Below are 144,179 nucleotides of genomic sequence, written 5' to 3' on the forward strand. Positions count from 1 at the left end.
CAGACAAGTGATGTGATGACATCTGAGCCAACTTCATCTGCTAATAAAGGCCATAAAGGAATTTTTTTTAACCTTTGAACAAAGCCAGGCTAGCTGTTTCCCGTTGTTTCCAGTCTTTGTGTTAAGCTAAGCTAACAGGCTAATGGCTCCAGCTACATAGTTAGTGTACATGGTGCTATCACTCTTCTCATCTAACCCAAAATGTCCAACTCTTAATGTCCTAGTATTTGCACATATTTGCCCAGAACCCTGCCTTCGTTGACGCCCCTCTGAGAACCAAAAACCTCAAAAGATTCCTCTTCCTTAGCTCGTCACACATGGACGACTATAACAGACCAATTGTACTTGGACAGTGTCACTGTGGCTCTCTGTGGGCTCTGCCTCTGCGGTACTGGTCCCAGTGGACATGATCTCTGAGGACTTCTCTCCCTGTCAGCTGCTTTGTCTGAGGAAAGTGGAGGAAGCACAGTTTGATGTAGCCACTGAGTTTCTGTATTAGCACTTCAGCTGCGACTCAGTTGCAAGCATTTAAACCACAGTTCTGTTATTATAAGTAGTATTTTGTACCTGTGCTTGTGGACAGCGCTGTGCTAAAACCCCAATATTTAGAACGCACTTAGCCTCTCCAGCTGCAATGACCGTGTAGACTGTGAGGATGGTCTCTTTGGCCTCTACAGCCTTGCTCACCATGGCAACACTTCCCACTGTGCTGGCCTTGCAGCTGCATTAGTCGTCTGCACACTGCATGCAAACCAGACCTCCAGCCCCCGTAACACACATACATACCCCGTAAAGAGTACATATATAACACTTCCCTTCATAGACATGTAGGCAACATACACCATCACACTAAAGCAGCCGTTTCCTTTAACTTTCAGATGGTAACTCCATCAGGTAGTAGTTATTATTAGAGGGAGGGGCCTATTTCTGCGGAACATGGAGTAAATAAGAGTAAAAGAAAAAACTAAACTCATTATTATACATGCGTTCAGTTCAGTTTTAGTTAAGTGTTTCAATGTTCTTTTGAATCTTGTGAATGTATTTTACCACAGATGAAGGGTAAAGAGTTGAATCAATGCTTTGTACTTGGTTCAAAGTACTTGGGGTCTTTGGTCGGTGACACTGAGCAAGAAGCTGCCTACAAGCCGTGCTACTGCCTCCGCAGTTCAGACCAGAGGAGCCGCCTGCTGCTATCTGGCCCGTCTACTCTTTTAACAACTTTTTTTTTAACAACTTGATGAAAGCACGGGGGACCTTCGAGGTACTTGGCCGTGGTTACACTTTACACTTGTGAATGTGACATGCTTTTCTGTGTTACTTTGCTAAAGATGACATTTCACCAAATCAGCTTTGTATCCTCTGAGGCTATATATGTACTGCAGCTTTTCACACTCTGTATATTTTATTTGCATAATGCGCTGTAATTACTGTGCTGTACTGTATTGTTGCCAAACTGAACATAAGGCACCCGCTCTACAGGGTGACCTATGTTCCAAGGCCCTTGGACCTCTGCTGCCTGTGGCCCTCCCCTCTCACCTTTCCAGTCTGACTTTTTTGTATATAATAATGAAAAAAGGCAGAAAAAATAAGTCTTAAATAAAAGAGAAACCGTTTACTTAAATCAAATCAAGCAAGGAAATTTGACACTGAGTGAAATACTGAAGAGTTTCTACTACAAATATATTAAACACGACATATCTCAGTAAAAACTGTGAGCTTAGAACTTTCGTGAAAAGATCCTTCAGGATGTACATGATGCTTAACTACTGAAGCACTTGGTAGTTCAGACAGGTCATCAACATCAACCCTTTTAAACCCTCCAGACAGCCAGGCTATCTCCTCATCTCCACGTATGTTTGTGGGCTTGTTAGTTGAACTTCATATCTTATTGTCTACAGGGTTTTATTTTCTAATAGGTGTTGGGGTGATAATGGTGTTCCTGCAGACTTTCACTACCCACGTGTAAACCTGTATAACCTTTGAGCAGCAAATAGCTCACGATGTGTGAAAGGTTTAACAGTAGATCATTTGTGTCAAAGAAATGTGACTCATTTTTGCTACTTGCTACATTTAGCTATTTATCAAGTCTACTTATGCGCTCTGTGAAGTAGAGTTTCAGTTGTAATAACGTGTTGTAACGTGTCAAGTAGGCAACATTCATGATAGTACACAAAAAGTGTACTTTGTTTCAATACATTTCAGTGTGCATTCATCATTCAGTATATTCATTATATAATGACTATATTGAGCATATTGAAACTTTCTATTATTTCTTCACTGTAGGCTTAAAATGTGTCATTACCCTCCCTTGCAGAGCACAACATCATGTCATTCATGTTGATTTTGTCAGGGGAAATCCAATTTTGTACAAGTTTTCACAGTGGAAAAAAAAAGGTGAAAGCTCTCAAACACACAGACAGGCCTGCGTATAGTGCTGGCACATTCATTAGATTACAGCTTTGGTTTCGTACCACTGGTTTTATTAGAACATATAGTAGTGGGCTGAGTGGGAATAATTATTTATATCGTGTTGGATGTAATTATTGAAATATGTATGCATGTGAAGATCTATAATTTAATTGTATTTTAAATATGTATTGTATATTGGACTTATATTTGTAATAATTACGTTACTTATTTTAGTAGTTGTGTCTACCGGCGCAGATACATCCGGTAAATGTATCTCTTTTTCTGTTATGAGATAAATGTCCTTTGGTCCATTACAAATATGTTTAATAAACTAATGTAACACCACTTTAGCATACCACTTCTGAATACATAAACAGTGTAGAAGTATACTTGAGTACACTTCTTTTTATACTTATCCCACACTTGCCACATTAGATATTTTTGTGCCTTTTGTTGCTGTAGCTGTTGATTTCCATAACAATTATGATGAATTAGGAAAAAAAAGAAGAGCCTCCTAACATTTCAGCTTACATACATGCAGTCAGCTGCACTAGAGTAACATAATCATACAGGGATCCTGTGCTCTGTGTGCTGATCTGATTCAGTCATCGTTTCTGGAGGCAAGGGAGCGGAGAATATAGCCGTAGGACACATTTCGAAAGGCAAATCAATTTACTGCAATTGATTGGAACTGGTTCGGTGATGTAAATGAATGCACTGACTACATCTGGATTGCTCGTCGTTACTTCTACCTTTGTATCATCTGAGTATCAGCTGAGTTTTATTACAGTGTTGAGTCTTTTCTCTGTATCAGATGACTGTCACCAGCCTCCTATAGATACTAACCTATACATTTAAATTCAGAGCCTTCAAATCATTGCTGTCAAGGCTAAACAAGGTTTCATAATACTGCGTTTTTCATAATTTTTATTGGCTTATTTAACCAAAGTATTTGTAATAATACTATCACAAATCCAGAAAGTGGTTGGACATAAACTGTAAAAGTGGCTAATACTTAAATCCTTACTTAGAATACTTTAAATCCTTGAAAAGATTATCATTGCTAATGTTAGCAGCTGTTCAAAGGAGATGCACAAGGGAGTACATTTTTGCAAATATATCGGTCAAGAGGCAAAGTTGTAATCTCTGCCAGGTGCTTTGACAGTGGGTTGAAAAGCAAGAAAAGAGAGATTTTTGTATTTCACTCTTTACAAATGTGCTACAGGAAATGACACAAGTTGAATGTATTTTCCAAACCTAAACGTGTCAGGGATTTTAGGATTGGTGTAGTATAGTGTGTACAATAAATTGCATGTATTTGTATGCAGTCTGTAACAACACATTACATGGAAAAGTCCAAAACGTAACATTTACTACATGTATTCAATTGTCTATGCTGTATACACATTGTAACGCAAGCATTACCAACAAGCATGTTTATGTCATTTCAAAGAAGGTGTGGTTAGACGTCAGCCATCACAGAGGTGAGATGTAAATTCAAGTCCGGCGGCTTCCGATCTCAGGCTTGTTGTACGCCACATACGTGTTTAAGTGTCACTCTGACTTCATTCAGACATTTATGGACGACAACTGTGAGGGTGCTTTTATTTACCGCTCAAAGATATCTTGAGATGCTTTAATTAAGTTGGTTTCATTTCTAAAGGTTGAAAACAAGCTTCAACAGAGCCTTGGGTATCTCATGTCTGACACGAAAGTGTTTCATACCAAGATGTATTCATATTTAAACCCATATACTCTGCACACATGCTGACCCTGACTGACTGGCCATTTCCCAAACCCTAACCACAACCCAATAAGGGGAAACTACCTTGTGATAGATAGAATCAAGTTCAGCAAACACATTTTGAACAAACTCAACATTCCCGATGCTCCTCTATTTAAATAAACTGGCCTTTACTTTCTAACTGATATCTTATTGGTTTTACACAACTTATAATTCGAAGAATCTCACCTCAAATTCACATTTCATATGTTTAAACGACTTATGCTATATTACATTAAGGAAGAAAGATAATCAAAATAGCATCTTTATTACAAAACCACCGTATACATTAGGACAATAATTATTAGGTGGTAAAATAGGTAGTCAAAAATGTAAGGATGTTTTGATTGTGTAGAAGAGAGATGTGCATCAAATTGAATGCAGCTCTTGCAGCTTTAGTTTTGAACATTACTTTATATTTGCGGTTTCCACTGTCAAGCATGGCTCTGGATTGGATCTGTTGTTCCTACATGTTATCAGTAGGTTGGACTAATGTGGACACAGCATGCAGTGTGTGGCTTGCCTCATTGGCTGGACTTATAATGTATATATACTGCTCTGTGCGTGTATGCATCAGACATACATGCATACATGACCAAGTGCCATAGTCCTCTTAAAGTAGATCGCGCGCACACACACACACACACACTCTGAGCCCCTGGTTTGTCCCCCTGCCCACTTCCTCTGCAGCCTATGGTGTTTCCGCTGGGGTGAGACAGTGCCAGCTCCCTCCCTCTGCTTCCCAGTGGGGTCCTGCCTCCCGGCATCTGTCAGGGCAGCTGTCTCTCCTCTCCACTCTGCACTGCACCACACTATGCCAGGCCTCCACATAGGATCGTGAGCTACACGCGCACACACACTTGCATTAATACGCACCAAGACGCGATAGGAAATGTCCTCATAGTTTTATTGTGTAAAGTCAAATGATTTTCTCAAATTGAAAAGCCAGATTTTCTCAATTGATTTAGATCACTGAATTGCCCAAACTGCAGACACCATCTTACAAAAGACTGCAGTCGAATGAAATAAACTTGTCAAACCAAGGGGTTACTAAGTCTTGCTTGTGTATGTTTGGTGTTTCTTAAAAGCCCCCAATGACACCAAGATGTGCTCATAACTCCATCCTGTCAAACTGACACAGTCGTGCCTTTTTCAAGACAATTCACGCGGTATTGGACTAAATATATCTCATGCTATTCAGACGGTGAGCTCTGTCAGGACAAAGAGGGTTAATTAGAATGAAGATGTAATGTGAAAACATGCACCCACTCAATCAGACTCTAGTAAGAATAAGCAAAACCAGCAGAAGCTGCTGTTTTCTCTGTGGAAACTTACACACTGAATGGCCTCGTATTACTCAGTTTCATTCGTTATTCATTTTAGTAGAACTGGAAAGAGGCTGGAGACATAACAGACAAACAGGGGAGGAGGGAAAAAAAGGAGGAGGAGGGGTAGCTCGGGGTCCAGGTGTGCCAGAAGCTCCAGGAAGTAAACATACAGGCACTGAGCTGCACAGGTGCTGAAAAATTATCCTTTTCCTAGCGAGGCCCTGCAAAGCGGATGTGGGTGGGGGTGGGGGCACTGAAACCAGGAGAATAATATGGAAAAGGATAGGACAGTGAACCAGAGAAGGTTGTCCGTGACTCTATTTGGACCGCAAGGCTGGAATAAGCCCAGCATCAACAACCTGCGCCTGTCTTCGCTGGCAAATCCTGACAAAACACACCCAACTCCCTCCGCTACCATCTACACTGTGCACTCTCACAGGTAGCATGCACACAGACAGTCACATGAACGCAAAACGTGTGTGCATATACAGACAAAAACCCAAACGTCTCTTCTCCACCCCCTCCCCTCGGAGTAGAGGTCCATCCAACACAGATGTAGCCCTGATTAATTGGGCGCAACGCAGAGAAGTGGGTCTGGAAACTACCTGGCAATTTCCCGCAGCCCATCCTCCCCCACTACCTTCTCTCCACCTATCCCCCCCCTCCTCCTCACATTTGGATCACGTAAGTCAGCAGGTGGGCTGCTGGGAGGAGTGTCTGCCGTGTGCCGTTGATATTCTGCCTGCGTCCAGCTTGCTGGGCGCCCTACATTGCAGGCACTCCCTCTGGCAATGCTTGCCTTGGCTCTGGGCTGAGGGCTGGAAACGCTGAGAGTCTGACAGAATCCATGGGCGCATGTACAGGTACACACACACACACACATGCAGAGAATGGACTGCTCTCCACTGCCCAGCAGAGCACATCATAGAAAGAGAGAAAGAGGGAGCAACGAAGGGACGGAGATGGCTAAACAGAGATGGTGGAGGAAGAGGAAAGGATAGACATACTGTATATTTACCTCACACTTTTTCAGTAAAGCATGTGGATTACCGAGCGGAGCACAGGGAGGCTTTTTAATGAAAGCACAGGAAGGGGGCAGCAGCTGGTGGCATGTGTTTGAGCCGGGAGGATAAGACCCCTTGCGCTCGCCAGCCCCCCTTCCTCTCTCACTTTCCTCATCTCCTGCACCCCCTTCATCCTACCATACCCCCCCCCCCCTCCCTCTCCCTCCATAGAGAATGAAGTCCTTTGTCCGTTCCACTACTGCCCGTCCTGCCCGTCCTGGAGTCGGGCCTGAGCCGGGGGGGCCTTCTGGTCAGCCAGTACCAGAACCAGAGCAGAACCAAGTTGAGCCCTTCACAGAGCTGGCTACAGCCTGCCGCCACAGACCAACACAAGTCCCCAATCACCCTGTGCTGGGAAAGGAAAAAGAAAAATGAGCAAAACAGAGAGAGACATCAACAGAATGGTTGGACAATACCAATGAGAGAGATGGACAGAAGGAAAAACACAGAGCAGTGTGGCCAAAATGTACAACAGAAAAAGACGACATTTCACTCTAAAGTCTTGCAGCCACAAGATGTCTTATTTTGAATGGGGAAAAAATGCCCAAAAGAACAAAGGAGTAAGTTATTGTGCTAAAGACACAACAACACATTGTTCTAGATTGATTGGCCAAGGAGCTCCGCTGAATTTACTGAATGAAATCAATGCGTATTTGTTCCTTTCTGTCTTATACAAAACTGGATTGGAAATTTGAATGCTACGTAAGTAAATATAGATATGTAATAGATATAATTGGAAATATGTAAACTTATTACAATGCAATTTAATGAATTATAGACATTACTCATCCCCTGTATACTCTCCGTTACTCATCCATACACGTATGTATGACGTCAATAAGGAAAAAGAAGAAGAGAATTAATAAAACGAGAGTAGAATTTGTAGTTGAGTGAAGTTCTGAGTTGAAGAATAAATAAGTAAATGATACTCATGGGTGTTGAATCACATGAAGTTGTCTGGTTGTGGGAGAAAAAGTCCAGAGCTGCTCACAGTATCTGTCTCAGGTTGCCTCGATGGTGTTATGTGTGTTCAGTAAGAGTAGATATGAGAGGCTCCACTCATCAGAAAGGCTTGGTGCACAAAAGACCTTGTGTGTACTTCAGTAATTGGATCTGCATCATCTTGTTGCCCCTCAGACCCTAAACCACTGCTTCATCCCCCGATGCTTCTTAGCATTCACACATAAAAAGTGCCGTCATTCTGTCTCAACACTTCCACAGTGTTTCTGAGCTTTTATGCAACAGCAGAGTAGACACGAGTAAAAATACTCTGGGAAAGTTTGGACAAACGGGAGGCGTCGGTGCTCTTGTTCTTTGTCCCCACAAAGCTTTCAAGGTTCTTGCCTCTGATTGGCTTTTAGAATATCTGAGAGCTGTCCTTGTTTTTGCTGTTTTTTTTTGTTTCTGCAGGTGACCGTTCTTTTCATTTGTTCAGCCAAGGTGGCTTTGAAAGCTCATGCGGACTGCGGAGACCTTATTGTGTTGATTTTAAACAAGTTGCTGCTGTTGCTTTTGTTAACGTATCAGTTCCTGTGCACCCGAGAGGATTATTCCCAGGAATGAATATCTACAGTAAAGCTACTACCAGCTGTTCAGAACAGCGAAAGCAAAGTTAAACCTTCCTTAAATTGGCCGTTATTGTGTTTAAATTAGTCTTTGAAAACTGCAGAAATGTATGTCAGAGTAGTACTTTTAACCTCCTATTTATCCAGGACAATCCCATTTAGATTTCAAGTCTCCTTTACAAGTACTTGTACATGTAATAGAGATCTACTTCTTAAATAAACAAATGAATGTAGAAACTTTTAGAGTAAACTTCTCTTCCACGGGGAGGTCAGACTAGAGGGTCGGCTGCAGAACATCAGCCTGGAGCAGGTGAGCTGTGAGTCAACGGAGGGCCTTGAACCTGGTTACTCTAACACACAGACTCCCCTGAAAATCTATTTGCGGTAATGTGCAATATTATTAACGTCCTGTGACCCTGGGTGAGTGTAAATATCATTAAGACCTATAGTATATAATCATCTTGTTGCTCACAGTCACAATGTTGTGGTATCTGGTTTGCTACCATGCGGTGTTTGAGGCAGATTAGTGTACTGCCAGGCTGTCTCATGCTGTAGAAACAAGATGAACACAACATCACACCACGTAGGAAGTGTGTCCGTATGCTTGGCTCTGCTGTAAAGATGTTGCTACCTCAATATCATCTTATATAGAGCATGACATCACTTATAAGTGAGGTTATAGTGATTTCTTTCAGCCGTTCTTCATCCAACGTCTGTGTTAGTTCCCCTGTTTCAGATTTCTCAGTTCATAACTCCCACTAAATTTATATTAAAGCTGCTATTTAGGCTATTGTACTGTACAAATGTCCATTTATTTCCATGTTTTTTTGAATGCATTGAAAAAGAGGAAAAAGCGAAAACTCTGAGATGGTTGAGGAAAAAAATCATTTTCATTTGAGTTACAGAAATATAATGGGCCATAAAATGTAATTGAATGGTGTTACACAAGTGGATATTCCTTGATCACAACTCAAAGCTTAAGTTAAAGAGTTTCAGTTCATCACTGCAGCTGAATGATTATTTTATTGAATGAAGCACTGCCTTATCCGTCACTCCGTGTTATCTCTTACTATGTGTGTACGTTTCATGCACAGGTATGCGTGGGAACATTTTTCTGTTATCTGGATAAGTGCGATCATTGTTCCCTGATCTCTGTACTGTTGGTATTCTTGCTTTCTCTCTGTTGCTGGAACAATATGTGTGTGTGGTATTTAGCTGCACAAGTTTTCACAACTTTGTATGCTTTACTCCAATCTCACGGGTGACTGGTTGCACAGACCTGGCTTGCTTTTCCTATCCCATAGCCATTAGCCAATTTCCAAGCGATTTGAATGTCTTTCCTCATTTGCACCTCGAAGCTTCTTCCTCCTCACCTCCTACAAGGAGGAAATACTGACCATCTTCCCGGCAGCTCTAATGATCATGTGCCTGTGACATCTTTTTCTGGCGACCACTAACGTTGGATTGGTCACCGTTCTAGGGAGTAAAAGCTGTCTTTTGTTGGTCCTGTGACTTGGGTGCTGAGGGCGCCCCCTAGAGACGGGGGGAGTCATTACTAGTGGTCCCTGATGAGGCTGGTGACGACGACGATGACGACGATGATGGACGGGAGTTTTTCCTTTCTCCGTGGCTCCTAGGGTCCTTTCACACATGCTCCATGAAAGAGTGTTGAATCCTTGTCCTCCTGCACTTTGAAGCATGGCAGGGAACAGCATCCACGCATGGCAACACCAGCCCGACAACCATCTCCTAGCAACGCACGTCCTCTGCCCCAGGAGGAATCTGGAGGTCTCTGCTGCAGTCACACCGCGCATTTCCTGGAGGGCAATCAGCGTTTCCTCATCGCTTCTCAAACTCCCATCGCTCTTGCCCCGCGTCTCACTGCTGCTCGCATCCAAACACTTCATTCCAACTGGCTGAGCTGTTTTATTGGAATGAGTCGTTCTTGGGATGAAAATAACAAGCCCGCAAAATTTAAGACAAAAAAAAGAAAAAGCGGGGAAAGTAAATTAGCCTGGATTCTTAGAAACTGCTTTTGGCAAAGTGAACATGAGACCAATGCAAAGAATACCACTTAAACTGAGATTATTTTTTTTTGTCACCATTTTCTCAATTGTATTCACTTGTACTCGTATATCACCATATTACCAAAAATATGTGTCTAATGTATGATGCCAAAAGTTTTCCCTGACCGTGCATGACCTTTTTTGATTTGCCTTTTAAGAAACAAAGCAACAAAAAGATGAAACTCCAATGAGCCCTCGTGTGACAGAAGGTAATCAAAACAGCCTCTGCACGCAACTGCTAACATGCGTGCATGTTCTTTCCCCTCCATGCTACAGTCCCCATAGCTTCCTCCCAGCCCCGTCACCACAAACCACCGTTCCCACAGTATTCCCGTGACTCTCGGCTGCTCCCCCTCTCTTCCCTCGAAGGGCCCAGACTCCACCAAAAAGGCAGGAGGGCTGCGTTGGCGAACAGCGAGCTGCTCTAGCCCACCTTCCTCACATCTGAGAACCTCTGTGAAATCCTAATCCCCAGAGCAGGGTGAAGCGCAGGCCCAGCTTGCCTGACCTCTCTGGTTGCCATGGATACAGCGCACTATAAATAAAACAGAGGGGGCTTTTTTTTTCCCGAGCAGTTTGGCAGGGCTGTGTGGCCTGCTCACTGGTGGGGCTTATTTTCTCCCTCCCTCCCTCCCTCGGTCTGTCTCTCCTCACTCTCATTCTACTCCCCTTTTCACTTATTCTCTCAATCATTGAGTGTCCGTCCTCTTCCTCTGTCTCGTGCTTCCTCCCTCTCTCCTTGTCTCCGTTTGCTCATTCAATATTTCCATTCAACCCCTTCAAAACCGGAACACCTGTATTAGTACCGTAGCTGTATTTAGACTCGTTTAATTCTTGCAAGACACGGCAGTTTAACAAGTCGTTGTTCAAATTGAGAAAGTAAACACACAGACAGGCAACTTGTTTGGCTGGTAGCAATTTAAATCTGTCACGTAAACACACAAAGGGCCGTCTCGACAGAGGCCAAGTTAGTAAAAAAAAAAAAAGGAAGACTTTTGTTGATTGTTGCAGAAAGGCACGAGAGACTAGGGAGGAGTGTGCTTGCGCACTGAATCAGGACTGCGCTGCAGATTTTTGTCTGGCAAGGCACATCTCGGAAGGCTGGAAAATAATTTGGTCATGGCTGTGGGAGGTTGTTGCGAGTGGGAGGCGTGTGGGTGATGTGGGGGAGAAGGTTTGAGGGGTGACTGGTTGGTGGGAGGAGGAGGAGGAGGAGGAGGGGGGTCGGGTTTTGACCGTCTCGCTGTGGTGAAAACATGCTTGACACCTCATTCCTTTCCAGTTAATGTGGAGCGGACTGCAGGATGTTAACCCCTTAGCCTGCCTTTTGATGCTTGGTCTCCGCTGTTGCACAATAAGTCCTCAAACACTTCCTGCTTTACAGCCGGGCTGAAACTTTCCACGGCAGTCCATGGAGGATATCAGTCCTGCCAGTCGTGGGAGGGACGCTTACAGTATACATTATTTTCTGGTATCATGTCTACATTAGCTGAGTGTAATACTGTGAGACAATATGACAGGCCTGCTGTGCAATCTTCAGAAGCTGTCATGATGATTTGAAAATTTGACCATCACATGCCAGATACTCTTTGTCTGGGAGAATTTTGAAGAGTAAGCTGCATTTCCCGGACCATCTGCCTCGTATGAATTACACAAAAGACAAGACCGGCACCAGCAAACATCCACAATGTTGCCTGGGAGACAGAGGTCACATGAGAAGATGAGTCACAGAAACCCAGAAACTACCTCGAAACCGACGCTATCGAACGGCCTCGCTATCGCAGTGCTCTTTACAGTTTGGCGACACGCAGAAGGATTAGTGTCGTGTCAGTGCATAAACGGCAGTGAGACGGTGCCCTTGGCAAAAGGCAAGTAAACAGTTAAACTTAATGGGGCCGGAATGTGATGGCTCAATAAGAATCCACTTCAGTGGCAGTCACTATCCTTTACTAGCTACACACACACAGACACACAGCCCTGTGTGCATATCAACCTGTGTGTGTGTGTGTGTGTGTGTGTGTGTGTGTGTGTGTGTGTGTGTGTGTGTATATGCAGACCTGGAGAGTAGGGAGTTAATGCAGGGAGGGCTGTGGCAGTCCTCCTGCCCCTCAGCCAGATTAATCATGCAGGAGAGACACAGCAGGCCCCCGTTCATTCTGCCTGGGGGTGAAGCTGTGCCCGCATGCTCTCCGTATCACATGGCCCTGGCCCCCCTCTCCTCTCTCCTCTCCTCTCTCGCTCTTTCTCTCTCTACTGGGGGTGCTGTGGATGGGGCTGGTGATGGAGGAGGCGGAGGGGGTCTATTGGTGGTGCGGTGGAACACCACAGCACACAGTATAGCTTTCTTTCTCTTTTTTTTTTGTTCCTCTCTTCCCCCTTCACTTCCCCTTCTGTGGGTGTGAAGCGAGTGAGGCAGAAAAAAAAAGAGAGAAACAGGCGTCTGTCTCTCCTGCAAGGAGACAACAACAGCCTCTTTTTTTTATCTCCTGTCGGAGGGCCCTGACGACAGCAGTGGCCAGGGTCGGTGGATGAAGAGAAGTGTGTGGGGCGGGGGGAGCGGGGGGGCATACCAAGGGACTTGCCACGGATATCTCCTGGAAACTGCTCGCCGATGTCTGTGCGCATCAGAGAACAGCCACGGCCATTGTTGGGCTCATTGGGAAAGGGTTATCTTGGCGGCATCGCACAGTTGCGTGTTTCAGCATTTTGCAGTGTGTTGCACAAGCACTTACAGTGTGTGTGCAGTATAGAGCCATATATGATTCATGTTGTGTTATGCTGCAACTCTTCAAGATGAGCAGCCTACTGTCAAGTTGATTGTAAACGGTACATATGCGCCTTTTCTGGAATTGGCTTCCCCGCGGACTGTATGTCAAAGCAAGATGCACTTTTTGGAAAAATAATACCGACACTGGTGCCTACCCCTCTCTCTCACACACACACACACACACACACACACACACACACACACACACACACACACACACACACACACCAAGATCCATGTGTAATTGGACAGAAGTGCAGTGTTTTGGAATTCATGCTTTGACAAAGAGACTTCATCAATTGTTTTGCTGGACATTTCCAATCACATCAAAAGAACCGTTGACACGCTTTTTTGGTAGAATTAAGCATTGTCTTTTCGTACTTACCGAACAAAGCATTTTAAAGTACATTTTCAGTGTAATTTAGTTTTTTTTAAAAGTCAAAATTGAACTGTTGTGCTGCATATTTGGCCAATTTCCTGCCATTTGGACTGAAATATACTCTACCATCATCTTGACAAGTTTATCATATAACATGTTGTATGAGGTTTGTGCACTGACATTTTTTTCTAACTTCAGTGTGCAACTAATTCTGATAGGACTACTTCTTTCTCTTATCTGCCATTTGTAGTTATTGATAGTATAAAGTATAATATGTATACTTTTTAAATCTGACAGTGAATAGCTCCTAAGACACAGGTGCTACTCTTGCTTCAACACCCATAACCAGATTCATTAATGGACATTATTCTGCCACTTTACCGCAGCAGAGGGCCTTTCTCACTTCTTCATCACGGTAATGACACATACAATGTTAGAGTGTTGCTTTTATTCACCCCAGTGAGCTGATTTGTACAGATTAGCCTGCTGCCAAACATTAGCTGAGGTAACTGCGATCTGCAATGGAAGTTACAGATACAAATGTGAAAATATGCCATGTAAGTTTAGCATTGGCAAACGTTTGAATTTCAATTCAAAGCTTGGGGAGCATCGCTGGAAATTAAGCAAGAGTTGTCTGAGCACAGTAATAACAAGCGTCGGGGTGGATGTGCGGCCCTGCTGGAATTCAAATTTGACACTGGCTCTGGTGAAGCATGCAGGTCTATGTGTTGAGGCTGGACATTTAAAAACTGCATATATTCTCAGTGAACTAGCTGCAACCTTTATGGCATGTTAGTGTTGTGGGTTGCATTCTGCTAATCAACGTTTCTCATCTCATACAAGACATTAAAAAGAAATATGTTTATTTCAGTGTGGAATTATGAAGATGACAAAAATAGAAAAAAAAGAGCACTTAAAAGATACAAGGTGCAAGTTAGACAATTTTATTATTTCTTTGATTGCACCATACAAGCTTGACAACAAAGATACAAAATGTCTCTCACTTTACAACTGAGTTGCAGTAATGTTAAATATCCCATTACAAAACATCTTTCTCCCTATTTAAAATGTAAAAAAACAAATGTAAAAAGTACAACCCAGCATCTCTAAAATAGTTCTGGAAATATTGCAGAAAGTAACATGGAGCTGGATTATTTGGCAGCGACTGTCTGACTTGATCCACTGGGAGTGGCAGACGATGCATTTGGCACTGTCACTGGTCCACAACAGGTCGCAGTGAGGCTCCTGCCAGGTGGCAGAGGGAGACATACATTGCATTGTGACAAATAAACAACCCTAAAGTATTCCCAAGGAGGAGACAGCAAGATGAAGGAGGACCCTACTGTGCCTTATTTCTACCCCATTATGCCTGCCCATGCCCAGTCTTTTGTCCTGAACCACACACGTGTGTCTGCATATGAGCTCATGCAAACTGTCTGAAAATAATGTCATTGGTAAGTAAATAATATCGTGTGTATAGGGTTTGTGAATTGGACATTAAAAAAAAACGTGTGTTCTTCCCGCATGTTACACAAAGTGGAAAGCATCAACATCAAGTGAAAACATGTGATAGACATCAATTCCCTGGAAAAAAAAAAAAATACATACACGTTGTGATCAATTGCTTTGGAATTTCTTTCCCACGAAGAGTGTTTACAGTACTGAAGCTTCCAAAAATACAACAAAACCATTACATTCAAGCATTTCCATTGCTGTGCTTTGGGAGTGATGGCAACATCGTGAACATTACCATTTTCTTCATTCTCGCTTTTGTGTTGTTCATCCCATTGACCCACTGGCCGAGGCTCCACCTTAGGTGTCCGACATTGTTCAGCGTGGCTTTATTTGATTCACTGGGATGCGTGAAGCTGGGTGGGCGTCTGTGCATCAGTGTGTGAGGATTACCTGACAGTAGGTGTGGTCGTTAGACGCAAGTGGCCAGGCTTGTTGGGTAGAGGTGGCTTGACGCCGCGAGAGGGGGTCTGTGCGGGGGTTGTAGCGCCTTCGGTGCTGAAGGTTTTCATCAGCTGGGCCACCCGGCCACGCCCTGCGCAGGTTGGTCCGCTCCCTGATGCCCCGGCCTCCACCGAGGCAGCCCTCCGAGACGCTTCTGATGCACCAATATCTGAAAAAAGAGAGATTTAGATTTCCTTAAAATATGGGACAACCTGACAGAAAGGGGTTGTTCATTTCAATTCTTTATTTTTGGTTTTGTATTTTAAAAAAAGTTAAACAAATAAAAATTGGAATTTAGATTGTGTATTTTTTTTATTTCAAAATTGGCTGATAATTGGATTTAAAAACTCAAACTTTAAAAAATAATACCATGTGCAGAATCTATAATGCCAGAGTTTATATAAATACATGTTCTTCAAACTGTATTTGTAACTTTATTTGTAATTGCATTTTCAGGTTCTTTGTTTTAAGTGCTCCACTCTGCATCTGCTGTAAACTGTCAGATCCTGAAATAAACTTTTTCCTAACTTCCTTCGAGGGATTTTGGTACATAATCATTGCTTCATTAGCATTTTCTCTGTTTTTCTCTTCATTGTGTATTATGGGACGATTTTCTGGGCTGTGCCTCAAGGGGACATTGTTTACTGTAAACTACAGCGGTCAGTGTCTCATAGCAGCTGGAAACACAACACCATTAAGGAGCATGGGAACATAAAATCCAGGTGAAATTCGGTTTAAAACCATTAACCATAAACAATGAGAGTTACACATTTAACGCATGTATGCTATTGCTGCAAAAGCAGGAATCCAGTCTTTCCACACTACCTGATACATGTCTCCCTCAAAATACTGTGTCTACATCTTTCCTCACTCCTTTCTACCTGCTTTATTCTCGCCTGCCTTTATCCCACTCTGGCTGAGCAGAGGTCATCCTCACTGGAAGTGTAGGGACACAGCTGGGTGTAGTTGGTGTGTGTGTGCTTGCTGAGGTACTGTGTTTTGAAGAGGGTGTAATTGCGAGAGGAATGGAGGGAACAGGAGTAACTGAGGGGAGGGGAGGGGAGGGGAGGGGGGGGGGTGCCACAGGGACGGCAATGGAGAGCAGACAGACGCTGCTCAGACACCAGAAGGCTTGAGGAGCCACATATTTTTAGCGTCATCCCCAGGGGACAGAGATATGTGAGAGCGCCCGCGTGCACGGCTACACACACACACACACACACACACACACACACAGAGTGAAGTGAAAACAGGCACAAGCATACACACTACACACAGTTTCTAACGGTTGAATTGAAAAGACACACGCATGTTCTCACGTTACATTCAGGTCCGTGCATGCTCACACACAAACATGAACCTTCGCACAGCCCTCCTGCTCATGGATTCAGTCACGCATGCAGCCGTCTCTGACTAACACCATCGCATAGCACACACACACACACACACACACACACACACACACACACACACACATATATAGAGGTGGGGTACAGCCAAAACCACGCAGGCACTCCCGGGGCCAGGAAGCCTTTAAAGCTCTTGGTATCTTGCAGGCATGAGAGTGGGAGACCTAAAGTTGCCTTTAAGCTTGTGTTATTGTTTATTGTTGTTTACCGCCTCTCCTCGCTCTCTCTTTCCCCCTCTCTCTGTGGCTCTAACACCTCCCTCCACCTTCCTCTTCATCCTCCTCTCCCCCCGTCTTGCCCTGCCTCCCTCTGCCCCCTGACCCGCAGTTCCTGTGTTAATGTCCTCTCGCCGCGCTGCGTGGGCTTGCCTCTGATTGTCTCGTTGTGTTGTGTGGTCACCACGGAAACCTTGGATAGGCTCCAGCAATTGAGGCTGACACACATTCAGGCACGCACCGAGCACACACACGCAGTCGCACACACATATAGCGCACAAACACATCCACAGGCACATACACACCCACGGTCAGAGAGTTTCTTGAGCTCACAGCCTCGGTGCAGGGTCTGAGTGGAATGCTTAATGGAGAGAGAGAGAAAGAGGAGGAGAGGGAGAATTGCTGCTGTGAGCTTGGACTGTCGTAAAGAAATAATACAAATATATATGTGTGTGTGTGTGTATATATATATATATATATAGATATATTATATATCTATATATATACGGATACACACACATATGTATTTCTTGAAGTAAAACCCTAATTCTGGTAACCTGACTAACCTGTCTTAACACACCTAAAACATGCTCAAGCCCCACGCCTTTCTGCCCAAAACTCTCCCCAGCAGCTGCACTCTTAGCCCTGTCAGCAGAAACCGTCATTAAAGCTACCTGCGAAAACACCTATTAAAATGAAAGAGAAATCTCTGCATTAAATCACTCGCCAAGATTGATTAATCTCCCATTTGAGCTTTCGAACGCCACTCCTCACATCTCAGTCCAACTCGTAAATGTACAGGGAGGACAAAGAGGAGGGGGCGGGAAGTGCTGTCACTGACCAGGCTAGCGCGAAAATTAAAGACCAATCTTTCTCTTTAAAGACCTCCATGTCTCTGGGAGAAAGAGGGGGGGGCAGAAGTGGGGCAGAGGGCAGAATTCCCGAGCAGCATGTCTGTGGACTGAAGGGCAGGGTGGAGAGGAGGTGTGTGTGTGTGTGTGTGTGTGGAAGCAAGGAGGGGGGGTGGCCCTCCTGTGTGGGGGCTGGAGCCCCTGTCACTTATCAGCTCTGGCTGAGCGTCGCCCAGGGCTAGAGTCGGGAAGCAGCGCTGGAATGCGTGTCCTTCCCTCTGAAGGTGAAGAGAGAGGAGAGGAAAGCCGGCCGACAGACAGCGAAGGGTTTATAAACACGAACACACACACATGAACACATACCGCCAGCTGCTGGAGATTGATACTCTTTCATGCTCACGCATATATGCTTAAGTCGTATGACTCTTCCACTGACTACACTACACGCTCCCCGTATTATCTGGTAATGTGTCTTCACTGTCGTTTTTATGCAGATGACACATGACATTAACATAGCAACAAGTTATCAGTCAGCCTCATCATTTTCAGTTTTTACAGATTTTAAAGGAAAAATCCCCGGTTTGTATAAACCCTTGTCCCTAAACGGTTATGTTTCCTGCTGAGAGAGGACACTGATCATAGCAGTTTGCAGTAAATTAGGTCCTCTTTGTGACATTGACAGCACAGAAGATGCTTCAGGTAATAAACACTGAAGAGAAAAATTGTGAAAAAAGGGATTAGTAACTATAGCGAATCATTTGCATGGTGTAAATAAACACTGTTTCTGATGCGTACACGTTTTGTTCAGCAAGATAATCTTCACAAATGAAAGCCACTTTGTGATTTTAGAAGCGTCAATTCAACCGTCAGAAGTAAAAAGCCAACGTTAGGCTATAAACTAAGTACTCCACGGCACAACAATCATGACCAGGTTCCTCAAGATAATCCACAAACCTTGCTGTGAGCGGTTTCATGTCGGAACTATGGTTGAGAGTAAATAGTTCCGACATGAAACAACAAGGTCTGCTGTACAACTTCTTGAATTCTCAAGTGTTGTGGAAGTCAAAACAAGTTTAGTCCAGCTCCAGTGGGCACTTGTACAGATAAATGAGTGTTACTAACGCAGACTATTAAGTTCATCTTCTACAACTGTTGTGTGGGCCACAGTCTCTGCTCACAGGATGCAGGAGTCCTTGCCATCACCCTCATTCTAAAGAAAACAGCTGAGGCATGAGCCTTATCCTAATCGGCCTCCTCCTCCCCTTTGGAACAAGCTTCCTGCCATTGTCAAGGACAGACACTCTGTCAGTATTTTTTTTTTGTCCACAGTCAGGACACATTTATTCGGCACTGTGTTCAGCCCACCTCAACTCCCACCACGCCAGCTGTTCCTTTGCCTTTTCCTTCATTTGTCTGTTATTTGCTGCCCTGGCATTGCCCACTGGTCTCATATCCAGCCACCAACGTGGGTGCAGGCACACACACACATAAACATGCCTGTGCCACCATGATTCATTTGTGTTGTATCTTTTGTTATTTTCTTTCTATCCAGGTTTTAGTCATTTGTGATCTGTGAAACTCATCTGATTGATAATCCGCCTCACTCACCGCACATGCCTCCACAAACAGATTTCTTACTTGACGCATTAAGAGCACAAATTCACTATTTGATTATCATATTCTATGTTCGGCCATCTGTAAACATGATTTTATAAACACTTCCAGAATTTTGCCTCTTGGTGACAATATTAAGAGAATGTGAGCTCTCTTGTGTCTGTCTGTCTTTTGGAGAGATTTTCACAGCCTCCAAAATCTACAATAACCTGCCAGGAACGTTGAAAATGAATTCAGCTATCTAGATGCTAGAAAGCATGCAGGCTTTTTTCTGAGGGAAAGGATCTACATTGACAACATTTGACTGATACTATATCTATTTGTTTCATACATTTCAAACTACACTAGTTAAACACGGCATTGACTCAGCACAACATCTCAAAGCAATAAGAAAAAGTGCTCTTGCAGCTGGAACAGCGATGCTATATGTTTCGTTTTGTGTTCGCTTTTTTATTGTTTATGAGCCACATAAGAGTCAACTCTCCTAGAAAATATTCAAATACTGAAATTATCTTACGTTGCATTTCAGCTTTTCTGAAAAAAAACTGAAGTATGTCTTCCCAGAGCAAGTTAACCTCCAGCAAAAGCAGCAATGTGTTTGCAGTTTGAATGTGCTGTAGGATGAACATTTTTCCAGCAGAGGGACCTTTTTATGGAGATCAGGATTCATACCCGACTGCACTTTTTTTCTACAGTTTCACTGTTTTCCACTGGATGGTGCTAATGTCCCCTTACACGACCCATTTTTCTAAATAACTGGGTCACTGTATGGTGAATGAGTGTTTGGTCAATTCATGAATTTGGGTGCTGTGTTCAAAGAGGACGTCTGGGATTCACAATGGTAATTCAAACTAGAGGTAATCTGCACAGCATACTGAAAGACCTATAGTGACAATAATATTAATGTCAAGGCCCAAGATATCTGTTGAGAAGAAAAAGCTCCCTACGATCTATGAGCCAGGCAGAGATATTCAAGTAACACCGACCATATAACAGACACAAAGAGAGATACATCATCCCACTGGTTTGTGAAAAATGGTGGTAACCAGTTTAAATGTAATGCCTGTAATGGTTGTAGTTAATCAGTTAGTTTTGCCACCACTCTCCCCATTACAAAGTTACCAGTTCTTACTGCTTTGTTGACATCAAAGGCTGCCAAATAGCAGAGACAACATTGTGTAAGGCCAACAAAAAGGGCCCAAAACAGTGTCCAATCCACCAAAACATGTGACCTTATTTCCTTATGTCATTTAAACTAAATTGGGGGTAACTGTTACGAAGATATTTAATTAACGTAAAATGATCTGATTATTGACCAATAAACATCAACCGAGTGCAGGGTTAATAGTTATGCCAAATAACTGAATAGCAGGGGAGGAATGTAAGATTTTAATTGAGCTAAATTTGACCATTTACTAAAATAGCATGGCTGTTAGAGACCATGACGTTTTGAGAGTTTCCCATCATTTCAGCCCACATCACAAATCCTGTAATTCTGTTCTGGAGGACCAGTGGTCCATCTTACCATCAGTCTGTCAGACTTGATCTGGCTGTATGACCATGCACCTCAGCCAAGCTATAGAGTGTTTATTGACAGTTTCCCTGCTAACACGTGCCCTTGACAATAGCGCTAAGCTACCAAACAAACAGGTGTGTGGGAGCGATGCAGTGCCACCACGACACAACTCCCAGTCACAGAAGCTTTTTTGCCCCTCTTGGCTGGCCTCTCCCTACTCTGCCAGACCATAAAGATTCCAGCAGGCTGAGGCACTATTTGGCGAGCACGTTAGATTTGCAGAAATAAATCCTCCTTCAGTGCTGCACGGATGTCTGTATTGACTGTTTATCCATGATGACACCAGCCATCATTAATGTTGCTGTTTGTGTGGACTGGAAAGATATGAGCTCATTTAATGGACATAGAGGAAGATTTTCTTTCTTTCTTTTGACATCAGACCAGTTATGGACCCTTACCCGGGATCCTATGCTCACTCACCTTTCCCGCTCTGCGATTCCTTGGGCTTCTGAGCTTCCTGTGAGGACAGGCCACCTTTGGTTGTTCCAGAGTCCATTTTCACAGTGCTGCTGGTGGAAGGGGATGGTGCGGCGGTGGCCAGCCTCAGATTTGCGAGGCAGAGTCTCGTGTTGACAGAGCCTGGTGCTGCATTTGGAGAAGCTGGTCTCACATTGACATGGCTAGCTCTCATGAGAAGCCTGGCACAGATGGAGGGCTCGCGAACTGACTTCTCTTCAGTCACACTGGCTGACTTCAACTCGGGCTGCAGAGGGAAGAGTGACAACAGGGGACAGAGGAGCGTGATCAGTGTTGACGGCTAATTCACATACAGTGAAATTACCATCATGTTTGATTAAATCATTGGATAAATGATTCACCAAATTACAGTTCTCCAATGACTACACCCCGCCATAATGAAACACACAGAACTATGACCACTGATTAAGAGTTTAAGGATGGGTGGAGAGAAAATTATAAGGTGACTTGGAAATCAAGCAGCCTCGCTAATCTTCCTTCCTGATCTCACGCCTTCTTAATCAACAATCTCACTCTCTCCTCCTCTCCCAGGCTGACTCCTTCCCCTCTCTAAATCAACTGGAGAAAATCTGCAGCAGGGCTAGCAACAGCCACTAATACATCTGCAGCACCAAACCAGCTCCTTCCGGTTCCCCAGAAACAAATCACTCTACCTACGTACAAGACATTCAACAGAATAATGCATCTTGCAAGGGGAGGCTCAGGCTGTCAGACTGGCCAAACCACCTAAGGTGTGGATTTTCATTGCCACATTGGCATGGGTTGCCCAGCGATGTTTTGGGGCCTGTAAAATAGAGAGTCTGGTATAGAAATAAGAAGTGAGGGAGAGACGTCTCCTTGTAAAGAGGAGGGAAAAACAGAGAATGGAGGAGAGCTCACGTGCCCAAACCTCAAGAGACTATCCCACAATCCCATCCATCTGCGACTGACGCATTCTCTATCTCTGGCATTTTAATTCCCTGATCAAGTTCATCAACCATCTGTTCTAGGGCAGTCCAGAAATCCTGCCTTGCCTCTGTGATTCAGCTGTTCTTGCAGCGCGTGTCACCTACACACATACACACAATTGCGTGCACATGAACACAGAAAGAGAAAGGAAGCAAGGGGAGATGGAGAGCATCCTCCCCAGACAACCCAAGGCTGGAGCGATGATGGAGCCAGTGGGAGGACACTTCGGTTCAGCTGTTCCCCCGGAGAGAGCTGTGAGGGGTGCGGCGGCTCAGACGAGTAGGAACACAGAGAGAGGGGAAAGACGATCCGCAGAGAGGCTGGGAGTGAGGGGACAGCTGGCACAACCACCATTTCCTGTTACTCACAGAGGGTGTGACTGCCATGAAAAGACACGTAGGCACACCGACACCACATTTCAAAGAAGCCAAAGAGCGGATTAATCACACCTGTTTTAAAATGTGTCGTGCGGTGTAGACAACACTAGAACCTAAACTGTTCTTTTGCTTTATACACCATCTTGAATGTTTACAAAGAGCGGCAAAATGCTAAAACTGGATAGCAGCAACTATAAAGAAACAAACAACTACAGTTACTTTGATTCATAAATACCTTCTCTGCTGCTGTAGGTGATGAATGCTCACTCACTGACACCTGTGGGTTTAACGAAGACATTACACAAGTGTTACAGGCCGTGATGCAACCCCATAACACAGAGCTCAATTATAGCAGGCAGTTGCTCCAACTCACCGGCAGAGGGGGTACGGTGCTGGTCTCCTCACACTTCCCCTGTAGGGAGAGACAGTGACATGTTAGAGGATACTAGAGGCAACACATCATCCTCCTTAACTTTGAGTCAGTTAGGTACTTTAATGAGCTGGGAAGTTAAGTTAGAGTTGATCGTAGAAAAAAAGAAATATTGCAAATGATAAGTCGACTATTTAGAAACATATCTGTGCAGTGAGTGTGATGATGCGAGTGCAGGAACATCAGTGACTGGCTGGGATGCTCATATTTCCACTGTGCAAGCAGCATGCAGCTTTAGCTCAGAGAAACCGTGGCGGTCAGGCCAGATGAGACCCGGCTCGCTCCGGCTCAGTGTGTGCGAGGTTGCCATGATAACGCAGCAAATCTCTTTTTAAGAGAGCGTGGAGAAAGCCCCAAATTTTCTTGTTAAATGCATTTGGTCTTTTCAAAAGATACTTCCGTCTTCACATGAAGTTAGGTTCAGGCAACATAAACCACTCACTAAGGTTTAGGAGAAGAGTGCTTTACGTTAACTTGACTCACATGACTAACCACTGACGGGATGTCAACAAAATGTCAATGTTTACTCTTAGTTTTAGTTTTGCACACAGCGAACAGCAAAGGCCTTGGATAAAAGGATGAAAACGGCACGGCTGGCGATTTCCACACGTTCTTAGAAGCAACACGTTGAAAGCGTGGTGCGTCTGTATCAGACGCTGAGGGGCACTGACCAAATATCAGCATTTGATGAGTTGGGAGTGAGACCGGGTTGATTGCGGGGAGGAGACAAAAAAAAAAAAGTGGTCTGACCAGTGATTCACAATGTAAATCTTTTACACCTCTTTTGTTTCTATCAGTCTTTATATATCTTTGCGTTCATATACGGAACGATAAGTTGTTCAACCAGCCCAGTTAACAGAATAATGATTTTCCTATATTCTTTTGTTTTGTTTGGTCAAATAATAAGAGGCCTGAGGAGACAATCACTTCACATAAAAAACAAACGGAAGCAAAAGTATGAAATCGTCTCTGTTCCCCAGCTTGAGAATCATGACATGTTTGGTTTCTTAGGGTCACAGACAAATGGCTACACACCTTTAAATTCAGTGAAATTCCAGGTTGTGTATTACGAGGAAGGTTCTCTCTTTCAGTTCTGACAGGTTCTGTGGTTGTTCTGCTCTTCAAGATGGTTTGATGGCTGCAAAACACAATCAGACCATGTCATTTAAAGGCTCTACTTGTCGTTCATATGCCACCTCATGATTAAGGAAACAGAAGGCCCTGATAACCCGTCAAACTACAGTCTGTAAACAACACTGAAACACTAATAGATTGTTCCATGTTACATATTGTACACTGCGTGTAATTAAACAAAACAACACTGTCTGTGTTATATTACAAAGGTGTATTACTATGCATTGTTCTGAAGACTCTGCGCCTTCTTTTCTCCAAATCCTGAGCAGATGAATTTGGAGCTCAGCTCATCCAACTCCCCGATCATGATGACCGCCACATCTCCATCCCGACCGAGCAGCCAGCTCACATTCTTACTGTTGGCTGGAGGAAACACAAACACAAAACAGTGAATAGAGTTAGTTTGGCACTGAGCATGAACATGTTTTATACATCTAACTAATGCAAAGATTCTCTATTCAAAGAGGGGTTCAAGAAACAAAAAATTAAAGCACTATATGATAATTTTACAGGAAAGGCTGAGTCTGAAAACAGGGCGAGTGAGTCAGCATTTTTGCACTTCTGGTTCCCTCGTCTCGAAGTCAATGTTTTTGTTTGAATAGGGTTTTGGGGAGATGCCTGAAGTAAGATCTGTGGTTAACACGAGCTGAAAAGATGTTGTTGTTTTCGTTTAACGATTACGTCAGTAAATACCCCTCTTGTGCATTTTGAAGCTTTTAAGCGTCTTAAAAAGTGCCGATATGAGACTAGCGTAGTTCTAGTTTCTAGCCTTACATCAGCTTCTTACATTTGCCGATACAAAAGTCATAAAGTGATTTGCAAAGACTATCTTGGTCGACAAAATGTGCAAGTATTACAAGCTTATTTTCTGCAATATTGCAAATTCCATTTGGCTTTTTGATGAGGGAACTGGTGTGATGCTAACTTCTAGGTTGACCTACAAAAAAGGATGAATTGAGGCTGCTAGACCAACAGGTGCAACAGCTGGTGGGACCCAAGCTGCAAATCACAAATGAGAGCGGACCTTCATAGATGATATGAGCAGAGCTGACAGGGAAACGCTACCCTCGTTTTTTGTATGAATATACTTGTGAGGACCTTCCACTTACTGTTTTCATTCCATAATCTCAACAAAGTCTGGCACATTTTTAAACACAATTCCTAAACTATCAACACAATCTCTGCGAGGACATTGAGTCTACACGCGAGCACAACAGGGCGCACACACTTCCACGACATATAAACATGTCACTGTTTTGTGACTAATGTTTTGGGAGCATACAGAAGTTACTTTATAGAGAGAAACCAGCTGACGTGGGCTCAGAGGGAGAGAGCTCGTTGGGTTTAAAAGAGGTTAACATACTGTATTTCCATAGTGAACTGGTTTTGCCAGCTTGCCCTGTGGATCGTATTGTAGCAGGGCATACCAGGATGACAAATGCAGCAGTCAGAGAATCTTGGGAAACAAGTTATTAGCCCGATCTGACAGCTACAACAACACCTTTGTCAGGGGAGATGAATCCTGTCAGCTGAGTAAAGGGACGAACCGAATGTGACTGTGTTGGCATAATGTCCTCGGCCCCACTGACAGACATAATTTTCAAACTTTTGGCATATCTTCAGAACAAGGCCAAAGTAACTAATCTGAGTCATGTCTCTGCCTGGTGTGAATGTCACCGGTTTGCACGCAACATAACACACCATGCACACAAACGCAGCAGCATATAGTCATGGGTCAGAGTACATAAACACAAATGACCATAAAGGCAGCCTAACCACAGCAAAAGTCCCATGCTCCAAAAAAGGCTAAAGGCTGAAACTGTTACCGGCAGCCGGGAGAGACGCCGGCTTCATTCAATGCATGAAAACAAACTTGGCATGTGAGCTCTCCCACAAGGCCGTCCAGACAACTCTCTCTTTGTTTCTCAAAACACATGCATTTCCTGCATGCTTCCTGTTTCGCTCGCTGCTAATTGTTTGAGGGATTGAGTCTTGACTCACTTCCTATTTTTACACAGAAACACAAACTATCCACCACTTCCTCTGCGTTTGCAGCCTGTGTGGAGAGGAGCCGTGTGGCCATGTGATCTCAGCCTGCAGTCTCCATCCAGCCTGCTCAGGACAGCTGCATTGGTCATTAAGAGATAGAAAGACCACTGTTCTCTCACTCTACGCCACAGCTGATAAGTGCTTTGTTATTAGCCAAGACAAGGCAGATCACTCAGTCAGTTAATGCTCCAACTGCAGTGTGCTAGCCGTTGATTGGCTGTAAGTAATATTTAAGTGGGTTTTTCAGCAACTTGTGTCTACTTCCAAACCTTCTGTAGTCTGCTTTGTCATCTACAGTAGGAGCCCTTCTTTGGAATATAAAAATAGAACCATTTAGTCATAGTACTTGCTACCACTAAAGAGAAAATGCAGACAGGCAAGATTCTGAACAATTCGTCAAACCGGTTTCAGGAAAGACTTGTGGCCTTCTGAGTTTCTAATTGTTTTGTTTGACTGCATGTATGCCGTTGACTCAGACTCTCGCTTTGGAGAAGAAGACAGTTCCTGATAAACCCATTTAGCTTTCACACTACACCTGCATTCCCCCCCCCCTCGCCGACATGTTTTTCTGTCAATATAGTTTCCATCAAACGCACGCTCCACACATGAGCGACACCTCTGACACAGTGAATATTCTTCTCTGAGTTCTCTGATTCAGGCTCACGTGGTGTGGTGTGAAAGGGAACAAAATGATCTAAGTGAGAGCAAAATATGTGTACGTGAACACGTACACACGCAGCCAGCATACTTTCCAGTCACCGTGACGTAAATATCTCAATCACAATGGCACTTCTTCAAACACTATTAGTACATGTCTCCTCACACACTCATTTCAGAGTGAATATTATTTTACTGTGACATCTAATTTACTTTGCTTGTGTAAATGTTAGTGTCATCTGCGAGTGGGACGTCAACGTGAACTCACCGACATCATCAATCTGCTGTAATTGTTTAGGACTTCGGATATAAATAGAACTCCATGCGAGTGAAGTATAAACGCTCTTTGGTTTCTGTCTGTATATATCGTGCTGCATTACAGACACATTAATGTGGAGCAGCTGGTGTTTGTTAGCCCGAGTTTTCATTTCAGGAAACTTTAAACTTGCCAAATGGCCTTCTGGTAAACGCTGTGCCTGTCTTGGCCTCCAGCACACTGTAGATAAACGGGAAGAAGACAACTTCACAAAGGTGATGTGTTGGTGTGGTTACCTTTTTTTGGCTTTGTTCGTTTGCACTCAGCGTCCCCTCCTTCACTCTCTAGTTTCTTCTCCAGTTCTTCCCAGCGTCGTACCTGCTCCTGGCGCATTTTCAGGAACAGAGTCTTTTTCTGGTCCTCATTAAGAGCGTCCAGCACATCGGGGTCGATGAACATGTCCTTTAAAATCTGCTGGAGCATGTTGGCGGCTGAGTCGTGGGTTAACTTGGCACCACCTGGCCAAGTGGTTGGAGGTAGGAGGTGCTGCCCCTTGGCCAGCAGCTTCTTGAGGTGGACAGCGTTTGGTTTATAGTCTCATGTCATCCGAAGAAGACTTTCACAGCTCCATTGATCCTGAAATCACTCGTATTTACCCCCATAAACTCTTCTTCATCAATCGAGGTGCATGCTCATCCTCCTAAGGTACAAACTCACACACAGAATCCTGTTTCCTCTCTGTGTTGTGCTGACGGTCTCCCCACCCTACTGAGATGTCAGTACTCTTTGTCTTTGGAGATCATCATTGGGACTTTCTACAAGAAAAGAAAAACAGGAAACACTTGAAACAAACATTTGGAAGATTAAGTTGTGCGCTATAGATACTACATTTTTTTCTTACGTCCTATATATTTCTTGATCCCACCTTTGTCGCATTCAGAAACTGTTTCCTTCCAGCCATTCCTTTAGAAAGTCGGTTTCAGTTGGCTATGTTGTCCCTCCCTTCATGAATACGGAAGAGCCCAAACCCTGTTTCTAAACTGACAAGACTGTAGCCCAGAATGGGAGGAGATTCCAAAGCAATGGGACTGTTTGTGTCATCAGTAACCCACCTCCCTCCTCCCTCCCTCCCTCCCTCCTCCTCCCCCTCCCCACCACACATCCCTTTCCAAACCCCTGTTCCTTTCTCCCCCAAACTCCCATGAGATAGCGGCTCCATTTTAACATTGTCAGTTCCTGGTTGTAAGAGGAAAAACAACAACAACAGGGTCGTAGGCCAGGACAGCATGAGCCGGTTTCTTTAATAAGGAGATTGCAATGGACTCCTCCAATCACAGTGGGTAGTTAAACAATGGCTACCACATAAGCAGCACTTGGAGGGAAAGAAAGCTTGTCTCAGACTGAGAAGTATCACACTGCTGGAATACAGATGTGTCTACTAAACACATTGTAGGGTGCAGAGAAGGCAACCCAGGGAAAGGGAAAGTACGTAAGTGATACAAAACAAAGGGGAGTTGTAAGAGAAGGGTAGAATTCGCTGAAGTACTCACAGTGGGATGTAGACAGCCGCTCCACAGCAGAGTATGCTAACTAAGCTGAGAGAGTCAGAGCGGCTATGGGTCCTCCTTGTCTTTGTGTGTATGACTGGGCTGATGACATCACAGCATTCCATAATCTCCCTCCCTCTCTGCCTCTCTCTCTCTCTCTCTGTTTCTCTCTCAGGCACATACACACACTCTTTTTTTTTTTTTTTTTTTAAAGGGGGAAGACAGCAATTCAGGAAGTTGAACTCACACATTAAAGAAGTTGTAAAAACAAAGAGAAAAAAGGGCACTAAATCCTATAACCTAAACTTTCAAGCTCCCTTTTCCGTAACTGCTCTCCCACCCACAAAAAAATCCACATTTAAATACATTTTACATCAACAGTGCATATATATATATAAATAAATAAAAATTCTAGTAGTTTATACATAGCCTACATTTACATAAACTAATAGATAGATGTATTTTATTGATCCCAAATTATTGTGATACAGGTTTTATACACCATCAATATAAATGTTTAAATATAAGATTGCAGTTTATTTAAATACATATTAAAATGAGGTAGAGAGAGAGAGTATAACCATGTGTGAATTCCCCATGTGAAAGGTTATTGAATGAGCACAACAGAGTGGACTGTGGTTCAAACCTGCATTTAAAAGGCTGAGCTAGCTCTAATAGACAGAGGTGAGGTGTTGTAGAGGCGTATTGCTTTGAGGAGGAAGGATTTCCTGTATCGGTCTTTGTGACAGCAAAGCTGAATCAGCCTTAGAGGAAATAGTCTGTCCAGTGATGAGAAACGTATGTAGAAATGTGGTACATTATTACACATACTGCACCCACGCCTTCTTGTCTCTTCTTCCTTTAAATGATGACTTTGTACTTAAGAAATTTGCATGACGGATGTCTTGATATAATGCCAAGTACTGTGACATAAAAACATGAGCTCAGGTGGTGTAAATGTTACGTTGTGTTCAAGGAGGGTTTATTTGAACTAAGCAATCAAGCTTAGTTAGTGGCCTATCATGAACGTAGTATTTCTCAACTGTATGTACAGATGCAGGAAGAAGCTCAGGAAGCTCTGGTAAAAAAATGTCCATGTGCCTTGAGGCATTTAATTATACCACATCGAAGCCATCTTCTCTCCCTTCTGTTGCTGAGCCTCTCATTTATAGGTAAAGAGCATCCTCTAGTGGTCAGAACCATAGAAGCCGGCAAAGAATTACGTCACCACCATGGCCAAACTGCTTCAGCATATAGCACAAAATAATTAAGATGAATAAAAATGGCAGCAACGGGTAATGAGGAGGCAGCATTTCCCGACATAATGCTGGAAAGCTCAGCAACACCACAGCACAAACAAACCCGCATGCAGGCGCTCTTACACAAAAAGGTAAAAAGGTGGCAGGACGTTGCACAATGTAGCAGCATACTCATAGTGCAGTGCTGTCAGGGAATGCTCAGGTGATGTCGACCATTGTTGCAGCTTCAATTAAATAAGAAGAGCTAGCATTGTGGCAGCTGAACCTGTTTTCTTAATCTTCCCCAGCAGCATACCTGTGAGCAATTATTGCTGACTGACAAACTCCCAATCGAAAAAATAAAAGGATTTAGTACACTGTGCTTTCACAAGCATAGTCTCGTGCTTCCAAAGCGGTGATGACCTAAACCAATCCTCTGTGTGGGTTTGTGTTGCCATCTGGGCTGGAATCCATCTTCAATTCAAGCACATCTCCTTCCTCCTTTCACCCTTCCTCCTGGCCAGCAGGGGGGCCAAGAGGCTGAGAGACCCTCGATTTCCCCCCACAAAGCCCAGACACATAAATGTGCTGCAGAAAGGCCTTTGAGCATGTCCACACCCTGCACTCTGACCTCTCTGGTGGTGGGAAGTACAAACTTAACTCACCTTTTTATTCACATTTTTTTGTAACGTGGTTTCTTCTGGCGCAGTAGGTGGTCGAGGAGAAGGCTGTTTAAAGTAATAAAAACCCTCTTGACGTAAAAGGCCCTGCATGGCGACATCTCCCCATGTCATAGCAACTCGTTTTAGAGGCAGACACAACACCGAGGCAGCTGATGATCTGGTGAAGGATAATGGCTGGCTTATCCTTATTAATATTGATCAGATAAACTATTCATTATCCTCTTCTATATCTCACAATTAATAAGCATTACACCAGAACTGTAGCTTGGGACTAGACACTTATGGAACTTGTAAATAGCTATTAACTTAATTAAAGTATAAATAAACTCTGTGACCCGCTGTTCTTGTGTGAATCACTATAGCAGTCGGGAAAACTTCAAAACCCGGATCAGAAATGGTTATTTGCAAACAAAACTTTAAAGACCCGGTTATGTTGGGTCGGGGTCAATAAGCTGTCCTTTTTCAAATGATAAGTGAAGCTCATAGAACGGCAGTCGTTGCGTACAGATGATCACAAATAGCATAGTCGGGTTGATTAGAGAACAAAGTAATGCTTTATTTTACAGCCCAGTATTATACATACAGCACTAATGTTGAAATTGCTAAGAAGACATGAGTCATCAGTAACTTGTCATTGCAAAGTTTGCATTTTAAAGGCTGTAAAATTAAGCTTTAGTAATTAGTATCATTGTAAATGTAGTCAGACATTGTGGACAACACTACATCAAAATCAAACATACTCTTCATCAGTGAATTGAGGACATTTTGAGAAGGTCTTTTTTTTTTTTTTTGTCTCCAACAAGAAACGAAACATAAAGAACACGTACATTTTCAATGTAGATTTTTCCCTCATTGGGTAAATTAAATTTATTTTTGAAATTTGTCAAATGTACATAAATTATATTTAATGCATCAAAACCAAATGAGCAAATCAAATACTTTCTTTATCTTAAAAAAGAAAAATAAGAGACATTCTTTGTTGAGATAATTTTAAACAAGTATTGGTCAGGCATTTCATTAAAACCTGGGAAAGCAAAGTGCTACACACGACAACCACTGAAGACAGTTCACCATACACCTTAATGAGAATTTGACTGAAGCACCTTTTCTTAGCTTAAAGCTAAAATAGAGATTTCACTCGTTTTTTTTTAAAGTTTTCCTTTTCACAAAAACTCCCATTGTGTGTTTATAGTCTACCTTCAACAACCCACTAAGCCAAGTTGGGCCTTTTCCTAAAGAGAGGCATACTTGCAGTGAGCATTTCAAGTTAAAGTACTTATGTGAACTGCTTAACCCGACAGGCTGCTAAGACCTTGGTTTACTATATTTTCCTCCAGGATGGAGCTTTGAGTGCAAATAAAGGCATACAACTCCTTCATGAGAAATAAACATGGAATTCAGCCACATGCTTTCAAATAGTAATCATATATTTAATTGATATACATATATTGCCACCATTGGCACATACGATATTGCACACAGTGATGAAATGTTGCACAGAAAAAATAGATATATTTTTTGTGGGCGAAAAACATTCCAAAATTACAAAGAACGTGGAATAACGCTGAAAAGGTAAAACTAAGAAAAAACAAGAAAAGAAAGAAAGCAAGACATGCTTGCTGCTCCCCATTAATTGAGCGACTCACAACTTACACATAACTACCCAAGCCGTAGAATGAGCGTTTCAAAAGGGAGGGCCTGTCAACGATACTTGATATTATTACTACTGATGTTCCCAATCGGCCCCTTGCTCCCCCCTCCACCGCTAAAGCGCTGAGCTAGTGAAGAGCCAACTCCTCTGCATCATCTTGCATCTAGGTGACCGCCTCCCTTTCCATGTTTACATGTAGGCCGATACCTGGATGGCTGGAGAATGGGGATGGCAATGAGGTTAGGAAAGAAGGAAGGGTAGCAGGAGGAAAGAAAAATAAAAGAAAGGTTAAGAGATTGTGTGCGCTAGCACACACAAGAGGGCTGAGACACACAAAAAAAAAAGAAAACTGGAAGAAAGAGAGAGGAAACGATAACCAAAAGAAGCCAAACTGCGATCCAAAGCACCAGGCCAGCGTGTAAGCATGCGGAGCGTGTAAGGCACCAGGCCAGCATGTAAGCTGAAGAGGATGCTCCCAATCAGGTATCGTTCAGGCTCTACCAGAGGCTCCAGAAACAGGTGGTCGAGGACCGTCTAGGTTGCTCGTTTCCAGTCAATCTAAACAGGGGAGCGATCGTTAAATTCTGAGGTAAATCTGACATTTATCTGATTGTTGCCAGTTTCTCTGGAGTTTACTGACAGAGTTTATAAAACTGCTATCACACATCTATGAGATGCGACCGAACTGCTCTGGAAACCAGTTGTTTTTCCGTGTGGCAGCCCAAATATTTACAATTAGACCAAAACAGAATCTCATCACCCCCTCCCCGGTTTTTATATATATGCTTACAAATCTAAAGTGGAGCTATGGATGTGTGTCCACTGAACTTCACACCTTCGGGTCTTAAACTTAGAGGGCAAATCCACTGACACACTGCTGAAGGTTCACCAGTGGGTGAACTGAACCCTCCTCACCTCGATGGTGATATTTCGATTTCTGTTTGCAAGGTCACTCCTTTCACGATCGCACTTTGAAAACAACTTCCACTACAACTACACCAAGCCTTTGGATGGAAATCACTCAGTACTCCAACTTGAGATCGGTACACTACAGGCGGATAAAGATACGTATGGAAGAGTCCTTGAGCCAATATTTTGGGAAAACCAACGAAATCTATCTTAGTGCAGATTAACATGCAGCAACAGCACTCCTTGGCCCCATTTGGACTTTTATGACTTGAACAAGATCACAAGATGTTTCAGATGTACTAACCAATAATGCTCTGCTGAATTTTTTGATTCTTTTTTTTTTGTTAGTTTTTTTCAGACCACTACGCCAATCAGCACAGTGTGTCGGGTGTTTGTCTTGTTAAGAAATCTGCAATTCAGGCCATTTGCTACACGTCGTCACTGCGTTTCCTCTATCGATTACACATTTAGTACCTTTTTTAAAATGAACACATTGCATTAACAACGAGACACAAAGGTAGTCTATAATATATCCATCCGCATGGCAACAATGTCAACTGAAACAAAACTACAATATTAATATTTCTTTGAATGCCTCTGGCAAACGTCACCGAGAGCCGTCGACCAGTTCAATATATATTTGATTTTTATGCAATGCATATTGCACGACAAATAGAGCACTTATTTCATTGGATGAAAATGCCTAAATGGTCCTTTTTATACTGCATGACATCTAAAACCAGTTTTCGAAGCAGGCCTAGCCCTCATATGATTAATGTGTAAACACATCTCTACTCACAGGTAAAAGGGAAATAGGATGGCAAGTACACGCAACAACCTTTTACCGAGTTTTTCAAATTTTGTTTTTTGAAAATTAAGAATATCCGATTTGTGCTGAAGTCATTAGCTCACGTGAGAACAGGAAACAGGGTTTTCCTCCGGTTCGAACATTGTAGACACTTCTTTCTTTTTTTTTTTTTTTTTACAATAGCTTTAACTGGTACAAAAGTTTTCTGTTAATAAGGGAAATAAACACTCAGTTCAATATTGTTTGTCAAGTACGAAACAATGTTCAAATATAATGTTATTACTTTGTTTAGCAGCCTGTTACTGTATTAATGGTGGATAAGTGGGGTAACATCCAGCGATGAGTGACAACATGTCATAACTGTCAGGTTGTGGAGGTTTATATTGTGGGTGATGCTCCCTTGGAGTTAAACCATTACAGTTAAATCTTTAGATTTCTTTCTTTGTACAGTAGAGTTTTTAATTATATTTCTCTTGTTATTTTCATTACTCTTGCATGTTTTTTTGTTTAGTTTTGTTGCTATCTATATCAATCCTCGTCTCCATCGTCCGCCTGCATCTCCTCTTGTTGCTGCTGCTCGCATGCCCTCTTCTCGCGCTGCTTCTCCTGGATCTTCTTCATCTCCTCGGCATATTTACAGAAAGTATTCCCAAATTTGGACCACACTTTGTAGGGCACCGTGATCGAGTTGCGGTACGTTGGCTTCACCTCGCTCACCCTCATGAACACCCCGTACTTATTGGATCCGACGTCGAAGAAGAACCGCTTGTTGTCCACAGTCAATGATGACCCTTCGGGCAACTCTGCAGGTTCGTCCTCTACACCGTAATCGTCAATAAGTTTAGCCAAAGCGTCACGAAACTCAATAAGTCCCTGTGCAGGCAAAGCGATCGTCTGGCCTTGCGTGGATCCCAAACCGGGCCCCCGGTTAACGGTCTGTCGAATCCTCAGGAACCGTCCCCTCTGGTTCTCTTTCAGATCCATATAGTATTTCCGATTCTCTCGGACCAAGAACTCGCTTTTGAGTGCTCGCCGGGGCTCGTCTTGCACCAGCGCCGGGTTGCTCGGACCCAGCTGGGCGTAATGTTCGATGAAGTCCCCCAAGTAGTCACGGAACTCGACCGCCACGGACATGGAGAGAGTGAGGCGGCTCTTGTTTCCACCGGCCCCGACTTCTGCTATCTTTAAGAAGCGGCCTTTCGCGTTCTGCTTCACGTCCAAATAGAAGCGTTTGTTTTGGATGTCAACCCGCTTCGACGCCAGCTCCTGTGTCTCGTGCTGGAGCCCAGTTGCCGAGCCCGCCCCTCCTGTCGCTGGTTGCATGGAACCGAAGCCTGGGCCCGTGGCTGCTCCTCCCTGCTCACTACCACTGTCTCTGTCCGCCATGATGCTGCCTGCCTGCCTTCTCCCTCTGTCTGCTGCAAAGCCACGGCCAGCTACAGCGCACGCCGGAGCTCTCGCGAGATCTACACAGAAAGGAATGAAAAGGCGAAGGGGGGGGGGGGGTGGTTAATGCAGAGCGAGGACGCTGCGTTTTGTCATACGGTGTAATGTCAAGAGCTGTCAGTCATATCGAAAGCCAAACCAACGGGATGAAGAAACGCGTCTCCCGGAGTCTGCTTCAGTTTCGATTCGTCGAAACAGCTTCTGAAAGTGATGGTGTTCATGGTGTTACCTGGAAAGACCCGAGCATGCCCTCTGCTTAAAGCAAGAGTAGTGTCTGTGCAAGTTGAATGTGCTAATATATATATTTTTTACTTTTTACAAAAAATAAGTTAGTTGTGTTAGTTTGACACAATAATTGCTTATCTTACGTTTAAGGGTTTTGTCTGTAGATACAAAATTAGGCCAAGCTCATTGATTTCTTTCGACTAAACTCATGTGAAGTCATAGCAATCAAGTCCCTCAAGTAGCTTAAACTTCAACAAAATGAAACATATTTTTAATAATTTAACTGCATTGTATTAAGCTAGTAAACTAATAAAATAATATCAACAATAAGACTAATAACCACGAGTGAATCATTGTGTCGCCCACTACCAGCCCTGTAGACCCACAGCTAACTGATTCAAAACGACTTCATCTTAAGGTATATTAACTTTAAGGCCTAAATAGAATAGGCTAACAGAAATGACACAGCATTGTAATTCATGTCAATTATTTATTTCAAAACTTGTGAATTAGCAACATCACACAATATGTTTCCAAAACGTTATAATTTGTTCTCTCACAACTGAAAATTAGCTTTCCTGGCATGACAATGACGTGCAGTACTGCCAAATAATGTCGTTTAATCCATGTTAATGTTTTTAGGAACTTTCTTTAGGAACGCAAAGCTTACCTCCCCACATTGTGTCAAATAGGTGATGTCAAAAGCAATACAGATATCCATTTTGTTAAGGTTCGAAAGAGAACAGGTAAGAAAACTGAAACTCCTTCAGTGAAGTGTAGCTGTGTTCAGCTTTAAGTCATTTCAGACGCACCATTTTCACCGTGGAAAATGTATGAAAACGTAATTTAGAAACTTTAAAAACAACAAAGCCTCGGCCTACAGTCCAAACACACGTCCGCCCGTAAACTATCTGGACCTAAATTTGCAGCATAAGTGCATGTAGCACACGAGCGCGCTCACGAGAAACACATAAAAGCATAATTTCTCATCTTTGGCCTTGTCACCACCAAGTCACGTCATTCTTGACTGGCAGTCCACACCTTACCGCCAGGAGACTTTTTTTCAATGTGTCGTCACCCAGGTAATGTCCGCATGGTCTGACCGTTGTGTGTGTTGCAGTATAGTGGCTATGCCGCTAATAGGCCCTCCTCTTATATTTAGGGATTCTACCTGCCCAACTGACTGCATGCTGCCATCGCATTAAACGACAAGTGATGTTAATTGTACAGCTTTTTTTTTTTTCTACAGCAGCATATGAAGTAGAGGCCTATTTGGATAAATCTGTGTTGGATACGCCTGCAAATGATCGCCTACCCATAATCTGCTGTGCTCTTATTGTGCGTATTTAGACGTTAGTACAGCGTAGACAGTTATTGTTTTTAAAAAGACCAAAACATGCAAATGTTTATACGTAGGCCTACACATTCATAGGCTATTTAGATCTTTATATATGAGATGATGTGGTGTAATTATTGGTCATGCCCAAGCTGATTGCAAATAGCTTTCAAATTTTAATTTGAGCATTCTAATTTTGCATTTACGTGTACTCGGAAAAAAAAAGTAACCAATCAACACATTTTTAACACATTTTAATAGCCTTCACACAACATATCTTTTACGGGTCACTTGTGAAAATACTGTTCCCATGCTGGTGATACTTTCTCCACAGTGTATCGTCCTTCTTGTCCTCCTGCGCAGACCTTTCACTTGAACCATATGCTACATATGGCCTTTTAGAAAATGTTGCTTAAATTCGTTTGTGCGAATTTGCTACTGCTATATGCATTTATGAGTGTTTAATATTTTTCTGAAACAAACAAACTTTGGCATTCCTTGCAAAACATATAAGAAAATGATAAATAAGCTTAGTCCTCCATTTTGAAAATAGCTGTAAAAAAGACGCCAGACTTTTATATTTGAGTCATTAAACCAACAATTTATTTTCATGTTAAAAACTAATTAATACGACTTTTGTTCTCATTATTCAATATGGCCTTTACATATTACGGGTTAATCATTTCTGTCAATCAAGTCAAATTGAAATATTCATGAGAGTAACTAATACAACGTCTAAATGAGAATTTCACGTGCGTTTCTAACCTAAACCCTTAGGCTACATAGATGCAGAATCTCACCTCAAACCCTTCTCATTTTTAATACCGATGTATCTCGGAGACTCTGTGAGTGCGTAAAAGCGTTCAGTGTTTAAATTAGACGCTCATCCAGAACTCTTGTAGTCAATATTCGTTATGCACTTCACACAGATTCATCTTAAAAGTGTAAGCATTAATCCTTAACACTTTATTTAGCTTAAAACGAGTTGATTATTATAGGGTACTGTCTGTGATCCTTTTTTCGAGGTTTTTATGACCTCATTGTTTGAACATGCTTATCATTTTATTTTTCTGCCTAAAAAAAAAAAAAAAAAAAAAAACTTACCACATTGACAGTTTTGTCGGGAAAAGATAAGAAACGTGAAAGTGTCTTCAGTGTAGGCGTCCCAAAGGCTGGCCTGAGTGGAGTTCAGTAACATGTAGGAAGTCTAACCCAGAAACTATACTTCCAATCTGTTTACATTTAACGATGCCTTTAATTTATTCTATAAGCCTACTAGATACTTATAACTCCTAATTATGTCACACAGTGGAATATTAAGACATTTATTATATTTATAATAATTGTAAATGTCAAATGTTGCTTTGTACTTGTAAATAATAAAGCTTTCCACAATTCATTGCCCTACAATACTGAATAATCCTCAAGTGAATGACCATATAACATAAAGTAATGTTAAATGGACAAGTTTAGGCCAATATTGTGATATGGATAGTCTGAATGCCAAAGGAGAACTAATTATTTACGTTTTATGCTGGCAATTGTGAAGTAAAAGGAAATAATAAATAAATAAAAAAAATACTATCATATTAGAGAAATAAAATATTTAAATTAATTATTGATAATATAACAACCATTAGGTTTAAAACGTTCATTTATTGATAATAAACCTAAAATAACGTTGACGCAACATTACGTCTACTCTGCCTGGCGAGGTGAGAATGCCGGATCAAAAGGAGTTACCATAGTTTAGTCTCTTCTATAACTTTTTTTATTTACCTTAAATCTAATCCTTTAGATTTATTGTATAAAATAATTCAGATGTGCCCTGCAAAGGTCACGCGGCCTCCTGATCTGCTCCACGGCAGACATCACGTCTTCTCTCACAAAATCAATAATGTTTGGGGAATTAAAAAAGTGAGTAAATTATTAGGGATCGTATTAAGACAACCCAACATTCACGTATAGCCTAATGAAATTAAAACATATCAAATAATAAAAAGGAGGACAATTCATATAGCTTGTTATATCATTTTGATGTTCAGCAATCAAAATGATATATGCTGAAACTTACGCGTTTATCCTCAACTCAGCAAAGCAGCGGCTGGCCTTATTGTGTTTTTTGTTCTTAACCAGGTGATAAACACGAGTATGTATGCATGCAAAATAGGTAAGTAATTCATACATAGCTTATTTTAGTTTAACTATGGTGTTGTTTTGGTATGAGATATACGTTTTAAGCCTACCTGCGTAAAATGTAATATCAGCGTTCCTCTTGGGGCCTATAATGGCTATAAAATGTACTCATTTATGATATAATCCGGCTTTCTAATCCAAAACCTCACCATGTTACATTTCTGCCTAATTTACTTACCCAACAGTATATAGCCTGTCATCTCAGATGCTCCAACCAACCTCAAACAATCTGTCAATTTAATAATCTATCATCAATACGCCTATTTTTCCGACCAATTTAACCATGAATATTAATCAGTAAAATCGGTTGTGATTGGATGCCGAAGCCACGTCCAATGCAGATTTCAGCCAAAAACAAAAACGTGTCGTCTCATTATTTTAACAGGCTGCCGCAAAGTTTTGCCCTACATCTCAACACCGGAATGCGGTGGCGCTGCTCCAAATGCAGCTCCATTATTATTATTTCACAGGCACGGCTGTATGCTCAAGCATGTATTTTGCTTCTGTCAACCCTGCGAGGCAATGACATATATGCTTGGCTGCACGTTAGGACACTTAAATGCTGCATTGGCATTAACAATCCGGGATGACATGTAAATAACGCGTCATTCCGACCAAGCGAGACCCCCCATAAACCTACCTTACACCGCTCAGTCCGCAGTGGGCAGCGTCTCACAGACACGACCGCGAGCCGCAGAGGACGAGACGAGGCAAATGGCACATGGGAATGCGCTCGGAGGCCTTTGTGACACCGCAGCAGACCGCTTCTGCCTGCTTTCACAAAATGGACAAGGAACGGCGAGTCGTGGCACGGAGAGAGAAACACACGCACAAGTTCAACGCCGCACGCTTCACCTCTGATGTCAACACGCACTGAGGAGGAACTCAGAGAACACGCGCCTCCCCTTGGTGCGATCGAGGAATTGCAGCTTTGCCTTCCGGTGGTAACAGGTAGGGCAACAGTCTTTGCAACTGTGAGGGAAGAAAGCAAGTGAGCGGTGCCTGTCGACACCGTGTCCAATTTGGGGTCGATATTATGTCGCGTGTTTCAATCTACACGGCTGCATCTCTGAGGAGATGAGTGTTACATCCACGCACACATCTTGTGCTCCATACTGTGATGAGTGTTGTTTAAAATAAAAAAAAGCCCATTGTCGCTTCTTGATACAGCAAAGAGGGCTTCAGATCACACAGTAGGCTAATACATGTTTGTATACATTGTCTTACATCAGCACTCTATGGGCCCTAATTTATGAGTGACATTTATAGGCCTGGTAGAATTTCAGCACCACGGAGAGCAGCCAGATCTGAAGAGCATATGTATTGCTGTGGGTGTATTTTATACACATTAGTTTGTTCTGAGCCTCCCAAATTCAATACAAACACGTATTGCCCTATATACGCAGTCCACACTGAACATATTTTATTGGACAGGATTCAAATGTGGTACCCTGCTAATTTAGTACATTTACCGTTTGAGTTCAGCAACACTTAGAGAAAGTATGTTTCTAACAGCTCATAAATACACTGTGGTCAGCAGATGTCGCTCTTTGTGAATACTGTCAGTTTAACATCCTGTACCCGCATTCTATTTGGCTTAAACCAAACCATTACAATCATAACTAAAATCATAAGCATCGCTATTGATGATGACCTGTTATATTGTTGAATTATGTGTTTCCTCAGAGTCATAAAGTGTTCCCTCAGAGTCATAATATCACGTGAACACATTCAATTATTATATTAAGAACACAGAGAAGGATACTTTCATTGATTTTTCTCCTTCTAAAGTGATTTATATGTTTTTTTTTTCTATTTTGGACCCCGTGTTGCCGCTGTTTTAGCTGTATGGATTTAATGCGGTGGTTCAACATCAGTTTTTTAGAGGCAGAGCAGTGAATGTGACCTGCATGCAGGGCATGACTTAATGGGATGAGACGCAAAAGTCATTCAAAACAGTCTCTTGAAGAATCTGAAATGCTTTCGCAGCCTTAGTCATCGCAGCCATATGATTTTTTTTAGGCCCACCGGACTATATATGCGGATGCATTTTTCAACGTGAACCTATTTCCTTATCGGAGTAATGCCTTGGCTACAGTGAGATGCGATTTTGGGGAGGGACGGTCATGGATTTAGGATTCCGTTTGTTTCATTGTAACGTGAGATCGCCGCTGATGAAACACCATGGAGTGATTGACATACAGTAGCTGGGTTTCGGGAGAGAGGAGATCGACCCTTTGGTCCGTCGGTTGCCTGTGTCTCAGTGCTCCGATCCTGCGTTTTTGTTGACGGAGCCCCTTGGCAATCGGCATTTTCTCGCCGTCTGTGGCTAGTGGGGAGGCGGATAGAGAGCCACGGTGGAAGGCGCCGTATTAGCGTTATAGCTGCCGAGCAGAAATATTCTTTTATTTTTTGGGGGGGGAATGAAACGTGGCTTATGTTTTGCGACCGGACTACCAAACTTGTGGTTCACTGCAGCATTTTGCGTCTTTTCCCTCCGCTGCAGATGATACAGAAAACCATAATAGCGGTACCCCACCACTGCAATTTTTGGGCAAAGATAAGAGTGGCGTCGTCTTGCAGTTAAGGCTACTATGGCAGCATAGGGGGGGGCATCTTCTGGAGGGGAGAATCCGCCAATTCCTCGCTTAGCCTATATCTACGATGCCTTATTAGCAGAAAGCAGTCACTGGATTTGAAACCCAGCATCATCCCGCGGTTTCCCCCGTTTCAAAGCTGCTGTTTACCCATTAGAAAGCGCTCGAAAAAGCAGTGGATCCCGATGGCATGGACACTTATGCAAGGTCTGCCGCGCTGCCGTGCTACTGGAGCCTACTTGCTGTCTCTTCATTTAACCCAGCTCCATCGCCATCGCCCCGCAACCGAGAGAGCCCTGCCGCAACGCGACCAGCGACCACCGAGCCAAAGCAGGCGGCATGAGGCTTGATTCAGTACATTTATCCATGCTGGTCATCGGGGTCTCATTCGCCTGCTACTCCCCGAGTTTGGATTCCCTGCAGGACCAGGTTTACAAATCCACCGTGGTGATCGAGGGCAAGGTGCAGTCTACGCCTGTGAACGTCTCCGCGGAGCCGTACCGTGTGAATGTCAAAGTGCTAGATGTTTGGCCCCTAAACAGCGGGGGTCTGAAGCGAGAACAGCTCGTCACCGTGGGGGAATTTGGATCTGAGGCTCTGTGCACCAAAGTGAAGAAAAACCACAAGTACATTTTTTTCATGGACCCCACTGACGAGCCCTTGGTTTTCAAAGCATCGTTTGCGCCTCGGGACACGATTGTGAAGAGCCTAAAAAAGGATGTTGGGAAGATCTTGTGTGAGGACTGCGGTAAGTTGATGTATTGTGGATTACCGGTGAAGTCCAACCCGGAAGAATGAACGGTCTGTTAACAGCGCCTGGTTTAGGGCTTTTGGTAACAGCCACTCTGGTGAATTGTGGTGATTTTGGCCACAGACATGGTTTGGAGTCAGTGGGTACCAAATAGGTGCCTAAGGGGCGTCTATGCAGCAATTTTCGACAACTCTCGCAGGCTCCCATAGCCCACATGATCAATCAAACTCTCTTTCTCTCTTTCTCTCTCCCATTCTCTCTCCCCTGAACCGCATCAGACATGCGCCTCGCACTGTTGCTTGTGAGGAATTGCAGTTTGTGTGTATCGAACTGTATCTGCATCCTGCAAACCCGCATTATACTTAAAACGTTTTAGGCACATTCTAATGCATGTTTTTACTTCATATGGCTTCGTATGCAGTTTTGTGTTTTCCCAGATTGTAGCGGCTTCTTATGTGAACATCGACCACATGCAGTCCATGGACCCGGTATCATTTCAGGACCAGGGACAGCGGCCTGTATCGCCGGTATCAGGTGTGGAAAATCACGCTGCCCTAAGCAAACTGGTTCCGAGGCTATATTTAGGCTCCCGCCCTGCTTTAATGCTTTAATACCCTACACTATATGGCATAGGCTATCGTAGTCCTGTGTGCACACATGCAAACATAGGGCTAGCAGTATGTGGTGTAGTCCTAACCTGGAACTTATGGGGTTGTTGTTGAAAAGTACTAAATTATCAATTCTACCACCCACACTTTAGGGTTTCTCCTTTTTAGATTCATGCACAAGGAGTTCAGGGTTGGACTTTGGTCAGTAGATGTCACCCTTAGGTGGAAATTTTAAATCCCACCAGGCACAATTTATTTATGATACGGTGTTATTTAATATATCCATTGTTAATGATGGTATTCAAGTGTATTTAGATTGTTTAGTAGTAGGTTCTCTTGCCCACATGTCTTGCTGTGAGATTTCACCAATGAAAATCGAGGCCAATCATTTTGTTGAGGCTATTGATTGAGAACATACTGTTGCACTGGTGTTGATGCAGTAGGCTGCACACAAATACTGTCATTAACGTGCATTTGAATTCACACACATTTGTGTTTCAAAATGATGCATTGTTTAGCAACTTACGGGTCGCTTTGTCAGTAGTTTTGCGAGAGCAACAGCTCAAACGCCACAGAGAGTGTCTTTCCTGCTCTTCACCAGGGTAATAATTTAATTATAAAGTAGTGTCACTATCTGCAATTGGATCTTAAAAACAGCTCTTGTCACAGCGCTTGTTACTTGTGTCTACAACTGGTGTCCCGTGCTGGTCAGCCTGCAACACCGCTTCAAAATGTGAGGCAGCTCATCTTAAATACTCTGAATGTTTTTAGCTAATTAGAGAATGTGTCACGTATAATAAAACATCTCTTTTACTACCATCGAATAGCACACACAGGTGTTCTTCCACTCAAGTATTGTGGTCTCGAACATGATGTGTGCATCCCTCTTGCATCCTCTTAGCCTGCACTCATGAGACACAAATGCTCCCCTCTCCTCTTGATTTTGCCATACCCACTCTGGTTTTAAACTCATCATCCCAATAGAGAGGTGACACAAAAGGGACCTTATTACCTCTTGAGTTCCTTGAACATCCCCCTTCTGCCACTTAGATAAGCTTATCAGTGACGTGATCAAACTGGCACCGACACCCCACTGTATTACCTGAGGGGGTTGCCACGCCCACTTTCAGGGCCTCCGTTGATCTTTTTTATTTAGTTCAAAGCACCCAACAACATAGCTCATGTGATATTGGTGGGCATTGTAGTTGAGGGGCTTCTTACTTGTTTGTGTGATTGATCTATTCACTGTATCTTCTCTGACCACGCCTCCTCCCTCATCATGCCATTTTAAACAGACAGATAAACAGTCAGTCCCTTGACAGCTTGTCCCTTTGAGTTAATTTATTCAGCAGGGACTCAAGATCAACAATGTTCTGTTTACTGTTTCTTTCCCTCATATTTAGTCCGCTAACACCAAAACAGTGGATCTATATTTTAGGCCATTACGCCTTGAACCTCGAACCTTGAACTGCTGCATAAGCAGCTTTGTCAGGGTCCAGATATTGCTTTGAGGCCCACTTAGCACACATCCCAAACTTGCCTTAAATCCCTCTGGTGCACTAGCTCCCCAGTGTGTGAACCAGGGCACTGAACGTAGATACAAAGTGATGCAGGTGTTGTGTTCCGGCTGCCTGAAAAACAGCCTAGCTACAGTGCCTGCCACCTGCACCCCTTCCTTAGGGCTCAGCTGGGAGCTCTGGGTTCCGACCAAAAAATAAAAGGAACACACCAGCAAATACTTTTCTCTTGCTAGAGATTACAACAAACAAATGCAAACACACGCTCATGTTAAGCAATCAAATCTGTCCGCTCATACTTGCTGCCAGTGTCTCAAGCAGATCAAGTTGTATCTGACTGGAACTGCAACATTATTGTACTGTAAAGAAAGTGCAGTACAGACTGTAAACATCTCAGTACTGTATCTAAAAACATGGCAGCAAGTATTTCCTGAAAGTCCAGTGCTGCTTTGTGACATGTCATATGAAACAACACCATCATCTTTAAGAGGAAATGTGTCCAAAATGTAATCCAGGCACATGCATGTTTGAAACATTTCTTTCAAAGAATAAGACAATTCACATGCAGTGGACTGTATGCTGTATGATTACAGCCACCTGATATGGCATTATATGGCCCTATTCGTCAGTGCACACTTTGTATTGCCTTGCCTATTTAGCTGTTGATGAATATATGTTGTTAGTCTTGGTATGAAAGCACTGAACGAGGAGGCCGCCATCTAAACAAGTTAGCATGTCGTGATTATCCTCTATTACCAAACTTTGTTCATTGTGTGCTTTGTACTATGACACAAAGGAAAAATGACATCTGCCTCAATGAGAGTGGATATGTTTGCAATTTGAACAGTCTGACATTGCTGTACTTAGAACTGTAATTGCAAGTGTGTCACATCTGCCTTTTGAGCCTTCATTATTTAGCATAACAATAGTATTGTTGTCCCACTTGGCTCAGTCTAAATCTAAAGTCTGTGGAATGAATGTGATAGGTGAGGTTCCTAGCTTTTTGTCTATCCAAATACCTCATGGAAGAGACCTACATAATTGCATTGTTTTGTGTGGGGGTGTGTGCAGACTGGTGGGAGCATTGTGTCAGTAAAATCGGTGCAAACACTTGTACACAGAGAAAAAGGTCATCTGAGGCGAGGAGTAACACATCGCCCTAAAACCGCCTTCATACTTCTCACTCTGCAGATTTATTTATTGCTCATTAAGCCCGTTTATGTCTCTGAAGTAGATGAATGTAACACTGTCGTTGTGAATGCACACTCTATCACTAATCTGTCACTGTGTGGTCTCATTGTATGCACGTAGCAGCTGCTGCATTGAGGTGGGGGACAGGCCGAATATTGCCTCAAGATGTGCATTTCTCTGTGAATTGAGAGACTTCCTTAGAAGAGCTAGATATAGGACATGAATGACAGCTGCTGATGGCTACTGGGTTCTGCTGTTAAACCACACGTTTATCCGGCAGAACAAGCATTCACCGGCTGGTCAATGTACTCGGATATAGCACACTCAAGGGCAATGTAGAAAACAGTTGTTGATTGTGACAAAGGCACTCGTTTACTGTATTTCACCACCGAGATTATTGTAGAACAGGATGTGTTTGTTTAGATAAGAATGATTGAAGTGTTTTCAACTGTCAGTGCTGTAGTGTCTATAGCCCAGGGCAGAGGAACAGGCTAATGAGATTGGCCAGCAAGAAGCATGGATTTGTTTCGACTGTATGCTTGTCGGGATTGTTTTATATGTTCACCGAGTCCTTTATGTAGACTTTTGGCCCTGGTGAATCGCCGCTCGGCTGCTCTACTCTGACAAGACAGCTTGATGTATATTTATAAGATGTAAAAAAAAAGGGCAAGGCCATTTTCAGTACTTGGCCCCTCATTTTCCTCTCCTATTACGCATCTTCTCACAATCACTCAGTCTTTTACTCCAAATTTCTAAAGACAAACTTTTAGAAGCTATTATTGTGACAGAGTGAGCATGTTGGGTCTCTCGCTCAATTCTGCAATGATGGATGTGTTTTCCTGTTAGAGTTGAGGTTTAGTGAGTCAGGGTCATGGTTGATACCTGTCTGCAGAGCACAGATTTGTGCGTTTTGGTGTTTTGGTAGTAGTATTGTGTAAGCCAATACTTTGTCTAGTCCACTACAGTGTCAGTTGATTCATTATTTCTGTAAAGCATTGTGAAGCTCTTAAGAAGGATGCATGCTTGCGGAGGTTAGATGACTAATACAGGAGTGAGGAATTTAAATTCATGTTTTGCTCCAACTTTGGTCTTCTCAGCATTTACTTTGATGCGCTGCACATTCAGCAGTCCTTTCAAATTGCATCAGTCTAGGATTCATTATCCATCTAAAAATTCAGGAATGTTTTGGATCAAATTTTCTTTTTTTTTTGTAGAGATTTGTTTTATTAAAAAATAAATGATGCTCAATTTACAGCGCAGTTAGGTTCATAAACATTTCCCTCTGTGCTTGTATAAAATAATTTTTAAAAAAAAGGAAAAATAAACATAAACGGACACACAAATGTACTTGTGGAAAAAAGGTAAACATATTATAAACATAACAATGTTACATCAACTTATATATACAGTATATCCAATTATTAGTGATAGTAAACCCTAACCTATAATAAAAGGAAACATGAATAAATAACAATAATAATAAACACAATCCATTTTTTTGGTGATGAATCTTATTCATCATAAGTATAGCCTAAATCTGTTTCCCATTTTCATTTTGTGGACATTTTGTCATAGTCAGGTCATTTTCCATTAATGAAAGCCGGCCCGTTCTCATTGCCAGTGCGTCAAATACCGACGCTTTGACACACTCCTCGCCGTCTGATATTGACACACAATGCACCCTTGTTTTCAAGTTACTACAAAGTGCACCAGAGAAAATGCTCAGAGTGTGTTATGACGTTGTATAAAGGCCCGAAAAAACCCACAGGGAGGGCTCAAACCAACACTGGAAGACCTGGAGACCAGTGTTAGAGACCGGTGTTACATTAGTGATGTTTGTGACTTGTTTTCTGTACTTGCGTTACGTTGTTTACGTTTTACTTAGTTTACGTACTTATTTTAGGCCCAAACATGATGTTATTCTTCAACCTAACTAGGTGTTTTTGTTTGAATTCACAGCGATAGCCAGCTGTTTTATGCGACCACGCACTGGGTAGCCCAGTTAAAGTTACGCCAAGGGCTCTAACAAAGCGTCAGTATGTGGCCAGATGGAATGAGAACGTGTCGTGATACCATATATAGCAGATGTTAGTCCTTTAGTTGTCGTTGTACGTAACCTATTGTATAGTTATGTTTCAAAAGAGGATTCTTTTGGGATAGCTGGGAAAATGCCTTTTTTGTTTTCTTTAACTTAATGTCTAATTTGTAGGTATTGTGCATAGGAAGGCTGCATTTTTCAGTTACTTGTTGGTAGTCAAATGTACTGTTAATAAATCAATCATCAGCCGGTTGGATTTCTCTGGACCTAAAGCCCATGTAGTATAACTATTTGTCTTAATATTTCATAAACACACTAAATTGAATACTAAAGTGCTGCAAAAATGCTGTAGCGTGTTGTAAAGTGTGATTTTTTTTTTTTCCTACTTTTTCGTATGTCGCCAAATGCACAAGGTGCTATAGCCATTGTGCTTATGAGTGTGCATTACCTACTGCTGCTGTACAGCTGAAACTAATACAGCCCTGCAATAATCAGGGGTGTGTATTGTTAAGAGGATCTAGTCTGTAAAGCTGCAGTTAGTTAAGCTGCGTGTCATTCACTCTCCTAACACTCTTACCAAAATGTTTTGCCGGCATTGCCCAATGCATTTCAAGGTTTGCATGTAAAAAATACCATTGATAGCTCTGTGTAGTTTACATGGTATGTTCCTCCATTCCGTGGTTAAACACAAGTATATGACATCTGTTGCACATAAAAGTGAGAGCACATACGTAAATAACACAGATGTGATCAGTATGAGTAATGAGCTCTGTCCAGGCTAAGCCGTGTTTTTTTCATTTACAGGCCAACCTAACATTGTGCTAGTTAATATTAAAGCCAGCACACTAAAGCAAAGTCCCACAACTGCAGTGTTAGATGTGTAGAAATATAATTAATATCAGCAGTTTGTAAAGAGCATAATGTAAACTAACAGTTGCCTAATACATCCAGCTAACGCAAGGCAGCATAATCATTCATTTGGAGTCTTGTTTCTTGCGACTTTATGAATGTAAGTCCAATATTAATTATCCTTGTGTGTTTGTTTTGCTCTTTACCAAGTTCTGCATTTGGGTTTGAGCTTGATAGGTGGTTCTGCAGTAGCTGATTAGTCGCTAACTTTGTCCGTCTCCCGTTTGGTGAAGGGAAAGTTGCGTAATGGTGGCGTAGTTTGATTTATTGAACCTTTTTTGGTAAGAACAGCTGCCTGGCAGGCTAGCCAGTAGGAATTGAGGATAGGGGGACAAAATCTTCCAAAGTGGGCCCCTCATTCATACTTATTCCAGGTCATTTCATTTGTTAGCATGTATCTTCACTCTAGCTTTAAACTGAGCCAGGCACTGCAGGTTTTATTTGACAGTCTAGCTCCTCACTTTGGCCACGTTCAGCTTCGCCTATCATACCTGGTGCTCCTTCACATTTTCTTGTTGTTTCTGTACCTTGGCGTTTCTTAAAGAGAAAGAAAGAATGTTTGCCATTAGCAGCATACGTAGTTTGGACGGACAAGTCATCTTAATGACAGCTACAGTGATGTCAAATAATCCCATGTAGCCAGACCTCTGTTTTGTTAAATTCACAGAGGTTTGGAGAATTGACAGCAGTATAGTTCTTTAGAAACCTAACGGAGTATCTTTATTTGAGTCAGATTGACAATAGAACTTTCTCAACGTGTACAGTTTGACTTGTCATACCAAGACAAGCACAGGTGTAACAGGTATCAATGGTTGCTCCGATGTTCCAGGACAATCTATAAACTGGGAGCTCGGGGTTCCTGCCAAAGAAGACAAGGAAATGATCTTTTGATGAAGATAGATTACAACAAATATATGCAAACACAGGCTCATGTTCAACTATCAAATCTGTCTTCTCATACTGGCTGCCAGTGTCTCAAGTAGATCATGTTGTATCTGATGAACCAGAATCAGAACCATTTATTGCCAACTTATGTTGCTTACAAGGAATTTGACATGACGGGTGGTGCATGACATTAAACAATCAACAATAATCAACACAGTGCAAAAAGTAGAAACATATTAAAATTGACAGTAAAATATCAAATAAAGTGAAATATAAAATAAAGTGCACAAACCAACAGATAACCGGACTATAAATAAGTGAGATGTACAGTAGGTGTAATGTGATTATATTCAGTTTTTTTAATACCCTTTTATTCCAATTTTAATGTTATATTAAAAATGTTACAGCTATATTGCTCCTGAGTTCATATTGGGTTTATGGAATTCCAACAGGATTTGTGTGAGATTTGTGGAGATTTTCTGGATTACACTAAAAAAGGAGAAAGTGAAAACAAATTTGTGTTTTGACAGACTACAGTGGGCTACAAACCCTGGATTATACTCAACATACTGATATCACAACAGAGATCCACGTCAGATGAAAAATGACTCCCTTTGATGAGTTACAGCACTGTTTGCTTGTGAAATCTCTGGATATGACACAAAACTAAGTTGTCATCACTTCCTAATTCTGCTCTAATGTGCTTCACCACAGAACTAAAACACTACCAGCCGTTATGAGTGGTTTAACATGGGTTTAGTTCTACATGAGTGGTTTAACCACTCTATTGTGACAGACATTTTCCACACACTGTATTGTCTAACACGCCCTTTGATTTCACACACTCCGAAGCAATGCTTTGGATGATTATGAATTGACATGCTGTAATACAGAACTGGGTCTGGGTTCATGGAGAATAATGGGATTACTCTAAGTTCAGCCGGGTAAGAACAATGAGAACAAGTCTGCAATGCCATGTGGTTGAAAGCTTGTAATTTTACTCAAATTTAAATAAATGTTTTAAAGAACTTAAAAAAATATTTCTTAGATCTTGGGGACTGGTGAAGTAACAGTCTGCAAAGGACCATGTCAGTGAAAAAGGGGGCCGATAGTTTGATCATTTTCGGCTCAATATGCATCGTGCATTTAAAACCAGTTTTTAGCTCCTTACAGTGTTCACACATGTATTAATAACCACTAATAATCTTTTTTGTATCAATTTCAGGTTATCAATATACAGTTGTGTTCTATTTTTAAAGTCCTTTTGTAGGTACAATTATTATAGCAAACAGGGAAATATATTATTATGAATGTGGTTGATATTTTCTCAGTTCATCTGCTTGTTCCGCTGAATGAGAGCCAGGCTCTTACTTGCTGCTAACTTTTATTAACCAAAGCCACATGCATTCACATAACAAGTAACAGTCATCGTTTTCTGTGTTTCGTTATAAGAAACCCTGTTGTTTTATATGGTACTCCATCATTGGTATATATATCTATGGTACAGCTGCAACACTGCAGCTTGCAAACAGCTGGCTGACATCAGACAGAGGAGCAGGATTGGGTCGGCTGCTGGTGGTGAGAATGCAGATTAGTTTTACAGTTAGTACATAATGTAACAACCAATAATCTCCATTAATCTCTGGTTTAAATTCATAAAATGGGATGAAAGCTGCTTTTGGAGCAGCAAAACAGAATTTTGACTATTTTCAGGGGGGGGGGGGGGGACACATGTCTTACGGGTTTGGTGATCAAATTGCTTTTGGGTTTGTCTGATGCTGTCAGTATTATGCCATGAGATCATTTGGTATTTGTGTGTGATTCCACAGCTGCATCCACACGGCCTGAATGAAGAATATACCTTGTATCAAAGTAATGATGATTTTCATGTGGACTTTAAGAGATGGCCTTGATATGCCTATGGGAAGATGAAGACAGCTCATGGAAACATCTTGAAGCAATTATTGTACCATGTTGCTAAGATCTTATCTATTTGTGATGGATCATTGTGGGGTCTAACTTCATTATTGGAGGGTTGTTTGGACATTTGATTACTGCTATGAGTATGCCTTTCAATCACAGATGTCACAAGTTCCATTATCTGCGAAATAACTTGGTTTACTTTACATTTCTAGAATATCTAGAGCATCAAGCTGTATTTACATCTAGCCTTCACTCCCTTAAATCTCATCTCTCAGATACACTGTTGAACAGGAAAAACAGTCCCTTGCATTGAAGTTGCAAGCACAATAAGAATACACTGTCAAAATGCATAGATATTTTGTTAGTTGCAGAACTGAAATTGATGAAAAAATGAATAATCCTTTATATAGTTTAGCTATTTGGACGTTGTCCCTGCTGTTACTGCCCATCAGCAAGCAGCTGTTTGTTCAGTAACAACCAAACCTCTATTTATTAACTATAACTGTAATCTGAAATGACAAAAAACATTGCAGTATTTGGCTTTAGCTTCTGTGATCACAGTTTACACCCCGTCTCTCTGCTTTTTCAATAATTAGGACTCCATTTTTCAGCCCACTGAAGAATGTTGCCTTCACCACAATGAGGCAGTATATGATCAGGATCAGGAAGCAGGAGAAACACCGAAAAGTTGAAAGGGATGAGTCCGTTGGGAATGTCACAGCAGTTGTTAGACTCCCTGCCCCTGCGGCTGGAGCTGTGTCAAAAACACTCAAAAGCCCACAGTCACGGCACAGGCTGTGAGATATGCACCAGGATAACAACTGTGAAAGCCACGGCCATTTGGATTGTATTTTGTTCACAAAAGGAAGTCATCTTTCTGGTGTTACTGCTATGCTTTTAATACTGCAGTCGGCTATAAGCCGGTGTGTTCTTTTGACTAAACGAACCATAATGTTGTCCCTCAGGGAGAAGCCATCATGTACAGTGTTGGACCGAGGTCAAAAAGATGTCCAGTAATAACTCTGAGCGGTTGTGTAGATAGAAAAATGCTCGGCTGCCTCCAGTGCTGTATATATTAACCAAAAAACAAAGGATCAGTAACTTTTACATACAACAGTATTAGATTATATTAATACATTTCAAACATGATGTCCTGAATACAGTTTTCTTTCTTTTTTTAATTTCAACAAACATTGAACTAAATAAAGCAAGTGCCAAACATTAAAATATCACTGCAGATGAATCACAAAACACGTAAACGCTGAACAGAAACCTGCTTTTCCCAACCTGATACGACTGTTCAATGGGTTTGTATTGGCTTGCTCTTCACGACTTGCATCCCTCTGCTTCGTGAAGGCAGTTTAAGTTGACCCTGCCTTTTGAATCATTCAGCAATTTGCAGCTATCTTGGGCTGCAATACTCTTCCTTTACAGGCTGCAGCCAGTGCATGTAATTAAATATTTAAAATGTTTTTTTCTGTGCACAGCATGAAAGATTGTTGACAAAATTAACCCCTTACAGTCACAAATAGAAACAGTATTAAACAAGAAATCAGGGAAGTTAAAAACAGGCAAATGTACTGTCCAACTAATTTAGGTGTACAGAAAAGAAGGCCTTTTTGTATTTTACTGTAGTTTAGCATGACCATGAATTTGTCATTTTGTAACTAAAAAAACAAATCAATCATTCACCTCCATTTATAAAACATTATTTTCTGTCTGTTTTGGCATGGAGTCTGGAGTGTGTTTTATTCAGAAAATAAAGTATTTTATGCCCCGAAGTTCTACTACATGTGACTGAAAGATTGACTACTATTTGGGTTAAAACGCTGCCAATCATTTCTTTCCGAGCTATTAACATTCTTTCAAATGCATGTGGCTTTGTTTACATCTATTGACCGCTCCATCATTAACCCTGTTCAGTCCGGTTATCCAGCTCTGGATCAATGCATGTAAATGGCATCACTCTGAAAAGCCCACTACCCACTGCTGGTGGTGTTTGTCATCTCTGCAAACTCAAACTGACGCAGGGTTAGATTCACAGTTGATGGATACTTTGTATGAACAGTATAATTGCCCATAACACCAGGCTTGTTGTTAGGAATGTCAAGATCACACAAATTACTGTTGAGATCAACATTGTTTTGGCATGTTGTGTAGAAGTAACCTACTATTGCTCCATCCAAGGAGGCAGGGTGAAGCTGGCGGGCACACATTTTCATGTTCTTTCACTTGTAGATCTTTCTAGCTGTGGGCGTAGCACCACGGAAAACACATTCCATAATATTCCATAAACTGGTTTATAGATGTCAACAGTGATCCTCAAACGCAGGGTATCAAAGGTTTGTGTAAACAGCTTAACGTCGTCAACGTCAATCTCAGCTTTAGTTTATTAATAGTGCAATGTCACACAACATCTTGAAGAATAAGTGCATTGTCTTGTTGCCAATGCCAATGAAAGACACAAGTTAAAACTTGAGCAATGTTGCAATTTTGGTATGCTATGTGTCTACATTTCTGATGCGTGTTTGTGCATCTTATTGTGTTCGGTGAGAGGTGCTTTGGTGATGCTGTTTAAAAGTGTAAATGTAAGTCTGCGCTGTTTAGAATATGAAGCTTGCAGAATTGATTCATTACAGCAGTTTGTGCATGAAACCTGCTCGTCAGTTATTCATTTGGGCTTCTTCTTTGCAGCGGCTCCTCACCAAGGTGTCTGGTAGATTCACAGGAGATAGCCTTTTCACTGCAGACTCATTCTCTGGCATTCATTTACCATAGGCCCCAGGCCACTTCTTCACTCTCACCATGCACCCGTTTCTGTATCAACTCCTGGTTTTATTGGTATATTTGAGAATGTTATGTTAATGTCATGATTAGAATATCAGAAACGGCGGTGTTTAGGCCATTTTTTACATCATGGTATGGTAATAGTATGTTCTTCCAATACAGGGAACCGAGAATTTACTGGGACTGGCATGCTACTTATATTCAGATACAAAACTATGCTTACCCAAATATCCTACCTTTAAGACCTTGTTTAAAACATACATGAACTAAAACTCTTTATTAATTATATTTGTCTGCATCAAGTTTAGCTTCAGGGAGTCTCAAAAGGTACAAGAACATTGTGTAGATGCTTGCCAGTGCTTGGGTGTGTTTTTCTTTGGATAATTGTCTAAATTTCAGTGCATTCGCTATAATACTGTGTCTGCAAGCTTATGCATGTTTTCCTACGTCAGTTGTGAGATGGCTAGTTTTTCTGCATTTGCGCAGCACGATCAGCGCCATGTAGTCCGGAACAAATATCATACGTTGAAGTGAGTGTTTGTCCAAAAGTGTAATATAACTGTCTTTTATAAATGTCCAGAGAAAGCTGACAGTGTCCATGACAGGAACTTCAATGAAACAATAGGGAACAAAAGGACCATGGGAAGGGCAACTGTGTTTGTGTGCAGCGTGCCGAAGTGTTGAAAAGAGGGGCTGCCGGCACTCCCGCTGGGCGCCTCCTGGTGTGTTTAAGAGACGTGTCCGGCCATGTTCACCCCACACACACAGCACGTATCCTGAGAGAAGGTTTGTTTCCTCAGGTATGTTGTAGGTGTGGATTGATGTGTGTCTTAACATGAAAAGACTTTAAACAGAATGGAATGGCTTGTTAGCAGTGTTTGGAAGTGGGCCAAGAGAAAAATCATGTTTCCCTCAACAGTGAAGGGGTCTCAGACTCAAGAGAAAACATGCTTTCATAGTTGAGCGGAGATGAATTGCCTAATTCTGTGGTTCGTGATTGAGCGATACCTTCCTCAACGTAACACAGAGGAGGAGCTGATAAAAGATTATGACGCTGCTGACTCATAGAATGACTTGTAAACAACTTGACCCACACATTCCTGGATACTTGCAGTATGTTTGTGGATATTTTGACACATTTTGATTCACCGTTGTCCCACTACAGGATGACCAGATACTCGACACCCACAGCGACCCATGCGTGCTCTCTGTGTTCCTAAGAAACTGTGACGCCATCAAGTTGTAAATCCTGGAGCTCTTCCAGAGTGACTGATTAGGGAATAATAGCAAAAAATTCCCACAGGGGCCTCATCTATATTCATAAGGGACATACTTAAACTTCACAAACAACACACTTGACAGTTAAATTCACATGCAAAGTACAAGGGACAAAATACCGTTGCTGATTTAGACAATATTAAGTTCTGATAAATAAAGATAAAAGCATGTCTGTCTGTGATTACTCCGGCATGTATGTGTGCGGGGGTGAGTGTTTTGGTAGTCGGCTGTTACTCTATCCTTTACCCTTGCTTTTGTCTGACCTTCCACCAGTGCTTCTGCTCATTATTGTGTTGCTCTAATCTGGAGGGGACAGGACTGGGTGCAGAAGTGTATTTATCTTCCTGCACAAATAGGACCTCTTTCCGTCTGGTCCCTGCTCAGCTTGTTGTTGAAAGATAGTGAGCAGCGTAGATCAAGCTTCAGTATGTGCGTGTGTTTGCGTGTGAGTGAATGCGTGCACGGGTGAACTGAGATGTGTCCCAGCTGGCCCACAGACCAGCACACTAACCATCACCTCACTGCAGCAAATGCAGACAAAAGAGGTATATATCTCCCTTGTGATATTGATAGCCCTTAACTCCGGGGATGTTTTACCCAAAATGACAAAGCAACATTCCTCACAGAGGTCTGTTGTACTTGTAAAAGCTAGAAAGATCAGTGTTACAGAAAGTCCCTGTCGTGTGAGCCCTGTAGCCCCGTTTCCGCTTTTCCTCCATCACCATCTGTTGGGATGTGTACTTTTGCTACGCATTGTCTAGGCATGTTTCTTTTCGTTCCCTTGTTGTCTTCATGACATTAGGATTGCAAGCAGGCAGTTATCATACAGCCAATGGCCAAGGGCCAGGAAACCGCTGCAAGCAAGCCAGCATTGCAAAAAAAAAAAGAAAAGAAAGTAGCAAAGGACATCTTCTCATTTTATCCTGTGAAAAGTCTGTAATGCCATGCTGATACAACTATTGGTCAACAGTTTGAGTTCATTTTTTGCGGTCAACAGGTTGACACTAACCTGTGCTCCCCTCAGTCTGCAAATATGGTTTTGTATTTACTACTGTATGCCATTTGAGCAACAATTAATGCTCTGTTGGCTAAAACTCAACTATTAGATTTTAGGCTAAAGCTTTTGCACTGCTCCTCCTTCGCTAAGCTGCTCAAACCGCAGTGGCTTGCCTATTTAGAACAATTACAGCTTTATAGCTTTAACCTCCTTCTTAGTACCGGGGTTGTCAGTCACTGGTGCGCTTGGCGATGAATTTAACTGCTTCTGGAGGGGTGGCGAGGGTTTTTGTGGGCCTCTGCAGTCATCCTGTTGCGCTGAGATGAACCAACCATGGTTCTGGCTTCCTGTCAGCCATGCCTGGCTTGCCAGAGCACAGTGTGAGGCCATCATGGCACCGTCCGCTGAGGCCACTCTCTTGCCCACATATCAAGCTCACTCAGTTTGAGACCGCCTTGATCTGGGCTTATGGCGCCAAAGCGTGATCTAAGCTTACACATGCGTAGTGGCCTGTTTTCCAGGAAAAGCCATTGGTGAAAAACAAACAAAGAGATAAGACAGACTGTTGATAAGCCCGAGCTCAGCCATGAGAGGCAAAAAGCAGAAATGCAAATGATTTGACCAAGAAGCTGCTTTCACTCTGTGTGACACTCCTCACAGTGTCCCCATCGTGACATGTTTATGCTGCTCTAAAAGCACATTCTGGAGATAAAGAACAAGTGCAGAGCGCAGAAGGAATTTGATTTGATGTGAAGAAGAATGCCAAGCAGAGAGCGGATGCACACATGTTTTTGAAGGGGGGGGGGTTACTGATAAGAGCACAACCTTCCTTTGTTTTGCCTCGTAGTAATTTACACTACTGCAGTTTAAAGTGGATTTTAGACATGTATGAAACGCTGATGGATGATTGAAGTGACATTCATCATGGACTTATTTCAATCCACAATTTGAATGTTTATATACTATTGTAGTCATGGGTCTGCTCGAACTAATTTGTGAAGGCTGGGGAATCTTTCCAGAGATTAAGTCATTGGATTGTGTATAATACAGGGTCATTGTGTCCAAGTGTTGCATGTACAGACAGTACAAATTATAACATTTATGGCTATTCTGAACATTGAAAATTCTCTAAGACTCGGTAGCTTCTTGGATTTTTATTCACATACTTTTTTTCACACATGATATGCAATGACGACATGTAAGATGTATAAAAAGTTTAGTCACTTGGGTTTTGAATGACAAATGTGTGCGCAATGGAAAAAAACAAATGGAAAAAAACACACAGCCTGATATGCTGTGATTCAGATGTGGTGTCCTAAAAGTCTGTTTAGTAATTGAAATACAGGGGAATGGTTTGTATTAGGTCCAGCAGGAGTGGAAATTAGGTCCATTTTGAACGCATCAATGACCCATGTGCTTCTTCTATTTACACGTGGATGCACCTGTGTGTTTGTATGCGTATGCGTATGTGCGTGTTTGAGGGGGTATGTTTGTGTTTGAGTGTGACAGTGTATACTTTGTCGGCCTGAGGACACTTAGATTGAGTGCGTGTTGTTCTCTCTGGTGAGCACACATACGTGTTTGCATGAATACCTGGTTCTATGTGGGTGTGTGTTTGATAAACTGTGAGAGCATGTGGGAGACTGTTTGTCTATTCATCTGGGTAAGAGCAGGAGAGAGAGAGCAGAATGAGGAGGTGGAAGAGATCAGCTTCCAGCCTCTATCTTCAAGTCAATCTGATCACAGTCACACAAACCTCTTTATCTCTCCCTTAGACTGAAGGGAGGGAGACAGGCAGAGAGAGAGACAGACAGACAGACAGAGAGGAAGAAAAATAAATACGTTTTAAAGAGGAAAAATACAGAGGGAAAGAGAGATTCAATCGGGCGGCCTTAAGAAGATAGAGCAGATTTATTTTTTGTTTAAGAGGATCATCACAGTCATGCTCAGACAGCATCTGTCATTGAAGATTTTTGTGCTACTTCGGTATCACAGCAATAAGCTATTATTGTCCAAAATGAGAGGCTTTTTGTTATCAGTGAAGAAAGATATAAATGAGGATGTAGCACGTCAACTTTGATACAAAGTTGTATCACCAATGTTAACCAGCAAGGGGAACATCATTTTACAGTGTTCGCTGTTGTTGCCAAAGTGGAAGTTGAGTTTCAACTGACATCCTCTCTAAAGCCTCTGCTTTGTCCTCGCACACACACATAGGACACACACAGGGCACGCTCTCTCTCGCATACTTCATCATTCAGCCATGACTGATTGCAAAAAGAGGCGTCAATTTTCAGTCATAAAACTGAAAAGCATACAATTGTGTCTCAGCATGGGCGTGTCCGTCTGTCTGCTGGCAAAAAAAAATCAAATAAATCAACATGAGCTTAATTGCAGGTCTGACTCAAATGTATGGCTGTCATTTTTTATCTCTGGCAGCCGTTTAGATAAGGAAGACGATCAGTAAGAGTTTGGAGGCACAGAGATCACATCCGGCAATTAGGCTGTGTGTGTGTTTGTGTGTTTGTGTGTTTGTGGTGTGCGTGTGTGTGCGTGTGTGCGTGTGTGTGTGTGTGTGTGTGTGTGTGTGCGTGCGTGTGTGAGGCTGCCGTGGTGCTGGCCTGTTATTGCAGTATCATGCCCCATTGGCTGATGAGTTGCTATGCTCATCACTTGTTCCTCTCAGCCCCAATCAAACCTGTCACAATATGAGTCAGTGTGGCCGTAAGTGGGAAAGATGCCTCTTACCATTAGATCAATCAGTTATCTGACACATCGGTCAGATTTTATCCAGCGAGGAGCCACATCTGAACGCAGGGAGAGGCTCTGGTGGTGTGATGTGCTCATGAATAGCTGAATAGTGACAGATGGAGGCTGGGATAGAGCTGGAGAACTGAACAAACTGAGAGGCTAAAGAGCTGAAATCTCATTTTCTCAGTGGCCTTGAATGAGGAGCATGCTCAGTGCTGATGTTTGTCATGTCTCCCTCTCTCCGAGATGCTACTGCAGTGCTTCCCAGCAGGCTTGGCAGAGGCTTACCCCGTGGACATCTCTCTTATGGAGCGATACAGTGGCCAGGCTGCAGCTGCTCAGTGGATACCGCTCTCTCTGTGTGTCTTTGTTTGGCTCTCTGTTTCTCTGCCTCTCTTCACCGCTCTCCCGTGTTACCTTTCTTTTATTTTATCCCCCTCTCACTCCCCCCCCCTCCCTCCCCCATTGTATGTCTTACACATTATCTTCTACTTTCTCGCTTGCATCCTTTTTTTTTGGGTCTCTCTCCCCCTGTCTCTCATCCTCAATCCACCCTTCCACATCTCTCTCACATACTCTAGTTGCTACCCTTAAGACTGTGGTTACCATGGTGACAGCAATGTGCTGCGGAAACGTCAAAGAGCTGCATCCACCCAGGATCACTTCCTTGTGTAACACTTAAATGCTTGATTTTTAACCAAACAGCCATGCTTGATTTGAATTCGCCTCTTCCGTTTGCTGTTTGGTAAACGAGACGCTGGATGTGATATCTGGTCTCTTTCTGCGCTCCTGATCTCAGCTGTTGCTGAGCAGAGTCATTAGTAACACTCAGATCTGGAATCTCCGTTGACCTTGAGAATAAAGCCCCTTCCTCGGGCCTCCAGATGTCACCGACACCGATTTGTGTCGTGTCTAGTCCGTAAGGGGGCTTCACCAGCCTGCCAAGTGACACAAGTCCTCAGTGTCTCATGTTGTGCCATTTCTACAGAGAGCCACTTGCACGGACTCTATACATTTAAACTAAAAAAGCAGCAAGACTGGCATTATCAAGCAGATTGTGTTTAACGCAATCTCCTGTCTGTACTACAACAGATAACTGCTGCTGGATGTGCAGCTTTTTATTTAAGTGATCGGGCCGCCTACATGTGTTGTTCCAACATCACACCTCAGTGCACGCTGAAGCAGATGCCTTGTTGAAAGGTGAATATTAGCAGGTGGGGCTGTTTTCTGTCATCTGATGAAGAGGACATTATTTCCATTACCAAATCTCTTCTCCCCACCTGTTTACCCTTCCCTTTTCCTTCCCTCCTCCCTTTTTTTCCCTTGTCCTCTCCATTTATTTATCTTAGAGGTTGTCCCCCCCCAACCTCCACCACCACCACCACCACCACCACCATACCTCACCTCTGATAGTCAAGACTACAGACATGTGTTAAAAGCAGGCACTATATGCTCCTTTAAGCCTCCGACACCCACCCACCCACCCCTATACACTGTGTTGGCAAAAAGGCAGACAGATGTAAACAACACAACCTAATGGCTGTTTAGCCATTATGTCTAAAAAGATAAACTCTGGTGCCTGTGAAAGGGCAGGAGTACTGTTGAGCTGTATCAATGTGATGATGTGCAGGTATGCTGTTGTTAGGAGGGAGCTGCTCAGCTCCATCATACAGGAAAGCTGTCTCCCCTTTTTTAGGGTGGGGGTCAGCGAGGAGGGATTAGGAGGCAGGCAGAGATGGGGCCTGTGGAGCATTTATGAGCAGAACTTTTAGGTCTTGGCCTCATTTTTCCTTCTTTCTTCTTTTTTTTTGTGGATGTGCTCCTCAAGCGATGCTCCTCCCACACTGGCCCACTGTGCCCCTCCACCTCCACACCCCGATCCGAGGACGGCCCACGGCTGTTGAAAAACAGCAGATGCTTTTGAGTAGACTAGAAAAAAAGAGAAAGAGATTTAGATGCACATGTCCATGACCATATTTGTGTCTGGGTGTGAAAAATGGCGTTCATTTCAGACACTTGTTGTACTCCACAAGCTCGTATACGAAAGCTCAACCTTGTTCAAGGCTCTTCACACAATCTTGAGGACAAAAAAAGTAAATAAAATCGAACTTAATTTTATTACAGTGTGCAGTCAAACAGGAACCCATTTCCTTCCCCTTTCCTTGTGTATGTGCCTCTACTTTTTAACATATCCATGTTGTATGTAACTGCCAAGTGGGACACAGCTGTGGTGAGTTGTGTTAGCAGAACTCACACATTTTAGCATACATACTGCTACATTATGCAAATGTTAGAATTCTTCACAGTTCAGCAGCAGCTCGGCAAGTTTGTGAAAACTTTGAGAGCTGCATATTGATATCCAAACTAACCTCGAGGTTAACCTGTTCCCAATGCTCCTGCATGCCATATGTGCAGTACACCCTCATAACTCATGTCAGCTAATGTTACATTTCACTAATTTGCATCTTGTGTGGCTCTTCTTAAAAGGAGCAGGTTGAGAAAAGCTGTGAGAGCCACACAGACGGTCTAAATCTATATTCCATCATCCTGAAAGTGCCATTTCTTCTGTCCTGACGTCACAGATATACTCACATTTCTGACACATACATAAACCACACTCCCACCCAGAGACACACGGGCCTGGGAACGAGTCTCATCTTGTTGAGACGTAGAGGAGGAAGTGAGTGTTGAGGTTGGGGGGGAGATAGAGCGGCAGGGGCAGCCCTCTGACACACCGTGGCCCCTGCCAGCCCTCGGTTACCTCTGCTGACAGATTAGATCATCGAGAACAGCCACCGGGAGGAGAGGAGAGAGGAAAGAGCAATTTGTTTGTGGAGTAGGAAAAGCCCTATATTGTCAAACCTTGGCTTTGGGTTGACCCCTCCAGTTTTGTTGCCCACAGATGAGTCTTATGCCATTGAGTGTGCTGACCTGTTGAGACATGACCCTTCTGCTGCCCCCCTTTCCAATCCCTGCTTCTGCCGCCGCTTCCAAAGAGACGTGTAGGCTCCTCGGAGGGCTGAACTGAGACAAACCCTGGGAGGGCCCTGCAGATGACTCACCTACAGATTTCTTTTTTCACTCTGCTGTAGTTTCGATGCATTTTTATTTTGTTGCCACTTAGGACAGCCGAGTTCAGTCAGCATGAAATTAGAAAAAAAAACCTTACTTTGATACAGCAGCTTAAAATAATACTGCGATCATCATCTAGTCACAGTTTTGGCTACGTCAAATGAAGACAAACAGACGGGCCGCGACGTTGTTGTTGAAGTCATGTTTGCATTAGATATTGTCTCAAATATTCTCTCGCTGTATTAAAGTCAGGCAGGGAGTCGATCGCCACTCTTAGAAAGTTCTGCTCTTTGATTTGTTTTGTTTTTTCTTCCGCCACATGTGCTGCTGCTGGCCTTCAACTCAGTCTTGCCCCACCTTTATATGCGTCTCCCCTTGCCTTACTTTCCTCAAACTGCCTATTTGACATACATAGAAAGTACAGAAGGTGAGATGCCCAACTTTCAGAGTAGAAAAATGGATTTGACTGATTTGCAGAAGGCCACGGTCTGGTATCGTATGCATAAAGCTGAGTTTTAAAAGTTGAAAGCTTGGTTTAATAGTTCTTTATCCTTGCTGCTGCGTGGACATTGATGACACCTGGCTAACAGCGACACTGAAAGAGCGAGATGCAACCGCAGACAAGCTGCAACTCGCCTGTACCACTGAGAGGGGGCTGACAGACAAGAGAGGTGAGGAAGGGGAGCAGCAAAGGAAGCCATGGATGATTTTGTCTAATTTTGCAAGGAGCAGTCTGTCGCAGATTGTGATCTGACATTCGGCACCTCACACGCCGCTCTCTTGCACATATCCACAGAATATGTGCTCGGCAAATCTGAACCAGATGTGAAGTGTTTTGGGACCCCGACATCAACCTGGCAAGGGCATGTCTCCGCCTGAATCATCTGGGTGGGGTCAGCAGTGCAGAGGGGACAACTTAAGTGGTCTCGCTACACTTTTTTGCACGGGTCATTAGAAAAGAGAAGATGCTCCCGAGGTAGGAACTAGAAACAGAGTTGGCTACAAGCAGGGCCAAGACGAGCTTGAATGGGAAGACTTCAGATTTCTGTGTGGACAGGGTTTCTCTCTCTCTGTCCTCAGCTCTGGCTGCAGGGCCTGGCAGAGCCACTACCTATCTGATAGATCTAGTGAGGGAACAGTTGATTGCCTTAAAGCAATGGGAAATGCCTTACTTGCTCCCTCCCTCTTTCTCCCCTCCCTCCTTCTGTATTCTCTCCCTTTTCTCCTTGGAGTGTCTTGAGCAGTGGCTCTCTACCTTTCTCTCCCTATTTTACTCCCTGCTCCCTCCCTCCCTTCCTCTCCCTCTCTCTCTCCCTCCCTCTGCCCTGCTGTGAGTAGGTGGTTCCTTGCTTTACTTGATTGGTGTGAGTCTATATAGCAGGAGAGACGTTCTAACAGGCTCAGAGTCTGGTGGAGCCCACTTGCCACACGTTCCCAATAGGACTACCTGGGTTTTTTTCTGTGTCTTCTCCTGAGAGGATTTACTTTCTTCTGACAGCATGACGGAGAGCAAGAGGAAAGATAAGAAAGGGAGAAAGAAGGGCGGTAAGAAAGGACAAAAGGATCCAACAACAGGTAAAATGAAATTAAAGGTGGTTTCTGTGTAACATTGTATGTATATACAAATACATATATGTTTTTGTACATTACATTTATGTGTGTGTGTGTGTGTGTGTGTGTGCGTGTGTAGGAGACAGAGAGAGTCTTGGAGAGAAAGAGTGAGATTAAGTTTGTGTTACTGTTTCGCGGAAGTATGGGACAAAATAAGTATCCCCTTGGCTTGTCAAAGCTTGCCGCTAGGTTGTCACATGGATCGGTCTCCCGATGGGGACAGCGTGTAGAGGCACATCTGGTTTTGGCAGCACTTTGGAATTGCAAGGAAGTGAAACGATATGACTTCATTACAAAAATCAACTAAAACTGAAGTTCCAGCTAAACCAGCTCTGGACCTCACAGAGCCAAAGCACAGTTGTATCATAAGCTCTCTGAAAAACGAATGAATGGCTACAACCGGGCTTTAAAGACTTTTGTTAATTCATGGCATGATTTTCACAAATGTTCTGCCACATATCACAGGTTTGAAAGTTTTTTTTTCCTCTCCATAGAAGTGATGTATGTACAGCAGAACACAATGTTTCATTACACACTTTTTGACAGGGTTTAACAGTTGCTCAAGTTGCTTTCGTCTTAATTGTGAGTATGTGGTGAGTCATCCAACATAAAAGTCTGTCTGTATGTTAGCTTTAAGCTACTTTGACATTGAATTGAAGCGCAGCTCGTCTCTCAGAGTCTTGAATGTGTTGGCTCAGTGGTGGATCCTACAAGCTGCAGCATGTCACTGTAGTTTGACCTCAGGTCACGGGGAAGCCCAACCCCCCGTTTCAGTGACCCTTTAAGGACAATACCATGACTATCACTGCAGCTACTATGGCTGCTCATTCTTAGTGTGGACAGATACTGTAGACAGCATCTCTTGATGATGGTAGCCATTTTGTACCTGCTGATGTCACTACTGTCAGCTTCCAACAGATAACCCTCAAGACTGGTTTTAGCGGGTTTTTTTAGTTTTATTTTTGCAGGCGTTCTAGATATTTAATTTATGCCCCTTTTCAGCTTAAATGTGCTACTGTAGCTGTTTCTGGCATCCGTGGTTCATTTTTGTGTTTTATTACTCGCGGAAAAGTTGAATGTACATAATTGCATTGTCCTTGTTCCAAGTTTGATTGTGAGCTATAAACACGTGAGATAAACAGCTCCCCGAACTACAAGAGACACAGAATGCTCGCAGAATATTTTTTGGCGTCTTTGTTAATCAATGAGCACAGCTGCCGCGCACAGAGAGAAGAGCCGCGTGAGATGAACATAGTCAGGTTTATTTTCTCCTTTCACAAAATCTAAATAAACTATACTTGTCTGTTGTTTAATTTCACCAATACGCATTTAACATTGTAACTGCTGTTGTTCATCAGTCAGCTGATAATTCTAATGTCAGTTTTAACAGGCTTTGAGAGCTTTTCTCTTTTTTGTGTTTTCTCAAAGTAGGTTTACAGTCCAGCCCCAGAGACAAGATAGGAAGACTGTAACTAGGAGCATGGTGAATGGCAACTGTAAAATACCATAACGTCGATCTAAATCAGCTTTCTCCATGAAGAGCAGTCGGCCCATTACCAACTGAATCCAATTAATTCCAGATAAAAAATATTTTACTTCAAAGGTTACGTGCTGGCTAAAAGCAAACCAGAGCTGTACCAATTTTTTAGCTGATTGTACTGTAAATTAAAAAGGTGTATTACATTACAGTCATTTAGCAGACTCTTTTATCCAAAGCGACTTACAATTCAGTTTCTATCCCATTTCTACACCATAGGTAGGCACAGCTACGGGAGCAATTTTTGGGGTTGAGTGTCTTGCTCAAGGACACATCGACATGCGATTAGGGGAGCTGGAACCGGGGATCGAACCACCGATCCTCTGATTGAAGGACGGCCCTGCCACTTAGCCACAGTATTGTGCTTTTACGATCTATATTTTAATTAAACTGTACATGTAAAAGCCCAAACAGGGACAAGAGTGGAAAATTAGCAATAGCTATAAACTGTCTTTGCAGCAAACTTCTTTGCAGAGCTATGTTATATTGCATTGTCCCATTCAATATATTCAAATTCAAAATTATCCAGAGCATGATGATCTGATCTTGAATCATCAATTTCCTCATTAATGAGATTTGTCATCATCGTGGGTGAATGGGTAACCTGTGTGAAACGTCATGCTTAGCCTACTACCCTTAGTAAAATGGAGCTTTCAAAGTTGGCCATGATGACAACACGGGTGTTGCTTGTTGTGTCTGCACTAGTCGTACTTGCACCAGGTGCTCTGGGCCTAAGGCTCCTAAAATGGGTCATCCGAAATAAAAGGAGAGGAACCAAACACCACTTTTAAAGATGGATCCTCTACCCACTACTTCAGTCTGATCTGGCTCTTTAATAAATGCTGCCAGCCTGTAATTATCCACAAATGACATCACTTTGTTGAGGATGCGGTTTATCAATAAATCATGTTCAAAAGAAATATCAAATCTGGAAGCAAGTCTGCACAACCAGATGTGCAGCTATGCGTGGTATCTCTATTAATTAGAATATACAGCATCAGAACAGTATGCCAGCTTCCTGTATACTACCTTTGTTGTCTGCTCTGTTCAAAAGATAATCAAAGATCCTTTAGCTAGCTAGTTTGCTGGCGTTCTGACCAAGCAGCTCAGACGAACCCAAATGTGGTGAAATCTGCTCAAACAGACAAATGGAGGTCAGTGCCTGTTTTGTATCTTGTGCGGTTTTGCATGGACATTGCGTACATCCACCAAAATATGGACATATGATGGTTTAGTTTGGACAATTTTCTGAAAGTGCTACCTGACAGTTATATTTAAGCATGTGAAAATACATAGATGAAAAGCAAATTACAAAGAATTTAAGATTAGATCTTTGCTCACACACATGAGATGGATCTTCCCTGATTATTGATTGCAGTCACGTTGTTCAGCATTCATTCTCACTTTTTGTTTTGCAGTCGTGGTCGCTAATATGGCTGTCATATGCTTTGGATTTTTAAATTTTAGACTTGATATTCATTGCAACTACTTCAAGATGTTATTTCTACAAACTTTTTGCATAGATGCAACAGTACGTTGCATTTTGGATAATGCGATATACAATGTATTGTGTTTGCGTGAACATGGACATCATGTGCTCGTGTGGAGATGTGTCAAAGTATAATTGTATGTAATCTAGCCTATGGGCGCTTCGTTGAGGGCGTTAGGCTGTCAGGCAACCATCACCGACATCGCAGGAACAAGACAGTATTGTCTTGTTCCTGCGATGTCACTGTACCATACTTTCCCAGAGAACTTAGTTTCATACCTTTTATTGAAAGAGATTATACAGCAGGTACTTCTCAGCTATAATTGCCCTTTCACTGGCTATGACGTCCTCTGGATTTGGAACAGAAAGTATTTCAAAAGTGTTGATTTATGGAATTCTGCTGCCTCAATGTTACATGATAATTTCCTCTCAAGTCTCTCGTTTTTTTTTTAGAGGCCTGTGTATTGTGGCTGAAAGTTGACACTCTTTAAATAATGTTTCAGGGCTTTTCTAATGAAGCAGGCCGAGGGTTAGAGAGGGAAAATACCCCCGAGGGTTGGAAAAAGTTTGGTATGAATAAGACAAGGAGAGCAAAATGCCACAGGCATTTCATCAAATCTATCATCGATACAATGAATGTATACCTCTCGTTTACAAATAGTAGGACAGTCTCTGTACAGTCTGCGTGACCGAGATAAATATCCTTGTGTTGGTGATCATTTCGTAATCCATTCACTTCTACCATCCATCTTATATTCAAGACAAAACTCAACAAGTTTGTTTTCTGACTGGGTTTGCGTGCGTAGTTAGGGTGGTACTAATTAGATGTGGAAGTGAAGAGTTGGCTCCTTCATTTTGTGCCAGATGCATCTTTATCATGTACTAACACCTACCACACCTTTATAATTGAAATAGAGCTACTCAAATTATTCATCAACAACCAATAGACAGAGGAGGTGGTGAAGCCTCAGACAGGCTCAGCTGACAATTCAGGTATGATCTTGCTTTATATAATTGCTCTTACAACATTGGCTTTTAGTGTGCTGGTGCAAAAAAAAAAAAAACTGGAAAACTAATCACAAATCCAGCTAATACAACTTCAACTGGCCTCTACGTTCAGCATTATAGTGCTTATAAAACACCTGGAAATCCGTGCATGGAGAATGTTTTGTGTGTCACAGTCTCAACATGGCTAATCAAAACCACTGATTGGTAAGCAAACAGAAGTCTCTTGAAGGGTGGTTCTCAAAGGAAATGTCTCGAGACAAATTATGAGAAACTTTTGAAATCGCTGGTTTACCAAAGAGCTTCCATGTAATGTTGTGAGTGCATGTTATACACATAGGCTTGCAGTGCTGTTAGTGTTGACCATTTTTGCCAATTACTTTAGAAGTGCCCTTCACTTCACTATACCAACAGATAATAAATACACATATCTTTCAAGAAATGACATTAGATGTGGCATGTTTGGTGTGCCCACTTCATGATTTCCCTATCCTTCTCTTTATGTTTGTTTCTTTTGTAAATTAGTTGGCAGTATTACACAATAATGCCTGTTGATCAATGTCAGAAGCCCGGGTTAGAAAGAGGGCAGATGTAGTTTTAATCCAAATCACTGTGTCCATCTGATTACACATGTAGCAGAAACAGAGTAACAAGTCCCCTTCTCTGTAACTGTTGAAGTGGAATACAGGATTCCATCTGGATTGATCTACCAACTCATGAGAAACATAGCTCTTTGGCTTTCTTCCCCAGCCTGTAGTTAACATTGTCTCTATGCAGAGAACATCCATTGAACTTATAGTTGTTTATCTAAATCTTTTCTGGAAATCTTCATAAGAAGTCACAACAATCATTATTACAAAAGGGCAGTGAGACCACTAAAGGTCACAAAACTAAACACTGAGACCAGTAAAGGCTAGGACTTAGATGAGTTTCTACTTAGGTTGTGCAAAAGTAATGTTACTTTAGTCTTTTGACAGTTTGCAATGAAACGTAATTTTATTTTGTTTTGGGGTGAAATCATTTTTGCTGTAAAATTATAGATTTTGTGAAGGTAATTGAAGCAGACCTGAGTTTAACACATGGTAACTTTGGACTTGTTGGCGGTTTTAGCACTACAAGATGTGGTGGTCATAGAGCTGACTGTCAGCAAATATGTTCTCCCTTCGTTAACTACGGTAACTTGTTGTCATTTAGTTGTTATACTTAGGCCTGTCACGATAACAAATTATGTTGCAATAAACAATATAAATGATTTGGCTGCTTTTGGTCCCAACTCACCCAAAGTGAAACCCTGTTAGTAGCATCTCTGCAGAGTTTAGTGAAGGAGAAGTAGAGTGTTTTCAGTAACATGTAAACAATACAGCAAATCATTATTTGGGGAAAGTACAGTATATTGGTTGTGGTGGGAGGCTGTTGAAATGATCTCTTTGAGCAGATGTTGTGTTACAGTGACTAGTGCGCAGTGTCTGAAGACCATTCCCACATGCAGAACCCATTTCTCTTGCTGTCTCGCCATGTCATTTGTCTTTTGACAACGTGCAGTGAACTGACATAACACCAGAGTAATCAGGGATACTTTGTCTAGAAGGGGAAATACAAAGGCATGCCTCAGATTCCTTTTCTAAGCCCCTGGAAGTAAAACAGAAATGTTAACTCAATAATGCGAGCAATCCATTGTTAATTCATCAAGTGACTTTGTTTTTGAACCTCTCTCTGGGCTGAGGTTTCCAACTGTTACCCAAGGCAAGAGCTGTTGACACGCCGGTTAGGCTTCTATTCTCAAATTTGGTTTTTATAGTCCATGTCTGCAGCTGCCCCTCTGCTTCAAAAAGAGAGAATCAGGCTGTTGTTCGGGCAGGTTTTTTTTTTCCACTGGTGTAATGGAAAATGAGATAACCATTTGTCTCAGAGAAATTATTCTATTTCCGATGATATTGACTCTTTATTATGCTGTTGGAAAACATGAAGTAGAATACGTAAAATGAAGATGCTTTATCTCGAGTACGATGGACTTGATAGTGTTGCACTTAAGTTTTGTCCATCAAAGTATCGACTTTATGATACTCTGTTTTTTACATCTATCATTCTAAACATGAGAAACTACTGTAAATCACTGACCAAGCTGTCACGGTACATTCTTTTATTATTTTTAGAAGTTTACGGATGTTGAGAGGCATTCTTTTTTATTCATTTATTTTGTGTTACGCAGATTAAGGAGCTGGAAATACTTGGCATGACCGTGAAGACTAATCTTGATGCAGTATAATGTTAAACATCTGTATCTGAAAGCTGGAAGTGTCTGATGGACTCCTGTGTCTTCATTAGCATGCTGTAGATGGAGCAGACCCTCTTACACATCTGGCTTGCTGGGCTGATGAGAAGTGCAGTCCTGTGTTTCTGTAACTATTCCAGGCGAGGACAAAGTTTGTTTAATTTGCTTGGCAAGGAAAAAACTGTGTCCAGGCGAAGTACAAAATATTCTTACTTTATGGCGCAAACTCATTCCTGCCGTTCTCTGACTATGAGTGACACGGCATTGCTCGGGCATTGTGCTGGGTTTGTATGCAAATCATGTTTAGATGCAGACTTGAGAGCATGGACATTTTGTAAGTCATCAGATACAGACAGCAGTATTCTTTTTTTTTTCTAATTAGATTCAAAGAAAAGTTTTCCTGCTGAATTAAGTTTTGAGACTTTAGAGCAGTTCATGAAAATGTGTGATTACGCTGCTTTTCAAACATCTGTGTCATTACGTACAGTACAACTGATTCAGTTACCCGGACAAATGTGAAAATTAGGAGGATCAGCAGACCATGGAGCAATTTGCAGTCTGATCTTTATTTAACATCAAGTCCCATATAGTATGTTGCATTTGTTAAATACCAGAAAATGTTTAATGTAGAACATCTGGAGTATTAGGAGTCTCATGTTCAGTATATGGTCTTGCTGGAGGCTATCGATAAACCCTCACCATGCAGAGTTGATTTGATACACGGCATGTGTGCTGCCCATATAATGTTATGATTTCAGCCTTTTTTAAACATTTTTTTTATTGTCTCAAACCCTTTTGGGACAGTGAAATCTCCAACTAACAGCTGGAGAAATCGCAGCACAAAGATCCATCCTGATAATAAGGTCATTAAGGTTACAAAGTGTCTTGACACAAATGCACATCTGTGTTAGAATCTTTGTCTTTGTTTTCCAAACTCCATGAATATCGTCACTCACATTTTCCAACAGGAAGCTGCTCACAGATAAAAGTCCACTGTCTTACCCGCTACAGAATAATTTTAGTAACAAATAGATGCTATTGAACTAAGAATAGTTGTTTTTCCATTGATCTGAGCTGTTTTTGAGCTATTTAAAATTTGGCATCTTCCCTATCTGTGATTCCAATGGAAATGAGCACAAAGTGTACGACAGACAGACAGCTCTTTTAGAATATGTGGTGTTCAGTATTGTGCATTAATCTTGACATGTCCAAATGTCAGTAAACATCAAAGGTCGTCAGCGCTGTCAAGGATCACTCCATGATCTGGCTACTGTACAAATTAAGGTAATTCCACTAATAGCATATGTATTTCTTAAATAATCCAGGCAAACATCTACATCTCTGGGCATCAGACCTTAAAGTGAGACAAAAAATGTATATGCAGTAAAAGGATGGATGACGGTCGACTTTTGATCTGCATCAACTGAGAGGTTGTTCAATGTCAAAGAGATCCACAGCTGGAACTGAGAGCTGTAACCTCTGGCTCCTATCAGGAGTATTAGTGCCAGGCGACCAGAGGTGGCAGGTCTCACGAGGCATACTCACAAGGCACAGTACTTCATTGCGGAGCTCTAGAATAGACACATATGTGCCAGACGAAGCTCTTTGCATGTGATCACTTGTGTATGTGGCTTATACAGTGAGCTGAGTTTGAATCAATAATAAACAACAGGATGCAGAATCATGAGAATGACTATTTCCCAATAGCTGACGTATGTGCTTTGTTGGCACATATCACATTCTCATGGCAGCGGAAAATGTGAAAGTATGAAAATGCTGTTTTAGATCCAACTGAACCCCAAAACATAACTGTCCACTTAAATCCCCGAAGAAAAAAGAAAAGCACAGCATCATTTAGGGTTTTTTTTTTCATGCAAACTTGTCGTCATTACCAGGTCAGTGAAGTAGGACAGTCTCTCAAAAAGGAGGACGATGGGGGATTATTTTAGTGCACCTCTATTTCAATGTTTAATTGAAGTCATTACCTGTGTAAACTCTTCACTTTGCTTGTCATGCTTTGTTTGTCACCATTATCCTGTAGTGATGAGGCACAGCAAACAGCTGTAGTTTGTAGGATCGCTCAGTTTAGCATATGCATGAAATTGTATATGTTACACGTAAAGAGAGGGAGTGTTTATGTGTAAGGGGGGGGGGGGGGTATCTTGGCCAGCCCCTGGTTGACCCTTGTTCACCCCTTCTCTCTCCCTCCGCCCTGGATGAGTCTTCTCCTAAACATGTGTGCAGCTGTCAGCTGGCAAGTGTTGGTGTGTGTTGTGTGTGCGTGTATGTGTGCGTTTGGACAAAGATCATTTTTCATATTTCAATTAGGGTTTTTTCTCCTGAGAAAAAAAAAGTACAGAAACTAGGGAATATACCGGGTTTTTTTTAAGACCACATTTTTCTTTTCAAACATAACATATAATAAACAGTACAGTATAATATATGACCAGGCTCAAGAGAACATGAAAGTTGAAAAAATTGACTGAATCTTCAAAGTGTGTGATGGAACAGGTTTTACAGTTTTGCTAAGTACTGTAGGAGATGAAAGAGTTATAATAAGTTATATAATTTCCTTTTGATGTTTTCATTACAACAAACTAGTTATTATAGAGTCAACGTTTTACTGGCTTTTTCTGCTTTTACCCCTTGCCTTTAATTGCGCATCAGCTTGTTGTTGCAAATTCATGAGCTAGTGGATGTTTGCTAAATATTGCTTCAGGTGTTTTCATAGCAGCAAAGACGAAGTGAAATTCAGCCTGTTTATTAGTCTGAGGCAAAGTTGATAATGTCTCTAGTGACAACATCTGGTGGTCACATGAGAGAGTTGCTGGCTCAGTCCGTAGAGATGATGATTGGCTCCTCTGCTCTGTCCTTCTTTGTCTCGCTGTTTTTCCTAAAACACCAACACACACAAGCCTAAATGAACTGTGCAAACCAAAACTATAATCAAGTGTGTGTCTATGGTGGTTAATAAACATTGACTATTTCTCTTTTTCTCCTTTTAGCTGCGGCTCCCAAGTTAAAACCAATGAAGAATCCAATAATAGTGGACGAGGGAAGCAAGCTCATAGTTAAGTGTGAGGCCACAGGGAACCCAGCGAACCCCACCTACAAATGGTACAAAGATGGCAACGAGCTGAAGAAAAGCAAAAAAATCAGAATAAGGAACAGCCAGTGAGTATAAGCCACCCGTGTCCTGTAAACCTAACACAAACGGTGTAAGATGAAAAGAGACTGAGGAAGACTGAACAAGTTTTTGTTTAAAACCAATTCAAAAATTTATATCAATAGAGTAGTTAAAACAAAACATGTATCTGTTGTTTGGGATTGTCAGGGTTTATTTCTTATTGAAATGTAGTGTAATGATTATTACTAAATCAAGCCAATTTACCAGCCCTCCTTATGCTCATGTGTCTTTCTCATACAATTAAAAAGCAACATTTAGAGGAAATAAAGCACATCCACCTTCACTTCAGTACATTCCCAAAGTACCACTGTTCACGTTTTGCTTGATGGAATACAACCTCTGGCTAATCTTCAGCCAGACATTGACGGGTATATGACTGACCTTACGGGGTCATTGTAACACCTCATTTTAGCATGTCGCTGTTAAACATTTCAGCGACTTAATTATGAGTAAAACCAGACCAAAACCCACAGTGCCTTGCACAATTGCTGTTTCCTGTTGGGGTCCTGTTCCATGGATGTATTAAAAAAACTGGATACAAGACTCAAAGATGGTGCCCATTTGCTTGAATAAAAATTGCTCAGCCAAACAAGCTGCTGTGTGGCCCATTGCTCAGCCCATAGACTTTACAAAAGGATGACATCACTCAAATAAATGAGCCTTTTGCTCTTTATTAAGTCAGAACATAAAGAGTCATATATTACCTTGTTTGTAGTTTGAGGTGTTCTTTCTTTAATGATAGCGGCCCATTGGGAAAAATGCTGTTTGGGCTGCAGAGGATTTATTTTGTTGCAGTTCTACAGTCGACCACTGGGGAAACTTAGCAGCACTGGCACCGCCATATTCAGCTCTCTTAATACATCCATGTGAGACAATATCTCAAAGGTTTTTTAGGAGAAACTACCCAGCAGCAAAAAATAACTTAGTTAGACAGCACTACAGTAAAACTTCCCACTGATGTAAGGATATTGACTTGGGCTGTAAAACCAAGAGTCCCTTTTATAATAGAGAATGCTAGGTAACACTTGGTGCTATGCTTGCTTATTGTAAGCAGCTTATCCCCTCAAATTTGGCCCCAGAGAAAGAGATTATGTGTACCTATCAAGCAAAGAGTTGTTGCCATGCTGCTGCATGCCCTGTTGTCTGCCTCTCTGTCCCCCATGTTTCCACTTGTTGCGTTTCCATGCTATTTCCTCCCTGCCCCGATTCCCCTGACTCAGCTGTGCAAGTGTTGTCTCCCACAGGAAAAACTCCAGAGTCCAGATCAGCAGAGCAAAACTGGAGGATTCTGGGAACTATACATGTGTGGTGGAGAACCAACTGGGAAAGGACAACTCCACTGGCACTGTTAACGTCCAAACCAGTGAGTACTGACTCCTACGCAACAAGTGAAGAGGCACTAATGTAGATTGTTGATGTTCTTATGACTGTTCTCTTGCCAAATGAGAGATGAAAAGGAGCCATCGCAAACAGGCATGTGACAATGGTAACATGCATGAAGAGCAACTGTCCACACATGTGTCTGTGGCCCATTAATCAGTGGTACATCGTACTCGGAGACGAGTGGAATTTAAATGCAATGTATGGTTTGATCTCTGTTTTTAACATTCACTGCAGTCTGCTGGCAATGTGAAAGCCAACATAACTATACTGCACACAGTGCCTTTGACCGTCACTAGCACACAACAAAAGCAGTAGAGTGCAAAATGCAAAACATAGCTCGACAGAATATGAAGGTATATGAAAGTTGTAAAAAAGAAAAGAAAAAGAAAGTGTCTTTAGAGTGTGTGATAGAATATAACAGGCTCGTTCAGCAGTGGTGTGTGTGTGCATTGCTGAGTTTTGCAAAGTACTGTAGCAGATGAGAGAGTTTTGAAAGCAGCTGCTTCCATTTGGTTGGGTGTTGAGTTTGTGTGTGTTCCAAGCAGTGCGGGTAGTGAGTGTGTAGCTGCTGTGGGTGGCTTGTTGTCTGAGTAGATGGAGCCAGTATGAAAGATATATATATATATATATATATATATATATATAAAAGCATACAAATACCTTACAGAGCAGATACAATTCATGTAGCTTTGCTTCTGCCTGGATCTAGGGAGGACTTGATGTTATCTTGTTCAGGACTGTCAAAGAACTATACGGCAGATTGTCTGGCGAGACAGAAATCGGATGTTCAAAACAATTGTTCCGGAACAATAACAAAAAACAGCTGAGGCCCTGCGTGTGTTCAGGGAGGCTAAGCTAACTAGCTTAGCGGGGAAACAAATGAATGAAAGAGAATCAAATGTCCGAAATAACCCCGTGATGATGGGATGCTTCGTCATTAACGGACAAGTCAGAATCAACGTAATTAACACAATGACAGTGTTTTCATTGGCTGGCCGACGAACACGAACGCCGGCCGGCGAACGAGGACACCAGCAAACACACATTCAATTATAAAATGCTATAACTTTGTGATTCTGTTTAGGCCAGCAGAGAAGGCTTAGCTGGCCCTGACGGCCCACCACTGGGAAAAAGGAAGGCATCACTCAGTGTCCTTGTATTCACATTCAGGCACAATAATCACTCCCCCTTCATCCTTTTTATTTGTCAAGGCCACCCTTTACCGCTATTGTTTACGGTTAAGAGAGACTTAAGCTGAGCTGCATTATCAGAGTAGCAGCTCTTTTCAGATAAAGAAAGGGCCCATTGTGTTTGAAAACACAGATTCTCAGTGCTTCCAACATCCAAGTTTGATTTCCAGCAAACAATAGTGCAAAAAAGAAGTCATCCCTCTTGTATTTAAAGGCTTCACATCGCCTCTTTTTCTCTTTCCCGAGATCAAAAAAGCTTCAGTTGAGTTTTATAGCTGGATCATGTGACATACAGCATACTGTACACTTGTTATGACACTTTGGCTTTATTCCAGCGCAGTGATATATTTCATTTTACTCATGAGCGTCCAATATTCAAAGGGTCAGTGACGCAAGATTCAAAGCCCCAGACATGCGGTGCTAACATTTATGAAAAATTCAACGGTAATCACTGAGTCATGTTTAATGGCAATTAAATAAAATAGGTTAATTTGTGCTGTACATCCTGCAAAGGTCGGGGGAATCCCTGGTGGTAGCACCTGTCTGCCTGAGTGTTTAATGAAGGCTTATGAACATGTGACTGGTGGCCCATGAAACTCTATATGATGATCTTAGCCGGCAAAAGGGCTCGTAATGCAACGATATGAAAGAAAATATAATATTACAAAGCGGTGAACAAGTGGGCTGAGGCGTACAGTAGCCACAATGGATAAAACATGACTGAGCAATTATACGGTACACTAGATACTGTTTTCACTTACAGCACACATTCTTTTAAACATGATATCCCCTAACTTCTGGTCCAAAATGTTCACTGATGTCAAAACCGTGTGTATTTGTGGCACACATTTTTACACATTCATGTACGTGTTCTATGCGTGGCTGTCTGTCTACACTGACATTTCCTTTAGTCACTCTTGGATGCCCAAACAATGGCATCACTGTATGTCCTATCCTGTGCCGTGATCATCAGATGTCTGTCTCCGAGGTGTTTTTGTTTGTGTATGTGCGAATGTGCCTGTTCTCTGTTAAATTAAAAAAAAAAAGTCCCATTGTGCTACAGCAGCACGCCTAGTTCTGTCATGCTTCAGGGGAGAAGGCAAGACAGGGCGAAGCTGGGGTGGTATGTCCATCGGCAGGGGAGGGCTTCCCTGAAACTACATACAGTACGTCAATAAAAGGAATTGGCAGCAAACTGCATGTTGCTGTGATTGTCATATGCTGATGAAAGGCTGAAATCAGCAGATGTTGAGTAAAGAAAGATACATGACGTTTGCGGAGAATGATTGTAACAATAATGGGCTCTCTCTGCCTATTAAACAGGTTGGATTTCAAAAAACATCTGTTTGAGGCTATTTGCTAGATTTGGATGCAGAGGACACATAATTCATTTCCACCAAGAGCTGCTTTGCATCCTAAGGTCATAAGATATATGACTATTGTGTTGAAGGGCTGCAGTGGAGTATGCCTGCCTGCTGCAGTATGTTGCCGAAGCAGCATGTAGCCGCAGTATTATCTGTGTATGTGTGCCTTTTAGGGAGGGAGAGCAAGGGGAGGGGTGCAGATGTAGATGGACAGAGAGAGCAAAAAGAAGAAGAGAGTGTGAATAAAGGTGGTGGGGGGGGGACAAAACAAGGGAATGCATGACAAGAAGCAGACAAAGACATTACGGTACAGAACAAGAGGGGGATACAGCTAGAGGAAAGAGGGACAGACAGTAAGGGACAACAGTATGGAGAGGAGGAAGACAAGAGCCCGCTGTGTTGCAGAGGAGACTTTCACACCCATTTTAGAATGCAGTAATTGCTTGCTAGCTTTGCCGAGGCACCTACTGTATCTGGTACTTCTACAGTCAGCTACTAGGGCATGGGCTTTTTTCTACCTGTGTCGTGCAAAGCATGCTAACACAGCTTGAACCTGCTTCATCAATGTGAAGTCTCTGAGGAAGATGCAATCATTAGAAATATCGGCTTTCCCACTGACTCGCTCAAGACAGAAAGTGAAAGTCAAACATGAGCATCATCCTCACCCTCACGGTGAGAGAGAACGTAGCACATGGCTGTGCCTGCCTTGCTGTCTGTTCTGGTGAAGGCAGACTTTGGGAAAACCATCACTCAGCTCCACCACATGGTGAATACAGGCCACCACAAGCTCAGCAGCTCACACAGACTCCTGCACTGTACCGGTCACTGTTTTGAGTCGTTGTTGCGTTTGTCAATATTCAGGGTTATTTTCCCCTCCCTTAATTTAGGGGGACAGGGGATATTTCTGCATTTCTATTCTTCCAGTAAATAGTCGTTCACGAGTGACATTTCAGCTGTACCAATATATTTTATCAACTAGTTTGAACATATTTCACTTTGAGTTGATATGCATAGCATCAATTACACAAGGAGTGCTAGACAAACCTGACACGTAGCCCTGAGGTGTGAATAAATAGGAGTTGCCTAAACATTCCTTAAATAAAAAGTGATAGCTCCACTTAGTGCAAAATGTGTCATATAAAGGAGTATGTGGAGTCGAACAATCACTGCCACTTGCCATGAAAAAAGCAAAAACATATAAACCCTCATTATTGATACTACACATAACATCTGGTCATTACTCAGTCCAGCCAACAATATTTGTGTAGCAAGACAAATGCGACACCTTTGCAACTCTGAGCGGAGACATGGACGTGCAAATTGCCTTGGGCGGGAAAAATAGCCATAGCGTGTTCAAGGCTGAACCTAAACTCAAAGTGAACCCCTCATGCATTTTAAAGCACGCAGTACATTTCGGCTTCATGCCAGCCATGCAGTTTGACAATAACGTTGAATGATTGGACCTGTTTGGGGATTTTACTCATGTCTTTGTTGTTTGACCAGTAGAAGAGAAACGCACTCTGTCAGCCGGGCAGTGCCAGTTACTGTGTTATTCAGCACAGATGGTTGGATGTTCTGATGAGGTGAACGTCTAAGTTGCTTGTTATCAATGTTGCAGCCTTAAGACTCGTTTTAATACTCTCTCCTTTTACCGTGGCTGCACTTTCGCTGCTTTTAAAACGTGATATCGATCAGTGGAGCAATTTCGTACATTCTTTTCTGAATCCACAAGACTTTCCTCCCCGTTTTATTGTTTGTGTTTTGCCAACTTCGGCATTGTGACAGAATGCGCACCAGTGTACGGTATGCGTGTGAGTGTGTGTCTCCTGGTGGTCTGGAATATCATATGTACTTTTAGCCATTTCTGTAACAATTGCTGCCTTTTTTCCAGAGTGGTGTTTGCAGCCTTATGCCCAACCCCCAGTGTAGAGGACAAGGGACCATTTGTTGTCCATTTGGTCTGACCTCTACCCTGTAATCAGTCCGGCATGGTAAGACCTGCTGGCCTTCTGCAGAACGGTGTAGTATATCATTGACTGTTTTCTATAAGGCCAGTGTGAAGGAGCAACGCGAGTCAAAGTTTGCTTGGCTCCACGTGGCTTCAGATTAAGGCCTCCCATTATCCTACAGGCTGCTGTGTTGTGATAAGCGCTTGTGAGGCAGCCATGTGTCTGCAGGCTGCAGGTCACATCCTTGGGGGGTGCTGTGCGCAGCTCCACTGAGAGAGTGTGTGAGCGTCCAGGAATGTGTTGATGGAAATCACAGCTGAACATATGATTGCTCCAACCTCAGCAGTCATGCTGGGGCCCACCAGCAACAATTTTGCACATGCACGCACACACGCGGGCCCACACACACACACACACACACACATATACATATATACACACACAGACACATGTGCGCACACCTTTACACGTATGTTTTCACTCCCCATCCTGAAGTCAAACACACACACACACACACACCCCATCACAAAACTATTGCTTAACTAGCTCGAAATGACACAACTTTTGTGGACAAAGCGGACAAAACAATAAATTCTCCGCAACAACGTGGCAACTTCAATTTGTTGAGACTACACAAGGTGTTGCATCTTGGTCACACATACCATGGCTGGATCTTTGCTTCAGGCCATTTGACTTCAGGCCACTGCAGGAAGCTGAATTCACATGCACTGCTTATGTTTTAGCTACAGAAATAATCTATTAATCACAATTCAATGTTATTTGTCGATGCAAACCTTTAAAGAACAAAAGGATGGTGCTGATTGGTGCTGACTTGGTATGCCAGAAAACCAGACCAACAGCAGAAAAGCATCAGAAAGTGATAAAGACTCAGAACATGTTGCACTTTTAGTGAGCAGTAAAGTCACCAATTGGCCATTACAACAAAGAAAATCATAAAATCGTTCCTTATACTGAATTTGCCTTCAGAGGACAAGATCAGTTGTTAGAGCCGATGTGTTACACTCCAGATATCCTTGAGAAAAATAAGTATTTTGTTAATAATTTAAACCAGTCAGCTTCTACTGTAATTATTTTTCGTAGAGTTTTAATATTTTAGCGACCTAATTGTCACATGTCATGTTAACCTATAGACAGCTGAAATCATGTTTAATGACCTGTGGTCCGGTTCATTCCTCATACTTGGTGAAGATAGTCGGCGACACACAAGAGAAAAACGTACTAACTGATGTGATGACACTCTGACTCATGATTTGTAGAATATGATTCAGTAAACTTTTAGCCTTGAAATGGAAAGACATTCTTTTTTAAATGTATGTTTAATGTTACAGAGGACATGATCCAACACTAACAAACACCAGACAAAAAACTCCCTCAGCCTTTTCTGTTTTCTTCAAGTAATTCGTCATATCGGTTTTACGTAAGTGAAGCATTACAGTAACTACTTTGAACTAGATAAACAACAACTTCCTTCACTCCTTCTATGTCTCCATTTAGTCTGCGTAGTAAAAACAAAACTCAGTGACTCTTACTACGCAAGCGACAAGATAAACTCATGATGCAAAAGGATGTTAGTTGTGGTCGTGGCTGAATGTGGAGTATCTGTACGCCAATCAATTCTATTGATTGGCGTGGGTAAGCAGCAGCAGCAGCAGCAGCCATGAGAGGAACAGACCTTTCACATCTGCCAAACGTTCTGTATTTACAGGCCACTGGAGAACAGCTTGTCAGGTTCTGTGGATCAAGCCGCAGTGCTATTAGTCATGCCCACTTTTTCAAAATGATCTTCAGTCCCGGGGTCTGGACAGGCATTCCTCCGAGGTGGCCTTCTGATTGCAACAGAATCTCAGGTCTTGACAGTTGGTGGGTTTGACCACAAAATCAGGACCCAATTTATGCTCTGTGGAAGAAATAAGATGTTGTAATCTAAAAGAAACGCATAGCACAAAACAAGTTGTTGTTAGCACGGGAATTGAAAATAACCTCGATGTAAAGGTCTAAATTTAATATCTGAGCAAATGCAAAACAATGACCTCACAAAACCAACAGTTTAAAATTAAATTCATTATTTTCACCTTCCAAGCTAAAATGTCATGAACTTTTGTTATTATCACGTCTTACCTCACGACAGCTGGAGCATGTCAGAGTTCAGACCTTGTTTGGATTTTCATCCATGATAATGTTTAGTTCTGGAGGCAGTCACAAAGCCGTAACTTCACCCACGCTGCCACTTTGTTTTTGTTTATCGTCAGGGCCGTTCTGTATTAGCGGGCAGCATCCGGTACATCCGGGAAGATCCAGAGTAGATGGAAGAGTTTATGTCATGAGCGGATGAACACCCACAGCATCGTAAGCACACATCGTGCAGCAGCGCTGAGCCATCGGGGCACAGCATGTGACGCTACGAACGGGTTCAGTGATTACATACAGCGCAGGACTGAGGAGGACTTGAACCTTACACTTGAAATGTCATCCAAAGGAATGATATATTAAGGGGAAATAGTAATTCATGATCAATATAAACCAACTTGAAAGGACAAAGTTGTTGCATGCTTGTTTTACCTGTATGAAAACAAACACCTCCATGTTTTGGCTGCTTTTGTTTGGCATCTAGGTATTTGTATTACCATTTAGGCCTGGGGCTCGTTTGTGTTGATCACGCGTGCAATAAGCATATTTGGTGGCGTTTTGTATACCACATTTCGTGAACCCTTCTTCAAATCTCAGCTCAGTTTTCAGGTGTATTCATGTATTTCTCCCATAGCAACAGAAGCATAGTCTACTAAGAACTCCAAAAACCTCAATTTATTGTCGTAGAAGATAAGTAATGTTAGGCGGTTGACTCATGACACATAAATCAGCCCCCGAATATATCGGTAATTTTATCGCTTTTTGACAAGTGCTATGCATGGAATGCGTTATTAGCTTTGTACATGTGTGGTAATGTGTTTGAGAAGAGGCAGCTGCTGAATGATATCATTGTCAGAATCAGAGGAAAAATAAAATAGTAAAAGATGTTAAATGAAAAGAATCGTTTCTCAGACCTTCATTACGTTTCGCTTGCTCTCTTAATTCACTTTAATCTCGTCGATCCGACGCGATAAGTGGGCGCCCTCAATCAAATCTTTAACAAAACAAAGTAAGTCATTGAAAATCCAAACACATCTCACTTTGTAGGATATCCAGTAATCTGGCTGTGTTATGTGGGACAGTTAAGCCCTCAGTGTGAATGAGTGAGGATATTGCTATGTGTGTGGAAGGAAGCAGCTGTTACACATGAAAAGCTGAGTGATGTGAGCAGGAGGTGACATGAGGTATCACTGTGTGCAGGGCTTTGTTAACTCTTCCAGGACCCCGAGACAGAATTTATCTGAGACTTCATTAATAGCATTATAAAATATTTCCTTTCAGGCCCCCCCTCAGCTGTCCTGGTGGTCTTTCCCCTATGGTGACCCCAACTGTTGATGACTGTGCACGATTCTGTTTTAACTTGCCAAACAACTAATAAACACTGCTGTGTTTGTTAATACTTTGAAAGGGGCAAAATTATGGCCGAAAAACAACTCATCGCGTCATAAAGGCTTGCTTGTACTGGGTCAGTAAGTAATATTTAGCAGTCTCTTGGAGGGCTAGTGAAAAAAGCCAGCTCTATTGTTCACCCACATCAAAGAAAATCCCCGCTCCTCCTATTACTTCGCATTTTTCAGAATTGGACATGAGCGATCCTGTGTGTCTTCAAACTTTTTCAAAGTTGTCTTTGAGCATGGGGGGGAACATATACTTACCATTCCATTGCTTAAAGCTCAGAAGCGTACTACTATGGTTTGGTTGCCACAGCTGTCTCTCATCCTAAACCTCCCATTACTCCATCACGCTGCTTCCTTGCTGTTTTGTTGGGGATTATGTAACTGTACTCGTCGCATCACTACCGTGGAGGTGAGTAAGTCCTTTCCTGGTGATTTTCTGTATGGTGTATGTCAGCAGAGCGTACAGGCCATTTCCTTTTAAGTGTGTAGGTGGGATGGAATAGGCCTCACTTTAATCACAGGTACACTCACAGTGAACTCATCCTTTAGTATACAGAGGGTGGCAGCCTAACAAAACAGCCGGGGCTCCATTGGCCGTTTTTTCAGGATGTACAGCGAGTGTGGGTGGTGTGTGTGTATATGAGTGAAGGAGGGCTGCGGCGCACACATACAAGCAGACCGTGTGCTTTCTGACTTTTGGGGAACCACAGAGGGGAAACCTTTAGTCCTAGCAGCTGGACACTACTGTAGCTGTGAGCACAAGACCCAAATATGGAGCTGTGGTATATGTCTTCTGTATCTGGTACAAGGTTGCAAAGTCTGCCTTTCCTCAGAAATGAGGGCCAGCTGTTGAAGATGAAGGGCATAGGAGAGCTGTGGATGCTTCAGGTTCTGTCCTTTTAAAGTGATGAATTATGAAGAATCATTTTGCGAAACCTTTTTGGGCAATATATGGTATAGTTTCTGTAGGTGACTTCTTTTTAAGTGCCTTTCCCCAGAACTCCATCCAGGTCCTGTACAACCGGTTAAATGTTGAAAATATAGTCATGAAATGCCATTTAGACAGTGGCGGAAGAAGTACTCGGATCTTTTACTTAAGTTAAAGTAGCAATGTCACAGTTTGGAAATACTCTGTTACAAGTAAAAGTCCTAATTTAAGAATGTTACTTCAGTAAAAGTATTAGAATCAAAATATAATAATGGATTATGAATTTTAATGCATTATGTGTAAGCATCACCTTAAAGTTGCACCCGGCAATGGTAGTGCTTTCAACAAATGTTTCTACTGTTGGGTAACTTAATCCATAATAATCCATCATAATGTATTTGATTATGTTTTGTAATCATAAGCTTGTTCTGCAAAGTAACAAGTAATTATATTTTGTTCACAGCCATTTTGAAGCCTCAAATTCGGCCTTTTGGCAGTCGCCATGTTGGATTTTTCCAACCAGAAGTTACACGAGAGGGTGGAGCTAGGTACATATAAATGTATTTTTGCAACCAGAGGAGTCGCCCCCTGATGGCCATTACAAAGAATGCAAATTTAAGGGACTTTTGCATTGGCGTCACTTTTCAGAACCGCAGGCCGCCTGCTATAACTAATGTTATCAAATAAATGTCTTCAAGTAAAAAAGTACAATATTTCACTCTAAAATGTAATGGAGTAGTAGTATAAAGGAGCATAACATGGAAATGTTTAAATAAAGTACAAGAACATCAAAATTGTACGTAGAAACATGCAACCAAATGTACTCGGTAACATCCACCACTGCAATTAGATAAAGGATATGAGCTACAAAACTTAAACTTCTCAGTGAAATTCAGCCCAGTTTACAGTTAAATCAGGCTGGCTTCATGACAGTATATCACTTTGTCATCTAATCTTAAATCAGTCAGACTTTGCTTTAGTCACTTTATGAAGTGTGTACATCCCCCACGATGAATCCTTATGCCCCAAATATTACATTTTCTCCAGATTAAAAAGTGGTGGATATCTCCTGTTGTTGAACACTGACCTGCTTCAGCTGAGCGACATCTTGTTACAGTAAATATCACTTCAACAGCAGATGCTGGCAGAACAGAAGAGTGTGTTTTCACAAAATATTGTATTCTATTTGTCCACAGGGCTTATACAAAAGATGTCACTACGTTCAGTTGCTCTATAGTGGATGACCATATGTACCGTAAACATGTAGGGAATTTTCTCTTTGACCGAAAAGATTGTGTGATTTGATTATTCTTTGGTAACTGTGTGTTGTTTGTGACTCATGTCTAAGCGTATGTCCCGGCTTGAGGGTGCCATTGTTTTCTGCAGAGTTATCAACTTGCTCCTGCTCACCTTGTGCTGCTCATCTGTGACTGCAGTAGCCAGAGATAGATGCAAAGATGCACGCACAAGGATGCAGTAAACAATAGTTTCTCAGGTCAGAGTGGGAAAGTTAAAGCAACAGGCATCCTCAGACCAAAAACAAGGAAGCGCAGTAACATAACGCTGAGCCTGAGCTGCTTTTGAAAGGACATAGCATGGAGCAGCCCTGTCTGGAACTGTGCCACGTAAAACACCATGTGTCACTTTGTTGCCAACTGCACACATTCTGGTGCCCGCCAGGCCAGCGGCCATACCAGCACCCGTTTGTGCAACCGCACCATACCCTGCCTTTCCTAAGTGCGCTTTGCTTCTTTGCACTGCAGCTGTTGTGCAATCACACACTGGGCTGCTCTTTGATTTCACTTCAGTGCTGAGACGATTGAGGCAGGCAAGACCAGGCATATCAGCTATGTGACTGAAAAATGGTAATAGGAGACAAGAATATAAAAGAAGACACACTGGTTGTGGCAGTGGCAGTCTTGATGAAGAGTGGGTGGTAGATTAATGTTCCTGGCAGGCTCCATTTTGTTCATTTCTAAACATTCCTGTTTCATATTGAAGGTGTTTGAATTGAGGATAATTTTCGATTGAAAAAAAAGCTTTTAAGTGCGCTCTCATTCATAATGGGTTCTTTTGTGAGTCCTACCTACAGTAAATAGTAATTTAATTCCTCTTTGGGTATTTCTATGAAATTGTTCTTGCTCACTTTGCTGGAAGACACAGATGCTGGATGTTGCCATTGATTGGGTGTGCCGACAGTATAGTGTATGTGTGGAAGTAGGTGCGTTCATGTTTTTTGTTGGCTTTGGCAAGCTGAAATATATTTTCCAACTTAAGATCCTGTCGTCAAACCTTCTTTCTCAACCCACCCCTTCCCTTCATTACTCCTGTATCCATCTCTCTTTTTATTTTTTTCACTTCCTTCTCATTTGTTTCTGTTTTTTCTTTCATTGCTGCTACATTTGTCTGGACTTGAGCTCCTGTCAAAATATATTGCCATTCTACATCTGAAAATGAAAACATGTATTGTCTGCCATTTATTGTTTAGTTAAGAACATTATAATAGAGTTTAAATCTTTCATAAAGAGAAACCCAGCACATGTAATGTCTGCAAACAAGGTCCAGGCATTTATCTTCTTTGGTATTGGTGCATTTTTTATCCGGCTTCACTTTCTATAGAACTGTAATACCACCGTTTAATACCACTACTCTTACAACTGAAATAGCTAAAAACCACTGTCTCTTTTATGCAAGCATGATCTTAACCCTCACTGCACATACTCTTTCACCACATCAGACCAGCTGTCAACAGCTTCATATTGAACAAGAACCACACATATTTGGTGTTGTGTGGTTTTTTGTTATCTGTTTATCTTATTTATTAATTCCATCCTGGATAGACAGTCTTGTCAGATTAGAGACATGGCCCTAATGCAGTCCAAGTGTAGAAAGGATGCATGCAATATGAATTAGCCCTTTTGTATAGAGATAAAATATCTTGGTCCCAGCTGTAACAGGAGACATGTCAGACATTCCCTGCCAAGTGTCTAGAGGTAAGGGGAGGGGCGCTCCCAACCCTTTTTCTGGTACATAAAACTGACTTGTATTTGTAATGTCTCTGCATGTCTGGGTGGCAGAGCCATTGCAGAAAGCGTCCTCTTTATGCGTCTCCTGAGGGGTCTGTACTTAAGACGTTCAATCACTTTCCCATCTGACAGATTTTTATGGCTTGAGTTTAAATTTGTCTCCTTCTTTGAATTGTGTTGATGTAAATTATACGATGAAGGAAAGAGTTAAAGGCCCTGTGTGGTTTTGCTGTATTTTGCTACCTGTTGAGTCATTACTGCCCAGCTAGCACTTCATTTAGATTATATACAAAAAAGAAATGGTGAAGATCTTAATGTTGGATATACATTTTAGTTTTTGGACCTTCGTGTCCCTTTATCTTCCTTTCTTCACTGCAGAAATGTAGTAATATCTGAGACACCCTGTTCTCGCTCACTGACAAACTCCCAAATAGGCTGCATCATTTATACATTTTATACTGATAACATTGCTTTTAAGAGTGAAAACACAAAGCCATAACAAAGTCCAGAAGGAACCAATCCATCGCCGATTGAATAACTGCCTTGGCTTTCTTCCTGCGCAGAATCAGATTCTGTCTCATGTTTTGAGATGGCTTTCAGTTCAATTGCAGCGCAGAAGTAAAAAAGATTACGCCAACCAGAGGTAAATTATCAACATTTATCATAAATTAGGGGGACATGTTTTAGAACTCTGCACCATAGACGGGCCAATTGAACATGTATTTCATTACACAGTTCAGCGTTTGGTGCTGGGTTGTGAGGTGCAGCGCGGGGCTAGGAGTCAGTGTGAGCGCTTTTCTGTTTGCTGCATATGCACGGGTGCCTCAAGAGGAAAAGAAACTGTGCAGTAGGGACCTCTCTTTTCATTTTTACGATTTTCCTAGAATCCTTTGGAGAGCGTGGAAAGACAGGCATGTTTATGAAGGTTTCCAGATGGTCCTGCCTGCACCCCCAGCTTTTCTTTTCAGTTCTCGGGCCATGAAGGATTAATCAAAGTCAGCGGCAAGGGCTGATGGCTAAACACTGTGGCTTTTGCTAACCGAGAGGAAACCCCTCTTCAACTCCAACTCAGATTCAGCCCCAGGGCTACAGGGCCGAGGAAAGTTGAAACCCAAGGTTAAAAAAACCAAGCGAACTTAACTAATCCCTGGCCACATAAGTGCAAATAAACAAACTCTGTTTAGCAGAGCCGCTGATCTCCTCCATGGGTTAAAGGAATTTGTGTCCGACATCCAGCCAGGAAAGCAGAGTCAACCTTGACAAAAACACCTTAACTCTTGTCCCCTTTGTGATGTGGGGGATTGTGCTGCGTGATATGTATGGATTCTCTGTTAAAGACTTTAATGGAGTTTGATATCATTCTGGCCATGACTTAAATCCTTTCGCGGTGATTGAATGCATTCGCACTGCGAGGCAAGACGAGTATGAAACACAGAGATTAAGGTCTAAGGTTTCTCTTTAATCAACCATTTTTAGCCTCACCATTACCGTCTCGCCTCTTGGGGATGCAGATAAAAGGTACTGTCTGTGGAAAGAGGATGACAACCAATAAAGAAACACAAAAGGGGAGTAAGAACAAAAACTGCTAATTTCCAAATAAGACAAAGCTATTTTAGTTAACAGTGCTGCCCACTGTTATCCGTCCCTTAATTGTCACTTCAAAACACTATTTAGAGGAAACAATCCTTCAGTTGACAGGACTAACTGGAGCAGGTGGAACAGAAGAGATCAAGTAGGACAGACAGAATTTGTGTCTTGATTGCTTTGTGAAATAAATTGTTTGAATTACACAGTGTGTATGTGTGTGTGTGTGTGTGTGTGTGTGTGTGTGTGTGTGTGTGTGTGTGTGGGTGCATGACAGTGCAATGTACTGTCTTTGTTGGACACATGCTGGAATCACTGCCACATTAACCCGGCTGGACAGCTGCTCTACGTGGCAATGATTCACTACACATGTTATTATACCAACTGTCAACAGGAATTGCTGTGCTCTGTTCACAGCAGCCTCACCGTATGATCACAAATGAGTCCAACGCCGTTCACATACAATAACTTGCTTCGGATAAAACAAACCAACACAGACCACATACAGTCAAACACAGATTGAGAAAAGACATAAACTGCGAGTCTTTCAGAGGTCGCAGTCAGTGATTATGGAATATATATATATGTAACCCTCAGAAACAACAAAGTTGTCCTACGGTGGTCGTGATATGTTGAAAACAAAAAGGCTAGCTATTGTTTCAGTCTCCAACATTGTTGTAAAACTGCAGATATGTTATGTTCAGTTGGAGACAGTTGGAGTTATTGAGGAAATGTATTTCCATAAAGGCTTGCCAAAAGTTATCTTGTGAGCCACACTGTACAATAACTTAAATAGTATTTTTCATCCCCACCACACGTCTCTACATGAGATGCTCCTCTGTTGTTTGTATTTGTATCTCTAACCCTGTTAATAAATTTGAAGGCCTTGTCCTTAGTTTTAATCTGGAGTAAACATGTGGTGCAACCTGAGTAAACACTGTGTTGGCTGAGCCAGATCACTGGGTACAGGGTCTGCATGTACCTTTCCTTGTATGGGTTTTCTCATAAGTGACGACCGGCGATTTCTGTGGTAATTCTGTGATTCTTCTCATTTTCTGGTTTGTCATGTTATTAAAGTGCAATCAGACTCAAATCAAGGGGCCAAACAAAACGCTCAGGGTCACTACAACTTTTGCTATTTGTGAAAACATCAAAGGGGGAAGAGAGAGTGAGAAAGCATTTTGTGTTGAATTTCAAGTTTTCACTTCTACGTAACATGCACAATGTTTTTCAGTCGTTTTTCAGTCAGTAAATGGCTTTTCAATTCATTGTACAGTAATATTGTTTCTGGATAAGGAAACAGAATGTTGTTCTTTGTAAAACATAACTTGTTGAAGGAACACATCATTTACATCATATATGCCAGACGGGCACTTGGACAGTGCATAATCCATTCAACAATGGACAACTCACAAATCTAAGATTTGGCATCGTGAGTCCCTAATGTGGTTAAGCTTATGGCACCAAAAGCACTTTGGTTACATTTAGGGAAAGCTTGTGTATTTGGTTGCTGCTACATCTCATGGAAACACATTCATATGTTTTTTAAATGACCTGCTGATACACGTGCTAAAGTTCATGCTATTTACAGTATTTACTATGAAGACATGAAGACACTGGCTGCAGTACCAGACTCTCATACAGAAAGTCCATGGCATCTCAGGGTCGTCAACATTTTACTGCTGCTCAGCAGGTTTTTACATGCTATTGTCAAGTTTTACAGGTTTATTAGAAAACCTGAAGACGGTGCACCCGTGTGATTTATAGATGCTCTGTGCATCAGTTTAGTTGCAGTTCCCTCGCTTTCGCCTCCAGCTGTTTGAATCAAAGAAGCCAAACTTTGACCTTTAAACTTGACATAATAATCTGAATCGTTGCATCTCCACTTGTTGATATTTTCTGTTGCCTTCAAGTTTTCAGTGATTTTGTGCTCTTAGACAAACTGAAACAGAACTGTTCCTCACTCCTCTGTGCTACAACAGTGTGTCTGCTATGGGGGAGTAATTAGAGGACACAAAGGAAAGAAGGGGAATGGCAGAGAAAAGGAGAAGAGAAGAAAAAGATTTGGACACTTTCTGTGTTGTGTCAAAGATTGGATGTCAGTTGGTGACTGCAGGCAAATGGATTGTTTTTTTTGGGTCACGCGCCAACTAAAGCTAGTTGCAGCAGTTAGTTGAATGTTTCTAAGTTGTGGGGAAAATGGTACAAATATCCGATCCTGTATTGATGTGCAGACCAACATGTCATCATCCAAATACAAACTCAAGTCTTTCTTTACAGTGATGAAGAGTGACACGATTGTTTTTGCAAAATTAAGTTGAGAAAATGTCACCACAAATGCATTTTATAATCACTGAGCTCCACCGATGTCTTTCTCTGGACACTGAATTATCTGAGAGTATTCTACCTTAATGTGGTTCTGGATCATTCTAGTCCCAAATGTCATGCAAATGCAAATCTGCCCAACAGAGTACAGTGGGTGGCCCGCTGACTATTTTAATGTTAATATAGAGATCGATGCCCAAGGAACCGCTGTGTACAAAGGAACCTGTGACCTTAAAACAGACAAAAGTATAAGTTGCGGCTGGTTAGAATATATTTGGAGTTCAAAGAGCAAAAGCATTAGATCATGTATCCTAGTAGTCAAAGTCATTTTGGGGCAACAATCACTTAAACTAAAATGCATTCTCAAAAAGAACCACATCACAGAAGTTACCTTTTTGACTAAAAATTATGAGTACCAGTAAAACAGTGAGTACAGAGAACCAGATTTGGTGTGACCAGGAGCCAAATAAACCTGTCCAGGGTTCAAACATCAGCCTTGATCCTTTCTGTGTGAAGTTTACATGTTCTCCAACTCCCTGTGTGGGTTTTCTCCGGGTCATCTGTTTTTCACCCACAGTCCTCCCACATGTAAACCAGGTGAACTGTGATGATGTGTGAGCATGACTGTCTACGTGTTAGCCCGCCCCTGCAGAGGACTGATGATCTGTCCAGGACGTTCCAGTGCATTCTGGGACGGGCCGCTGCCCCAGATAAGGATCAACGCAGTTTGTTTCGCTGCCTTTTGTGTAGCGTGTTTTACAGTTGAAGACTGCTCAAGGCTTCTATTTTGAGCGTAGGAGGTTTTTTTTACAATGTTTTCAGGTTCCTTCCTCCCAACAGCTTTGTCTGATCTTTTTTTACGAGGCGTTTTTACACGCCAGCACTCTGAGTGAGAGGTCAGGTGTGACGATGAGGTAGTTATGATTAACTGGTAGACTTGGAAATGTTTTCGGAACATTTCTTGAGGTGACAGTGGATGAGTGCTGTGTTATGTTGAAAAGATTGAAACGTCTTTCGGGAACTTTAGCAGAAGAATAACATGACAGCTTATGACTTACTTCTATCATAACAAATATAACACCTTTTTAACTCCAATAACAAAAGGTCAGAAATAAATCACAAGTCATCCGATTAAACCAGCTGCAGATTTATTTATTTATTTTCTTTGGATGGATGTTCGTAATGGGAAACCTGTATGTCTGCCAGAGCATAAGAACCACCTCAATACATGCCAACGGAAGCACCCAGAGGAAGTTGACATCCTTTTTTGGTATTATAGGTAATTTAATAAGACATGACGTTTCTAATTTTAGTTTTAATATTGTGTTTGGATTATGCGAAGCGTTGACTCATACGGGCAAGTGAAGCTCACACGGGTGTCATCTGTTTGCTTTGTTATGCTAAATAGCATGGGAATTAACCTCTGTTGTTTTAGCTAAACCAGGAGTGTGCTTGTGAGCAAGGCAGAGCGCACTTCTCCAACCAGCGGAGAGAGTCAAACCGACTTCTTCAAGCATGTAACAAATGAGAGCTGTGAAATCTATTCAGAGCCAATGGCCCAGCTGAGTGAAATCCTACTGCAAATGTCTTGTCACAACATTCTGCATGACACGAGCGTCAAGCTGCCGAAGCCGATGTAATTGTAAAGGTCTTGCAATCTGCTTTATTCCCACCAACACCTTCTGCTAAGGTGCTAGTAGCGCACACAGTTGCAATAATGTGTCGACATCTGACATACGGAGCACACTCCTCCCTCCTCAAGCCCAATCCTGCCACTGCGCACCTCTCTCAGCACTCCCCTCCCTTCAGATGTCCCTGCTTTGGTCCCGATAAGCAGACTTCATCCCAAACATATTATATCTATTCAGGCGGGGGGATTAAGTGCAGATACATGACATTTAGGGCCATTCCAAGGACTTGAGTCAACGTGTAAACAACTCCTACGCTATGTCAGGGAAATATTTATCTCTCCTCATAGAACTTCTTGAGATAGTGTCAACATTGCTTAGAGGCACAATTACATTTGTGGATGGAAAACTAAGAGTTCTTCTGGAAATACAAGTGTATAATATGAGTAAAGCGGGGAATACTTGTAGAGATGCAAGACTATCATACTGATAAAAATAACAAGCAAGTTCATATTAAAGGAAAATCCTGTGTGTGATCGTGTATCATGATGCCTCTATATTTTCTTCCTAAAATCATCATCATTAAGAAAGTAAAATTGACAAAACAAAGATGAATTCAACAATCATGTGTTTTTTTTTCTGTGTTTTTTCTCAGTAACCACAACGCCATCTCCAGGCTCAGGCCACGCCAGAAGATGCAACGACACAGAGAAGGCCTACTGTGTGAATGGCGGCGACTGTTACTTCATACATGGTATAAATCAGCTCTCCTGCAAGTAAGTTACCTCCTTTTGCTTTTGTATTCGCCTCGATAACTTAACTTTCACTGTCAACCTTTCTTCCTTTGTGCCGCGGTCTTAACGAGAACTCCTTTCGTGATGTTTTTGCTCTAGTAATACTCCTAACCTCACATTTATTTTATCCTGCTGTTTATTTTCCTGATAGCACTTGATTTCCGTTCTTCTTTCTTTTCAGCAGCAGCAGCAACACATCACAGGAAAATGCTGCCAGTCTGCCTAACTACCCACCTGTTGTGTATTTTAACACTAATAATGGAGTGAGGCGGTGGTGTGCTCATCCTTTTAAGTCATGTTTAGTGTACAGGAGGGCTGCCCATGAAAAGCCTTTTTAAAATGTCATGAGTCACTGGTTTAGAGAGCAAATATTTATGCTTGTTAGAGGCCCCCAGTGAGGTAAATAGAATCATTGCTTACATTTGAGGTCCTTGGCAGAAGGGATCAAGACCCGTGTGTAAAGTGCACTGAAGCAACCTTGTATCTCTGCTTTTCAGGAAATAACAGGTTGACATCATCACTTTTTTTAACTTTGAGATTTACATTTCAGTTTGGATTAGACTCGAGGTGAAGAGACATTATTTGGCACAATCTTCAGGAGGAGTTTAAAATCAACAGTTTTCCTTCTGTTTTTCAAAAAAAACAGATTTTTAGAGTAAAGTGTGTCGCAATGCGTTGATTCAATCAGTATTTATCTCTTAGAAATTTTGATAATCAATCTATCATTTAAGTCAGTTTTAAAACAAAAGTTCCAAACAAAGTTCCAAACAAAACCCCTGTTTTCCTTAGTCTTCCATCATATTACACTTAATATCTTTGCGTTTTGGACTATAGGTGGAACAAAACAATCTATTTGAATATGTCAACTTGTGCTTTTGGTAATTGTGATTGACATTCTTAGATATTTTATGACATTTTACAGACCAAAAGATATCACTTAGTTCAGACAATAATTGTCAGATGAACTTATAACACAAAATATGCACATTATCTCTTGTCATGGTCGTCATAGATTCCGTTGCTCGTTCTGTTCCACCATATGTCATGATAGCATAGGTCCTCTGGCTGGTTTGATATAGAACTGAAACACTGGCGAGGCTTCTGTGCCCAGTTGGCCCAAGGAAGAATGCTCGACAAGCAATGAGGACAATGGCTGTAACAGCCGTTCAATACGCTGTGTACAAATTGGAGGCAGCAATAACTCAATTGCTGCAGCTAATTCACTCATGGCCGGGGCATGGGTCCAGAAAAGTTGGATAATGCAGTGAAGGCCTGCAGGGATTTGTTGCCCCAAAGCCATCTCATTCAATATAGGCCAGGCTTCAGTGGGTATTACTCACTGGCTAAACAAGTCCTGCAGACAGCCAGCCCTACTTTAATGCCCTGCTCCTTCACTTTGAAGTATACATTTTGTTTTAGGGAGACGTCAGGTTAAGACACAACCCAAAGTAAGTAACTCACTCACATGTTTTCTGATGATTTCCTTCTCGGTTATGACTTGTAAAAAAGGAATTTAGCCTCATTTGAACATATCAATCATAAAAAAAAAAATTAAAAAAAAGTAATTGTCATTTTCACAAAAAGCATAAACATAAGAATGTCTTAACATTTAGTAAAATCTTTTTTAGTGCAGCAGAATCCTCAACGAGGTGCATTGGGAACTTTAGACAGATTACCTCTGTCTGGGACTTGAGAGAGCAATGGGTTGTGTAACTCTACTGTATATACAGTATGTAGAATATAACTATAGGTCCTGCTTCACGTCTCCTAACACATGGTAAAACCTTCAGGTTTTTCCCTCCTAAATGTTTATTTGTGATCAAAGAATAATAAATAATGACAGTGATTTACTTGAAACTAAAGATAAAAGAGTGCTAATAGAGTTTGCAGCTGCACCACTGTGGGCATGTGCACGCTCATCTGATTTTTAAATGATGCAGTGACAGTTTATTTCTTTCATCTTTCAGCCAAGTTTCCTTGGTCTAGGTGATGCTATCCCCCCAGTTAAACACCATCGCTCAGGATGAGTAATTTAATGCTGAATGTTATGGTGCTCCTGGGAGGCGTTGTGTGAAACCAGTAAATCACGAGCAATGACCTTTGTTGGACTGGTGGTCTAGTTGTGAATGTGAGTGGGATGTCGGTGCCCCTAAAAGACCAACTGCCCATCCTAATGGGATTATAATAAGGAAATATGGTTTGGCTCAATGCACTTGATGGTGCCGATACAGTAGTGTGCAGCTACAAAAATACATACAAACTACAGGTCAGAACATTTTTTCTTGACTCTGATTTATATCTCAAACCAAATTTAAAGAGAGCTGTCCAGTCATGTTTTCCCTTTAAAGAGATCTCCATAATGAAATTGCTGTTCTAGAACTGTAAATTCAGGATTTCATTTCTTCTTGATTTGACCACTTTACCTCCCGGCCAGGTTACGAACACATACCAGGCTCTCGACAGGCACCAGCAGAAGAAAGCATATTCGGTTGTCTAGGTTTGAGTTATTAATCATATAGCAGTGTATTGTTTATTTATAGATACCTTGAACTTACTTCTTCATATATACTAATGATCATTTCTCTCATTCCCCAAAATACAGACTGAGCTCTATATATTACTTTTTATATATATCATTTGAAACCTGTTTTTGTAAACATGCCTTTTGTTTACTTTTTTATTTTTACACATCATTTTTTTGATTGTTATATTTTGTAGTATACTCTGGGTCACTTTGAGGAGCATTTTTTTGTTTCTATTGCTTTTCTTTTCCCATTTAAAAAAAAAAATGTCTGGACGGTAAAAAAGTTTATTGGTTGTTAATAATGTATTAATTCATTTTTAATTGAAATATGATCGTTTGTCCACATTCATCACTGGAGTTGGATCGTCTTTGGAAGTGACAACGTTTCTTGCTGTATCCATATGGCTTCATGACCTTCACCATTATGTTTGAAAGGATTTAAACCCATAATATTTACAGTGCACATCACTTCCTGTGTTTTCTCTTTTCATAACACTTGTCTGCTCCTTCCCAGATGTCCGGATGGATACTTCGGCCCACGATGCTTACAGACTGAACCACTGCGGTTGTACATGCCCAATCCTTTCAAAAGTATGTCCACTTGATATGAGCAGCTGAGAACAGAGACACAGTTGTCACTGGATTACCTCTGTGGACTCCTGCTGCACCCCCCCAGTTCTCGTACTCTTTCTCCTCCTCTTTCTCCTTCTCAGGTCAACACGCATTGAGCTGTGCACTACACCATGTACACGGTGGTGTCATCCATGGGAACACTCTGCTTCTGCTGTCTGTAGTGGTGCTGTTGTTCTAATTCTCTCTCTCTCTCTCCCTCCCTCCCTCCCTCCTTCCCTCCCTCTTCACTTTTTCTTACGCATACTCTTCTTTTCACTCCACCCTTGCCTTCCCTCTCTTTCTGTTTTCTCTCTCTTTCTCACTCACCCACCACCCTCCTCCCTCTCTTTTTGTGGCTTTGTTTCTTTCCATCAGGTGTCCAAATGACTTTACTGGTGATCGCTGTCAAACCTACGTTATGGCCAGTTTCTACCGTATGTCAATTACCTCTTCTGTCACTCTGTCAGACTGTCTTTGTGCCATGCGTGCATGCTGGGTGTAGAGAGATTGTATTCATTTCCTGTTATTACCTAATAGTGTAGTAGCGTCTGTGACTTTCCAATGACTCATTCACAAGTTGGCATAGTTTCGTACAGTCTGTTATTGTGTTTGGTCTGCATGTGATATTGTGTGCCCTTTAACTCGCAGTGTGTTGCATGCACACTCTCAGAATACGAGCTGATGGTTAGTTTGATGGCAACAAGTAGGCGGCTGAATTTAGGTGCTCTGTCTGTGGAAGTTGATTGGCACAAAGTCAGCTGCATGTAACAACACAGTCAAATGGCAAAACACTAAAACCCTAGCTGTATCTTACCTTAACTAATGATGCTTGTTCATGCAAACACAAGCATGTCCAATCCTATTGGAGCTGATAAAGAGATGGGTCTGAACAATTAGCATTAAGTAATAGGCATGTCAAATGACTGAATGACTGAAGTGGTGCACTGATAAATAACTGTTTGTTGGGGGCCAACAATATAAGTCATGTAGGATTTCTCCATAAATATAGTAGTGTGAAAATGTGATGCCTTTTAATGGGCATCTATGACGATGTAGGTCCTACAATAGCCAGCATGACAAAATTCCACTCATTCTTGATTGATATGAGTTTATCTTAAACATCAAAGTGAAAAAAAATCATCATGTTGGTGTTCTTGCTCAGTGGTTCAGTTTATATAAGTAGAATATACATGCACAAACATGCACACAGACATGTTTTGTTCACTTTCTAATCAGCCGCATAACTTCCTTAAAGACCTCAGTTGCATAAACACCAGCGAATTCTGCAAATTGCGTTTGGTGCTAACTTTGCTTCAGAAGTACAGCAACAAAATGGTGCTCTCACAGCAGATGACCTCAGCAACAAGTTCATGTGCTGCAATAGAGTGCCGTGTCAAAAAGAGTTTTGCCTGGGGTAAGAGAAGCCAACCCTGCACCCGTCCACACGGCAACTTCAGACAACACATCCATCAACTGTACAATTATACAATGATTAGATGAAGCTTTGTGGAGAACTACGGCTTGTTGATCTTCCCATCCACTATTACCTGTTAGCTGATTATATCTCAGGTAGCTCGGACTCTCTGAAGGAAGCATATACAGCACCAGGTTAAAGATACTGTATGGTAATTATATAATTAAATACAAAGCCTACTTACTGCATATTTGTCAGAGTCATGTCTTTGCAAGCACATGTGGGTCCCATTCGATGTAACATTACAGTTGAATAACTAACTGCATCTGCTTTTGGAGTTGCCTGATGTTGCCGACAGAGTCTCATCCCTGTAGTCTGACTTGTAGAGCTCACACATACTGTTTGTTGTATGTTGGCTCAGAGTACAATGCGAAAACCCCCTTCTTAACTGCAAGTCATTTTATCTCACATTAAGTCGTAATGCACTGTGCTGAAAGTACTTGTTTTTTTTGGCAGAGCAGACAGTGCTGTGTGGGAGCGACACAGTTTTCTGCATTCTGTCTAACTTCAGTGCAGCTGTGCGACTGCATCAAGGACATTTATTTCCAGTTCTCATCCAGCCACATGAACACAGAACGGGCTTTGATTACTTAGTTTACATGTGTATGTGTTCAAATCAATAAACGGACTATTTGTAGGCTTAGATGGATTAGATTAGATGAAGTATGTTTTCTTTGGTGTATAATCACCTGAAAATAAGAATCGTTGTTTTTTGTCACTTTAGAATGAGCCATTCCTAACTACATGGAGAGCAGGTCCTCTTCACGTAATCGCCCGCCATGTTTCTACAGTAGCCCAGAACGGACAAACCAAACGCTGGCTCTAGATAGGGCCAATTGCGTTTTCATGTCTTTGCGTCCGCCAAAGTAGTTCTCCTATACGACACACAGGCACACAGGAGAAGTTTCAGTTGGTTGCAATTTGCAAACTAACCAGTCAACACATGCTCACTCCTAACTAGTCAAATATCGACGCTCGGTCAACGGCCCTAAGCTTCAAATTATGATGCTCCACGCACCTACATTCTATTAAAAAGATTTGAAAGAACAGAGTGAAAACCATCAGATCTAATGTAATGTCCTCTGTCCATGATTAAACTATCATCTATCAAGAACGTGCATGTAATGTTGTATTTTAGGCATCACCGCTTATATTAAAGGTTGTAATTTGAAATAGAAAAGCCTCCACTCCAGTCCAAGTGTATGATGTAATATCATCTCAATATCAATAAATTGCTCCCGTAGCTGTGCCTACGGTGTAGAAATGTGATAGAATCTGAATTAATTTTGGGCGACTGTGGCTAAGTGGATAGTAGGGCCGTCTTTCAATCAGAGGGTCGGCGGTTCACTCCCCGGCTCCGGCTCTTCTAGTCACATGCGATGTGTCCTCGAGCAAGACACTAAACCCCAAAAAAAAATTGCTCCCGTAGTTGTGCCTACAGTGTAGAAATGTGATAGACTCTGAATTGTAAGTAGCTTTGGATAAAAGCATCTGCTAAATGACTGTAATGTAATCTCATTGGTTCAAAAATACACTTCCACGTTAGAAATCAGGTTTCTGAAAGCCACATTCAGACGTGATAGCTGTAGGCTTTAAAGTGAGCTTTACTTTTTGGAAAACTACAGTCGTAAATGGCCTCTTACATACTTCACATTTTGTACTCGGTTAAGGAGAATAAATCACATATTCTCTCAAAGAGCAGGCACATATGCACACACATCCATGTACTTAAAGACCCACCTCCTGGAGGGGCGCCTCCCATCCCCAGGAGATACCAAAGAGAAGGAGGATGGCTTCTGCTCCTCAGCCATAAGGGCTTGGCTTTACAAGAGCATGTTGTCACAAGAACAGCTGGGACTTACTTCAACTCAAGCAAAGAGAGTGAGCTGCCAGAGATATGGACTCAGCTGGTTGGTGTAGCCTCCCTTTGGTCTCACTCTGCCACATGATGTAAAGTCTATCTATAATGCTTCTTATTCAGGGTGATTATACCGATACTGTACAAATACACTCCTTTTAACTTGCCTGTTCATGTGATGGGTGTGTTCAGGAACTGACAGTGTAGCGTTTCTAGAAAGCGGAAAACTGAAACCACAGGTAATCTCAGCAGATGACGCATATTTTCCCCATACATAATGATTGTGGCTTTGCGCCCAACGTCTCCTATTCCCATTAGGAGATTTACTTTAGTTATGTGATGAAATAGCACTTTTAAAACGTGAAACCTCATTAAAAAATCACTTGCAAAATAAAGTGAAATAAGGAGAAAGAAACAATACCAAGGGCCTGAGTTGAGACATACAGTAGATAGAAACTGCTCACAAGAGGAACATCCAGAGCCAAACTCAAGAAATGTAGTTATTATTTATATTATATTCATAATTTAAATTTGAGTAGTGTAGCCATGTAGTTTCGTGTAGTGTGGTTTGAAGTGTGTGTTGCATGCTGTGAGTGTGTTCTCGTCTTTACTGACCACTGACAAGTGTTTGTTGTCTCAGTTGCCGTAATGCCTATTTTTGTTTGCTCCACTTTATGTTAGAAGGTGCCACTCTCTCTTAACCTGGTCTTTTGTTTCTTTTTGTTTTTCTTCCAACTGTCAACCCTCTGCAATGGCAGAGCATCTTGGGATTGAATTTATGGGTATGGAACAATCCGTTTTTCCTCTCAGGCCTAGCATAGCTACTAAATAGATGTCCTTCGTTTTGACTTGCTCCGGTTCCGTCTGTGGTGTGAACTGTTAATCATATCGTCACTCGATTAACCAATCAATCTCTCAGCCGATCGTACCATAACTCATTATAATGACAAACCCTCAGCCGATGCAACTGATCCTCATCAATCATTATTAACATGGATGTTATCACCTGCACCTCTCATACATGTGCAATGGAAAAGTAGAACTATTAACAGAGTTTCCCTCTCACTCACTGTAGAATACTTTCCTTTTTGGACTGATTTTTGGTTTCTCATTCCATCTGTAACAAACATTATGTATCATGTTTGTAGCTACCTGATGTCTTTTCTCAATCTTCAACTCTATCCGATCCTTTTAGTCTCATGCCTTGTAGTCTTTTCCTTTTGATATGCCATCTCTTTTCTTTTTGTTTATGTGTGATTTCATTTCTTGCATCACCCCGTCATTAGCATAGCAAAATGTAACTTTGAATTGTGAAATATAATACCTATGTTCCTGGCTAGAATTAGCCTTCAAGGAGTAGATGCTGTGATGTGAGCATGCAATGCTATATTTAGAACCTAAACTCATGTTGTCTTCTATCTGCCGCTATTTCCATCCTCCTTCATTGTTAGCTCTTGTTTCCTGCTACCTTTTCCAGAAAAGTGCTTTAGTGGTTGAGAGTGTAGAATAAATGCTAAAGACGTCATTTCACAGGTCGTGTAATTATACGAGTACATTTTAGTACTGGACCACATTGTGTTGTCATACCAGCAGTAATACCATTTCCGAATATTATTTATTTACTGTGTCAGAAACTTGACACAAAATGGTATGCCGATGATTGAAAGAGTTATTCAGTTCATTTTTATGAAATTATTTATCAAGGGGCCACACTACCTCTTTGCTCCATCATTTTCTCCAGGGCCACAAAAGTCTGTCTCAACCTCACACAAGCTCTTCTCTGGTAAAGGAAAAAAAAGCTTCAGTCAAGATTTCTCTAATTTCATATTTAATATTTCATTAAAAAATCACTTGCATCATAAACTGCTGTAATATAAGATCTAATTACTGTGCTTACTGAATGCCTGAGCAGATGAAGACTTCTATAAGTAAATGAGAATCATGTCAATAATTGCACATTTCTATATCCCGTGTGCATTTTGGTGCTATACTGCACAGTTTGCAGGTTCTACTGGTCATCTGTTAGGGGCCCAAACTTTTATAGTATATAATTTGAAATGACTTCATAGTATACAGTTGCTTAATAGATTAGTCTAACTCTTGCTGAGCCCCTGCCCTCAGCCACACCGCCTTACTGCGACGCAGTCCGCAACAGTTTCTGTTGCATTTGTGATTATTAGCGAGGAAAGGTTAGACTGTGTAGAGAGTTGTCAGAGAAGGGACGATGAAGCTTCATACTGCTCCGCATTATTAAAAGAAAAGATGTAGATTTACAAACAAAAAAAGTGGGAACCTGCACCTTTAAGAAACTAATGTTTTTTTCCCCTGTTATTTCTCTCACTGTGTGCATGTAATGTGTGTGTGTGTGTGTGTGTGTGTGTGTGTGTTTGTGTGTGTGCGTCTGTGCATTTGTGGGTGTGATGTTGACAGAGGCAGAGGAACTCTACCAGAAAAGAGTCCTGACAATCACGGGTATTTGTGTGGCTCTGTTGGTGGTGGGCATCGTGTGTGTGGTTGCCTACTGTAAAACCAAGTAAGTCCTGCTGATAAATGGATCAGCTCTTGTCGCATTTCCTTTCAGATTTCTATCATCACCTGCATTTTATTAGGAAAAAACTGTATACTCAAGCTGCTGCCGCACTGTTTGCAGTGCCTGTAATACGCAGCGTAGGTGGGAATAATAGATTAGTGTGTTTACTGTTTTAAAATGTATCCTTTTGATATAGTTAGATGTAGCTTTTAATAGTTATTCTAGTTGTTACTTCAAGTAAAAAAAACACCATGTTAAATCAATACTTAAGGCATCTAAACAAAAAAAACATGAGAGAGAATGACTGAGATTTGCTCAACAGGAAACAAAGAAAGAAGATGCACAATCATCTGCGACAAAACATGTGTCCAGAACATCCCAATCGTAACCTTGCTAACGGACCCAATCACCCAGGACCAGGCCCAGAGGAAATCCCAATGGTAGACGTGAGTTTCTGAAAAGATTCCTAATGTTATTAAAGTAAACGCACACAGATGTACACCAAATGGTTTCATGCTCAGTTATATAATCAAAGCTTTTTTTTTTCCACCTTTTTTTTTCCATCTGCCAAATGCATTTTTCCCGACACAGTACATATCAAAGAATGTCCCTGCAACTGAGCGAGTCATACGGCATGCAACGGAGGGCTCGTTCCCTGCCAGCCATACCTCTTCCAGATCTCACAACTCTTCCACACGAGCCCATTCATCAACTCACAGGTAAGCATGCACCATACAGTCCTTGCGTTTGCCCTCGTGCCTACCTCAAATTCAGCACTATCCTTTTATATGAATACACAATCGCACACAAAAGACGCACTTCATTTTTTTTTAAAAGGATGGAAAAAAAAAAAGAATCACACTGGGACATGCTGGGGTGTGTGCGTCTTAACACCTTTCTTTATTTTTCAGACAAGAGGAACGGACATGGAGCCTGGAACATTCTGACAGCATCCTCTCTGACTCGCCGGGAATGATGTCATCATCTGTGGGGACCAGTAAATGCAGCAGTCCTGCGTGCATGGAGGCACGGGCTCGGCGCGCTGCAAACTGTGGCTATTCTGACCCCCATCGGCCGGGCCTGCAGTACGGAGAATCCTTTGACTCGCTGGGAGACTCTCCGCACAGCGACAGGTGGGAAACATGCCGGTGACGTCGATATGGCACTGGGTTTGTCGTGAACATTTTGAGAATCCTCTAGAGGCCAGTTAGGGCACTCTGAGGAACTCAGTGGAAACTGACACACAGCAGATGATGAAATACGCTCAGGTAGGCAAGAGTGAAAGACAGTACTTCTTTCAATGGGAACTCATACAGTTACTAAAACATTATCCCATGGCCAGTTTGCAATTCTGATTGGTTAGCGTTTCCTTTCATTTTCCTGAAGGAACAATGTGACATTTTGGGAAATACACTTATTTTCCATGTTGTCCAGAATTTGTTTTATCTCTGCATCACAGAAAAAGGTCAGTATGAGTTTATTCCCGCTTAGCACAGAGAGTAGAAGCAAGAAGAAGCAGTTAGTTAGCCTGCCAGAAGTGAGGAAATATGTCTTTCAACAACCCTATATCTATCCTGAGGCTATTTCCATACTGAAGCCACAGAGATATCAATCTTCTCATCTGGGCAAGATCGCAAACAAGCACATTTCCCAAAAGGTTGGAATGCTCCTTCAACACAAACTAGAACATGTCAGCTCAAACAGAATTGATTCACTCTAAATAATGTGCTTTCAGGTCTTCAGGCTCTCTCCTTTAGTAGTAGTTAATGACACCCATTGAAAATGGCCCAGTTAGAGGAAGTCTGTCTTTGTTGACCCTGTAATTGAAGACCCTTTGTTTAAGGTTTGAAAAAACATGCTAAAGGTTGCTATACATGTTGCTTTCCTCTCATATAGCTTATAAACAGGCCCTCATTCACCTTTGCTTTAAGTCTTTGGAATCACTATGAAGCCTAATGTCTTCCTTCGTGGAACTTCAATTATGCTCAATATCAGCCAATCCATTTCAGTTGGGTCACCATTAAAAAAGGTACCATTCAATGGAGACTGAACAATAGGCTAGAATAAAAGGTGTCCACAAAGTAGACATCCTTTATGAGATTGCTTTTTAACAAACAGAAAAGTGGTTAACGAGTGGGAAGTTTGAAGTATAAAGCCGCCTTTCCTTCTCACGAATAAAAAGCGGTAATAAAAACCAATCATGGTCAAATGCATAAAACTTCCAGTCATTAAGAAGCATTCACTGGATCAGTGTGCATAGTGACCTCAGATCATCTGCAGCAAAGGTGCAACTGGATGAGCCAACTGGTACCTTAACAAGGTTCCACTAGCTATGCAGTTTTAGGTACACGACATTCAGGCCAGCCAGAGGCACACTTGGGACCAGATGTAGACCTTAAACACCTAACACATTAATTAACCAATGCTGCAAAATACTTACTTGAGTTGTTTAATGTGCATATCAGCACATAGCAGCTTCAGCCTTAACAACTGAGCCAAAATGAAAGTAATGGAGCAAGGAGTTCCACAAACAGAGCCTTGGCCAATGAGTTGTTGTGCAGAGCCAGATTGCATAACCAACATGCCCTTCGAGTCATTCCAGGTAACAAGCGCCTCTTCCATCACGGTGACTGCTTCAGCTGTATCAGCAGTGCTGTGGGAATGTCTCAGGCTTGTGTCTCACACGAGGCAATGAACAGTCAATACAAACATTGTCATCCACAGTCAGTGATATGTGAATTAGGAGTTGCTTTTCAAGCGTGTTGACATTCACGTTCAGTTGGTTATGATTAACCAACTAGTAAGACTGTCAGTCTTGTAAGTAAGTAGTACGTCTGAGATTGGTTTTCTACTCGGAGACACAAGTCGGGCTGATCTGGTTGAAGTTTGGAAACGATGTTTAAGTCAAGCCTGACGTTGCCTTACACATATAAGAATGATCCCAGTCACTTCCACACAGTGAGGCATACATTTTTAATTCAATACTGGTATCGGATTGATACTCTGTATCAGCTGATACGTAAAGCTCCAGTATTGGTACCGGGACTGAAAAAGTTTGATTGGCGCATCTCTAGTTTTTAGAGTTAGAGTCATTAGGGGCTTCTGCATCTTCAAGAAACTCCACATTGACTTCGGCATTCAGCCATGGTGCCCACATGGTCATGGCACATATTTGAACAAAGCTGACAACCACAGTACCAATGAGTGAATTGAAAAATGATACAGAGGATTCAAGAGGTTGCACCACAATATTATTGAATAGCTGACTGCTTATTGTGCAGAGTTACGGAGCTGGTTATGGTATTGAAGGGGATTTGGAATTGTATGGTCTGCATGGTGATCAACCGTTACACTAACTTGCTAAAAAACACACACAGTGGGTAAAATGCATGCTTCAAACTATTCCGAATATAAATAAAAGACCAGTGAAGTAAAGTGTTAATCTGCTTTCCAAGTAAAAGCCAGACTTGAAAGGTGTTATAAAGTAGGACACCGGGTTGGCTAGGTGATCTTGTTGGGCAGGTTGGTCCAGAGCCTAGGGGTGTAGAGGAAAACAGTTCACTCACAAACAATCTTTAGACTTAAAGCAGCCAAAACAGCTGCTCCTCCGCTGACTTAAACTGATTGAGCGGCTCAGATATAAACAGGTTGTCGTCGAAAAACTGCTGCAAATTTTTTAGCATTCAAAACTTTAATCTTTTGTAAAGATAATCTGTTATGTCTAATTCATGTCTGAATTCTGAATCACTTTTGCAAATCATCAGCATCAACCAATATGTTTCATAAGACCCAAGGATATTAACAACAGAGGGGGATCCAGAATAGATCCCTGGGGGATGCCACATTACAGAGATTTCCGTTCTGCAGACAGGAAGAAATCAGCAGTACCGGCACGCATTTTCCCCGAGTCATTTTTTTACCTTTCCGCCTGTGAAAGAACTTCTCAAAAAATAATTTGTATGTGAATGGTTTGGAAAGATTTTAAAAAGTAGTGCCACTATGTCCAGTGTGAAAACTACCTTACAGCAGTTCAACTAAAGGGCAAATCCAAGTTAACTCTATGTATGGAAAATACTTTTTTCCTTTGAATATTTTAGTGCCCATTTACAGCTTGCTAGTAGCTTTGCACTTAAGGTGCAATGTTCATTCTCACTTCTGTTCTTTGCTTTTCCTTGCTTAACTATTTACTCTTCTCTGTATTTCCTGCAGATACGTGTCAGCTCTGACAACACCAGCCCACCTCTCCCCAGTGGATTTCCATTACTCATTGCCCTCGCAGGTGCCTACCTTCCAGATCACATCCCCCAATACCAGCCATGCCATGTCTCTCCCTCCTGCTGTCCACAACCCGTACCCTCTTGAGGATGACCAGCCGCTACTGCGCCGCTACCAGGTGCCCCTACACGATGCCCAGTGCCAGGAGCCCTACCGGCAGCAGCGTCGTACCTATCTAAATGACAGCAGGGGCAGCCTGCCCTCCAGCCCCTACCGGCTGGCTAAAGAAGAAGACTATGAGACCACCCAGGAGTATCTCTCCTCTCGGGAACAACCAAAGAGAAGTGGGTCCAGTGGAACTGGTAGCCGGCGCTGGCGGAGATCCAGACTGAATGGCCATGTGGCCCCACGTGGATATGAGGCATCCCGGGACTATGGCTCTCGAAGCTGCCTAACAGATAGTGAGTCAGAGGAGGACGGGGAGAGCACGCCCTTCCTCAGTATGCAGAACATGAATGCCGAGCCGTCCACCATCTACAGGCCGGTGGACAGTCGGACTTCTCACTCGTCGGGGCGGCACAGTGGGCATGGAAACATGCATACAAGACTTACACACTCACGCTCCAAACCGGACAATACACCCCATTAAAGAGTGAAAATGAACCAACAAAAATCAATATAGTATAGACCTGCATCTATAAGAAATATTTTTATTTTATATAACTGACAGATATTCTAAACAAATGAAATATTTATTTTCATTTTAGCAAACGTTGTCTACTAGTTAACAGCAAAGACTTTTTTATAGGGAAAACTCTATTTATATGTACATTTTGATTTACAGCATAAAAAGATGTGCCAGTTTTTTCACAACGTAAAAAAATAGAGTAATATTGTGGTGCCTTTTGCTGTATGCCGATGCCAGAGGGCCAGTGGAGGTTTTTGTAGCCTTTCTTATATGGACGCCTCATTTTTTATACACGTTTATGTTTTTTTCCTCTCTGGTTTCCTGTTTTACTTTCTTTCCAAGTTGCATTCTTTGAGGAGTCTAGCCCAACTGGAACATAACCCCTTCCATGTCACGCAATATAAACCACTTCAACATAAAGTGTATGTTTACATTAATATGATTTGCCTGTAGGGTTTATGATTTGGGATCTGATAGATACAATGTAGATCCTTTTTGCCCTCTGACTAATGTCTACAGAGAGAAAAGGAGAGAGAGAGAGAGAGAGAGAGAGAGAGAGAGAGAGAGAGAGAGAGCTTGTATGGTTGTGTATGTGTGTGTAAATGCCAGTGTGTGTGTGTGTGTGTGTGTGTGTGTGTGTGTGTGTGTGTAGGTGTGAAAGCACATGTCAGTTTGCTTGCATGTATTTGTGATCGTTAGATGAATTTCATTGTTTGTTGTGGTGACATCAAGCGTGTGGGTCTACTGGTGTCTCACCAAAGCTGACAGAAGAGTGTGGCAGATGTTTGCTGAATAGTGCTTTATCAGAACAGTGACCCCCAGTGTAGGTGGACAGATAAGGCTGCTGTATGGTTGTGTGTTACGCAGCTCATTGCTTGATGTGTTTAAAGCTGTTTTGCCCGTTCCCCAGCCTAGTTAAGTCCCCTTTTATTTCCCAGCAGGTTTTCCCTCATGTTAGTCAGTTATGAGGCCAACAAACACTGAGCCGCCTGGCACAGGGTGACGCCTGCCATCAGAGGTGATGGCAAAACAAAAAGATTGCATCTGTTTCCACTCAACTCAGCCCCTAGTCCCATGCCTCGTCATCCTTCTGTGTCCATTCTGTTTTTGTGGCTTGTGCTAAAGGCCACACAGTGTCTCAGGATTACCACACGCCCCCCCCCCCCCAATCCCCCCCCCCCCCCACCCTCCTCTCTCTCTACCCCCTCCACCTTAAACCCTGTTCACCCTCCTCCTCAACTTAAGGTCTACCCAAGACTACGGTTCTCAGTTAAGAAACAGCCTACATGTTAACATACAGCCTACCAGTTCCCCGAACATTCCCATACAGAGAGCAGGAAAGCCAAGTGGAAGGAGCTCAGTGGAGAACAGCGCAGAACATACTAGACAATATAAACGAAATAGCTGTGAAACTTTGGAGGATCATAACAATGCAAAAATATGCAAACTTTCTATTTTGCTGATTGATTACATCATTTTCTAAGAGGTGACTGTAGTGTGTTGTGTGAAAAAAAAAACTATGTGATGCCTATAGTGTAGAATGATATAAATGCATATTTACATTAGTTAGTTTTTAAAGCCATTATGCAGCCATCTTTAAAGTTGTCAGCCTTTCTTGTTCACATACTCACGCCCACTGAACGACTGCGTCCATGAATTGTTTCATCACTTGGTTTAGACCGCTTCACTTTACACGCACACTTCCAAGTAACGTCAAATAGCATCCAGATAGAGTCTCCTCCGATAGTACCGTGTACTGCTCTGTCTTGTTGACAGATCTAGTCATTTCAAATTTATTCCGTAAACGATCATTTGAAAAGTAAACATTTAATTCCCCTGTCCTCCACTGAAGGAAAAGTCAATATTTTAAAGGAAATTCAAAGAATGTCGAATCCATTTGAAGTGAGAGAGAACAGTTTCATCACTGTTGTATGTTTCTACCTTGTTAAACTATGCTGAATTATCAGATTTTTATTGGTTTAAGAACTCTTAAAAAGATAGATCTGCAATTCTAACTGCTATATGGTAAATGCACAGTGGTATTGTTATATAGAAAGGTCTTTGGTCACACCTCACTTGCAGATATTTCATTGAGTTTCTCACCTCTGGGTCTAATTTTGTACGTCTGAAAAATGTAAAAGAAGACAGTGCTCCTCTGGTTTAAATGTGATTCTCCCTTCACTTTGCCAGTCCTCTCACCGAAATGAGATGCTACCAGGCACGTCCTGCCGGTCTCTTCTGTTTGATTTTATGACCCCCCACCCCCTCACCTGACCCCCACCCTCGCTTGAAATGTTTGAACACCTCTCCTCTGCATGTCCTTGTGGTCACGGTTCGATGGGTGCATGGTAAAAAAAAAGCAGCAGACAATTCTTTTCCAGTCAGTGAAAGTGTATTTCATTTAACATTCAGCAATAAAAAAGACCCTTTCCCACATGTCATTCCTGAAATATGCTAGAAAAAAAGAAAAAAATGCGAGATTGTCATAGATTGTAAAATAAAATGAAAAATGAATCCACCTGTTCATATGAGAAAATAAATCTTTATTCATATCATTTTACGATGTAGTTATTTCTCTAGAAAGCTTTGCTCTTCATTTTGATCCATCTTTTATATTGACTTAATCTTTGACTCTTCTGCAATGCATACAATACACAATGTGTCCCAGGAGAACGCTCATAAAATCTGATTTTGACATAAGTTTCATATAGTGATGTGGGGGTCTGAGATGGATTATATCAAACCTGTTTCACATGGTAGTCCTGATCTCTGAAGTCGTAACTCATACAGCGAGCACATAAAAACGAACACATCCAGCATGTCAGACGAGTGTTGTGACAATATGTAACTTTTTAAAAGACAAAAGTTCAAACTCAGAAGAAACACTTCGTTGATTCACTGTCACAGGATATACAGTATTTTCCTGATCAATTAAAAATGATGATTGTTTCTGCAGCATTAATGCGTCTCCTGAGATAAATGCAAACATTTAGAACAATCTCTTGACAACCATTGTTCAGTAAAGACCAAAGTGTATTTGCAAAAAATGGAAGAATGCATATTTGAAGAAAAGAAATCTTGGATGACTAATTGACAATTGGCCAACTGATCGAATAAGAAGCCTTAATATATTGAAACATTTAAGAAAAAGCATCTTCATGATGTAAGAACTATGGCGTAGATTTCATGTTACATTTTCTTAAATATAGATTCTTCATTAATTCTGCATAATTTCAATATGTTGCGCAGTAGCATAGATTCTCCACTAGATGGTGCCGTAACAGCAAGATGTCTAACTCACTCACCAGATGACTTGCCGTTTTGCAGGGGTGAGTTGTCTCTTTAGTGTATCCAGTCATATTTAATAGAAACACACTTTATAGATGATAACAGGGGTGTTCATGGGGATGAGTGGGCAGAGCTGGATGAACATGTACTTCTCCTGGTAATGCAGTTTGGGAGCAAACATGAAAAATCAATAGTTGGCAAAATCGTTCCAGTGTGATATATGGTTAACTACAGTATATTAACTATAGTTAACCACGTTGGTTTACAGTAGCAACTTAACGTCATCCTGTTTGTTTCATTTATTTATTCATTAACAGCATTCAGGGTAAATCTACTGACCACCAAGAGTTTATCGACCGCTACATTTCAAATGTATCAAACTTGATTTTGCATTTCACAATTTAAAATGTTTCTGCCTAAACTGGTATTTCTCTGTTGTGGAGACGATGGGGGACAATCCGGTCCCCAGAATAAGCCCTGTTAAATCCAGACCATTTAAGGTGAGTGAAAACAGATGACTGGATTTGTGAAATTTTGCAAAGTCTGATCCAATGCCATCGTTCTCATAGCACTTATCAAAGAAGAATGACGTTCAAAACAAAAACTCCTTCCTTCTAATATACTTAACTGTGTCTTTCAGAAGTGTTCACTGACCGTGAATGAATACACATGATTCAGTTTGTCCATTAAAAGTCCTTCAGAGATTATCTTTACTCTCTGTGAGACTCAACATATTTTAATTATTTAAAGAGTGGGTGACATTTGGTTGTCATGTGGACATAAAGTGAAAGCGTAAAGTAAAATGAACACAGGAGTAGTACTCTTCTCTGTATGATGGTAATACGTTATCCTCTACATGCTTTCTATGGAAAAACAATGATGTTACATCAGGTAGGTTTATTGATTGATTTATCAGAATCAGGCAGTGATTACAGAGGCAGACCAATTACCCTTTTTCAGCTTTTGTATTTATGTTTGCCATTGGGTGGCGCTGTTTTATTCTGCATTTAGATTTAAGATTTAATTTGGGATCAACAACTGCAAGAACAGAAAGAACACACAGGACATAAATATGATTTTGAAACCCTCTCAGCCACTAAGACATTTATTTCAAAATGTTAGTCTGCCTGGTCACATTTGATAATAATGTAGAACTTCAATCATATTTTCACATCTCTTTTCAGGACAAACTGGGCTATTAGAATATGCATCCTATAGTGATGTCACATAGAGTAAAATTGTTCTATAGAAAAGAGAAGAAAAAAGCATGACGTAGATAGGTTTGCAGTTTTCAAGGAGTATATTTCAAATTGCATCTCTTACACACATGAAAATAAAGTTGTGAACACGGCTGAATATCTATTATCAGAATCATAACTGTACTTTACTGTGTAAAGGGAATGCTGCTGTTAAAAAGCCCCTTATTTGTAAAAAGTGTTTGTAAACCAAATGTTATTGCACTTTTGTTCATATAGCAGTACTTTTAAAATAAAAGTGCGCAATACACTACTTTTGAATTCATTAGTGAATTTTGCGCATTACAATGCGATTAATCGCGATAAATTACAAAAAAAATCATGCGATTAATCAAAAGATTGTAATCGTTGCTGAGCACTAATATATATATATATATATATTATATATATAAACACTGACACTAAAGAGTTGGTCCAAATCCAGAGTCAAAGCTACTGTAAAAGAAATACAAACGTAGGTATGTTTGTTTCACTGTATTGACCTGTCAAAAAATAACATTGCAACTCCAATTGTCCAGCAGTCATACCACACAATAAACGTATTATGCTTATCAAACAGATTCTTAACGTGTCAGCAAAAACATCAGCAGTACAATACAGATGCCCTCAGGCAGCCTGCTTTAGGAGATTGGCCTCGGTGTTTTGCAGGATTATTGTTTCCTTCGGTGGCATTTTGGAGCTTCTCCCAGATCCCCTGTGTTTAAGACAGAAAATGCAAATTCTCTTTCTCTCTCTCTTCCACTTTTTCTTCAGTAAACCATGATGATAGATTTACCGTAAATGGTTGACCTATCCCTCCGGTGTACTGTTTAGCAAAGTTTTGTTTTGATTTTGGAACATGCAGAGATTTAAGTACACGTCCTGTCTACTGGAGCTCGATCTTACCTGTCCTCCACGTCTTGTATTGTGTCAGGAAGGGGTGAGCCAAGTGTTTCCGGAAGAAATATTGCAGCCACTCCACTGAGAATCGGAGCTCCTCCGTAGATTAAACCTGGAAGCCAAGGTATGTGGTCGGCCGTGAGAAGCACCATAGGGGCCACCATGGCTCCTACACGAGCCATCATGGATACCCAGCCCATGCCGTTCTGACTGAGAGAGAGAAAGAAAACAGCCATAACGACACTCTTACTTTAAATCAGTGTTCATGGTGCTGGTGATAAAGTAAAGTTAAAAAAATTAAGTAAAGAAAATCCAATGTTCAAGTGCAGCTACAATTTAATAAATTAAGAATGTCTGATAGGGACAGGGGGTCTTAAGTTACTGTTTAACTGTACTGGATAAAGATGGATCAACGTGGATTGTTTGTTGGTGTCATCTCAGAAAAAGCTGCCTTCTATGGATGTGTGTGTACTATGATGCCTATAGTTTTCAGAGAATAGTATGATGAGCGAAGACACGCCGTCAGCAGTGCTTCTGCCAGGACACATATTCGTCAACAAGAGAAGGCAGCAAAGAATGGCCGGACAAGCTATAATAACAAAGCCAGTGTGCTTGGACAAAAAAAATATTATTGAATGGACGGGTGACAGTTTATCAGGACATGACGGCCCTCTGCTGATAGTAAAGTCCCAATTTGAAGGTAAAATGTATCTACGTGTTACGAATCAAACATTTGTAATGACGTTTTGATTGAGTTTGGAATGATCTGTTTAGCGTTTGACATCATACATCTTTATCTGCCCATCGGACCCTCTGACCTTCTATTTGCTCTTCTGTCTGCATGACCTGCAGTTGAACAAAATACACATCAAACAGCCCTCCTTTGCTGTGGTTTGCAGCGAACTTTTACTTTGGTAAATGTCACTATTTGCTACAAGATACTTGTTGCATCCATGTATGGATGTATTTGTTGCAGCCTAATTGTTTGAACTGTTTTGTCCACATTTGTAATTTGTTCAGTAAAAAACAATCCAGTCAATCCAGTAGAGAAGCTCATTCTAAAATAGAGATATGATTTCCTCAAAAAACAAAATATACTGAACTAAATTGTATTATTATACATAAGCTAAAATCCCTTAAAAACATGAACACGTGAACCACGTATCTTTGCCAAATGAAGAGTTTACCGAATGATGGTTGGGTACAGTTCTCCAGAGTAAAGGTAGCAGCAGTTGAAGGAGGCAGCAAGGCAACCTTTACCCATTACAGCCAGACACGTGCGTGTCATCTGTTTATCTGCACAGGAGTAAAAACATGCATCAGATCACTCTGTTCTTTCTGTAGTATGATATTTAACTGCTATGCCATGTGTTCTAACATACCATAAGGTACCAGCAGGTTGATCAAAATAGTGATTCCAGCAATGATGAGAGCACCACATTGTGATGGTCGCCGTCCAATAATACACATAGTCACAGTTATGATGACTTTAGCAGGGATGTCAACAGCTCCAAAGATTACTTGGATTAAGTAGAAGTCCACCCCAAACTTTTGCAGATCCATAGCAAGACCATAGTATGCAAAGCTGGTTGATAACCTAAATTAGCAAAAAAACAAACAAAAAACAGCAAGCAAGGTGTCATTGCAATTTCATAGAAGGTGCTTAAAAAAAGTCATTGAGTATTTCTTCAACAAGTGCAGGACACGTACCAGACAGCACTGAGGCAGACTGTCATGTTCCTCATTGTGGGGGTGCGGAACAGATCCAGAAGAGAGTAGGAGCCCTTCACACTGGACAACTCTTTCTTCATGGCCTCCTGCAGCAGCTACGCATAAAGAAGGAGAGTTTTCTCTCTTCAAATTGATTTCATACACAATTATGAACACAGATAGATTGTGCAATCACACAAACACACCACGCTCCCTTACATTAATGTTGATTTTGTCTCCCTCTTCATGCCATCCATTAAATTTGGCCACACTTTTAAGGTTCTTGATGGCTTGTTCGGGCTTATTGCTCAGAGCTAACCATCTTGAAGATTCAAGAAACCACCTGTGTGAGACATTTGTTTAGTTTATACGTTAATAGTGCAATAACTATATCTCTGATCACGACACCTTTGCAACTTTTTAACATGAATCAGTAATTCTGGTTGCAACCTTAGGTTTCATTAGTATGTCAGTACTTGGCCTCTCACCATGCGATGAGGAAGAAGACATAGTAGGGCAAAGACACAGCCAGGGTTAACCACCTCCAGTCCCGGATGAAGTAGGCTATGAGGGCCAGGAGCAACTGCCCCACTGTGTAACTGTAACCTGTTATTGTCCCCATCACAGTTCGCACACGAGTGGGGATCCACTCCACAACTTGAAATTAAAGAATCACAGAACAAGAGATATTTGAAAGAATTTAGTACAATTAGTACTCTATCATCGGCATGCATGTTGCCTGCATCCAGTTAAGTCGTTCTACACGGATTGTGCTCTATCCAGCTAGATATCTTACTGAGCGAGAAGGTGTTGAGCCCCAACCCAGACAGAGCCATGCCACAGCCAAAGCGGAACAGGCAGAAGAGGGAGAAGGAGTTAGAGAAAGCAACACATGTTCCCGACACTGCCATCATCAGGTTGCATATGAGCAGGAGGATGCGTCGACCATATCTGGGGGCCAGGGGGATTTGCAAAGAGTCAGGTTGGACTACATCACATTATATGACTCGAATAAAATACAATTTTCTTTTTAGCAATACTGCATGACAAAGAGGCAAGTTGTCTTATGCAATACTCATTCATGTTTAAAAGTCACATGTATGATGGATTGTGCCAGATTTGCTTCCGTATTTCTATAACTGTAACATCAGTAGGGATAAAATGAATGTTACCTGTCTGACAGACTTCCAAAGACAAGAGCTCCCACAAGCACACCTCCCATGTAGATCGTTTGTCCCATTTGCTTCAAAGAGCGCTGATCACACACCAAATGCCACTGACGAGAATGTAACACAGTTTAACACACGTGACAGAAAAACGTTTACACGTGTGCAAAGAAAAAATATATATGCAGTCCTACTTCAGATATGATCGTGGAGCTCATCTCAGCCTTGTTGTAGGACCATCCATCTGTGCATCCCTGCAGGTCAACATCCAAACCATCCTTAGTGTCGCCCGCCTCACCTGAGCTGGAAGTCCCATTCTTAGTCAGGAGGTTCCACTGTGGAGCTACGTAACGCTGGCACCTCTCGGGCTTGCCTTTCTGGTCCAGCGGCACTGTAACCAGCAGTGTTTCCTCTGGGCTCAGCTGGGTCTGAGAGAGGTTTGTGTGTGCGCTGCAGAAGTGAGGAGGCACGGCGGCCACAAAGTTCTGCAGCAGGTTGTGGCTGGCCATCATCAGCACAGGTATGCAGAGAAGGGTCACATGCACGATCTGGAACCGTCCCGTGCCCCCCGCCTGCTCTAGGAGGTCACCAAACGGCATAGTTTTGTGCCACCAGAACTCCACAAGGTGACTTGGTGTTAATGGTACTAGATCCTTTTGTTGGTAGTTTAATTAAGAATTGGATGTGCAAAAAAAAAAGAAGAGTAAGTAGTTCTAGCACCTGGGAAAATATTGAAGAAGACATCAGTTGTCAGAACTAACCAGAGTGTATTTGACTTATGCATTTAAAGGTGTTGCATTAATAATACCAAATTTCATAGACTTACCTGCTGAGTTAATTTTCTCTTGTTAAATAAAATATCTACAAAATCCAATAAAAATGCTGGTTCAAAAAGTGTAGACCTTCATTAAAACAACACACGATTCCAATAAAAGTTTTCCAGAAAGGGGTCCTTAAAAAAAGCCCCAAAATATCAAAAAGATGTAAAAGTGGTCTTGTTGCTGCAGTGTGTTAAAGTAAGTAATCGGCTCTGAAATTCCAACAGCTTTTCCAAACTTTGGATTATAAGGAGTGCAATCTAAACTCTTGAAGTATTAGCAGCTCATTGACTGAACCTTGAGGGAGAATGCCGGGTCCTTGCTGTGCAGGAACAATGTCTGGTATGAAGAGTGGTCACATAACTATGGTCTGCTCTCTCCCCTCTTTGCACTGAGACACACTCCCTCTCCTTCATTGATTACTTAACATGAAGCACAGGGTGATAGAGGATCTCTAATAATCTATCTATCTGTCTGTCTGTCTGTGTGTCTGTGTGTGTGTCTGTGTGTGTGTGTGTGTGTGTGTGTGTGTGCCTGTGCACACCTGTGCATACACAAACACATTTTCACTCGATTTCACAAGTGTTTTTCCTGTCATTTTATTGAAAGTTTTCTGTAATTGTTTCCTTGTTGATTTGTTAATGAATGAGCACATGGATGTGTCTACTGTATTAAATGTAATAAACACTGCAACACCAGGACCCTCTGTCCCCTCTTGTTATAACAGTTTGCTGTCAATAAATGACAGTACAGTCAGCAACATTTCTAGGTGCTCTGATAAATAGTCACGTTATGCTGATGGAGTTCTGACACAAAAGAACTACAGCAATGCACTCTAATAATCTATCTATCTGTCTGTCTGTCTGTCTGTGTGTGTGTGTGTGTGTGTGTGTGTGTGTGTGTGTGTGTGTGCGTGTGTGTGTGTGTGTATTGTGTGAAGCTAGCATTTTTTTCCTGGTTATGTGTCCAGACTATTAGTTGTGAGGAATGTGCGCTTATGTAATGATCAGCATGGCAGAATTAATCTGCAGGTGCACCAAACCAAAACAATAAACTTTCTTCAGCTGCCAAACTCTAATCGGAGAAAGATTTGTCCTTCTAAATTCTTCCTTCAGCGTGTTTTGTAGTTTGAGCCCCAAAAGTATGAGAGACTTTAGAAAAATGAGAAAAGACACAAAGTCGCATATATACTTCCCGGGGGCTCTGGGCTTTTTGTGAAATGTAAACGTCAAAGAAGCAGTGAAGTGGAGGGTGAGGGTTGAAACCATCAGTAGGTTTCAGAGAGTGAAATGTTTGAAGGTTTTACAAAGAAGGAGTGAACAAGGACAATGCTCTGAAACCAGCGGATATTTCTACATTCTGGGTTTGATGATATATAGTATTACCGAAGCAGCCGCAACATTTTGACTTTACAAAGAAGGTCCTGTCCCCTCCATCTCTCTCCTCTCTGTGGGGCACCCAGCACATTGGGGCCCTGAACCTGAGCCCCATGAGTGTTAAGTAGATGTCAAAAGACAGCTGTGAAGGGAAACTCTGGTTTGCTGTCTCCATTACTACATTTTAAATCCCTAAAGGATAAAAACCCCTTTTACAGACTAATCTACAGTGTTGAAATATGCTCTATAAATAATTATCCTATGATTTATTTTACTTCTGCAATAATCTAAAGCTGTTAGTTGTTTGAGTTTGGACTTTAAACTCCTTAAACTCACGTCCTGAGGAGTTATCTTACAATTGATAACACCAGTAAACACTCAGGTAACACTGGAGTCACGTTGACATCAGTGACACATTATGTCCTCTTGTTCGGTTAATAGTTACAAACAGACACATGTGAACACATAAATCTTTGACCTTTCGTCTGTAAAGCCAAGAGAAACATATAAATGTTTCGGGAACAGTGCAGTTAAAAGGAATCTGTCATTTATTGGTCTGTTTTTGCAATCATTTACTTTATTTTGTTTTTATGTTATGAAGCATCGTGTCAGTTCAGACCGAGACTGAGGTCACGCCGCTGATCCTGCAGTACGTACTGTGCTTCTCAGTCATTGGCTCATTAAAAAAAAAAGAACATTTTATATCTTCAAATTGTATTCTTTTATATTGACTGAGTATAGTTGTGTCTAAAACAGTATCCCCTGTGCAGACAGAGACTATTTCACCATAATGAACAAACCTCTGTTCGTGAAACCTTTTGGTGTAGTGTGAAGAGAGCCCGGACCAGTCCTGTAAGAGGTCACACTACAATGTATGAATCACTTTTTGCTTTGTGAAACAGACCTGTATTGAGCCTATGCAAATCCACTACTACAGACTTGCGAGTTGACTTACCAGACCCAACTTTTGCAACGTTGGCAAAATCAATCAGTTACACCAAATACGATGTATGTTGATTATCAAAGTGTGTTGAACAGGGTGTGATGCTCGAAAATACAATTATTACCAAACAATACCCTTGCAAAGCAGTTCATTATCTGCACATTTATTCTACAGTTTATGATACTTAAATAAATTACCTGACAATTTATTTTTTTCCCTGAAATGCTGGAAGAAGTCACCCAGGCTGTCATAGTATTTAAGATAGATTTTATTCAGAATGGGTCTGAGTGGAAATACAAGAGTTTGTATTTTTTCAATAAAAAATATCATCGATAAATTCACAAAGCCCACCACTTTCATCCACTGTAACCTGGTTATTGTGAATCTGCAGGTGTGAAGAATGTAGACTTAGCCAGAGCCAAAAGATTGCGTCAGACACAATGCAGCAATGCAGAAAGCATTTAATGCTAATCCCTTTTGGACGCAGGTTTGTGGGGGCTTTTCCCAGACGCACAGGATCCACCATGTCGGTTCTTAAGGTGTCCGTGTTGCGATACAAGCAGGGAAAGTTGGGGTGTGGTGCCGTCATGTGGACAGATTATAACTTGTCGTCAGGGGCGGGGAGTTTCTCAAGTGTGGGCTCCATGCCCCAGATCTCACGAGCATACTGGGCAATGGTGCGATCACTGGAGAACTTGCCACATCCTGCAATGTTATAGATCACCTTCTTGGTCCATTCCTTGGGGTCCTGAAGTGAGGAGGAAAATGATTGATTAAGTGATCAATCATATAATAATAATATGATCAGTAATTAAAAGGGTTAGTAGCCCCGAGTCCCCTTCCATGGTTATACTGATTATATACTAATTAAAATCCTACGATGAATGCATAACAGACCTTCAGGAACCGTGTGACTTATGTAGCTTTTTAATAAACATACCTTGTAGAGAGCATTGACTTTCTCCTGGCATTTTATATATTCTTCATAATCAGCAAAGACCTTAAATCTGTGCAGAAAAAAAACGCGATTAATTCAGGTATATAGTGCAATGTGAATGCATATGGTGTTAATGTGTGCATGTGTGTATTCTTACGCCTGGTGTGCATGCAAACAGACTGTGAGTTGTTCTCTGTCTTTCTTTTCATGCGCCAGCGTGCAAGTTTATACACGTCCTTATTTGTATGTGCGTACGCGTGTGTGCGCCTCAGGCTGGTAATGTTAGATGTGCCTTTACCTGTCATGATGCATCAGCATGTCGACAATTTCTTTAAACAGGTCAGGCTGCTTTGGGCTAAAGAAGCCTCCAGCAATCTGGTCCATAGCCTGTTTCAGCTCAGGCAGGCGGTTGTAGTACTCTTGAGCGTGATATCTAAGCGGGACCAAAAATAAACAAAACGCACATTCAGGAAAACAGAAGCACAAACTTGTTGCTGTGGTAACCGGTCCATTAATGAAGGCGTAGTAGTCGGTGCCTATACAGAGGTATCAGCAGGTTCCCCAAGGCCACACCTGTTAGTGTGGACAAGATCAGCTTGGGTGGAGAAAAAACACTTGAGTCCGGTGAAAATGAAAACCTCTGTGCAAAGCTTATCAGAGCTCATGATGCTCACTGCATTGATATCAAAAGATCTTCACCGTTGGACTATTTAGGAGGTATTTCACCAAATGGACAGGTAGCGCACTGTGCTCTTACATGCAAAGACATTACATACTGTAGTGGCACAATCAGAAAAGACAGGGATGAACCTGTTTCTTGCCTCTGCTCCCTGTTATGTCCCCGTGTTAGAGGTACACGTGGAGAATGTAGATACAAAGTCCTTACCCTTTCTTGTCAAGTGCATCGACGTCGTCTACCAACATGCCGAAGATGAAAAGGTTGCCGTCGCCGGCCTCCTCGGCCATCTCAACATTTGCTCCGTCCATGGTGCCGATGGTCAGAGCGCCGTTCAACATGAACTTCATGTTGCCGGTGCCAGAGGCCTCAGTGCCAGCTGTGGAAATCTGCTCTGACAGGTCAGACGCGGGGATAACTGAAAGACAGAAGTAGAGGGTTGATGACTCTATTAATAATTTTATGTTTTCTGCTGCTATCAGAAAGTCCTGATTGGGGTCATTTGCAGGGATAGAAAAGAACATGATGACAAGCTTGAGAGCAGATAGCGAGAGGAAAAAAACATGGGAATAGGGCAGGGATGTGGGAATTACCTCTCTCTGCCAGTGTGACTCTGTAGTTCTCCAAAAAGATGACTTTGAGACGATCTCCAACCACAGGATCGTTGTTGACCACCTCACCAATAGCTGTGATCAGGCGGATAATCATCTTGGCAGTGTGGTATCCAGGAGCAGCCTGCATGACAGGAACAGTTGGAGGAAGAGTGTTAGATGAATTTAACCTGAGTTGTGGGTAGTGGGTCCGTTTTTAAAGCCCAGTTGCATACTGTTGAACGGTACAAACCTTTCCTCCAATCATGACAGTTCTTGGAGTCCACTGCTTGTTGGGCTCCTTCTTTATGCCTGGTGGACATATGAAGAGATTACAGGACTGGCACACAATCTGCCCTGAAATCATCTTAAAACTCACAGGATTTGATTTGGAGAAAAAGTGTCGGGCAGCAGATTTTGCATGTGCACTTACGGTTGTAGTAGGTGATGATGTGCAGACAGTTGAGCAGCTGTCTCTTGTATTCGTGGATTCTCTTGACTTGAAGGTCGAACATGGAGTTGGGGTTGATCTTCACCTTGTAGTGCTCCTCCAAGTGAACAGCAAACTTCATCTTGTTTTCCTACTTATCAAAACATTGACTTCATTATATAAAGGACAACAAGTTCAAGATTCTGAATGCTATCAGATACAACAGAAAAACACACAACAACATTGAAAAAGAAAACAACATTGTGTGTCAAAGAAGACTCCTTGACTCGCATATATGCTGACTACTTGTGCAGACTGCAGTTAAAGCTGTTCATGACGGCTGTGACATCGATCACAGAGCTCTGCAGGTTGACTCTGCTGCCTGATAGAAGTCCAGTATATCATTGGATAATCTGTGCATGTTATAATTAAAAGGCAATAACTACCTCATGATTTGTGCTATTGCCAGCTATAATAAAGCCGGAACTTCTATTCACAAGTATCTCCAAACTGACACATAACTGGAACGGCAAACTGAGGATAAAATAATACTTCACCTGCTTGACTTTGGCAACATCACGAATGAAAGCCTCGTCGTTCACGAACTCGCGGAGACGCGTCAGCTGGTCGAGGTCCCGAATGAAGTCCTCACCAATTCTCTGTTAACAACAATGTTGAGAATAAATAAATCAAAGATGTTTAGCCAACAGTGTTGTTTGTGTGACTTGTGCACGTTAAAACACAGCTGACCTCGGCGATGACCTCAGCCAGCCCAGGGTTGCACATGACCAGCCAGCGGCGAGGAGTGATGCCGTTGGTCTTGTTTTGGAACTTATGTGGCTCCATTTCGTAGAAGTCCTTGAAACTGCAGGCAGAGTGAAGCATCACATATATCAGAACACACACACGCGATGCAGCAACATAGAGGCAGGGGATTTATGAAACAGATACGGCAACATATACTACACATACATGTAGTGTTTTTTGGGTGATTTAGCACTTCAGAGTATTATGGGAAAAATGTTTATTTAGCGGACATACACAGTAGCTTTGAGGATGTCGGAGTGTATACGGGCCACTCCGTTGACAGCATGGGAGCCCACGATGCACAAATGGGCCATGTTGATCCTCTTCTGTCCCCCTTCCTCAATGATGGACATGCGGCTCACACGATCATGATCACCAGGGAACCTGGCAGCAACTCTCTGCAAAGTTCAAAAGAACATGAGGCACCACAGGTTGTATTTTTTGTTTTTGCATGCTGAATTGTGGATTTATATCGTCATGTATATTAAAGTAAGTCAACATGGCTAACAATTCAAGGTTTTAGGACTCCCAGTTGATAAACAAGGGTAATAAAAGACAGATGTCTCAGTGTGACAAGGCTCAGATTAGATAAGAGGAAGGGGCTGAAGGGGGGTGTAAATGAGTATATTAAAAGTAAGTCAACATGGCTAATCTAAAATACAAATGAGCAGCAACAGGACCATTTACATCAGTATGTAAGTAAATAAATGAAATGCAGTGTATTGTTGAGCTGCAACTCGTAAAAAGTGTCCACCACTTCCTGTCAGAAATATTTCTCCTTCCATTCAGGAACATAGGCCGTAACTTAGTTCTGACAGATGTTGCGATGAAAAGTTAATAAAAACAGGTTGTTCTTTGATGTCCAACATTTATGTCCTCATGTTAATATTTGAAGTCATTCATTATCTTTTTCACAGTGGCAAGAATAATATGCAAGATATATATTTTTTCTGCCTTCCTAATCTCAAATGTTTTCAATATTATGTTTTTAAATTTTACTCTGTAAAGGTCCCACTTTAAATGTAATCATCACCCAGATCTTTCGATTGCACCGATCTTTGACATCATCCCACTTCCTTAACTTGTGTGATGGAAAATGTTCCCTGTACTAGTACTTTTCTACTGTGACACATTTACCTGTTTCTATTGTCGGCCCACTTGGTGGTTTGACCCTTTTTGTTTTCGTAGATAACACTTCAAGGTTTTAGGACTCCCAGTTAATAAACAAGGGTAATAAAAGACAGATGCCTCAGCGTGACAAGGCTCAGATTAGATAAGAGGAAGTGGCTGAAGGGGGGTGTCAATGAGCAGTTAGAAACTGTTCACTAGATGTTTCCCCACCCTATGCTCAGGTCCTTTATAAGCTATAGAGACGGGGCACTGTCGGCTCATCCTCCTGCAGACTACGCTGCATTCATGTATGACGATGGAGCCTTCTCTGCGCAGAGAATAAATACTCCAAAGACAAACTTCTTCTCTCAATGTTCCTTATTTCAGTATTGTAGGACTCACTCTGTACTAATAAATAGTTCTCCCACCACACTTCTCCATTGTGTTCAACCACACTGATGAAAGTACAGAGCTATTATCATAGCACGACTTTATTACTATGACACGTAACTACAGAGAACATTAACAGTGTGTGATCCCTCTGCCGCCATAAATATACATTGTATGCAGTGCATTATGGAAAGGATGACATGTTGCAATGTGCAGTACCAACCTCCAGGTGGCGACGGTTGATCTCATAGACAATTTCCAGGTGGCGAGGCAGCAGACTAGCAAACAGGTCGATCGGCCAGCGCTCCAGAGCTTCAGGAAGGACGGTGTGGTTGGTGTAGGCACAGGTGCGCACGCATATGTCCCAAGCCTGAACACCAGCAAGAGGAAATACATAGCCTCCATGTAAATATTTTACTATTATATACCTATTTCTTTTAGTAATGGTGGTGGTAAGTAATTTATGAACGGCACCAAAATGGTGATGTCCCAATCAAAAACACTGCAACATGAAGCAGAGCAAGAGAAGTTTCATGGTTTTAAACACTACATTTGAAAAATCCAGCTATGAAGCTGTGAAACATGAAGCTCTGTTGTTACACCAGTGTTGCTCTTCCTCACCGTGTCCCAATCAAGTTTCTCCTCATCAACCAGAACCCTCATCAGCTCAGGAATAGCCATGGCTGGGTGAGTGTCATTCAGCTGGATAGCGACCTGAATATGCAGCACATTATTAAATGTCAATACAGAATTATAATATGGCATGAAGTGCTTTGTAGCCTACTGTTCATTTCAATAAGATACAATAAAACCCACCTACAACCTGTTTAACACAATGACAAAGGCAATTTAAGAAAAGCAGAGAGAGAACATCGAGGGGAATCTTTTCATTTTTGACAGAAAGTAGTTTTTTCGCTTCACCTTGTCAGGCAGTTTGCTGAAGTCTGTGCGAACAATCTCCCTGGAGCCAAACTTAGAGACCTTGAAACGGCGGATGATGTCTTGCAGGGTGGCAGACACCACAAAGTATTCCTGCTTCAGACGGAGCTCCTTCCCTTCAAAGAACTGAGGACAAAGACACACATTTGTTCTGTTTCTGCTCTGCAGGCAAACATGAATCGTTTTTTAAATGCATTAGCATTTTGCATATGTGTGACTGGTAGCCTATTCATGAATGGACAACCTAAATCTTTCCATATTGATGAAATAATTACCCAAACCAAAGGTAACAAGGAATAAGTAGCACATCTGTGGCTGTCTAATATGTAGTGTTTTTATCATGCAATTGTATCACCTTTGCATAACATCAAACACCCATAGTATCCAGTTGTATGCTAATGCGTGTGTTGGTGTCTTTGTATTGTGTAAATGTAAAGCTTCCTCCATCATTCATTTGTGTTTGACCTGGACTAAAAGTTACCATATTTTTCTTTTTCATATTTTGTTTGATTTCACATTTATTAAGCCACCAAAGTAGAGGGGACCACTATCAATTATAAATATATAGGTGAATATAAAATAAATAAATAAAAGACAGCTAAACTATCACCTTGCCCCACATGCTGGCAACAGAAAAAAAGTGTGATTTTAGTGAAACTGGATTAATGCATGACATAAAAACCCTTTGTTGATGTAATTTATCAATATTTACAGTTTCTGGTCAGTGTCCGGATATAGCATAGCCTAGAATAGCGGGGTTTTAATTGCGTTTTGGTCGAGATCGAGGCTGCTATTTGCCTGACGCTCGCACATTTACCAATATGTCAACTGCCTCGAGATTGGGAAAACAACAATGCGCATGTCCAAAGCCCTGCAATCAATGTGGACAGCACTGGATGAGATGACACAGGCCTGAATGCGGGTTGCCCTGCTGCAATTTGATTGCCTGTTTGTCAAGTACTGTTGATGTCATTTTATCGTAGCTGGCAGAAGTTTGAGGAAGAAAGTAACTGTGGTCCACATAAACAATGTGGATTAGCTGCTCCAGGACAAATGTGAAAGTCTGCTCCTCGGTGACCATCAGCCGAGAGACATTGTTGTAAACCAAACCGCTGGTAAATATAATCAGATTAAACGTGGCGTGGTTCCTCAGGAGAATATGGCTAACTGCTTGCTTTTTGCGACCCGTGTGTTTTTTTATTCGGAGGGGATGGTATCAGGCCAAGAACAGGCTTTCAGGATCTTAAGCATCTTTCTGAGGGGATTAACGTCACCAAACGCGCAAAATAGCAGGACGGCAAATACAAACGGGGGAGTTGAGCACAGTAACAAGTGGAGGAGAACAGGTATGTGCTCGGTCACCTGTAATCATCTGTGTTAAAGTGTGGGAATTGTGAAACAGCGCATTTGTCAAATCGTGAAATGATGTCATTTTCTGGTTTTGAATGTGTGCAAAGTAATTACGATGAGTTATTCTAAAGTGGTCAACTTGTCTGTTAAAATATAATAATGACAAATTAACTAATACGTTGCAAACCCTGATATAAAGCCTTTAATTATATTCATATGAAATTGGGGAAAGTGGAACATTTCTGATTTTCAATGAATGAGATTGTTGTTAACTGCTGAAAATGTTTCATTTCGATGAACTAATCAGGGAATCCACTAATTTGCTCAGTGTTTCTAAAATAATGTTAAATTACACAATATGATAGAACAGCATTGTAACACTGACTGGAATGAATTCAAACAGCTGTGATGTCAGGTCCACCACTGTTTCTGCTCTTACTTGCACAGACATAAATTGCGAGACCTGACATAAGTGGTATCTGGAGCTAGATGGTTATCTCCCAAATCCTCCTTCTTGAGCCTCCAAGGGAGGCAGCACATGGTGGGCAGCTCTTATGCCAACTATAAAAGACAGCTTCAGAGGAAGCTGAAAGAGCACACGGTGGCTCTAGCTGAAGACAAAGGATACTAGTCGGGGTCCAAATTATGGAAATCCATCTGAGTTAAGATGAGCCATGCGGTCATACAGGAGCCACGCAGTCTACAGCTCCTACAATGTTCAATATTACTTATTTCTTCATATTTCCTCTAATCCAGGTCTGCATGGTCATCCTTGTGCAGTTCTGATAGATTAAAAGGTAAAATAGTCATATTTTTCACCTACATTGTCGTTGGGATACAGCACACGGGAGATGTTCTCAGCCAAGTTTCTGTCCAAAACAGCCTGAATGTAGCCACCAACATTGACTGTAAGGGGAAAAAGATGTAAACTGCATTCATTCAAGCTTGTTTGACAGCTGTTGCATGATTGAAAATGTTTGGTACACTGGCAGACACGTACAGTCTTTAAGGTTAAAATCGCAAGGAGCCTTAGCTGACCACAGCCTCATGGTGTTGACGACGTTGTTTCTGTAGCCAGGGATAGGGGTGTCATATGGCAAAGCCAGCACTACCTGTCGATACCAACACAGGAAAAGACATAAATAAATAAATCCCCTCACCTCAGAAAGCGTTGATTACTCTTTATTTTTCTATAAATAATATTTTCACCTGAGTGTCAACCCATTTGACACCATCGGGGTGGTGCTCGGTCCTGCCATAGTAGTGCACTGGACGCATGTACTCAGGGCGTGCTTTCTCCCAGGGGTTGCCAAAGCGCAGCCAGTCATCAGCCTCCTCAACCTGGATAGTGACGGATATTTATATTGAAGGGAAAAACACTCATTAGTGGCTTTTGAGCTGAGCCAGAGAGAAAATAATAATGAACATGAAGAAATGATAATGATGGACACAAATCCGACAGGTGATTTAAGGTGAAAATGAAACAGAAGCAGCTATTCTTGCTCACTGAAACAAGACTACAAAGTACTTTTTTTTTTTTTCTAACCTGCCAGCCATTGACAATTTTTTGATTGAAGATACCAAATTCGTAGCGAATACCGTAACCGTAGGCAGCCAGCCCCAGTGAAGCCATGGAGTCCAGGAAACAGGCTGAAAACCAGTGACGGCACATGGAGAGAAAAAAACAGAATCAACATCTGACAGGCTCTTATGTAAAACGATGCATTATTTAAGTCAGTCGGCAGAGGTAACATTTCTTTGAATTCATCAAATATGACGAGTGAAAAGATGTTCACCAGCAAGACGTCCCAGGCCACCATTTCCCAAACCAGCGTCTTCCTCCATGTCTTCCAGTTCCTCCATGTCCAGACCCAACTGTAGAACAACGGGACACATCATGGACTAATGAGATGATACCCCCTTATACAATAGTTGGAAAAAGAAATCTCACAGTTTTAAGGGGAATAGATGTAGTGTCTCTGTCTCACCTGGTACATGGCCTCATCACAGGCGTTCTCCAGCGCGAGGTTCACCATGGTGTTTTGGAGGGTGCGGCCCATGTAGAACTCAAGGGAGATGTAGTACACGCGCTACAGGTTTGGAAGAAGGGAAGAAATAACCAAACTGAATGAACAGAGTGTCATTGTATGATTTAGGATTAGAGAAAAGGTCTCCACAGTAGCATGATGGGTACAAAATCTGTGAAATCGTATGCCAAATGTTACAATAACATCCACCCCAGACTATGAAAGGAATCTTCAAGTTTAATTATTTGGCTTCATGGTTGGGAGTGCATGGAAATCTGCCACCTGAGCCTGTGTTTAGCCTTTGCCATTTAGTTGGTTTTTTTTTTCCTCCTCTGACATGGAGGGGGTGGGCACAGGCTGAGGAGGAGAGGCAGAGGAGAGGAGAGGAGAGAAGGGACTGGGGGACAGATTGCTTTGGGTGTTACATAACACCAACATTTTGGCCCGGGCAAAAATAGCTCCTGTAGAGGTCGCTGCAAATGTCAGCCGGAGCCTGATACCCTTTCATTACGGAGTTCAAGTTGGGAACGGAGTGGTACAGATAGATTTGTAGAAAAAGAATGAATACAACTGACAGAGCCATAACACTAAGTAGCTACCTGTTTCTCTTGAACTATATACGACTGTATGTTACACATTTTATTGGACTTCAATCCTAGTTTCATCTCATTATGCTGATTAGCTGTTTTTTTTTTACCCCCCAAGAATGCATATTGGCATTATGAACAATAAATCCTGTTGCCGTAACAGTGACTTTGCAGTTCGCAATCTCACATGCAACACAAAACTCCAGCCTGAATTTAGATTTCCTCCCTCCTCCGGTTTCTGTTTAGACCTTTTAGGGATCCACCTTTGACCTTTTCAGTCTAGAGCAGTTGGGAGGTCAGATGTTTTTTGAGTTAGAGGTTGCAGCCCACCAACATCTAATTAGACAGTATCTGAAAACTGGCTTGATGTGAGAAGTAAATGTCTCCCTACTGAGATTAATACGTAAGGGTTTTGGAAGTTAAACTACAGAACAGTAACCCTGCGGAGTAAGCCGAGAGGAGCAGGGACATTTTCCTCCCATGTTAAGAAAAGAAAAGTCATCCTCTTTATTCAGTAGGGTTATTAATGAGCTTGCTAGGACATTTGTTTTTTCTGCTAAGTAAATACAATTTGTACTCTGCCTCTGAAACCTCTATTGTGATTACACAGTTTTGTGAGATATTTTCAAGGAATTTCAATTTTTTTGCTGCTTTATTCTGGTGACGCAAGCTTCCTATTGTTGTTTTAAGGTTGTTTCTGTAGCTGGTTGTTAGTAACACTGCAGTGGCTGAGGCATAGCTTCTCTGTTCGGCTATGTGACTGCTTATATATGAACTCCGATGCCCTTCGAGGCATGTGTTCATATGACGCAAGGAAGGGATATGCGCTTTATGGTCAGACAGGATGGGAACAGAAGGTCATGGAGCGGTTTAACGTTTCAACACACTATAAGAACGACAGCATACCAGCAGAGTGCTAAGAAGCCCTGATGAAGTTTAAATGCCATGACCTTACACTGACTTCAGGCTGCTGGAAGTACAGTGGAAGAATATAAATCCCTTGCTCTTATGAAAATGATTAATGGCCTTTTGTTTAATATGTGCGAAATGTGCAGAAGTTATTTCATGACACGGTATAAGATTCAAGTTCTGGCGCAGAATTCCCTCTGTTTACTGAGCAGGCAATGAGTGCACGATGAAACAGACTTTTTTTTAGATGTCCTGAAGGTGTGAACCAGTTAGATGAGATATAGCTTCCACCTGTACCGTGTGTGTGGGGCAAACAATACTAAATGTAGTATTGTAGTTATCTTTGTCACAAACACAAGATATGATACTGTTTATGCCATTTTTGTCATTAAAAGAATAGCACACCTTTTTAAGTAAATTATTAAATCAATACACTCAATATAAATCTTGGTGCTGTTGTGACTTACTTTTGGATCTTTCTCATAGTAGTGCTGCTGGGTTCTGATCCACCTGCCAATCAAGTGCTCCCGCACAGTGTGGGCGAGAGCAAAGTAGTAATCCCTTCTGGTGGCCACATTTCTGTCCTTGACCAGCGTGAAGTGGAGATGTCTGTTGAAATCTTGCTTCAATGCTGAAATGTTCTCGACGCCGGCGAGGCCTCGCACGGAAATCTGTTTCTTTCTATCGTGGTCGGACAAGGGTTTCGACATGGTGGCACTAGCTGTAGCAGCTCAGGGCTCTGACTCTGGCAGAAGGTAAACAGTAACACAGCAGGCACACACCACCAGGCCCACACACAGCAAGAGAGGCGCCCACACCACAGGCTCTGGTTCAGCATTTTAAAGGCACGGCTATGAATATTAAGGAGTGGGTGGAGCAGATTGTATATATTAGGTAAAGGGTGGGGGATATGTTGAGGGTAGAGGTTGTAACTTTTTTAATTATGCGACACGTGATTAACTACGGGGGCCCATCTTGGATCAAAAACATAAGATTGGCAGCACTACGTGGCACCTTAAAGGGTGATGATGTCATTTACAGTACATCTATATTTATCGTGACAACAATAACATTTCAGCTCTTTGATTGGTCAAAACCACTGATTATTTTCAGTCAACCTGATCAAAGCAGTTCGAGCAATCTCAATCTTCCTATTTAGAAAAAGCATTTTCTATTTGTATTCTGGGTCATGCTTGTATTTTACAGTTACATACTTCATGTGACACTGTTCATTTTCATCATTAAAATAACAACCTGACTTAGAAACGGATTATTATCTTTTTCTAGTTATATTTAGTTATATGTAATTACTCCACTGCCCACGTGTGTAAAAGCATTGTCTGACATTGTAGAAAGGACCATGTGCTGGGCACAATATTTGGCAGCTACAGTGGATAACCTATTTTTCTCCCCATAGTTGGCAGGGGAGCTTTGGCCAGCAGATGGTTGCGATACATTAAATTAATTTTGTTGCACCTAAAAAGCAAAGCACTGCAAAAATCATCCAATTCTCATATTGTAGGATGGGTTATATTTGTATATGTATATTAAGTTTCTGCATGAAATGGAAGATACGGGGCTTATTTTGTTTTAACAATCCACTCTGGATAAGGACTCGCATAGCAACCCCAACAGCATTGCAATGTTTAACATTTCCCTGCTACTGTATTACTTCATGAATACTGTAAGTAGCGGTACTAGTTATAAACCAGCGATCCAGAGTCTATGCAGATCACATCTGTTCAAGAGCCTGGAGCAATAACCGACACAACAGCAGCAGCTGCAGCATAGCTACTAAAACCAGCTCTATTCTCAGTTATCACTCTTGCCAAACTATCATGAAGTCTTGACCCTCTATAAATAGCAGCTCTGACCCAGTCCCAAAGGCCATGATATTTGAAAGGCATATCTTGTTAATGTCAGCAAGAGCCGGCAGACAACACTAGTATATTACTCTGAGTGGGACCACAGCAGAAGGGGGACGGCAGTATTTGTTGAGCTGTTTTCAGTAGGATGCAGTGCACGCTTATCATTATCTTGTTAAAAGGGGGGTTCTGCCTTTGGACTGAAATTGGTTAAAAGACTGACTGTTACTTTAATGTCGAGATGTACTGGATTGAACTGCATTTTGGATAAATGTTGACAGGAAAAGTACTGGGAGTAACATCATCACATCTTTCTAGCCATTTGCCACTCTGTCGCATGATTCGCAAAGATGCAAAAAGGAAAGAATAAAAAAAATAAAAATAAACGATGCAACTGTCAAACACCACAACAGCTTAATAGAAATCAAATTGCCTGTGGTGGTTGGCAGTGCTTAATGGCCCTTTCTGCATCATTTGAAGAATTTTTTAGAACTTACACATTATATAAATGCTGTCTACACCATTTCCTGTTGTGATGCTTTTTAATATTCCTGCATGCCAAATGACCCCCAGAACAGAACAACCATCACACAACAGATGACAGAGATTGAAGCTGGCATGGCCCCGATTTGTCCATTATGATGAGCAAATTATATTCTTACATGTCTACTGGGTGTTCTGTCAAATGGTACATCAAGCATTTCAAGACCACACTGAATGAATGCACTGCCTGATGGAAACTGTGAAAAAAAAACAACAATATTCTTGATGTGAAGGCAAGTTTTCAACAAGAATCGGAGTTGTTAGGACAGCCTAGTCATTGGACCACGTCCACGTGCCAGCACAACGTGACCTGTTTTTTCTTTCTCTATATTGTCCATCTGCAGAATCTGTCTTTTCAGTTCACAGTTATTTATGATCTCTTCATCATATAATCAGGAAGACGCATGGAAATTTAATTAATTTAGATTTTAAATTGACTCCTTGGAGAATATGAAGTCAATTAACTATGATGTTAATGAATGCTCTGATTGCCCAACAGTAACCACAGTTATTAAGGCGCCTGTGTTGCCAGGTAGACATTAGAAAAGAGTGTAGATTGCAACTGATTGACAGTGGCTTATCGGAGGGTGGTGCGGACTGGGATTTACGTGGAAACTCACTTTTTCTTGTCCTAAACAAGCATGTTCTGTTTTTTAAGGCATTGTATATATATATAGACAGAAACAGTATGTGCAGGCATAACAGGGAGTAGAATGAGGAAGGAAAAAGCTCCCTTTGTGTTGCTAACACTATTGACATTTAAGATTTGGTGTGCAGTTTTGAAATATATAATCATTTTCATAGCAGGTAATTGTTTATCTCTGATTTGCTGCAAACGTCATTGCTAATTTGAGTGTTGTGAACACGATGTTGCCTATAGCTACCATGAAAATGTTGAGATGAAACGTGCATCATGTAAACTTATCTGGATATTTTATGAATGTTAGGCATATACTGTATGTAGTTTTAAAATCATTGAACAATATTTTTAGGTACCTTACCTATTGATCAGGTCTGTTTTAGGCACTGAACAACAAAGCCTGGGGAGATTTTTTTCAATACGATACTCTGCAACATATGAAGCTGACAATACAGCAAAACCTCCCTTCACACAGTTGTAAATGTATCTGAAAGCTGTCGCACAGAATAATGTGTTACATTTGCAGGTGCAATCTACGTCTGGCACCTCCATGTCCAACATCATGTTGCACTGCATCCTTTCGATAAGCATTCGATTTTTTTATTGATCACTTTTTCCTTTCTTCTTTATTTCTCCCCAGTTTCTTGGTATTTCTGCATTTGGCCAGTTTGTGAATTCAGCTCTAAAGAAAGAAAGGAATACATTTTTCGTCTCCACAACATCCGGAGAGTCATGGGGTTGGCTCCAGAGGATCCGAAGCAGGAAAACCCCCAGAAATGAGCCCTGTCAGATTGATGTGAGATCTGGTAATTGACAACTAAAAATAGGTAGCACAGGGCATGTGGTTCAGGGAAAAAATGCCAACACATATTGAACAAGGTCAGATGGATATTCAGACTGTGTGCCAGTTACATTTTTTTGTTTCAATGTTTTGTCACATCTTTACATTCAACAAAAGCACACGGCTGCTGTCCAAACATACACTGTGCAGCAGCTAAGCAGCCAAAATAATTGCATCTCAAGTTGAGCCGGCTGTAAGTCTCTCTTGCCTCATTCACACATCGACTCCCAGATATCCTCATTGTTACACTCAGCCTGTTGGTGGGAAAGCTGTTTCTTCTTCTTTGCCTGAAGGAAATGAGCATCTTTGTTTACATCTCACCAAAAATTATGTACTTAAGGTATTACACCTACTACTTGGCACCCATTCATTTCTTCACATGAGGCTGCAACAAGCGATCGTTACTAGGCCTCCGTGGTTTCTTATTACGATGTATTGCATTTCATTTAGTTACATAGTTAAAAATATGTATGTAAAATCAGAACATGCTCAATTAAATTGTGTGCACCGTGAAATTGTCTATCTGCAGTTTCCCTGGAATGATTTCTAATATTGACAGACAAGATAAGAATGATTGTTTTTTTTTATCTCTGATGGTGGAAAAGGGCATTTAATTGCATCCACACTGAACATTTTTCTTGTGTAGAGTTAAACGTGTGTTGGGTTTGCAGAATACCAATCATCTAATTTGCATTGTATTTCCTGATGGCAATGAATCACATGCTGGTTCACAGGGAAGTTGTTAGGTTGCAGTGTTTTTCTCAGGTCAAATGCTATAATTTGTCTCTCTGTGAACTTGTCAACACGGGGCCAACGCAGGAGGAATACTGTCACCTGCTGGTAAATCTGGTAACGTCACATTGGAAACCACCAGCTTTGTTGTGTATTAAAGGGGTAATGCACATGTTTTTTTAAGCTGTAAACTAAACGATATGACTGCGCTTTGATGAAACGCATCAATGCTGGTGTTAATATTGACAATTCTTACCAAATTTATAAGAATCTGCGTTTCCTGTGTTGAAAATGACTAAAAACGGCATCTGCTGATTTTGCTAATACTTTTGTGACTTTAATACAAACGTTGAGTAAAAGCTCAATAATTGATGTGATTGATTACGACACTATATTAAGAAATACAAAGAGTATAAATTATACTGCACATTAGTTTTACTTAAAACTTGATCTGCGACACAAATCCAACATTAACATAAATAACTCATCAATATTTCATCCATGTTCACCCATGAATCAATATTGCACGCTATTGCAAAGCAATTCATACAAACACAGATTAGCTTTTAGTCAGTATGGTACTCTGAGACTTACTATGAGACCGTGTTTACTTGCACAGCACTTTTGCTGACTTTATGTTATCAGGTTTGTTATGAATATTAACTGCTTAATTATACTGAGCAAACTGCTTGAACTGCACAACAAGAACGGCACAAGCCACAGCAATGTTGTGATCTGGTGGACAAGTTGTTTCTCGGACACAAAAGGAATACATTGCAGTTTACTGCGGAATCCCAAGAGCATGTTCAACAATATGCATGATTTACTGAAGTCCCGAAGGCTTTCTTATCATACGAAGTTTGCTCAATATCTAAATGAAATTGTCTATATCCCTTTGCACAACAGATGAGCGCCTCTATTTCCTCATGTCATCCACAGAGCTTTACTCTGCCTTAGACCAGAACAAAAATCAATATTTGCCCCAGACAGGTCACTAAAACGCACAGATACAACTGTTTGGTAAGGGGTTTTGGGGCAGGAATACCACCGATGTTGACAATAAACCTATTCAAATCTGCTTTTAACCTCTAAAGTCAGTCATGTATGTTTTTCTTTCTTTCTTTTCATGTTTATTTTATTTTTATTTTTTATTTTTTCTTACTGTTATGTCGTATATTTTGTTCTTATTATAAATGCTTCTATTGTTTCTGTTTTTAACATGTAAAGTGTCTTTGAGTGCCTTTTAAAGCGCTTTATAAATAAAATGTATTATTATTATTTATTATTATATATTGGACAACGTATGATTGTGTCCCAAAGGGAGGGACAAAAAGATAACATCTGGGTCACTAAACATAATTAGGATTTAGTGCATTAAAGTAAAACACACTTTTCTGTTCTACTTTTATGCTCTCTTCATTTGTTGATGCTTTGTGCACAACAGTTCTGCTTTGCAGGTTTTGTTCATAAACACAAAGGCTTCATTTGAAACAATAAGACAAAGGGCTCTATCTTATGCTCGGTGCAAATCAATGCATAACCCAACTGGACTGTCATTGCAAGTTTCAGTCCGACGCATTTGTCATTTTCACGCCCACTTTGTCTAAGTACTTGTGCTCATTGGTGCACCCATGAGCGTACTGGTCTTAAAATGAGGTGTGGTAAGGCACATTGTTGGCTCATTGCTATCTTGAGGCAGCAGGCAGAAAGCCATTGCGCCATTGACCGACAAAAACCTGGTCTAAAGTCAATGGCGCTGTATTTTAGAAGAATTATTCATTGCACGTATGCTCTGCTTGTTACACACTCAGGCGCGCAGCAAGCTATTGATGCATTTGCTCATATGCAGTCAAATGAAGTTGTTGATGGGACAGAGGGTCCACCGCCCAAAATCCACACACCTGTCCCTTCCCTCGCTTCACAATATGACATGGCAACATTACTTCAGCACCCTCTGTCAATGGACAGCGACAAGTAAACAGAATGCCACTCCCAATCAGTGCAGGATATAAAACTCATCAATATTCAATTCAAGGGTTGTACCAAATAGTTGTTAGCCTCAATGCTTGATTTATAATGTTGACAATTCTAAGTCGAGTGGCTGTTCAGCTTCTTCTTCTTTTTTGCACGTTTATTCATTCTGTTTAAACCGGGTATTTCACAGTTGCAGATAATGAAGAGACTAAACTAATATTATTTGTACTATATGAAGAATTAGATTCCAGTGGTGGCTGCGTAGAACTCTTTCCAACTTGTGTAATCCAAACATTTCCAATGACTCCAGAGCGTTGTAAAGAGAGAGATGTAAACAGGTTTTTAACTAACAAAATATTCCGCAGACATGCTAGCAGCTGTGTCTGGTTGTAATTAAGCACAGCGGCGCTTTGAGCAGAACGTTAACATCACAATGCTAACATGTTAGTCAAGTCAAGTCAACTTTACAATCTGTTCAGCCGGGTATAATGTTCTGATCATCTGAGTTTAACATTTTAGCATGCTAACATTTGCTTCTTAGACACAAAGTATAGCTGAGGCTGAACCAAATGGCCGTAGTTTTCTAGCTTTTAGGTCAAAAACTAAAGTATTGGGCAAATTCAATTTTTTAAATGATGGTGAAAAAAGTAGGAACGGAGCACAGTGAGGTTGCCATAAATAATCCTCTGGGAAACATTTACCGAATTTCAAAGCAATCCATCCAGTTGTTTAAATATTTCACTCTAAACCAAAAAAGTCATCCTGCTGGTGGCACTAGAGGAAAATTTAAGCAATCCCTGAAGTCAATGGGATTCATCCGCTGAGGACTTAGAATGTCTGTTTTTTTAAATTCACCCATTAACACAGGATGTCAGCTTTTTGTGATTTACACAATTTGCCTGCGACAGTGGTTCTCAGCTGACTCTATTAACAATCAGTTGTGAAAAAAACATTTGAAATGGTAACTTAAGTCAAACTTACAGTTCATAGAATATATACTGTGTACAGTAACTGAATAACTTATTTCTGTTAGTCAAACCATGCCAAATCGTAATACAGAGCCAATAGTCACAGCTGAATCACCGTACAGATATTGAAATGCAAGAGAGGCTGAAGGTTTAAGATGACCACGATGAAGACAGGAAATTCATAAGCACTTGACATCTGCTAAGTAGAAGCAGCAAACCATCCATGGACATTTAACCTCTAAAATGTACATTAACTTTACTCTTCAGTGGAGGGTCTGAAACAATCAGCCCTCTGATGAGGACATTGTTTGGATTTCAGTGCACCATCTCTGTTATGTGACGGGCAGGCAGATGTGTTGTGGACATGCTTTTAGTTCAGAAAATGACTTGGGTTAATGAGCAGACTGTCTTCATTTCTGTTATTGCATTGAGATTTGTGTTTTTAATACAACGTACTTGTGCCACTGAATATTGTTAATTATTGTTAATAATTCACACAATGTGCTCTTTTATACCTATGAAAACACAGTACTAAATTCCTCCCATGTTAGATTGGTATAGGTGATTTTTACCAGTGAGGCTTTTGAAATGTATAGCTGTAAAAGTATTCAACCCCATTTACCCGCTCCGGAAGAATCGCTCTGCAGGAAAAAACATTTCAGAACATTAATTTTTCATACCTCATCCTCAGATTCAAGATGGCTTTGATTTTATCTCTCACAAGGGGGCTTAGACCCTTACCAGTTCACCTTAACAGGCTTTTAGGGGGGTGGGGGGTGTACTGTATGGGTGACTCAAGTCAAATATTCTTCACTGACTTCACAGCATATCCCGACACACCAACATCCCTTTATTGCAAAGACCTTGATACGTTTCAGGTCATCTGGTAGATGTGAACTGTTCTCATGCGTCCAAACTAAACATATAAGGCAGCTCAGATATTAAGCTGGGACAATCGTCCAAATCATATAGATTTCCCCAATTATGTTATAAGAGTTATGTTCGCAAGCATCAGACTTTTATCCAACTTGAACTTCCATCCTGAACTCTCCCCTATTTAATTCTGCATTTTCATCTAGCAAATGTATTGTTTTAGACTGTGTTTATCCCTCCATCAACGCATTTTGACTTGCTTTTGGGAATGAAATGTGGAGTAAATAGCCATAGTTGCTTCTAGAATAATTTCGATTTAAGCATTCTTAACAAGACTAACAAATTCCAGCCATATTTGTTTGGTCCTAAAATTTTGCCATTTCAGATTTTACATCTCCACTACATTAGTGAACCCCCTTTCTGTCTAATTTCAGAAAGCCAAAACATACATTATTTTAACTGCTACAAATCGTTATTACAGCATCCTCTTGCCCCCTCTTGTCTGACATTATTATGATAGGGTAGACCCCAGTCTGGCAGTTGCCCTTCCTGCATTTGGAACTCTATAGGGGCCATTACAAATAGCTGATCTCACAATTACAGTTTATGTGTACTCTCTACCAAACACAGACTCACTTACATCACCTATATAGCTACCTGCTCGGTCTACTGTATGATGGCAGCTTTAGATATTTATGTCTGAAGATATTTATTTCATTGAATTCTGCAGAAATGTTTCTATGAAATTGATGTTGAGCGGCTCCACATCATGGAGACACACCTTGTGAGACAGGTTAAAATTAGCCTACAGTTCACTGTACAATGAGGACGGCTGCATGAGTCATTGAAGAAAATGGACTTGTCTAAAAAAAAATAAAAAAATAAAACGCTTGGAGGTTTTTGAACAGCCCAGCTGCTGGTGCGCCTTGCTCGAGGACACTTCGGCGAATGAAGGGTGGGGTTGATGAACCCGTGTCTCTCTTAGCACAATCTTCCCTCCCATCCTTCTTTTAAAAATAACATGGCACTCCTGTGTTGAGTTGCTTATTCTAATATGACACACCTGCTTTACTACCTAAAGGTTACGAGTAGGTGGACAAAGGTTTAATTCTTCATGGCAACGCTGCTGTTAGTTTGATGGGGAGCAGGATTGGTCAACGGCAGCTGACCGCGCCCTCAACCCATATACGCTACCTACCAAACTATTACCATCAAGTGTCGGGGGAATGACGGCTCTGCTGCTGCTGCTCTCGGTGCGGCGGAGGAGAGAAAGCATCTTTGTCTGCACGGAGGAGCACTGGGCTTCCCTGCCCGCCTGCGTTCATCGACACAGCAGCATCTAACAAACAAGAAGACTATCCGATCTGAAGACAGAGGTCGCATATTCATCTGCCGCATTCATCTCTGCTCAATTTAGGATTTTTTTTTTCTATTCCACACCCCCCCCACCCCTCCTCCCCGGTTCCTCTTTTGTGCTCGCGACTGCCCTGCCGGAATAATCAACCCCCCTCGCTCCGTATCCATGTGTCGGATCGCTGGGTGATGCACAGGTAAATGGCACCGCACGCCTCCTACACAGAAACGACCTTATGGATACGGTAATTATCTGTAGAAGCGTGCTGCGGTAGAAAGCTACAAGATAAGCCGTGCCGTATCTCTGTGTGTGTGTGTGTGTGTGTGTGTGTATGTGTGTTTTCAATGTCAGTGGTCCGGGATTGTTTGTATTCCAATTCAGGGGATGTTGGAGCCGCTGCTCACCAATTATTGACACTTGTCTCGAGGTGTCTTTATGAGATTTCACTTAATGCAGCCAGAGATAATCAGCTTTTAACCCCGCCGTCTTTGTTATCAGTGTTTACAGTCAGTTGAGGTGGGTGGAGGAGAGGTAGGGGGTTTTCAAATTCAACACGGTTTCGGATGGGGTCGCTTAATTGCTTGCCGGAAGACATGTCCGGTGGTTGGGGCTACAGCACCTACAGTGGTGGCTCTTCCTTTTGTTTTGGATAAAGGAATATGGAAAAGGAGACACACAACCTATTGTTCGATTTTCTCCAGGTGCCACAATGCCCGGGGTTGGCTATGTATTCATTTTGTATATATAAAAGTGAAGATAAGGTGGTGTTTGGGTCATGCAGCATGCAGGGCCCTTGTCTCTGAAATGCTTGAGGTAGCCTATTTATTATTGAGAGGGATTTCATGTTCTGTGCCAAAGGATTGTGCAGTTTAAAGATAGGAAGCAGCGAGACAGAAGCACAGTGAAAAACAGGAGTTGAGTCAAGCAGCTCTGCCACATAACCTGCAACAAAGGAAGCACCCATAGTCTAAATGTTCTTAAAACCCTTCAAATCATTGGGAAAGTTGTGAGCTGGTAAGAAAAGGCTTCCTACCTGTGTGATAATGTTTCTTAAAAGCTGCACCCCCATAGGAAACTGCTGCCTCCATACAGCAAATTATGGCACCAGTTCAGCAGGTTTGACTGCTGAGGGGGTGGTGAGGTTCAAATTAAAGCTCCAAAATACAATTTTTTATTTTTTTTAAAAGACACAAATGTCAGTCAGTTCCCCACACTCTTTTAAAACACTGCATGTTCTAAGTGGATGAATGTGAATGGACAGAGAAAGACAATCTGACTAAATCATTATTACATGGACTTTTCATATTATAATATTATTCAAGGGTGTGTTTGTTTTATTTTTTTGAATGTCCTCTTCTCTTGTTGCATGAAATGGTAATGAGTCTATGGGGGGGGGAGGTGCCCAAGATTGTGAGCTGCACCCCTGCACAACTCTCATACGTGCTGCTGCACCTCCAGTAAACCATATTTGCTTTGCAAATTCTACTCTATCTGTAACACGGCACATTTTGTTGCCGACTTCTCCGAGGAGGGAAACTGAAACCACTGTATTCACAGAGCGGGCCAAAGCACTACTAGCTCAGATTTCCCTTTCACCAGAATTAGGTGACCACCTCTGCTTGGCTACTGTTGCTCGCTATCTTTCAGCCCCTCACTTGTGGCGAGGACAGAAGTGTTGCGTCTCAGATCCGTTGCATGTCCTCTCATTACCACTTGCTATTTGGCTGCACTCTTATTAAATCCTTGCCGTTTTAGCTGACAGACTCATTTAAATGCTGTTGCATTTTTTAGTAAGCAACATGGTTTCCTAAATGAGAGCCACAGTGACAACAAGGAAGTCATGCTAAAAACAAGAACTATACATGTATGCGATCCTGAGCACGACTTTTGTGCATTCGGTGTCGTTGTGGTGATATTTCTAGGCAGCGATACAACAGCAGGGTGTGTCACAGTCTCTTTTTTTTTTACGTTTTTTGTTTGGTATTTTTGCTATACTGCATTTTATTTCCCCTCTGTCACGCTTCATTTATGTTTGCAGCTTTACGTGTTTATTTTTATTTCTCATCTGCTCTATTTTGAAACCGGATACGCCACTGCCAAGATTTTACTCACCACTCAGTATTTTTGGTGCCTTCAGTGCCATCTTTACCACACTCCTGTTGCTATGGTCTGACTCACAAGACATCTGTCTCCATCACTGCTTCCAATGAGATTTATGGGTTTGGGTAGAGTTAGCATTTTATTTTTTTTATAAGAAGATAGTCTCACTGCTGCTGCTACAACAACAACTCACACAACAGTACTGGTAAAAATATTTTAAATGATTTTACGGCACTTAATAGAATTACGTGCGTACATCATCGTACATCACGTTACTTTACATACAGCTCAATGATTGACATTATTTAAGTCGTTATCTCGTAAAGCTGCTCTCATGTGACTTTTACATTAGCATGGCAGCTAATAATGTCTGGAATTAAGATATCTGGTACAAAGCACCAGCCAATATGCAAAGAAAGATGGATGATTGGATGACATGAAGGTTGAGGCGGAGAATGTTTGAAATAACGACTGGGCAGAGTTGACGTGTGTGTGTGTGTGTGTGTGTGTGTGTGTGTGTGTGTGTGTGTGTGTGTGTGTGTGTGTGTGTGTCACAGCTCAATAGCTTCAGCATGCATACTGGGGAAGTAGAAGGTTACAGATATTGTGTGGCATTGCGAATCGTGTCGCTTCCTCTCTATCATACCCCATCAAGGTCATATCCACAGACTGAAAGTAGTGGCCCTGGCCTTTTCCACTCCTGGCTCTGGCAGAGGAAAGGGGGCCCGCGGACCACTGCTGCTTCTAATCAGGGCTGACGCGTGACTCAGTTGCATGCCAGCTGCACAGCCAAACCGGGATTATTGTCCCTGGATGGTGAAGAAAAAAAAAAACAAAAAAAAGGTCACTGTTGAGATCTTTGTCTCTCTACACCTTTGGCGAGTTTGGGTTATTTAATTATTTGTGCATTATTTTCGAATGAAAACGAAATACTTAAATAACTGAAAACGTGCACACAATATCAGTCACATAGCTGGGAGCCTTCTAGTCAGAGTTGTGACACCAGCAGCACACTGTTGGTTATGTTTTAATCTGGGTCATTGTGACATCAGCTTTTAAGAGATAGAAGGATGTGAAACAGTATTAAAGTCCAGATATGAGCACAGACATTTCTAGAAAAAGCAATCTGCCTATACAACAGTTTCAATAGGTTCTGGAAAAGCTTGATTGATATTATTTATCAGTGAAATAATAACCTCTGAAATTGGCAGTTATTTTCACCACAGGTGGTACAGTAGGTGGATTGGAACGGAAGGTGGTCTATAATTTTCTGTAAGCAGAATGCTACTCAGGATTCAGCGAAGGTTGCCACATTGGAGCCTGTCATGCCGGTTGATGCGGTGACAAAATTGTTCTTTGGAAAGCTCAGCTCTGATATAATATGCGAATGTACCAGATCAAAATTTAGCTTGAGACAATGCAGCCATTATGAACAGTGAACACAGTTTCTTGTGTATTTAATTCCCAGTTTTTTCTCCTTGATGCAAAGCTGCTCAACTTTAAATATTCTCAATGTCATTGTGGTGGACCAGGACAGTTGTGGAAGTACAATGAGGAAAAGTCAAACTTTTAACAGTTATACATTTTGCTGCTGCCCCTGTCCACAGCTGTACATTGCTTTGCTCTCGAATAACGAGCCTATAAAGATGAAAGCCACTAAAGGTGAATAAGCATTCTCTATTGAACCTCAGATATGTGACCCAGCAGTTGAAGAGAGCAGTGTTGTCTTTCTGTTCCATACAGGTGTCTTGTGCACATTCAGAAGTGTTGCATTACATTGCAAACGTAAGTATTTCAGCTCATCCATTGTTGTTACTGTGTGACAGCATGAGAGAAGGAAGCTGAAACCGCACTGTTAACCAAAATATGCCCAGGCAGCATAATCAGTACCCTTAGAGATATAAAACACAATATCACCCTGTCAGAATATATATTATGCAGCTACAGTGCTCAGAAGACGGCAATGCAACGAGGCCCGAATCTTACTACACAGCACTGGTAGGGAAAATCTGTACTACTCTGTATGCTCTACTGTATCATTTTGAATCTGCATGTTTTAGTAGAGCTGGGTGGTGTGATATAGGACTATATTTTATGGGATTTTAGGAAGTCTTCCAGTAACTTTGTGTGTATTTTCTTCATCCCAAAGGCTGAATTACAACTAAGTGGTCCAAATTAGGGAGCTTAATTGACTGTGAAAGAACCAGCCTTTACTAAAATACCGTCACATTACTGTATATTGATATACTTTGCAAGAATATTAAAGTATTTGATCAAGAATCCTGTGATATTTGGGTTTGTCAAGTTTGGTATTTGCTTTTGCCACCCCTAAATGCAATTTATGCTTCAGTAATGAATGTCAATGAAAAACAAGTCCGATAACAGTCTGGTTCAATACTGCAATATTTATAATAGAACTGCAGTTAGCTTCCTTTACGGTAAAGTGTGCATAGGACAATCTTCTTTTACTAAAACATCATTGACAAGAAGAAGGTCAAACACTCACCTTGACTGTCAGCCTGATAATACCTTTTATCTAAATCACCTCAGCAGCCGCTATCTTTGAATAGGGAAAAAAAAAATCCAAATACAGTTTGGTTGGTTGAAACGTTTTGATTGAGCTTGCATCAGATCTGTTGCCAGGGACTTCTGACGGGGCTGCCGAGGTCTTACACTATCTTAGTTGCAGATCGCTCAATGAATCTTTCTCTTTCATTCCAGACGTTACTC

The 144,179-nt window shown here is 41.7% G+C and overlaps 6 protein-coding genes across 20 annotated transcripts in view; 2 read left to right on the plus strand and 4 right to left on the minus strand.

Moving 5' to 3' along the window:
• Positions 1–14,284: 14,284 nt before the first annotated feature.
• LOC116395378 (SH2 domain-containing protein 4A) lies at positions 14,285–28,973 on the minus strand. 2 transcript variants are annotated; one of them, XM_031869236.1, is made up of 8 exons: positions 28,861–28,973; positions 27,607–28,125; positions 24,567–24,711; positions 24,250–24,352; positions 23,158–23,196; positions 23,020–23,061; positions 21,403–21,685; positions 14,285–15,486 (listed from the first exon to the last, which is right to left on the minus strand). In XM_031869236.1, exons 2-8 carry the CDS (start codon positions 27,791–27,793, stop codon positions 15,263–15,265), a joined length of 1,023 nt encoding a protein of 340 aa, XP_031725096.1. In that variant the 5' UTR covers positions 27,794–28,125; positions 28,861–28,973; the 3' UTR covers positions 14,285–15,262. The 2 variants fall into 2 exon arrangements, with proteins under 2 accessions (XP_031725096.1, XP_031725097.1); XM_031869237.1 differs by lacking the exon at positions 28,861–28,973 and adding an exon at positions 28,236–28,429.
• A 2,340-nt stretch (positions 28,974–31,313) lies between these two features.
• puraa (purine-rich element binding protein Aa) lies at positions 31,314–40,193 on the minus strand. Its single transcript, XM_031869323.1, has 2 exons — positions 39,990–40,193; positions 31,314–35,612 (listed from the first exon to the last, which is right to left on the minus strand). The coding sequence occupies exon 2, from the start codon at positions 35,530–35,532 to the stop codon at positions 34,675–34,677; it is 858 nt and encodes a 285-aa protein (XP_031725183.1). The 5' UTR covers positions 35,533–35,612; positions 39,990–40,193; the 3' UTR covers positions 31,314–34,674.
• nrg2a (neuregulin 2a) lies at positions 40,175–108,531 on the plus strand. Of its 5 annotated transcripts, none has more exons than XM_031869321.1 (11): positions 40,175–40,300; positions 73,573–73,741; positions 74,999–75,117; positions 93,332–93,452; positions 96,982–97,040; positions 100,697–100,720; positions 102,369–102,471; positions 102,791–102,914; positions 103,060–103,187; positions 103,380–103,601; positions 106,678–108,531. In XM_031869321.1, the coding sequence occupies exons 1-11, from the start codon at positions 40,210–40,212 to the stop codon at positions 107,330–107,332; spliced, it is 1,815 nt and encodes a 604-aa protein (XP_031725181.1). In that variant the 5' UTR covers positions 40,175–40,209; the 3' UTR covers positions 107,333–108,531. The 5 variants fall into 5 exon arrangements, with proteins under 5 accessions (XP_031725181.1, XP_031725178.1, XP_031725180.1 ...); XM_031869318.1 differs by lacking the exon at positions 40,175–40,300 and adding an exon at positions 41,273–42,694; XM_031869320.1 differs by lacking the exon at positions 40,175–40,300 and adding an exon at positions 41,273–42,694 and having other exon boundaries at positions 102,791–102,908.
• Positions 108,532–112,172: 3,641 nt separating this feature from the next.
• slc22a6l (solute carrier family 22 member 6, like) lies at positions 112,173–116,832 on the minus strand. Of its 2 annotated transcripts, XM_031869239.1 has the most exons (11): positions 116,497–116,832; positions 115,865–116,390; positions 115,677–115,780; positions 115,301–115,455; positions 114,993–115,161; positions 114,724–114,847; positions 114,505–114,620; positions 114,177–114,391; positions 113,982–114,090; positions 112,801–113,004; positions 112,173–112,609 (listed from the first exon to the last, which is right to left on the minus strand). In XM_031869239.1, exons 2-11 carry the CDS (start codon positions 116,267–116,269, stop codon positions 112,522–112,524), a joined length of 1,689 nt encoding a protein of 562 aa, XP_031725099.1. In that variant the 5' UTR covers positions 116,270–116,390; positions 116,497–116,832; the 3' UTR covers positions 112,173–112,521. The 2 variants fall into 2 exon arrangements, with proteins under 2 accessions (XP_031725099.1, XP_031725100.1); XM_031869240.1 differs by lacking the exons at positions 114,993–115,161; positions 115,301–115,455.
• Positions 116,833–119,057: 2,225 nt separating this feature from the next.
• Positions 119,058–130,367, minus strand: LOC116395379 (glycogen phosphorylase, muscle form-like). Its single transcript, XM_031869238.1, has 20 exons — positions 130,027–130,367; positions 128,025–128,126; positions 127,833–127,911; positions 127,583–127,686; positions 127,246–127,377; positions 127,037–127,148; positions 126,860–126,942; positions 124,669–124,812; positions 124,369–124,461; positions 123,971–124,117; positions 122,482–122,645; positions 122,191–122,305; positions 121,998–122,099; positions 121,444–121,591; positions 121,264–121,322; positions 121,014–121,155; positions 120,631–120,838; positions 120,043–120,177; positions 119,748–119,814; positions 119,058–119,555 (listed from the first exon to the last, which is right to left on the minus strand). Exons 1-20 carry the CDS (start codon positions 130,267–130,269, stop codon positions 119,406–119,408), a joined length of 2,529 nt encoding a protein of 842 aa, XP_031725098.1. The 5' UTR covers positions 130,270–130,367; the 3' UTR covers positions 119,058–119,405.
• An 8,815-nt stretch (positions 130,368–139,182) lies between these two features.
• Positions 139,183–144,179, plus strand: part of LOC116395349 (neurexin-2-like) — a 108,289-nt gene continuing 103,292 nt past the window's right edge. For 8 of the 9 annotated variants that reach the window (XM_031869169.1, XM_031869175.1, XM_031869171.1 and 5 more), the window contains exon 1: positions 139,183–139,545. The gene's annotated coding sequence lies outside the window, so the exon portion shown is untranslated. The remainder of the gene's footprint in view (positions 139,546–144,179) is intronic. The other variant, XM_031869174.1, reaches the window with a different exon arrangement.

Source organism: Anarrhichthys ocellatus, unplaced genomic scaffold (assembly GCF_004355925.1).
Source record: "Anarrhichthys ocellatus isolate YVR2014 unplaced genomic scaffold, GSC_Weel_1.0 scaffold46, whole genome shotgun sequence".
NCBI classification, from domain to species: Eukaryota; Metazoa; Chordata; class Actinopteri; order Perciformes; family Anarhichadidae; genus Anarrhichthys; species Anarrhichthys ocellatus.

What these genes read in the sequence shown, in the direction of transcription:
- LOC116395378 (XM_031869236.1), bottom strand. Translation starts at nt 27,793, where the DNA reads ATGCTCCAGCAGATTTTAAAGGACATGTTCATCGACCCCGATGTGCTG. An exon ending in AGTCTTCAGAACAATGCATA is followed by an intron (nt 24,353 to 24,566) that starts GTAATACACCTT and finishes TGTGTTTTGCAG; the next exon opens with CCATCAAACCATCTTGAAGA. An exon ending in GGAATCGCAGAGCGGGAAAG is followed by an intron (nt 15,487 to 21,402) that starts GTGAGTGAGCAT and finishes CTCTTTTTTCAG; the next exon opens with ATATTGGTGCATCAGAAGCG.
- puraa (XM_031869323.1), bottom strand. Translation starts at nt 35,532, where the DNA reads ATGGCGGACAGAGACAGTGGTAGTGAGCAGGGAGGAGCAGCCACGGGC.
- nrg2a (XM_031869318.1), top strand. Translation starts at nt 42,286, where the DNA reads ATGAGGCTTGATTCAGTACATTTATCCATGCTGGTCATCGGGGTCTCA. An exon ending in ATAAATCAGCTCTCCTGCAA is followed by an intron (nt 93,453 to 96,981) that starts GTAAGTTACCTC and finishes TCTTTCCATCAG; the next exon opens with GTGTCCAAATGACTTTACTG. An exon ending in GTTGCCTACTGTAAAACCAA is followed by an intron (nt 102,472 to 102,790) that starts GTAAGTCCTGCT and finishes TTTGCTCAACAG; the next exon opens with GAAACAAAGAAAGAAGATGC.
- slc22a6l (XM_031869239.1), bottom strand. Translation starts at nt 116,269, where the DNA reads ATGCCGTTTGGTGACCTCCTAGAGCAGGCGGGGGGCACGGGACGGTTC. An exon ending in GCTCAACACCTTCTCGCTCA is followed by an intron (nt 115,162 to 115,300) that starts GTAAGATATCTA and finishes TTTAATTTCAAG; the next exon opens with TTGTGGAGTGGATCCCCACT. An exon ending in GTCTGCCTCAGTGCTGTCTG is followed by an intron (nt 114,392 to 114,504) that starts GTACGTGTCCTG and finishes TTGCTAATTTAG; the next exon opens with GTTATCAACCAGCTTTGCAT.
- LOC116395379 (XM_031869238.1), bottom strand. Translation starts at nt 130,269, where the DNA reads ATGTCGAAACCCTTGTCCGACCACGATAGAAAGAAACAGATTTCCGTG. An exon ending in TGGCTGAGGTCATCGCCGAG is followed by an intron (nt 122,100 to 122,190) that starts GTCAGCTGTGTT and finishes TGTTGTTAACAG; the next exon opens with AGAATTGGTGAGGACTTCAT. An exon ending in CTGTCATGATTGGAGGAAAG is followed by an intron (nt 121,156 to 121,263) that starts GTTTGTACCGTT and finishes CCTGTCATGCAG; the next exon opens with GCTGCTCCTGGATACCACAC.